The following is a 128,146-nucleotide window of genomic DNA, read 5'->3' as shown; positions in this document are numbered from 1 at the left end:
AAGAGACAAGTAACCAAGACAACAAGCTAAAATAGTATTGTTTGATGTAATGATGTGTACATGGTAAGTTGTTTTGCCTTATTTTGATTTTGATGTAATATACCATTTTTGGTTCCTAATGGAATTAACTGTGTCATTGATGTAATATAATTTTTAGTCTAATTCAATGCATAAATGGGTGTATTGTTGTTTCTGGTATGATACAATTTGGAAATATTCAGTTTAAAAAATTGGGAATTATGTAAAACTGAAAAAAATTATTTTAAAAAAACAAATAATATCACAACGATTTTTAATTCAACCATTGTTATAAGAAGAGTGTTATCCCGAATAATAAAATCAAGAAAAAACATTGTTAGGATTAGAATCCATGACATATGAATTATTTCACAACAGTTGTTTCCTACACCCTAGGGGTGGCAAAACGAGTTGTGGCCCACCGGGCCGGCCTGTGGATCCGCCATAAAATAGCGGGTTGGGTTGGGATTTTGGGTCCGTCCCGCCAAAAGTCGTCGCCTGCCAAAGTACGCCTTGCCTATTCGTTCAACTTATCCCGCCTTAAGCCCGCCTTTTTTTTAGTTAATTCTTGATGGTTTAATTTATACGTACATTTATTTGTGAATATATGAAAAAAAATTTAAGTAAAATTTGTCATAAAGATGCTTTATAAAAAATTGTTCAAAAAAATAAATGAAAATTATAATCGAAAGATAAAAAAGTCTATTAATCTATTAAAAAAATTAATAAAAAAAATTGGAGGGCATAAGGCGGGCGGTCCGTTTTGGCACCCCTACTTCACCCTTAGTTATAAGTAGCACGCTATCTAATTTATAACCATTGTTACATGTCAATTGTGGTAACTTGTACACATATAATCACACACTACCTAACAACGAACGTGTAACCGTCATTATATGTGTTTTCTGTAGTAGTATCTCTATCATTAATCTCCCAGTCTAACTAACTTTTCAATTTTCTTTCAAGATGCTCAAAATTTTGGATGTTCCAAAAACGCATTTTCATCAAAAGCTTGGTTCTCCGATAAATAACATTCTCATTTCTTTTAATATACATGATGGAACAAATGAAAAATATACTAAAAATAAAATGAGAAGGGTGTGAAGAATATGGTAGAATGAATTCCTCTATTTATACAAAAAATTCTAATAAAAAAATAATATTAAACAACACACTATTATAATATAAATATATATATATATATATATATATATATATATATATATATATATATATATATATATATATATATATATATATTAAAAATTAAATAAATAATTCGTGAAGATGAAGCTTTGGCCCAATTGGCGTCCCTTATAAATTTAAAGGGGGGGCTTTTCTCCAATTGGAGCCCTCTTACAACTTTATGAGGGGACTTTCTTTCAATTGGGGCCCCTTTAGACTATTGTATGTATGTGCCAATATGTTTGCAGCCTCTTATACGAGTTTAATTTTTTTTGTTTGAAAAGCTGGTAGTGTGGCGGTGAAAAATTGAGACTAGAGACCATTGGATGGTCCATCTCGTATTTTAGTGAAAGTAGTCACCATGCTTTATTATTTTCAAAGAAAATTGGAAAAGAGTGAAATAAAATCCAAAGAAGTTTTTAAAACAAAACTAATAAAATAAACATAGATCTTAGGTTCTGGGGTTGGTTATGTAAGGGGAAGGTATTAGCACCCTACATATTTGTAGTACTCTACATGAACCTCTTTAAAAATATATCTTATTTTTCTATTGTTATTATTTTTGTTTTGTGAAATATAGTGGGATGGTGAGGAAAGAGTTTTATTATGCTCAGCAAGACATCGCATCTTGTGCCTACATATCCCTTCTGTGCAATAGGAAAATCAGAGCATTTGTAGTTCCCCTTAAAATGAAAAAGGGCCAAAGTGGCAAAATATTTTTGGGTGCTAAGTTTAAAAATACAAAGCAAAGGTCAAGATAAGAAAAATGTGAGTACCTTGACAATTTTAGTCAATACTATCTCATTCCTTTGGACTGGTGACACAAGCAATAATGAGGAATCAAGTAAGCATGAACAAGCATCATGACATTACAACAATCATCTCAATATGGAGAAAGAAGCATCAAGTCCTCATTCATAAAGGCATTAGGCTTTTGGTGAAAATTAAGTTTTTGACAAAAATGGTTCAAACATGAATTAAACATTATAAATTCAAATAAAAACAAATATCAAATCATTCACGGCATGAAGAAAGGCTCAAGATACTATATTATTAGCATCAAAGAACACACACAAGATAGCGTAAAAATAAGTACTCAAAAATATGTAAACTAGGTTAAGTAAAAATAAGTACTCAAAACTATGAAAGCTACCAATTGGAGAAAGTCCAGAGCTTCTTCTAGCACTTCCAGAAGAAATGTAATGATCCTACACCTTCCTAGGACCTTAGTGAAGCTAATGGAATGATTAATTGGCTCTGAGAGTGCTTAAAACTTTCACTTCAAGTTGCAAGTGATGAAAGTTGAAAAGGGATGATGATGGTAATGGTGTTATAGTTGCAAATTTAAGGTTTATACAACTTCTATATGATGCATATGAAGTGTTTGAATGGTTAGTTTGCAAAGAACTTGAAGGGATATCAAAATTTGCAAGTTTATACAAATTGGAAAAATGAAGTTTCAAGTGAGGTAGTGAATTTGGATATTTTTGTGTGTTTGAAACAAGATGCAAGGGACTCTATTTATAGGGAGGATTTGTGGTTTTTTGAGGAAAAAATCTAATCAAAATGAGCATCCCAACTCAAGTTGACTTTGTTTGTTTCTTAGTGAAAAAAGCTTGAAAGTTATGGTTCCAATGGCTTTAGCATGCTTTAATCAAGAACAATATGGTGGGTCTTCTAATGTTAGATGGTTGCTTGTTGGTTTTGTGATGTTTCAAAGTTAGAAACAACAATGCATGGAATCAATGCATAAATTTTTGTGATTAAAGTGACTTTTCTAAAATGGCAATGGTGCCTTTAGTGCAAAAATGGAATGATTTAATGGACAAACTCTTAACCACTTGGATAATGCTTCAATTAATGGTGTAAAGATCATATTATGGAGAGATTTAGAAGCAATACAGGCTGCAATATTGATGAGGGAAATCACTTGAGCATATGAGAAAGCTTGAGCCACCTTGTGAGCCACAAAACCCTAATTTGCCTGAGCTCCTTGATCAATCACCTATCTTGTGAAACAAGTAACAAACAAACATTTTTTTTTGTATATTTTGGTTAGCAAATAATGCATGAATGATTATGGATGAGATGAATAATGATGATAAATGAAGTGGGATTTTTGGGTCAAAAATTAGGGTATGACAGGTAGATCAGAAATGTTGGTGCAACAAGGTATTTTGGAGTTAAAGTAGTTGAAAACTGGTTATTGGAACCGAAAAATTCTGGAGGACTCAATATTACAGATCTATTGAACTGGAATATATCTACACTTGCAAAAATGTTGTGGAATATCCAAGATAAAGCTGATAAGCTTTGGGTTAGATGGCTAAATGCATACTATCTTAAGAACCAAGATGTGATGCAGTGGCAATCCCCCCCCCCCCCCCAAAATGCTCTTGGATCTAAAGAGGATCTTGAAAATCAGAGATCAAGTGATCCAAACAAATTATTGGGAGGATACAGTGCAGAAGAGTAGGTATGTCACTTCTAGCATGTATAAGGACTTGAGAGGCGAGTCAGATCACATGAAGTGGAAAAAGAATGCAAGGCCACGAGCAGTTTTCACTTTGCGGCTTACATTCATGGGGAGGCTCTCAACAAAAGATCGACTGATACGATTTGGCATAAATGTGGATGCTAAATGTGTTTTTTGTACTGCAAACGAGTCCCTTGATCACTTACTCTTTGAATGCAACAAAACTAGGGATGTATGGCAGAACATCCTCACTTGGACTGGTTTCTGCAGGGCTCCCTCCAACCGGAACAATGAGAAGTACTGATTTATTAATGAAACAAGAAAGGCTGGAAAAAGAGCATCCTGAAAGTTGCAATTGCATAAACAATTTATTCTGTTTGGAGAATGCGCAATGACCTGGTCTTCAATCAGCATATGTCGGATGATTCAATAACGGATACAATTAAAGAAAATATAGTTTTGAGATGTATAGGATATAAGAAAGTTTCCAACCACATCAATAGATGGTCACTTCGTATTGAGTAGAGGTGATTAGATTATTCGATAGGATACTTGATCCTAGATCCTTGTGGATCAGATTGTATTTCATTGATTTTGGATATATAAAAATCATCTTTTGCTATAAAAAAAGTGGTTATTAGGGTAAAAAAAATCCTCATTGTAGTTAGGATAAAAATAAACTCATTAGATATGAAATAATAGTGTAGTGTGGTCAGACAGATAAAATAATCATACTCATTGTAGTCATAATAAGAATGAGGTAATTGGATATGAAATACTGAGAATGAATTGATTAGATATGAAAGACTAATATAGTTTAATCAGAATGACAAAGACTTGGATATAGTGTAGTCATAATGAGAAGGAATTGATATGATATTGGAAGGATAAACAGCTAGTGTAATGTATAAATGAAAGAGATTACGAATGGGCCACTCATCGAACGAATGAAGTAATTAAATTGGAAAGTTCTCTTGTCGTCAGAAGTTAAGTATTTTTGGAAATGGGAAGTAGTATTCGAATAATTTAGTCAGACTCAGATTTAGGATAGTCAAAATGAGAACGAGTTGATTGAATGAGAAGAGTAATAAAATGAGAAGGATTTTGTGTTTTTGATTTTTGCCTTTGTGACTTTACAATTATATGTAAGTACTTCACTATTCATTTTTTATTTAAATATTATTTTAATCATACATTTATCTTCTAAATTACACTAAAGGTGTTAAAGGTATCAAATATGAAATGTAGCAAATCTTAATCTTAATAAAATAGGATAGTTAGAGACTCAATATAGTTAGAATGAGAGGGAACTAGATTGAATATGAAATACTAGTATATATTATAGTCAGAACGACTAAAAATACCTCATATATATTTATTTTTAAGGGTTGAATATATAATTATATATACGATCAAAATTCTTAATAAAGTAGTCCTCTCTCGTATGGAAGTAGTCAAAGGATATATACATCGATAAAATCACTAAACCATTATTTCCTTGAATTTATGTGTCTAACTACCTTATCAACACCACAACAAAAACTACTACAAAAAGTATCTTTCGTAACACCATTTCACCTCGGTTGAGCACCCAAATACTCAACCATCCACTCAATGGCAACATCATGAGTGATGCAGGAGTGGTTTAGGCGACGTCATACATAGTGATCGTCATCTCTCCAGCCGGAAAGTGGAAAGACGATGTCTCCTTGTGTCATCTCTCTACGAATGCCCTCTGCATTCTGTGGCTAATGGTGTTGTAACCGGAACAACAGAGTCCAGAAAGTCCGGAGGCAATAATGGCATCCCTGAATCAATTCACAGCAGGATGGTGTAAAGTGAATATTTTGCGAGCGTGGTTCACGGACTTAAGTACCGGCCACTCCTGTAAAATAAAAAGTAATATAAAGATGGATGTAAAATACAAAAGTGTAATAAAAAAAATTGTAATTACAAAGTGAAATAAAAAATATACCTCTCCCCTAGAAACATGTTGGGCGGCATGATCGGAATAATATATCAAGAGGGAGGAACATGTACCTCCTCTGGTGCCTCCTTGGATGCAGGAACACGTTCCTCCTCTGGTGCCTCCTCATTAGCCCTAGATGAGGGCGCATGGGATAGACGACTCCTAGGAGCAGAAGCCAATGGTCCCTCCACTTTCTCCCGAGGTACCCGATGGCGTTTGCGGGCCCTCACAACCTGCCCAGGTCTCTCACGACGAGCGGAAGCAGTTTTGGTTGGCCTGCCCAGTTTAACCCTCTCCTGGTTTAGGTTGTCACGCATTTTTCTTGGAAAAAAAACAAGGAGCTGAACAGGTGAGGTTTGGAAAAAAGTTTTAAAAAATAAAAAAAACAACTCAGTCATTATTCCGGAGATGCGTCTCCGAAACACCTCAGAGGTGTTTTTGGAGATGTATCTCCAAAAATACATCCAAAAATACATTCCGATATTCATTTACCGAATTTTTCAAAATTTCCGGTGCGATTTAAAAAATTAAGTTCCAATATTACCGGAAATTTCAAATTTCCGATATTTTTCATATACCGGAAATTTCAAATTTCAATAATATTGGTGATGTGCACTTTCATATATCTGAAATTTCAAATTTCTAGTAATATTGGTGATGTGCATAGGATGTAGTGAATTGGTAATTGGTGACCAAGTTTCCGATAATTATTACACTACAGAACTGATATAATAGGCTATCTCCACATTACAAAGATTCTGGTATCAATTTCAAATTTTCATGTAATTTCTCGTATCAATTTTGACTTCTCCATATACCGTAAATTTGAAAAATTCGGTACCAGAAATTTTAATTTTTCGATATGTAGCATCAGGCACGGTAAAATTGATAAAATCAACAAAATTTCTGATATTTATATGAAATTTTCGGTACGGTACCAGAAATTTAAAAAATTCCGATATTAATTTGGTAAAAATGCCCTATTTAAAGGGGTGACATGTATAAAATGGGGGTAGCAAGTTAAAAATGGCTTATCATATTGAAATTGAATGGTCCAATTATGATTGTGGTATAGATTATGAAATACCGTTCATTTTTATGTTTGCTACAATAAGTCATTCATTCATGTACGATCTAAATAGATATTGGTTTCTGCTATGTAACTTGCAAGAATGTGCTAGAGTAAAATGATCCCATGCCAACGTAACGATTACTAACTTACTTTAACTTTTGAATATTTATTTCTTTTGGATTTGGTGATATAGTGGATTTTTTTTCTTCCATATTTTGTAATATGCAAAATATGTTTTAAGAGATTATTTTTTATTTTTGGAATTTTTTTGTTGAAAAAACTTCTTTTAATTAATTTTTAAGAGTTGTTTTTTATTTTTAGAATTTTTTTAACTGATTTTTTTTGTTGAAAATACTTTTTAATTTATTTTAAAAAGGTGTTTTTTATTTTTTTTTAGAAAAAGATTTTTTTTAAAAGTTATTTTTTATTTTTTAAAATTTTTATTATTTTATTTTTCAAATTAAGCTTTTTATATTATTTTATTTTGGGCCTTATGGCCGGCCATCTTTTAAATTTTGAAAAGGCTTATTATTCTTGGATTTGTTTAAGCCCCTTTATTATGGAGTTGGGATCAAATTAATTAGCCTTCTAAATTGACATCTCTGGCCGAGAGTGATGATGAATGTTGTCTAATAATCAATAGGATTAGGGTTCAAATTCTATTGTGTAGATTTTTCCATTTTTAAATCAACTTTTCTCAATTACATAACTTTTTGCAATTTTTAAATAAAATTTTTCAAATACATAGTTTTCTGAAATCAGTTAAATTTTATAGTTTTTTTATAAAATTTGTTATATATAATTTATTTAAGAAGTTGATTTAATTTTTAAGTAAATATTATTTTTAAAATATTTTGTCTTATCCCTCAAAATTCGTTGGCCCGACCCTGTGAAAGAACTATTTTCAATTACAAACCTGGGGAATTTTGACCCATATGCCACGTTTGGAAAAAACAATTATTGTCACCCTCTCAAAATATATTCTTCATATGTCATCTTTTAAGTATTTTTTTTAATAAACTAATAACCCCTTCAAGAGGCCGCCATATTGAATGGAGGGCTTCTATTTTTTTATTTTCTTCGTTTTTTTATTTTCTGTTATTTTTAATTGTTTTAAAAATAAATTTTAAACATAACTAATCATAATTAATTAATATATAATTAAATAATGCATTTAAAAATATTAAAATAATAAAATAATAAAAAATTTAAAAATTTTAATTTTAGTTGGCTAAGAAAAAATGAAAATGAAAATATATTAATTTAATAATTTTTGTATTACCCGAATAAAATTATTAAATTAATATATTTTTATTTTCATTTTTTTCTTAACTAATAAAAATTAAATTTTTAAATTTGTTTTATTATTTTTAAATTTGTTTTATTATTTTTAATATTTTTAAATGCATTATTTAATTATTTATTTTTAAAATGATTAAAAATAACAGAAAATAAAAAGTGAAGAAAAATAAATAGAAACCCTCCATTCAATATGACGGCCTCTTGGAGGGAGTATTTTCTTATTGAGTCTGACATCACTATTAAAATTCTGACTACGCTGAATCTACTTTATTTCTCATTCTGACTACACTGAGTCAGACTGACTTTTGTTATTCACTTAGTCTGACTACACTGTTATTACTTCTCATTCTCAAAAAGATTTTTCTTCTTCGGTCTGATTAAAAGAAATTCTTTAATCAGTCTGACCTTCTCATTCTGACTACATTGAATCAGAAGTATTATGTTACTTGTCATTCCCAAAAAAAATGTCTTCTCATATTCAATTCATTCCTTCTCATTCTGATATACTAAATCTCTGACTTTTATCCTTCACATAGTCTGACTACTGTATAGTACTGTTATTTTTTTCTCATTTTTCAAAAAGATTTATTTTCTCTAAGGACATTAATTCTTTTAAAAAATTGTTCTTCTTCACTAAGTTAAGTTTGATTACACTATTATGTTACTTCTCATTTTTTTAAAAAAAAACTAGTATATTTTTCTTCGTTAAAGTGAATTAATTATAGTTTATTCCTCATTAAAATCAATAAAAACATGGATTAGGACATCATAAAATTCTGTTTCATCATACCAATTTTAAAATATTGTTATTTCAAATCAATAATGAAAATTCAATTATAACTAAGAGGTTAAAGAATGAAAATTTCAAGAAATAGTTAAGAATCAAATGAAACAAATATCTAATATCAACAAATATAAAAAACAACAAACATATTTTATTTAATATCAACAAATATAAAAAACAACAAACATATTTTATTCAATATCAACAAATATAAAAAACAACAAACATATTTTATTTAAAATGTTAAAAAATACATGATACAGATTTTTTATGACATTAGTTTTTTTATTTTTCTTAATAACACCAAACAGCTTCAACCAACAATTAAATTTAGTTTATTTTTTTTTTTTAAGTTTATTAATGGTAATTTGTTTTTCATAAACTCAATAAAAAAGATGAATTAGTATATAAATCCTATTTTTTGAGCAGTATATCTTAAAAATCTTAAAAGATAGTTATTTAAAATAATAGTTTATTCTCTGAATATTAATAGAAAATTCAATTTTAACTAGGATACTGAAAATAATTAAGAAATAAACAACATTATATATATAATGGGATAATATTTAAAATCTACCAATATAAAATAAAAATTTAAACAAATATATTTATTAAAAAGAAACGACAGCCCAAATCAATTTATTAATGAATTACTCAACCAAGACTCCACCCCTCCACATTTTTCTGGTATCTATATTATTTCTAGTGGATTGGGTATACTAATTCTCGATCTCATTTTTCCTAAAAAGAAATGTTTCATGGACACTTACTTTTGGTACACATGTATGACACTTATATGTAAAAATATAGTTAATTTAGTTTTAAAAAAATATTTACTATAAATTAAAGTTAAAATTATTTTAATTTAATTATACAAATTAATTATATTCTAAAAGGTAAATTGAGTTACTTATCTACTCGAATAATTAAATTATATTTTATGTATGGTTAATTATGTTAGTGTGTGAGGCACTTTTAGTGAGGAGAGAAAGAGAGCATAATAAAGAAAATAAGGATTATATTATTTTCACTTGAATTGTATAAATAAATATACAATCTAAACTATCTATACAACCCTAATTAGATTTGGGCTTACACAACTTTTATATTTGATATTATTATATTAGATTATATTTGTTATTATATTAATAATATCAATCTCACTAATATCTTAACAAATCTAATAATTTCTCAACACACCCCTTATAATCCAAGTTGTCGAACAACTTCAGTCATAGACTCATAGTCGAACTAAACTATTCATAATTTCTTTCTCAAATTCAGGAATCTGACGATCTTCAATCCTTCGGTGAAAATGTCGGCCAACTGTGTTTAACTTGAGCAATGTCTAACTTCAAGTTCACCTCGATTCACCTTCTCCCTTAAGAAGTCAAATCTAGCTTCGATATGCTTACTCCTTCCATGCAGAATTGGATTCTTCGCCAAATTTATGGCGGACTTGTTATCGATTTGCAACACAAACGATTTCTTCATTTCGACTTCCATTTCTTCAAGTAAAGTTCTGATCAAAATTGCTTGACACAGGGCCGGTCTTTTGAATTTGGGTGCTTTGGGCGAATTAAAAGAGTGGTGCCCCTATAATTTTTTTTAACAATAAATACATAAGGATAAAATAAATAATTGGATAAAAAATACATTTTCATTTGACATTGTGCACAAAGAATACAAATATGGATCTTTAAATCAATATTTATACTACATCAAAACATAAATCACTATAAAGAGACTTATTATTATTCTTCTACTTCTTCTTCTTATTTAAATAGCATCCTCTTAGCATTTTTTGTTACAAAATCATTAATAATTTGTTTATAATCAAGGTTCTTCAAAAATTATTTTCAATTGAAATCAACGCAAAGATTATTTAATCTATCTTATGACATAGTAGATCTCAAATAAGATTTTAATAATTTTAAAAAAAATTCTCTCAGCAGATGATGCAACACTAATAGGAATATTAAATATTATTCTATAAGCTATGTATGCATTAGAAAAATAATTAAAAGTCTTTAAAGAACTCAATATCATATAGCTTGATTTTAATTCAACTGTTAAAACTTCTCTAATAACTTTCAATTCTTCAAACAAATTTCACCATCAAGATCAAGAGAATCGTCATGTTTTAAACAAGTTTCAAGATGTTTACAACATGTTTTCAAGTCCCTATCAAATAATGATCTAAGTCTTTCAATACTAAATAAGAATCCAAAAATATTTTCATACGTGCTATACTGCTATAATCTTCTATCAAGTGAGCTAATTGTTTGATCTACAATATATAAGAAATAGTGATTTCAAAAAGGAGACTCAAGATTCAGTTGTGTGGGTTGAGATGGATTTTCATCATAGTGTTGCTTTCTAATAATTTAATGTTTTTGAATAAACACACATTCAATCTCCATTTCATTCCCAATGTTTTTCAGCACTAGCCTTAACATTTACAAATCCAGATTCTCTATATTCTTTTATTAATTTTGACTTTGTAGTGCCCCTATATATTTGTTAGTCAAGATTTTTCAAAAAAATATATTTTAGCAAATATTTTTATAATATAAAATTCTCTTTTATTATATATAGGGATAAAAAAATTTGGTGCCCCTAAAACTATGAGGCCTTGGGCTCCCGCCCCACGAGCCCATGCTCAGGACCACCCCTGGCTTGACATGCAACATAGGATCCTGCTATATATTCAGCTTCACATGAAGACACTGCCATCACAGGTTGCCTCTTCGAATACCCTGAGATTGGGGCACCAAATACTTGAAAGAAATATCCAGTTGTGGTTCTTCGATCTTTCTTATCTCCACACCAATCAGCATCTGAAAAACAATTTACTATTACTTCTTTTCCTTCAGAGTTTTGTCGAAATAGTATTCCACAGTTTATTGATCCTTTCAAATATCTCAGGATTCTTCTTGCAGCCTTCATATGTGACACCCTTGGTTCACTCATATATCTGCTTACTAGTCCGACAGCGAAACCTATATCAGGTCGACTCTTGCACACATACCTCAGAGATCCAATAATTTGTTTGAACTAAGTAGCATCAACTTTGTCTTCCTCTCCATGCTTCTCCAACTACACATTTGGTTCGACGGGTGAAGAGGCAGGATTCGAATCTTCCATTTTGAATCTCTTGAGAATCTCTTTGATATACTTCCTTTGATGTAGCACAATACCTTGCTTCGACACTTAAAATTCCATACCTAAGAAAAAAAGACAATTTTCCCAGATTCGACATTTCAAATTCTTTGATCATTAGCTCTTTGAACTTCGACAAGTTCTTCAAGCTATTTCCAGTTACTAATAAGTCATCAACATACAAGCAGATGATTATTATATCTTGTGCTACCACCTGAACATAGACACCATACTTAAATTTGCATTTTATAAATCCCAGTTCGACTAAGTATGAGTCGATTTTCTTGTTCCATGCCCTAGGTGTCTGCTTGAGGCCATAAAGCGCTTTATGCAACTTATATACTTTACTCGCTTCCTTCTGAATCACAAACCCTAGAGGTTGTGTGACATAGACCTCTTCGTCTAAGGGACCATTCAAAAATGCTGATTTCACATCTAAATTAAATATCGACCAGCCTTGATTGCATGTCAATGCTACCACTAGTCAAATAGTCTAGAGTCTTGCTACTAGAGAAAATACTTCAGAATAGTCGAGTCCTTCTCTTTTAAGAAACCCTCAAGCTACTAGCCTTGCTTTATATATTGCTATCGACCCATCAGCATTGTGTTTCAATTTGAACACCCACTTCACATCGATAGCCTTTGTATGTGCTGGCAATTCGACTTACTCCCATGTGTTGTTTCTTTCGATTCCCTATAACTCTTCAATCATAGCTAACTTCCACTGATTAATCTTCAAAGCTTCGCTATAGTTGATTGGTTTAGCACCTGCAAGTAAAGCAAAATGAACTAATTCTCCATCTGGTATGACTTCATCATCACCCATCACTTCATAATTATAAAGTCTTGTTTGACGAACTCTAGTTCTTTGAGGTCTCTCTCTCTCTCTCACGCACACACATTCATTTCCGTCTTCTTCTTCCTCTTGTGCATTAATAGAGGTGTAAACTCCAACGTATATTTATTTAAAATCATGTTATAATTTATTCTTTATTGGAGATTTATATATTTAATATTTTGAAATAAGTATTTTTATTTATCTAAAGAATTTACATAAATATAATAATTTACTTTTTATTGGACAAACATACTCCCTCCGTCTCATAATAAGTGTCTCATTTGCATTTTTTCTTTGTCTCAAATTAATTGTCCATTTACAATTCCAATGCACCAATCATTATTATTTTTCCACTAATATACCCCTATTTATTAACTTTCACGTTATTCAACTACTATTAATAGGGATATTCTAGTAAATGACATAACTTTTTTTACTAAAACCAACACCTCCAATCATTTTCTTAAAAACCGCACATTGCTCAAATAAGACATTTATTATGAGACGGAGGGAGTATAAAAGAAGTATAATTTATGAAACTTAAAATAATTCTATATAAATTAAATAAATTTTATTGATTATATGTATTTTTAGTAATTAATACATAAATAAATATAAATATTTTGTTATTAAAGATAGTTCACATTTAAATATCATGTAGTGTCAATAAGGATGTTGTTGAGTTTCTCCAAAAAGGGACGGAACCGGCTAGTACCCGGGTTCGATCCCGGCTGGAGTTAAAAATGCCCTGGGGCCACGGTGCCGTTGGCTCCGAGCCCGGGTCCGGATTAGTCACGTGGGCCCCTTTCCCCGCGGATACCGGTCGGTTAACACCAAAAAAAAATGTTGTTAAGTTGTAATTCAGATTCAGGCATAATTGAGATTTTTAGTTATGAATAAGAAATAAATATAATGTCAATAAGGCATAATTTTGAAATTATTTTAAGTAAAGGTGACAAAATTTTTAGTTGAATATAAATAGAGGGTTAAAGTTCCATATAAAAAAAGGAAACTGAAATATCGTTTATAATTTAATTTAGTTTAAAGATATTGAGAAAAACTTTTGCACATAAAATGCATAAAATATTAAAATTATGGAATAACAGTATCAGCAAGAAAAACTATTTTTTTATGAGACTAAAATTATATCCAAACATTAAAAAGGAGCAAGTGACGATGAAACCATATTTATGATTACAGTGTTTACCAATTGAGAAGTAATTTTCATTTTTTTCGAGTTCTGTTTGTTTGTGTGACTGTTTGCAGAAAAATTCATGTGGTTTTCATTTACTAGTTTGGCGAACATTTAATCATTTGATATTGTTTTCAAATGTACAGTGTTTGCATGGACACTATTCATGATTCTCGAAACTATGCTTCTGTTTTTCTTTTCTTACGTTTGTCTTGTGTGAATAAATAAAAATACTAAATTTAAACTATAGTTACGCAAATGGTTTGGGATGTGGAGCCAATAATTCAAGATCCACAAGACTAAAATTTGGCACACAAATATTTACATTTTATTGTACCTTTAAGATATGTTCGGATTGATAGATGGGACTGGAATGAAATAAAATGATATAAATTTATGTTGTTTGGATTGATTAAAAACCGATGAAATGGAGCAGAATCAGATAGAATGATCATCTCATTCAATTAATTTTCATCATTTTTTATTCCTTTTAATTTGGATGAAATGACAAAATCTCTCTATTCCGTCATAAAATACTCAAACAATGAAATGACATCATAATTCAATTTCGCTCCGCTCCGTTTTGCTTCATTCCGCCCTACTCCATTTTGCTCTGTTCGTTTTACAATATCTAAACATAGTCTTAAATTTAGTTGGATATCGGTATCCTGAACTAATTGAATATGACAAATTGACAATTCAATGCTACATCTCGTTTTTATTTTATTTTATTATAAAATAAATTCAAAATTTAAAATAATTTACACTAAAGGTGTTGGTACTCAACTTAAATTCATAGGTATCAAAAAATTTATCATTAGTTAATTATTAATTGAAAAATTGACAAGATGTAGAAGTTAGATTAGGTTGAATTCTTCTTAGCTAAGTTGAAATTAGTCTAATAAAAAATACTCGTGAATACGATATAGACCCGACAGAGAAAATTGAAAACATTGAGTAGTCAAACAAACGTGAAACTAGTGGTGGAAAAATAGATATGCCCCTGTCTATTTTGCTTGCACTTTAGTGTAGTGCAGGCCAAGGACAAAGACTCGCTCTCTCTAATGTGTTTATCCCGCCCGCTCTATTTTATTGTAGGTTTGCAGCCACGAAAATTAACATTTTTTTATATTTTTAAACTTAAAATATGCAGTGTCCGCAGGTCCCCCCGCCTTGGCCTTACTTTTAGTGTGGATCAGAACAAGGTTTTAGGCCTACACCCTTAACTATGTCTGCTCTGCTCCGCCCCATTTTTTTGCGGGCTTTTACGAGACGGACTTGCTCTTTTTCCAATCCTACGTGGAACACCACATAAGAGTCTCAAATGAGACAATATTTAGTTTGAACATGTACTTATAACTGAGGACAATCCTCGTCCTACAAGCCGGTTTTGTAGGATTGAGCTAGGCATAAACCACGACTCTTAACATTGAATCAAAAGTCTTGTTTAAAATTTGGTGGGTCACCTGCTATTAGGTTTCTACTATTAGGCCACCCACCATTTTATTTTCATGCTAAAGATGTTCATTATTGGGCGTGACAAGTTTGTTAAGAGTCTCACATCAAATAATATATGGTCTGAACATATACTAATAAGTGGGGTCAATCATCATCCTACAAGTCGTTTTTGTATGGTTGAGTTAGGCCTAAACCATATTTCTTAACATATACTTTGAACAACAATTAGAATCACGCATTATCCACAAAAATTATCGAGCAAAGCGAACTTCTACGGACCCCAATATTTAATAAGTGTAACCTATAAATATTACTTTTGTGCATTTTAATTAGCATATTCATTCAATTAAATTTATTTTCACAATTTATCCTTTTATTTTGTTTATACAATTTTTAGTTTAATAGTTAAAAATAACTCAACTTCGTATTTAACACTCTTTTAGAAAAATTAAAGAACTGCATAGAAACAAAGTTCATTTCTCAGCATGAATATTTAAAGCACGGAAAAATCATAGTTGAAAGTTATTAACCGACTACTCAATCAACATTTCCATTGGACAATAACAAAGTTTGTGAGATTTCAAAATCTGATAATTGTGTTTAATTTTTACTCATAAAAGAACCAAGTATTTCAAACGTTTCTTTTTTTAGTAATAGTTTTGTTCTTTAGTTGTATATCATATTAGAATAAAAGTAGATGAAAGGTTGATTATAGCCTTAGGTGATCCAAGATGGGGTAACTTTAAGGTTAACATTTCAACGATTATGTTAGTATTTGAGAGAGATAGAACTCACTAGTACAGAAAATACTTGTTAATTCGGTTAAAAATGAGTTGTAAGGCCGGTTTCGTACCTGACCTAAGAGTAGGCGTTGTAACAAGTCATGGTGTGTTAAATTAGACATTTTACCTATTTTAACAAAATATTGATAACAATACCTAGATGTGACTTAGAGTCACCCTTATATAGAGGATATGGTTAAAAACATCTTGGGTTGATCCAGAGGGAAGTACAGATGATTGTTGGATGTGATCAAGGTGGAGATAATGGAGGAGGTTGTGCTCATGTAGATGTTCCTATGGGAATGGAAGAATCGGTCATGGCTTTGAGATATGGAAGTTGACATTGGGAACATGTTCACTTCCTGTTCCTTGTGCAGACAAAATGTTTCTTCAGCGGAGGCCTCTACGTGTTCCCATGTGCGTAGGGTAGGAAGGAGACACATATAGGGGTGCTCGAGTGCACTAAATTGAAATTATAGATTTGAGATTTCATTTGATCATTGGATATGATATTTAATCTTATGCTGAATCAAGATGGTTGAGCTCGACCCATTTTATGTATAAATTGGGAATTTGAACACCAACTTCACTTTTTCAATTTCTCATTTATTCTTGAACATTATCATATTGAGATTTTTGCTTGCAAGTTCTTTGATTGTTGATGAAATTTTATGGGTTTTTAATCGTCTCGCTTAGTTTAAGTTGGATTTGTCTTGACTCTTCAAAACCCTACATTTAAAACTTAAGGTACATGTTTTCTTCTCTTTTGTTCATCTCTGATTTTGTTAGTCTTCAAAAATGGAAAAAAATTAGGAAACTCAAATTTTGATATCCCCATTATTGACCTTATTAGTGACATAGAGCTTATAGATCATGATTCCTTAACTAAGGATATAAATGCCCCCCAGTGGGATAGCATGTCACATGTTACAGTTACACCCTATGGGATAGAAATGTCACATATTGGAATTACATCCTTGGGTGGATGATGAAAATTTGGAAAATCTATTCTATTACGCCAGTGAGAGTAGAATAAAATATTCTTACTAGGATGTGGGTTCTTCTTAGATTGGAAAATGACCTTTCTAGGGAATAGTAAACGCCTTTATAGCCATTATGAAATGTGTAGATTTCCTCTCCACAAATGTATATTTTTTTAGGATGGGATTTACCCTTCTTTTTAATGAGTTTAAGGTTGAAATTATGAATTACTTATGAATTTTCCCTTTATAGTTTTACCCTGTGAGTTGGGTCTATGTGAAGGTGTTCCAACATTGGTGTGAGTATAAGAATGGCGTTCTTATTATGACGTTATTCTTCCATTTATTTCATGTTTTGGGAAAATATGTTGATTATGATCATCCTCAAGGGCTTATCACCTTTAAACAGGGTGATAAATTCTTTAAAGTATATATGGATAGCTTCAAATGATTCAAGGATATGTACTACCTTATTTCCCCCAAACCATGCAACTCATGAAAGCCTCTATGAAATTTTAGCAAGGCCTTTCAAGGCTGGAGAAAGGCGAGGAATCATCGTTGAGCACACTATTTCCAATAATTCTTTTAGGACCATGTTGAGTCGGGAGAATGAAGTAGAATATTCTTTAGGTTATTCTCGTTGTCTTCCCAACTCTTTGTTCCCCTCCATACTGTGTAGATAATTTATGGAAGTTCTGGAAGTGAAATCATTTTCTTCAAAGTCTAGGGTCATATATTTATAAAGAACGTGACTTTCCTGATGAGAAGGAAAGGTTAAATACGCCCCTTATAAAGTTCAATAAACATATTGGGTGCATTGAACAAGTTGACCCTAAAGGTGTTAAATATCCCAATAAGAGAAACCATTATATTGCAACTTGTTTGCTGCTTGAGCAGTTATTAAGGAGGGCAAAGAAACTTTTTGCTGGGGAGTGACCCTACACTAATCTCTTATATTTTATATTCTTCCAAGTTATTTTCTACTTGTGGATTGACGTGTACTCCCTTAATTCTCTTTTATAAACAAATTTTTACTTTTTAGATTCATTGAACAAATTTTTACTTGTAGATATTATGCATTGTCTTGATATCATTGTTATGGTCAAGAAAGGAGGGAAAACCACTCCTTCCTAGTTTGTCATTCCAAAGCCATTTCTTGGAGCTAGTGTTTGGAAGACCATTTAGACAAAGGATCATCTGGAAGTGGAATAAGATGTTACCATTATGGAGTAATATGTTCAGAAGAAGGACTAACCCATAAAGTTATGTGAACCATAGAAGAAGTGTGAACTTGGGAAGAAGAGGTCATGACGCCCAGAGGCTTATGTCGGGAAGAAGAAAAGCTTCCAAAGAAACTCGTTATTTTATAGAAACATGTAACTAAACCTGTTGAGAGGTCATTTTCCAAGGCTTATAGTGACGATCAAAATAGGAAGATGCAAGGGAAAGCCTAATCAAAACTGATTAGTTCTTTAGGGAAGCAATCATTCTCTCACTTGTTTCAATCTTATCTTTCTGCTTTTGAGTGGGGCCTAGGATGAGCATGTATCTTTATAATGTTATCCTAGAGATCAGCCACGCCTATATATCCTACTTTACTAAGGTTACCCATCGTGACCTAAATGTAGAGACCATTCTCATATGCATAGGGCCTCTACCCTAATTTCTTTGGGAGCTATTGGGAAGGTTTAAGTATTGGCTCCAGGAAGAGATGGATGCCTTACCTAAGTTCTTAGAATTTACAAAATCATAGAAGGATAAAACCTTCAAGGGGCTTGATGATGCAGAGAAGTCGTTTAATGACTTTTGTAATAAGAAAGCTACTTATGATAAGGAAATCAAGAAGTCACTCCTTTGATGCTTTTAGGAGAAGGTCATTGAGCTTGAAGATATTGCTAGAAAATATCTTAAGTTAATCAGTGAGAAGAAGTCGGCCTTGAGAAAACTACGTGAACCTTTGATTAAGAGCGAGAATTCCCTTGTTAAAGTTATCGAGGCTCTTAACTAGGCTTAAAAATATCTAAAAGAAAAAGAACTTGTTTTCATTAAGTCTTAAAGGGATTTGAAACAGAAGGAATATGCTCTTGGTAAATCTCAAGAATCTTTAGAGATTTTTTGTGGAAGATGCATGAGAATTATTGAAACTGGACGAAACTGATAGAGCATTTTTAGAAAACCAAATCTTACCCTTTTAAAAACTAATTAGCTTGTATACACCAACCCTTTGAGAAAGATTTGGTGCATGTTGATATTTTCCGTCACAAAATATAAATATCCAAGGAGTGCATCCATGTTTAACAAAGGTTTATCTATGGGAAGCTAGTTCCAATTGGTACCAACCATGCATCTTAATTTAATTTTCTTTTGACTTGTTTTTTGTAATATCCATGTTGGCTTGACTTTTAAAAATTATAATGCTTTGTATTGGACATACCTGGCCCTTTCCCTTGAATAAAGATTTGGGTTTTCTTCCTCTATACATTTTTTTTTTGGTATAGAGTCTCGCTTATTTTCTACAAAATATGTTAAATATTTTAACTTGGTAATTTGAGAAAATTGTTGTAATATGTGCTCCTTACATGCACTTATTTTGATTGTTGGACATCTTTGAGGAACATGTCTAGCCAAGGGTGTGCTTCTCATCTCTCCCCTTCCCTCAAAATGAAAAATTGGTTTGAGGTCGACATTTATGAGGTGCCGCTGCCTATAGTGGCTAGCTGCTTACACGTTATATATTTATGGTGTCTCTTTTCATGCACCACCTTCATGTTTGAGGTTTGATGTCTTTGATGAGCACCACCTCCACGTTTCATGTTTATGGTGTCTTTATTTGGCACCACCTCTGTGTTCGAGTTTTGATGTCTTTGACTGCGCACCACCTTTCAGTTTGAGGTTTATGGTTTTATTTTAGGGGGTTCACAGGCCAGTTTGGTTCAGTTTGAGAGAATCATATGCTCAAACTAATAAAAAATATATGGATTGGTTTGGATAAGATTTTTATATTTTTGCGATAAAGCCCAAACCAAATCAAATTGAAAAAAATAACGAGTTAGTTTGGATTAGATTGATTGAATACATTAGAAACAAATGAGCAATTTTGTATTAAAAAAAAGTATCTAGTTTGTATCAACTAATTTTCCATAATAATATAAAAATTTTAATTTTTTGTTTTTCTATATAGGTTATGAATGTCACAAATGACGTTTCAGTTTTTTCTATTGAAGTTGAATATCGTATACTAATTTTTATGATAATGATAATATAAATCATATGAATTAATATGAGTAGACGGGTTCGCAGCTAGAAATTTATAAATTCGTTGCCAAAACCAATTAACATCGGGTTTCATTAGTTTGGTTTGATTTTTTCCCCGAACTATAAAAATGTCCAACATAAACACCATGGTTTGGTTTAGATTCTGGTTTGATTTGTATTTGTCTGAACCAATGAACACCCCTAGTTTATTTGATTTTTCATATTTCAGTAACACTTCTTATGCGTTCGAGGTTAAGTGTCAGCGTTGATTTTGTAAGATTTACCCATTCATTCACACAATACTCAAAAAAGAGTCGTGCTAAAAATCTCGTTTATTAAAATTCTTCTACATTTTACATTGTTCAGATTTGCACAAAGTTAAAATCAAAGCAGGAAATGGACTTAGTTATAGTAACGCTTCAAATTACCAGTGTTCCATTGAGATGAGTTCAATATGGAAGGTCACTATTGTATAAGCTCGTTTGCCAATATAGGTTCATACTCATAATATACCTTCTTAGTTCACTTTCAGCTTTCCCTTTTGGGAGTTCTTCCCCCTTACGTCAAATTTTCGAATGACAAGGTCGTCAAGGTAGAATTCCACAAGCTTAACTCTTTTGTTGTATATAGTTTTTGTGGCTCGTTTGATGGTAGTATCATTGAGAGCGATGGAGCATCTCTTTTCATCAAGGAAATTTAACTCTTTCCAGATTGCTTGTGATTTTTATTTATTATACAAACGATATGTCATTCTCCATCTAAGCTCTTTCACTTTGATAGTAATGACGACCTCAGTTTCATATGTAAGCCTGAAAGGTGTCTCCCTCTTGGTTTATTGTGTTATTAGGTATGTTGAAAGGAGAAGTGAGAGCTCTTTTCTCTAGTTTCCCTTGGATCACTCTACCCTACTCCTCAATTCTCTCAATAGGACTCTATTGGATACCTTTACTTGGACAATTGTTTGAGGTTTCCTATTGATGTAAAGTGGTGATTGATTTCAATTACTCAAAAGAGCTTCTTCGAGTTTTTATTAGTAAATAAGGTGTTTGTTTGTGATGACACATTATGGATTTCCATAACTATCTAGGATAATTCTCTTAAATAATTTGTGAATGTTAATGGGTGTGATATTTTCTAATGCCTCGGTTTCGATCCATTTGATGAAGTAATCCTCTGCCACTATCAAAAACTGTAACTACCTTGGAGTTAGTGGGAAAGGATTGAGGATATCCATGTTCCATTAGGATAACAATCATGGCATACTTTGAGTATTGTTTTTAGATGGATGGGCAATATGAACTTTTCCATACTTTTGGAACCTTTCAAACTTCATCATATGTTCTTCACCATCCGAGGCCACTGAAGGTCATTAATATCCCGCTCTGAGGACTTTCTTATCCAAGGCCCTTTCTCTGAGGTGTTTTCCGAATATACCCTCATGAATTCCTCATAAGTATATTTATCTTCATCATGCTTTAAAAGTTTCAAAAGAAGGAAGGAAAGACCTCTCATGTACATATTCCCTCATATTATCTAGTATGATCATACTCTTCTTTCATAAAAATGACTTTAAAAGAATTTGTTGGTAGATTTTCGTTATTTATGTATGTCATGATCAATGTGATCCATGACGTCTCATCCTTTCCTATTGTTACGGTGGTCACAACGACCATTATGGAGAGACTGGGTTTTTATAGTGTTTCTTGAATAAAAGAATGGTATACGTCTTCCATTCTTATGCTTTACAACTTCAACAAGACATATTCACTTGTATCTTGCTCCCTTGAAACATGTGCATTCTCATATGCCATGAACGAACATTACTTGTCTTTGACTACAACTGCATATTTCTACAATATAGGATATTTGGCTTAAACGCCATTTTTGTCCTATGATACTACAAGTTAGGAGTTTATGTGTTGCATGACTTCTTGTACACCCATTTTTTATGCTAGTGTGAACCCATAGATGAAGGCTCCATACTAAGCCTACTTGTTGGTGATGTAGAAATAAAAGTATAGGGGTACCTCTACTACAAACACTGTCTCTAATGGCGTCTTTTATTAGATCGTTGTAAGAGTTTAACGTTGTAATAATAGTCATTATGGTCCATTATACTATAAAATAGAGGCATTCTACATAATCTTGTGTTTTCAGAAGAAATTTTCGTGCACTATTTATATAAGTGTGTCAGACACAACTTGTACCTTATATACTATTGCTAAATATCTCTAAAATTTAAATTCATTTTATCAAGAGGAGAATTATCAAAGTTATTCTTTAAAGAATAATCTTCTAATAATTCACCAATTGGTCACAAGAAAATAATGTGATTTTGTGACTCTCTCCTAGTCGTTCAGTTAATAGAAAAAGAAGTCATTCATACAAGTCAAACATTAAAAAAGTAAACGTTTACGATTAATTAAAGATGCAAAATCTTTTTATACAATGGGTGAATATCAATTAAATTAAAAAACATTTTTTTAATAAAACATATAACTTACCCTTTCACAAAATAAAATAACACAAATTTTATATATTATTTCCAAATACCAACTTCGAAAAATAAAAAATAAAAAGAGAATCAATATCAGTATCTAGCAAACTGATTCCTGAAAAACCTCTCAAATTTTTCTTCAGAATTCAGCACCAGTTTCAGTATTCGTCTGCCTCATAATCTGCAACATTAACAAAACGCGCTTCTTGAAAAAAGCTCGTTTGGTACTCTGAGAAGGAATATGAGTGACCCTTCATCACAAGGTTGCAGCTTTATCCCTTCTAGATCGTGGGCTGTGACTAATTCTGCAGTTTGGTGCGGTTGGTGTTGGAATTCTAACAAGGGTGCATTTAGGGTTTGCTTTGGATCATATCTTCCTTGAAGGGGCAATTTGTTTTTGTTGTGAAATTTGCTGAATTTTCTTGACTTGATAGGACTTTTGTTGAGATTTTGTTGGTGTAGGTGTTGTTAAAGAAATGCTGAAAGGAAAGGTTGATTCTTTGTTCCTTTTGTTTTTATTAATTTCAGTTCCAAACCCTATTTAATTTACTCTAATTGCTTGATAAAACTCGCTCCTTTTTATGAATTTATGAAGTTAGTTAGGTACCCTTTTGTGAGAAAGTTGATTTTAACTAAATGGGTGATAGGAAAAATGTTTTTTTTTTGTTTTTTTGTTGGTGGTTGCTTGCTTATGAAATTTTCAATTCTATTTGTTTTTGTCACATGGTGTGATTTTGTGTTCCACGTTTTTGTCACTTTTCAAAGATGATGACAGCATAATTGACATGATCTTGTTTTTTTCAGCATACTTTTAGGGGTCTTGGATATTCATTTGATGAATTTTGCACGCTTCTTCTTTTGACTTGTTAGGTGGCATTTATTTTGTTAGGGTTGTTTATCTTCATCTCAATCTACCCTTGCACTTTATTTTTCTTTCTACGTCTTATGTGATGTACTTTGCAAGCATTAGTTTGGTGGATCCTACATGGTTGACTATTTAAAAAATGTTTTGTGAGTTGATGAATTTGAAGGAACTGTGAATTTCAGAAGGTAGAAACAAGGTTTTGGTCTTGAAATGAAGATTGGTTTTTCTTAAGAAATTTGTTTGATGACCTTTTGAAATGGTAAAACTTCCTTTCATTTAGATGGTAACAATGTCTCTTATGATTATCTAATACTGTTCTAGTGTTAGCTCCATAGTGTAAATTCCATCAAACATGTATGCTTCGGGTTTTGTCATTTTCCTGACTGACTGGGAGCGGGACCCACTCAAGTGGCTAAACATCTAAGGGTGCGTCGGGTGGCCAGCTGCCCTCCTCTTGTTTTGTGTAGGCGGTTCTGTCTACCTCCTTCCAGCTCGCTCTCTCCGAAGATCTGTTTGCATCTGAGTAGTCATGATAGATTGGACCGATGGATTGGCTGGCTTGTGTTTCTTTTTCTTGGTGTTTGATTGTTTTTGCTTTTCGGCCCGAGAGTTAGCTAGGCTTTTTGCTCTTGCACACTTCCGGGGCTTTATGTTTCCTTTTGTTTTTGTTGTATCTCTTGATTTTTTCTCTTATTAATATATGGTTCCCACTATAATAAATGTATGTTTGTATCATGTCTGTCAAGTTTATTGCCTTATTGGCGAGTTCTGAGATATCTGCAATATAAATTAATGTTCCTTTCTACTATAGAAAAAAAGTTGTTTATTGTTTTAAGTTCTGTATGTTGTGAGAAATTGCTATCCATTTAATATTTTAGCTTGATTTTATTACGATACGACAATCAAATTTAGGCTTGCTTGATTTTACTTTGTGAAAATGATTTTTATTTCTTTACTATAGAAATCAATGGAGATGGATTTCTTTTCGGAATATGGTGATGCCAATCGGTATAAAATTCAAGAAGTAATTGGCAAAGGTAGTTATGGTGTTGTTTGTTCAGCCGTTGACACTCATACGGGTGAAAAGGTTGCAATAAAAAAGGTTCATGGTATCTTTGAGCATATATCTGATGCTGCACGTATTCTCCGTGAGATAAAGCTTCTCAGACTTCTTCGACATCCCGATATTGTTGAAATTAAGCACATCATGTTGCCTCCTTCAAGTAGGGACTTCAAAGATATTTATGTTGTTTTTGAGCTCTTGGAGTCTGATCTGCATCAAGTCATTAGAGCCAATGCCGACTTAACAAAAGAGCACTATCAATTTTTTCTTTACCAATTACTTCGAGCTTTGAAGTATATTCACACCGGTATTTATTAGATATCTAATTGCCACTCATTCACAATTATTTTATTTTGTTTACCATCTCGAGTTTTCTTGCATTGATGTCAACGTCGTTCGTCTAATACTTATTACAGCAAATGTGTATCATCGAGACTTGAAGCCGAAGAATATACTGGCCAACGCAAACTGTAAACTTAAAATCTGTGATTTTGGGTTAGCTAGAGTCGCTTTCAGTGACACTCCAACAACTGTATTTTGGACGGTATTCTATTCATATAATATCATACTATCTTTTTCTCGAGTTGTGTGTGTGAGTCATAGCAAAAGCCTTCGTAATCTAGGGGCTAATGTTTTCTTGCTTATCGAATATGCTTTTATAGGATTATGTTGCTACAAGGTGGTATCGAGCACCGGAGCTCTGTGGATCATTTTACTCAAAGGTACGACTTTTTCAATATTCTTTCAAAATGCGTAGAAATTGCATATCGATCCACAATACATGTTCTGTCATCTTCTTTCCCATCGATATGCGTGACATGAGTTGATGATTGAAACACTCCTAATATTTATTTCTGTTGAATTTCTTTGCTGATGAGCTAACAATAAGTTTTTTATTGTAGTATACTCCGGCAATTGATATTTGGAGTATCGGATGCATCTTTGCCGAAGTATTAATAGGAAAACCACTTTTTCCTGGAAAAAGTGTTGTCCATCAGTTGGATCTAATCACGGATTTGCTTGGGACCCCCTCACTCGATGCTATATCTCGGGTAATTTCTTTTTCCTTTATAGTGGGAATGTTAACGGTATTGCTTATGCTTTTTCTTGTGTTAATCTTTGAATTGTAATATTATATTCAGGTACGCAATGATAAAGCAAGGAGATACCTAACTAGTATGAGGAAAAAACAGCCTGTACCATTTGCACAAAAATTTCCCAATGCAGACCCTTTATCACTACGGCTACTCGAAAGGCTGCTCGCCTTTGATCCAAAAGACCGGCCTACTGCTGAAGAGGTTTGTTATTTGCGCTCTTTCGTGAAGTATAGTATTAAACCGTTATTTTAGTCATATAACTAAATGCTCAATGTTGTCAAATAGCGGCTATAGCGTAGCGCAATTTTAACAAACCACTATTGTTTCACACTACGCAATTTAGTACAATGTGTTGTCAAATATTGTCTGTCGCAGCGCTGTAGCACCACAACATAGCAAAATTTGAACAAACAGTAATTTATGCGATTTGCGAGTGGCAACACTGTATATTGATATACATTATATGGTAGCGCCTTGTTCGAGAATTTTATGTGATTTGGTGATGTCAGGCATTAGCACATCCTTACTTTGAGGGACTGGCAAAAATTGAAAGAGAACCATCCTGCCAGCCCATTACACAAATGGAGTTTGAATTTGAAAAGAGAAGAGTAACAAAGGGAGAAATTCGAGATTTAATTTTCCATGAAATTCTGGAGTACCATCCTCATCTAAATGGAACAGAGAAGTCTAATTTTCTTTATCCAAGGTTTTTGTTTGTTTTTTCTGACAATCTTTTATTCGTATGCTCTACCGTCTTACTCTCTCCTTACTTTCATTGATCATATTCTTTACAGTGCTTTTAATCAATTCAAAAATCAGTTCACTCATCTCGAGGAAACTGGTGGTAAAAGTGATCCAGTTGTGCCTCTTGAAAGAAAGCATGCATCACTTCCCAGGTGAACTATTAATGCAGTGAATTTCATTGGATTTCACTTGTCATTTGCTACTCTCTCAATGTCCCGACATGGCCTGCCTGATATGAAATTAACCTAACAAAATATGGTTGCATTTGTTTCCATGCATGTTACATCTCTTCAATTCACAAGAGTCATAATTAGATTATATTTTAAGAATCTTTTGAGTTATTGACAGGTCAACGACTGTACATTCAAATGATCAGTCAAATATTGCTTCCAGCAAAAACCGGCAAATAACCGAGGAATATAATACTAGTTATATGGAATCCGGCAACATTCGGGGACTGAAAATAATTCCACTTGGTATGTGTTCATAATCTTCATTATATTTTGTTTGATTTTTGTGCATTATCAATAATTAGTAGTACTTATAACACCTCTCTTTTTAGAAACACCCGGTAAAGTTGTTAGACCACTTGTTCGGTACGGGCATGAGAGCATTGTCAATGATTCATATGATTCCAGGATGTCAATGAGAGGTTCTTTTCTTCCCTCTCAATCTATTCCCCTTATTTAGTGTCTGACACCATACACGACACCAATGCATGCATGTGATTACATTCAATTAATGGACACTTATGATTGAATGTGTGTTTAGTGTCTGACACCATACACGACGACACCAATGCATGCATGTATTACATTTAATTAATTGTTAGATGTGTCTTTACAGGCAAAGCATATCCAGCAATGTTGAATCAAAACCGAAATAGCATCCGATTTAACCATAAATATTGATACCAATACAAAACAAAGAAAGATGGAACAAGATGATTAAACAGCCACTGACATGGACACAAACTTGATGCTCAGATTTAAAGGATGGACCTGTTCATGACAAGGATGTTCTAGAAGGTTTTCATGTGAATAGTTTGGCCAAATAAAGAAGTTCCCATGCAGGAAAGAAAACAAAGGCTCTTTGTAATGGAGAAGGTGTAGTCTCTGTCTCTCTCGTGGTAGTTTGTGTAAAAACTGACATGGATTAGTGCTTCCCCTTAGTGAGCCAGCTTTTTCTTTTCACATACTGTAGAACTTTGTAACTTTGGTTACAGCTATCAATAAATTGTAATTCCAAGTTCAATCAACAACCAAGGTGTGACAGTCGGTCACATCTGGATTGTCCGATCAAGATTGGCCGGTTCATATTTCAATGTTGTGATTTGATTTAATTGTTTTTCAAATATAAAATATAATCTGAAATTTGATCCGATGATTCAGACGTGGTTGGCTGCATGGAGTCACAACATTCACATCTCGATTGTTTGATCAAGATTGACTAGTTCATATTTCAATCTCATGATTTGGTTTTTTTTCTTCTTTCAATTATAAAATACAATTTGAAATTTGATTCGATGATCTTAGATGTGTTTGACCGCATGTAATCACAAGATTCACAACCCAGACTCGGTCTCTCTCGCTTTTGTCATTGAGGTGATTAATCACTTTTGGCCTCATAAGAACTGCACATTACTTCTTTTAATACACACTTCACATTTTAATGGAACTAAATTCATCACTATGGAAATCATAATGCAAAGAGAAACTAGTCCTACCATGTTATAAGATAGGATATTATGCTTTGTATACCCAACCTGACCTAGTAGTGGAGCTCACATAATAATACAAAAGGTACATTTCTTAAAATCCCACATGATGCTAGCCTAGCTCTCTAAACATGTATTGTTTTCTAGAAAATATTAATGTTAAAACATATTCGAATTTAATTTTCGGGTTTTTAGTATTTTAGATATGATATTCAAGTCTTCAAATAGTAATTTATATAGAACTAGAATACAAACAGACGATAAGTTGCATCGTTACTCTTTTTTAGATGGCAAAAGAATTCAAATTTAACTGAAATTTATTTAACGATTTTGGTAAACCTTAGTTAATGTTGAAATTTGAGGGACATTTGAGATTGGGATATAATGCATTAGAATAAGGTTGTTTGTTGATATTTTTGGCATTTACTGCAAATGCAAGCACCATAGCTGCAAACTACAGACAGGAGGGGCTCACAGCTTAAAGACTTTGGTCAGTTCATGTGCTGATCATTAAGTTTAAAACAGTTGGAGAAAAAAAAATACTCTTTCTTTCATATCTATCTACACAGACAAATATGAATATTCTTCACCTGCTACTTCCATACTCTTTTGTTTTCAAACTTTTTTTATTTCATTACATACAATTACAAATACCCCCTTTTCTTATAGTGTGACATGACAACTTAATCAATCATAATCACTTCTAATTCAATGTTGGGTTGTCATCAATTACTTTGTGATTAAGCAAGTTATATGTATTATTAATCATGCCTTTAAAAAGTGTTTAAAAAGTGTTACTAGTTTTGTTTTTTTTATGTATTCTCTTATTAGCCCTACCATGTGAGATTTTCATATTTTTTGTATGATATCTTCATAGGTGGAAACAAAAGAAAGGAAATGTAGGGATATACTATATACTTTATATTAGAATATATTTGTTGAATTTTTTTACAATTCGATATCCGATCTTACTACTGACTAATTTGCAAGATCAATTTTACTCTCACATGAGAGTGTCTGACCGAAGTCATATTAATATTGACTGACCTAACATAATTTAAATTTAAAATTTTGAAAGGAACACGTTCTGAGATGTCGATGTCAAAGTCGATAGATCAAGTTTCGAGGGATGATGAAATTTAGTACAAGATGAAAATGGTGGTACGGAATACAAGAAAATGAATGGTGATTAATAAAATGAAAATGTGAGAGTGCATGTAGTGTGTGAATGTGACAAAAAGAAAGGGATAGGAGTGGGACTGAGCACATGGAGTCCCATATGCCCAACACAAGAAAATCTCTGTATACAATCCCAATGACCCAATAAGCCGATTGGTTTCCTTCTTGGAAACAACACCACCTCCCATCTCTGGTTATCCACCACATCTTACAAGGGCCACCATCACTAAATGCTGTGACCTCCAACATCTAGTGGAGTACTTACAAGCACAACCTCGTCGCGGTTGTGGTCGAGAAAATTCAAACTACATTTTTTCCATCCTTGTTATCATTTTTACATGTATTAAGATGTGTAATCATTATTATATGAAAAAAAATTATAAGAAATTTTTCAAAAATTTATTTCTCATCTAACAATATGAAAAAAATAAATTTAAAAAATCAATAAAAAAAGGAAATAACTAATAGTTAAAAATATATTAACATTAATAATTAATTATAAAGAAATTTATAATAAATGCATATAATAATGATTACAAATTTGTTTAATCATAGGTTGTTTAATAGATTGTTTAAAATGCATTAGTTTGTAGTTATATTCAAAATACGTAAACAAATGTATACAAATTTGTTGGTGTTTAAGACTGTCTGCAAATTATTATTGGCACACATTTTTACCGAGATAAATCTCCGAATTTTTTTGGATTATGTTTTTCTATTTTATGGAGATGCATCTTTGAAATTTACTTGTTGCTGAGTTTCATATTATTTTCTGTTTCATATTATAGGAACAATGGATGTTAATCAGGACAGGTTGAGGCATTGTCGTGTATCCCAACATGCGTTCGTTTGTAGGAGAGGGCAACGAGCTCAAGGCCACGAGTTAGAGCTAGTTCATTTGACGTGGAAGCGTCAACTTCACGTGGTCGCGTGTCTCAGGCTTCACAAGGTCGGGTGTCTCAGGCCTCGACCTCCCGAGGGTACGTGTCTCTTACTGACCCTCCAACTTATGAAGCCCTTGTTGCTACTGATCCCGTTCCTGGTAGTTTTTTAGGAGGCTAATATGACACCTCATTTCTTCCTTTCTGTGATGAACATGCTATTAGGCATGTGTGGGAATGAGAGGTATATTTATTTACTTTTACGTTATATTTGTTTCATACAAATGAGTTGCGACTGATGTTGGTATATTTATTTTTATAAGAGCGTGAAATGGTAAAATCTGTAAACCATGCTAAGAAGATTTTGAACCTAGAATAGAATTCAGACACATGATTTCAAGATTATGTTCGTTACTCTGGGCTTGTAGGTCTATGCTCCATTGGATACATTACCATGACTTTTCTGGAGAGATGACACAAGAAGACATCATTTTTCCATATTCTTCATGGTGAGATGTCCATCACCCTTGATGTTGTCTCATGTCTTTTACATCTTCCGATTAGGGGAAGGTTACTAAACTATTCTCGGATCGGCAAACCCGGGGCACTTGAATTGATGGTAAACTTATTGGGAGCAGACGCGGGTGAGGCCCAACAGGAGCTTGATGCCACGAGAGGTGTTCATGTCAGATTTTCATACCTGGATTGCTTGTATAAATCTAACTTGGTTGCGCCAGTGGAGTATATATGGACGACAGATTGACAGTTAAAATCGTCACTAATTGATTCGACGTGAGATACAAAAGATTGTTCAATGTACATAATAATTTAGATAAAGATAAATTCTGTTTCAATACGGTATTTCAATATGGACATGTATATTCAAATGAATGAAGGCGATTAAACCTCTAAATTGCGTCAATTTTATTGAAGCTTTGTTGGTCCAAAAGAAGTTAATAAGTAAATTAAAGATTTGGATCTTCTCCGGCTTATTTTCTCCTGCTGCCTATTTTGCTGTGATCTAATGGTGGAAAAAATGAGATAAAAATTCTGCATTTTAAAATAGACAAAATTAAATGTTTAGATTAAATCCAATAGTTAAAAATGGAGCAGAAGTAATTTCCGTAAATTAATGATACTCTTACTTGATATGAGAGCAACATTTGCTAATTTTCACATGTTTTATAATTATTCCAATATTCTCATCCATGAGAAGCTCATAACAAGCTAGAAAAAAAAAATCTTTTTATAATATTTCTAGAATTTGTTCGCCTGAGTGTAAGTATTGTTTTATAATATATTTATTTTTAATTTTGTGCTCTTTTTCACACAAAAATAAACGCATCTAACCAAATAAATTATAGATGAAATTCAAAGTAAAATCTTCAAATTGTTAAACTAGTAGTAAGAAAATGTTACTATAACTATTGTATATCTAATAAACTTTTTTTACTTTTGTAAAATCTTATTAACATATTTTATTTCAACAATTTGTACTCCAATGAGACGATTGTCATTCAACCAATGGATGCCTATTTTAACTATCCACCTTACGAAAAATACTTGCATGGATACGAACCTAAATCCATATTTTTAGGCACAACCAATGAAAAGAGAGAGAATATAAATTTCTTTAAATTTTAATTTCGTTTTTAATTGGCATCATGGGGATGGTTGAGATAAGAGAGGAGAGAAACAATTTTATTTTTTAATTAATAAAAAAATGTGATTGGTTGTGTGTAAGTACATGTGTTATGGCTGTGTCAATCTAAGTATTTTCCCATCTTTTAACTCCTCTAATAAAATAAATTGCATATATAGCATTAGTCCACATAGACTAATGATGCTTGTTTTTTCACTTTTAATTATGTGAGTAATATATAATTATAAACACCAATTTAAAACGAAACCGCAACTTCCCTATTTATAAAACCAACTTGTCCTAATTTAGTTATGCAAAGTGTAATTGATTTCCTTAATTTCCCAACTTGTTAATTTGTTATGGGTAGAAATTGACATGATCGTAGCATTTTTACATGAATACTTTAGCCTAAAAAGGTTAGGGAGGGTTTTGTGGGGCTCAAGGTGGGGTCATTAGAAAGTAAACACGTGGCAATCATGCCAAGGATAGTGATGCATATCATTTCAATAGACATGGCAATGAAACGGGTAGAAATAAATTTGGTATCTCAACTTTGATTTTTAATTAGATAGAAAATTAAAACTTAAATCCATTTAATATTCGATATTTTCACTTTGCTACGTCAATTTTTTCATAAAAACATTTAAAAAGAATTTAAATTATAATATAAATAATAAAATAAAATAATCTAAAACACTTTTGTTGATATATTTTAAATATTTTAAATTACAAAAACTTTATTAGGAAGATTCTAAAGTTCCATATTAGTTGGAGATAGAATATTGAAACAGTTTACATAGAGTGACAGTCCTCACATTACCCACCTGTTTTGTAAGGATGAATTATGTCAAATTCTAATATAATATCAGAGCCTATCAATCGGATCATGTGCCGTGTTTCACATTGGTTGGAAATACCAATCGATTTTGTAAGGATGAATTATGTCAAACTCTAAAAAATTTAATAAATTATATAATAAAATAAATAAGACATATTCATATTTTGTAATCAAAGAAAATCCAAACTCGAACCCAAACTCAATTAAAATAAATTTTCTTCCTGAAATTCGAGACATGTTCAAATAGATACCTGCGAGTACGGATTATGTTTTTTTTTCATATAAATCAATGTCAAATATCATTTGAGTGCAACTACAAAAATTAATATTTTAAAATGAAAATAATAATAACAACAAAATTATTCCCGAAAAAAGTCATAATATATATCTTATTAAGAGAAATTAAATTTTCTCTACGTACAATTATAAATTATTTTTTTAATCAGAAAGATATACAATAGACGATAAAATTTTTCTTAAATGAATTTTATTTAGTTATGTATATAGGACTAAGTTCGAACTTAGAATTTTTTGACATATTCCTTCGTATTTATAAAAGATAAATGACTTTTTAAATTGTTTCATATAAATAGCACCGAATATACTCCTATAGAAAAACTTTTACCACATTTAAGTGTTGATATATATATATATATATATATATATATATATATATATATATATATATATATATATATATATATATATATATATATATATATATATATATATATATATATAAGTAAATTAGCATGTATTTATATAAAGTTTAATTGGAAATATAAGAAAGAGAAGAAGAGAGTGGAGGAGCACATGGGTGGGTGTTAGGTTCAAGGAATTCATGTGAGCACATGTGCTTTCTCCCTTTTGTTTTGTGGTTTGTGGGACCATTTTTATGCCTTCCTATCTCAACTCCACAGCTCACAAATTAATCACTAGTAGTACTAACGGGGTTATATTTTTCAGTCACACTTTATTTTATAATATGCTTTTACTTTTTTATTTTTACCTATTCATATCCACCATTCTACATGCGTTTTTTTGCCCTAATCTATGACCTTTCTTTATTTCATTCAATCTTGTTATTCTTACTTGCTAAGGATCCTTACCAACCTAATGACAATGCATATTTATGGAGTTTTAATATGATGCATGCGTTTAGTATGTGTTTGAATCATCATAAATATCTCATTTGAATCCGAATTTAACACAATCAAACAATTTGACAAATTTATGTATGAGTGAAAATAATTAAAAATGTAGAGTGGAAGCCACCATAGCAAAATTGTATTGAAAAACTACACCAATTCAAAAGTTTTACACAATTGTTTTATTATTTTCACATTTTATTGTTATTATCATTCAACTGTTTGACGTGAAACCAAAAGTCATTAAAGATAAAAACATATTTGATGTGAATCTTTAATAACTCACATTTAAATTCTAGTATTTAATATATGAATGGATGACTTTTAATACACACTTATTAAATATTTTAAACATAGTTTAAGTGATTCAATAATGAGCTCGTCTATTTTGTTTTGTTTTTTTTTAAAATAATTTTTATAATGTAATACAATTTTGTATTAAAAAATTTAAAACATTTTTTTATAAAAACTTCAAATAAAAATTTGATTTGAATAACTATTTTTAAAATATTATTTAAAATATTTTATCATTTTATTAAAACTTTTTTCAGATATAAAAAATTTAAAAAATATTATTTCAAATTATTTTTTATAAAAATTATTTTTGAGTTACAACTATGTTTTGATCTTCAATAATAATGTAGGTTTATATTATTAGAGATTAAAACTAATCTTTTAATTTATGACAAATAAATATAAAAAACTTGTAATATTTTTAAAAAAAAATCTATAATAATACTCTAATATTATCTAATTCAATCCCTCAAAAATCTATACGAGAACTTGTTTTTATCTAATTCAATCCCTCCAAAATCAATTTGTAATATACTATATTAAAAAAAAACAATCCACCATTTATAATTGCAATGTGAAACACTTAATATAAAGTAACAACTTTTTGACAGCATCTAAAATAGCTGTTTTCAACAAACCAAAGACCTAGCTACCTCTACTACTAATTTTCTAACCATGTGCTTGAATTGCATTATAAATTTATAATTATTATCACAAATAAAAAAACTAGAAACCAAAGGTGAAAATGAAAAGTGAATAAATTAAATACCCTCTCCTCTTTGTTGTGGAGCATGTGAAAGTACACAATAGCCCATAAATTTTATGATACTATCACACATTACACATAACTCCAATTAATCCAAAAAAAACTTGGGTGTTTCTTCTTTGTTTTCTTATGTGTCCAAAATCAGTGGGTCCTGCTTCGTTGGCATTGACATTTCTAGACCTCAACAATAATTTAACATCTTCCTCTTCTCCCTCCCCTTTAACTTCTCTCATTCATTCATTCATAATTATTATTATTACTACTACAACACCCTCTCTCTTTTTCTCACATATAAAAACTCATATTACATTTATTTATTTATACATACTCCATGGAAGAGGAAACCATGGAAACTACAATACCGGCATTTCTCACTCAAAACATGAACTCCTCTTCTAGTTCTTGTACTAGTGCTACAACTACAACTACAACTACTACCACTTCTCAGGAAGTTCAAAAGTCTCTGCATGTTTTACGGCGAAGCCGAAGACGGTGCATGGAGGGTGGTAAGGAAGTTTCTGTTGAGGAGAAAGATGAAGATGAAGATGAAGGAAGTGATGATAGGGAAGAGATAGAGAGAAAGATTAATGCATTGCAGAGGATTGTACCTAACGGTGAGTCTTACGGTGTGGACAAGCTTTTTGATGAAACTGCTGGATATATTGTTGCTTTACAGTATCAAGTCAAAGCTTTGAAGGCTCTTACTGGTTTCTTTCAAAAGATGGAGAAAGACAAGACTAAACTTGGTGGTTAATTCATTCTTAGGATTCCTCAACAATGAATCTATCACATGAAAATGGAGTTTCTTAGGTTAGAGAAGGTTCTTAATTTTGGTTTTTTTCTTCTTTCTTTTCTTTAATAGAGCCATTAGTTTATTTAGATTTTTTATTGGGTTTTTTTCTTTTATTAATGCTGTACTTTTGGTTCATTGGGATCAAGACTCAAAATATTTCTCATTCTCTTAGATTTTTTTAAATTTATTTTTTGATTTATTTATTTTTCATGTTTTAATATCAATATGTTTTTAGAAAATTTATCTTCTTATTGGTAAAAAATTTGACTATATAATATAGTGAGTGGGTAAATAACATGATGTTGCAAGATTTGGGAAATTTTTTAGGAATCAAATTTGAGATCTTTGGAGTGAAGTTAGAATGGATGAAAGTTTATGATGTGTTGTTGGTGATGTATGTGGGCTTTGGTGGAGTTTTTTTTTTCATTTTGGTATATGGTGGGCCATGCAATTGGATCCAAAAATCTGAATTGAGATCAGACACATTTTCAAAAGTAACATGGCACATACATTGCTCACACATGTTTTCATTGGTCACTTTCTCTTTATTTTTGTTGATGTTGTTGTTGTGAAAACTTTATTGTGGGGGGTGATTTTGGAATATGATTGTTTGACTTTTTGGCTGTTAGCTAATACTACTACCACTCTAACTTAAACTTGTGATGCTACTACAGACTAAGAAAAATGAGTGTGGCTATTCTTACACTGAAAATCCTATACCGTATTCTACACCATCTCAAATACACATATGTGCATGTGTTTATGTATCTTGAAAAAGTGAAAAAAATTATTAAATACATTAAAAAAATCAAAACCGTATCAATGTACGGTGTATGTGTCATTTTGGATGTATCAATATCATTTCTCAAATATATATACATATATAGGGTTAAATGATATTGTATTTAGTTACAATCAAATATAGATTCATATGCGATTACAGAGCAATTATAGTTATGTATTTTTTATTTGTATGAATTAAGGTTTTAGTGTTACAAATCATATTTGTAATACTTCTATTTAAATTACAAACATATTCTTAAATTCTCCAATCCATTTTTCAGAGCAAATACTTAGACCTAACGTACATTTGGGTCAAACACAAAGAGGAAACTTTGTGTTGGTCTAACGTACATTTGGGTCAAACACAAAGAGGAAACTTTGTGTTCACCGACTTTTTATTTAAAAGTTATTTCAGTTCTTCTAGTTTTTCACCCACTTCTTTGTCTACGAGTCATACTCAATATATAGCAAATATAAAGAACTATAATAGTTAATAAAAATTGTATTTAAGATAACTCAATCTTACAAAATTGGTTCGGTTTATAAACATCGGTTTATAAACATATTACTCTCATTTATAAACATACTCTTACCAATGTATTACTCTTATATACGGTCTCATATAAGTGTTGTTGAATGTAATGTGTGCAATTCAAAATTTGGTAATACTTAAAGTTACAAATAATGAAGAATCCAAAACTTGAGAAAAGAGCATTTAAACAGTATTCAATTCTCTGCTGACACAAAAACATACTAAGGATGATGAATATAGCACATAGACAAGCTATTCTGCTACAAACAAGCTACACTTAATTCATAATCCGAGGAGAACCAAGTCAAAACTGTAAAAAAGCAAAAGAGATAGTACTAAAAGACTTAAATAAAATCAAATCTAATGAAAGAGATAAGAGTAAAGTTAGAGCACAAAATTGATGACAGAACACTGCTAGTAGGTCTGAGACAGTAATGTATTAGTACAACAGTTACTATTATGGAGAATTGAAGAAAAGTTTTATAGGCAATACAACACCCTGGCAATCTAATTTCAGCTTACTTTGCGGAAAAACAAATCCATAACAGCTTGCAAAAGTTTTTCTACTAGCTGGAATAGTGGCAGTAGGAAGTGTTACACAGTTTCCATTAATTTTGGACAATCATAGTTTCTTTGTATAAAGAAATCTCACTAGTCAGAATTCATAGATACAATTAATAGACATTAGTGTTAAGCATTGCTATAAGACAGAAAGCAGCTTTAGTGTTAGGACAATTAGGTTTGTGTGAAGAAAAATAATAGACAGTGAGTAGAGAAGTTGGGAGTAATTAAATAACATTGAGAAAAAATTACATGAGATTTTTATGTGTGGCACTAAATTGTTTTTTAATAAACATGTATTTCCCCTTTTTAGTTAGTATTTGGTTAGTTTCTACTGGGTAGTTACTTAGCTTGGGTAACTTAGATTTGTTCTGGATTATTGTGATTATCAATTTTTAATTCTTTGTTTGAAGGTAATTTTTAATATTAAAATATGTTTGGTTATTTAATTTTAGAATAAGTTTTTGTCAATTTTATTCTAAGAGGAAAATTGTGTCATTCTCATGTAGGAGTGTTCAAAATCAAACCGAACTAATAGAAAACTGCAAATTCGAACTAAATCAAATCGAAACTGTAAAAAATCGCATTTGGTTCGGATGTGTTTGGGTCATTTTTTAACAAACCGCACAGTTCGGTTCGGTTTGCGGTTTGTATTTACAAACCGAACCAAACAACATTATGCTACAACCCTTAACTTCACTTAACTTATATCCAATCCAAACTAAAACCTATTAAGCCTTAGCCTTTCAATTACAAATGATTTTCTCTTCCTCACAATTAAGATTTTAGTTTAAGTCTTCTCAAATCTCTCATAGCGGTATTGCGTCTTCTTCTCATGTTGTTTTCCAAGTACATATCACCTCTTCTTTTCTAGTCTTTCATCTTTTAAGTTCTTTCTTTTTCATCTTATTATTTTTATTCTATCGTTCTTTTTTCCAATTACTTTTTTAATGTTCCTCTTCTTATCTAATTTCTCCTCTCTTGTGCTCTTTCTTTTTCATCTTCTCTAATCTTTCATCTCCTCTTTTTTCTTTCTATTTCATTATAATGTTTTTGATATTGTTTTATGCTACTATTTTATGTTTTTTATTTTCCTTTTATCTAATCTTATTTCTGTATATTAAACGGAAAGTTGTTATCCAAATATGATGGATTTGGTTGTTATTTGATAACGCATAAATGACTAAATACAAGGTTATGTTGTCATCTATATGTGTATGTATGAATAAATATTTTTTTGTAAAAAACCGAACCAACCAAAGAAATCCAAACCGCATTGGTTTGGTTTGGTTTGGTTTTATTTCTAAAAGCCAATCGAATCAAACCAAACCGCACACTTTTTTCTCTTGCGGTTCGGATGGTTTTTTACGTAAAAACCGCCCAAACAGCACCGCGAACACCCCTATTCTCATGTATCCAAATTCATTCTCTTTCACACATTACTCCTTATTCTCTCAATGACTTGTGCCATTGAGAGTTAACCTTGCTGATTATCATCCTCTCCATCACACCGGAAGCACAAGTTCGTTGTAACTACCAAATCCCCGCCAACAAACGACTCAGGGGTGCTGTCATAAACGCTACTGACGTATGACTAAAGCAATAAAAGGCGCACAGTGCCAATGCCCATATTAAGACAACAAATTATAAATTGGTAATTAAAGGTTCACCCCCTCTAAGTAGCTATTAGTGGTGAGTCCATATGACATAAAGATTGAAAGGAACACGAAAATGGTAGCAGGTGGTAGTATTATACTATGAGTAGAGGAGTATATTACTGACATATGGATGTGCATGATAGACGCATAATGATGAAATTCACCCGCAACAAGCATTCTTACTATTAACATCGAAATAGCCAACTTTATTTCCTGTCATTTATTTTTCCAGATCACAACAAAACACAAAAACCCATTTTCTTACTTAGAATAATACATCACTTCTACTTTATATTTAAAATCCCTGGTCTATATGGATACGATAATTAAAAAACTTATTTTTGTTGCTAACGCAATAAAATGACACTGTTGTCGGGAACTAGTCATTTCTATCAAAAGTATTGGAAAATTATTGAGGCATATGTGACCAAGGAAGTTCAAAATTTCTTCATACAAGGTAAAATAAAAAGAAACTTAATATGAATTCCATATTTTTTATTTGTACAATATAAGGGGCAAATTTCTTCATACAAGGTAAAATAAAAAGATACTTAATATGAATGTCATATTTTTGATTTGTACAATATAAGGGGTAGATAGAATGACATACTATAAATCCACCGCTCTAGCAGACTTTTTATTCAAAATCATCACCAAGATTTTGGCGGATATGATGGCAATAATAGCTTCCAAATAATCTCTTTCAAATCACAAGGTAGACACATCAAGGGTTGTTTAATTATAACATCAGACGTAGTAAATGCAATTGATAAAAAATGTTCGCGGGGGGGGGGGGGGGGGGGGGGGGAGGGGGAGTGTGATTATGAATATGGGTATCAAAAAATAAAAAATGTTGGGGGGGGGGGGGGAGGGTGTGATTATGAATATGGATATCAAAAAAGCATTTCATGCCTTGGTTCCTTTTAAAAGTCCTATTAGCTTTTGACTTCAATGAATTTTTTGTTTGTGGTTGGATAAGGGAGATATTATATTTGATTAGGTTGTATATACTAATGAATTCTTTGTTTGAAGATAGGTCTTTTTGATCTCTTGGTTGAGGTATTTCCCTCTCATTTGCTGACACCCATCAGCTCCGAAATCTTTCTCTTTATTGTACCTTTGAAAAAATTGCTTGCTTTAGAGGCGCTTCCAATTATGGAGGCGATGTATTATCGTTTCCCCCTTGTGCCCTCCCACTTCTCCGTTGCTTGATTTCATCCATTTACTCCCAAACATGGCCTTAAGAACCTTCTTGGGGGATTGCTTCCTCTCCGGGAACTCTTCTTGGGTACTCTTCCCGTCTTTGGTCTATTTATACATCTGTCCTTTCTTAATCAGCCATTGATTGCATCTTCGAGCGGAATGCAATTGTTGGTGTTGTGACCGTGAATTTTATGGAAATGAAATTACTTGGATTTGTCTATAAGTACAGATTTTTTGACCAATTACTAGTTCTTTATCCATGCCTTTTTGAACTCCATGTTTGTGCACTCCTTCGGGATCCTCTCATGCGACGTGTGTAAGGAAGTATACAAATCGAACCTTGGATGAGGCATGCACTAGATTTTTTCCATTCACGCGAATATAACCCTTGTTTCATGCCCGACTGGATAAAGAATTTCCGCGTGCCCAGATGCCATTATCTACCAACAACTTCTCTTCATAATTAATATAGGATTGAGCCTTACTCAGTAAGTCTTTTAGATCGTGGGCCTCGTTTTGCCCTTATTTTTCCTAGAGAGCACAATTCGGCCTAAGGCCTTTCTTGAAGACCCATCCTTTAAGACTCTCATCCGAGCCTCCCAAAGTTATAACTACTTTAATAAAATGGTCAATATACGCGAGCGAGGCCTCATTCTTTCCCTATGTCACTCTGTTGAGGATGACCATGGTAGTCGATTGTCTTTTCTAAACGGTGAAATGGGTAGTGAAAGCTTCACATTGGTCAAGTAAGGAGTACATACTTTAGCCTGAGAAGGTCTCAAACTAGACTTGAGCGGACTCAAATAGGGTTAGTGCAAAGAGTTTGCATTTCACATCTCTGTTGGTATGGTAATAATCTAGTCGATTGTCCATGTGCTTAACATATTCGTCCGGATCTCAATTTCCATTGTAACTCTAGAGCTTATGAGTCTTCTCTAGAGATTTTGGGATCCTATCGTCTAATATGCAAACACATAAAGGGTTCTTCTTCGTCTGTGTCTCTCCTTAGCCGGCGGACCTCAGAGGAGTGTGACTACCCCTTATTCTTTCAAGATATAGGGAAGGAGTGTGATGTCTGTGTCGCTGACGACTTGAAAATCTTTAGACTTCTTCCGAATCCTTTCTCGACTCGACGTCTTTGTGCAAGGCTTCCTCCAACACAATGATGGTTTTTTGGAATGTCATTGTGCATGCTCTCTTTACTTCGAGTTAAACTTTCTTCGAAGGTTTGAGAATTTCATTATTAAACCATTTGGTACATACTATTGAACAACTCATTAGTTCCTAAGTGACAAAGATTAGCTCATGTCATACCACTAGCTTAAAAACTTTCATGCAATTTGACAATATGCATGTTGATCATTGGTTCCACTATATTATTGTTACCATGTTTAGAAATAATGTTTTCTTGGTCAGTCACAAGATCTAATAGATAAAGCCCAACATCGAGATAAAAGGTGATCATAGATAGGGGTGGCAAAAACAGATCCGACCTGTCGAGCATGCCCGTTTTGCCCTCAGTTTTTTGCGGAGCAGTCAAGATTTTAGACCCTAACCCTCTAATATGTCCGCCCCCATTTTTTTCGGGCTTCTGCAAGAACGGACATTAACATAAAAACTTATAATTTTTTAGCTTAAAAAGTGCAATGCCCGACCCCCCCCCCCCCCCCCCCCCCCCCCACATTCATTTTTTTGCAGGACGGAACAATATTTTAAGCCCGCATCCTCAACAAAGCCAACTCTGCCCATCTCATATTTTCACGAGCTTTTACGAAACGAACCTAAACGAGACGGATATGCCCGTTTACCACCTCTAATTTTAAAAAAAAAAATCCCACTTTTCCGTCATACAATGGAATTCTCTATTTTCTCTTTTTCTTTCATAATAATTAATTAACGACTTTTTAAATTATTTTTCATATTGGTGAAACATTTAATTTTTCTTTAAAAATATCCAATTGAAAAGTTTTCAAAACCGTAAATAAAAAGGGAATAATAATATCCATGCCCACCAACTCATACTGATTTCAAAACGGGTCCCGACATGTAAGACATGTCCGTTTTGTCCGTATTTTATCGTGGGACGGGCCAAATTTTTAGACTTTCACCCTTTAATGTGACTGTTTTGCCCCGTTTTTTATTGGATTTTGCGAGCATCGGAAATTAACATATTTGCTTTTTTAAGTTTAATAGGTGTAGTGCATGCGGGCTTAATCCGCTCCGCCTTTATATTTTTGCAGGGCTGACCAAAATTTTAGGCCCGCATACTTAATTATATCTGTTCCGCTCCGTTCCTTTTTTTTTTGAGACTTTTGTGAGACGGACCTAAATGAGAACATGCCCGTTTGTCATCTCTACTCATACCTCATAGGAAAACGACACCACTATTCGGGAACAAAAGCATTTCGAATCTGAACCGTTGCCCATTTCATTTCCGCTATTTAAAATTTCACTTTTTTTTCTTCTGAAAAAGCAAATATTAAAATGGTAGTAATTTCCACCAAACGAAAAAAAAATAAAAAATAAAAACCATAAAGTTAAAAACTTTTTCACTCTCACTCAAAACCCTAATCCTTCTCAATCTCATTTCTACGCCTTTCATAAACTAAGGTTCTCGTTACTCTATCACTTTCCCAGAAAAAAATCCACCGATTTTCCTGCGAATTTTCTTCTCCAATTTTCTCTGAACTTCGCTTTACGGTTTCTCTCGATCCATTCTACTTTCAATTTCTCTGTTTATTTACTGATTTTTGCATAGAAATTTGTTTATTCATACTTCAATAGTTTGTGTAATCGTTCATGAATCATTGATAAGTAGTTTAGAATTTGTTTATTTAGTTCGCAGTTAAAACTATGCACTAGATTTCCGATTTTGATTCGGATTTGTGGATTTTCGGTTGATTTACTGATTTTGATTTGTTGATAAATAGTTTAGAATTTGTTTATTTAGTTTCTAGTTTTTAATTTAGTTGATTTTGATTCAGATTTGTGGATTTTCTGTTGTTTTACGGATTTTGATTTTTGTGATTTTGATTTTTTTGCAGAATTAACTATGGCGGATGATGGTGTTTCGAACGGTGTTGAAGATCAGCACGAGGAGCAATCTGTGACGAAGATCTCTGTGTTGGAGCGTGAGCGAGATGAATTGGTGAGTGAGAACAATCAGAAGAAGGAGAAGATCAAGAAGTTGACGGTGGAGATTGAGGAATTGAGGAGCAAGGGTGAGGAGATGAGGGAGAAGATTGATGAGTTGCAGGCTGAAGCGGAGAAGTCGCAGGATGCTGCGAAGGCTACGGAGGCTATTGCGGCTAGGGCGGCGGAGCTTGAGACTCAAGTGGCGAGGCTGCAGCATGACATGGTTTCGGATTTAAGTGCTGGGGAGGAGTTGAAGAAGGAGTGCGATGAATTGAAGGGGGTTTTGAAAGAGAAGGAGTCTAGGGTTGAAGATTTGGTGAAGGAAGTGGAGGGGTTGAAGAAGGTGAAGGTGGAGAGTGAGGCGAGGTTGAGGGATTTGGAGAAGAGGATTGGTGTTCTTGAGATGAAGGAAATTGAGGAGAGGAATAAGAGGATTAGGGTTGAAGAGGAGTTGAGGGATACGATTGGTGAGAAGGATAGGGAAATTGAGGGTTTTAGAAGCAAGGTTGAGGAATTGGAGAAGGTTGCTGGTGAAAAGAAACACGAGTCAGTGGACTGGTCTGCAGAGAAACTGAGTTTGGAGAAGGCACTTAAAGCTTCTGAGGAGAAAGCAAAGGATTTAGAATCGAAAAATATTCGATTGCGCGAGGAAGCAGTGGAAACTGAGAAGATGATCAAAGTACTGAACGAAAAAGCTGTTGAGATAGTTGATCGAGATTTAAACGGGATTCAGCGTGAAAGGAATGAAGTTAAGTTGCAGTGGCCTATTGTAGCAGCGGGAGCGGGATCCACCGTGGCAGTTTTTGGGGCAGCAGCTTTGATCTATGTGTACTGCTCTAAACGGAGGTGATTTTTCTCTGATATAGGTAATCAGAGGAAGGGGAATTTGAATGGGATGTTGTAGAGGTTAGATTTACAAGTCTTTTACTCACAAATATGCTTCAATTTTGTTCGTCATAAAATAATGATGCTTCTATGGCTATTGTTTTTGAAGCCTGGTAATTTTGTTTGTGTCAAAGTTGGCATACTGGTTTGGTTGTAGTTGCTTGTTTTATGAGGATTAAAACCATTGTGTGTTGGAGCAATGCTCTGTTTAACTGCAATTACTAGGTTTTTGGTGTACTACTGATTGCAAGTCTATTATTATAGCTGTTGGAAGTTTGGATTTAATAAAGAGTACTTAGATAGAATGTAAAATTGAAATTGAAATGTTTTTGTTTGTTTTGTTGTTCAATTTCCTTATGCTATATTGGATGATGTGAAATTTGTCATATTATGTTGTCAAGTTGTTCAAATTCTCTGCAATTATTCAAGTTGTATGTGATTTATGTAATGTTTGTTTTGGCAATGATCTCTGCCATTTAGGTGCTGGTTAATGTCTGTGGGAGAATGTATCAAACACAGGTGATTTTGCTAGTTTAATTCTATGCTCTTTCCATTTTGCATACTTGAAGTTGATAGAAATTTCAAAATATGAACTTTTATAATTGTTTTGAAGGCGTGTTTATATGAATGGGCTCGAGCATAAGGTGTTTTTGCATATACCCATATATTTCTTTGTTATTTTTGAAGAATCTGCATTTAGTTCTGGTTGGTAGTGCTGCGGAGCAATTGTTTCACGCATGCTAGTTTTTATAGTCCGAACTAGTTAAAAACTTAGATAACACCCTCTTAATATTTCGATTTATTCCACACAACAGAGAGTATAAACTTTTCACCTGTAAGAATTGTTTTTAATTACTGAATTGGCTAGGAGGTGCCCACAAGTCTAGTTAGTTTAGCTTGGGTTTTAGGAAAAAAGTATGGGCGGGATTGGGATTGGGATTGGGATTGGTTGTGGACTGTGTCGGGTGTTGTCAATAAATTGGGAAAAAATCAGTTTATTCAAAAGTTTGCTCAAATCAAATTGCTGTTATAGGGTTGCCTATTTTACCACATTGGTTGGATCTATTTTCATTCACCAATACTTATTCTGCAATAAAAAATGGCATTTTTGGTTATATATAGTTACGTTTCATGGTATGTTTGTTGCTTCCCTGTTTGAAATTTTGGCAATTTTATATAATATTTTATCTTTTTTAACTAATCAAAATAACAACGATTGGATTTCAATGGACCTTGTGTCATCGAGATGTCTATTTTCAGATGAATATCATGTAATTGTATGGGGTAGTGAATTGGTTATGTGTCCAATTTTTGTAGATAGGTTCTTGCGGAGTTACAAAAGTTGATTAATAATAGGGGTGCTCAAAGTAGTCCGTTTAAAAATTTCAAAGTTAAAAAATGACTTTTTTTAAAAATAATATTTTTATGAAAAAAAATATTTTCTTAAAAAAATCTTGATTAAAAATATTGAATCTAAATTAATTATGAATATAGCCGGTTAATAACTAGTTTATAATTCAGTTATTATAACTGTATAACATTTGAATTATAGAAGTATAGATAGACTGATTATGAGATTTAACCGTTCATGAGAATCCTTTATAAGAGTCGTGAAAGTGTAATCAACTATCTTGTCACTCTAATTTTAAGAGTCGCGAAAGTGGAATACATCTTTTTCCACGTATTGTACATGGTAATTAGCACAAGAACATACAAAATTGAGCACAAATAATTTCTTTCCAATAACACAATACACATTTTGTAATGGTCCTAAAGTATGTGGTGCAGAGAGGGGTGCAGCCATAGTGAAAAGGAGAGCAAGGTGTAGATGATAAGTGGGCTCAGCCTATGGTTTTAAGACAAATGAGAGTGACAAATGCATTTGGAGAGAGATATTAGGGGACTAAGGCACTAGTTGTTGACTAGTTGGGAGCTAAAACTCCGTTTAAACCATTTTTTGTTAGAGGTTATCTTACACTTCTATAGCAGTAAAGATACTTGCTGTTACTATGCCACCAGTTGACATTGCAGAGCCAAAATTTCACAATCAAACTAACGTGAATCAGACAGTTGCTGCCGAATTTAAATTTCGGTTGTTTTGTAAAGTTCAGATATGAGCCATGCAATCTTTATTGGACGGCTGAGATCGAATCATCACAAAACTGCTATTCCAATTTGAATATATTTCGGTCTCTACAAGCTTTAAAAGTATAAAGAGAAAAGAACCATGTATGATTCGCTCACTCCTCCCTTTTATTTTTAGATCTCCATATTCAGTATAAAGTAAAGAGTAAACTGATTTTCCTCTCCATTTTGTAGCTTTTGAGCTATAAAAACACATATATAATGTGTGTCTGTTAAATAACTTTGGACTATTAACTCAAGTTTATGAAAGTTTACAATATGAAAACTTGAATGAAAACTTTAAATCTGATATGGGACAATCTCACCGCTCTGGAAGCAAATCAAACAATAAAGCCAACAAGAAAACATAAAATAACATGCCTCAGAATCAACGTATACATATAAAAACAAATACTCTGCTATAAAAGGGTGCCATCACACCATGTGACTTGCAGTGCCTCAATCAACCTTAGCGCAAGAACCAACATCCTCCTCTTTGAAGCTCTCAATCTCAACTATAATATTGAAAAGAAAAAAAAAACAAATTAACCATAACAATTCACAAGCATCTATTCAAAGTATATGTTAGTGAGTGTAACACGCTTAACAAATAAACAATATCGGTGTAGTCAGAACCGTCTTTGAGGATGTGCAAGATGTACTATAATACATAGTCTCAAATTTTTCACGGTTAAAATGTGGCTAAATAAAACCTTATAGTAGATTTGTCATAATTTAATCATGGGTAAATAAGATCTTTAGTTGTTTACTGCAACATATTAAAATTCTTAACTAAGGTTTACTCACATGGAATCATCTATCCCCATGCCTCAAAACTTCCAAGAGTCCACAGCAATTCTTCCAAGAGGAGGGTTGCCTTTGAGTCACTGAAAAAATGCTCTGTCACAAAAGAAAGAAGAAGGATCATTATATATACCTCAAAACTTTATAACAAACACTTAAAACACCAGCACATCACTAACATAAACATGTTGACATGGATAAAAATTATTAAAAATGAACTAATTAAACGTAATCACATGTATCAATGTCGTGTCGAATATCAGACGCGTTTTCAATCGGAAGTGTCGGTGCTACATAACATACTAATAATCTAAAGTGTCTATAAAAATTGTGATAAAAGTATGAATTACCCCTTGATTTTCAATGCCTCTAGATTCTTCAACCCTGTCTTGCTCATTGACACTATTGTTTTCAGAATCATGAACATTTGAAGATGGTTGAAGAGACTCCTTCGCGCTTTCATAAGCCGACGACTCTTCTTGTTCATTGACACTAGGAACATTTGAAGATGGTTGAAAAGACTCCTTAGCACTTTCATAAGCTGATGATGACTCTTGAACATCTAATTGCTCCTCATCTTCCTCATATGTAGATTTCACCAAAGGTTCCTCAACTCCCTTTGGAGAAATAACCTTTTCAACAACATCATCAGATTCCCTCGAAACCGAAACCACATCCAATGAAGGCAAAGTAGACAAAACATTCTCATCTTCACCAACCGTCACATCTCTAACCGTTTCAACCACTTCACTTTCCCTCAGTCCTTCATTTTCCTCCACCACATCATCATCTTCAACTTTCTCTTTCTTAAATTCCAACTTAACAGTTTCCGAGTCCTCAATATCCTCAACTCGATCAGCTTCTATTGCGTCACTCGATTCAAGAGACTCACCAACCCTTTCAGAAACATCTTCTTCCTCTTCCACCACCTTGCATGACTCAACATGTTCATCACTAACACACTTAGATTTTCCATCATAAACATCATCATCAAATACTTCAACCGCCACCTCTTTATCTTCACTCGACGATTCATCTTCAACTTTTCGCGTGTCATGCAAAACTCCATTAAAATTTCCCTCCATTTCGCTACGATTCTCAGACACAAAAGGACCTGCAGATGAAAATAGAGATATATACCATATATGTCAAAGATATATTATTTCCTTACCAAATTGTCATTGAAAGAAAAAAGAAAAAGAATGAGGGTATGAAAGGAAAATGAAAACTATTGAAAACATAGGATACCAAACAAAGGATATGCAACCAAACACAAAAAACAACAAAAAAGAGGGTGAGACAGGTAGATAGTTAACACCTTTTGTTTGAAGTTGAACAGTAGTTGAAGAATGTTGGTTGGGCAGATTCAAAGGTTTGGTTTTTTTCTTGGCTTGTTTTGTTTTTCTTCTTGAAATTGTAGGCATGGTTGATGAATGGTTGGTGCTTTTTTTTTTCTAAAGAGAATGGTGGATAAAAAATTAAGGAGAATGGTTATGTTGTGTTTTTGTGGTTGGTTTGGGTTCTCTAACCTTTTCAATGTTTTTGTTTATAGGGTACATAAACTATAAACAATACATAAAGTGCTTTAAATTTGAAAACCTTGTGGAGGGAAGTTCAGTGATGCGTTACAGATAGATAGATATATATATACATAAAGTAAAGTCTAAAGTATATAATTTGAATATGTAAATAGTACATACAATACTATATGTGTGCAATTTTTTATATATTTAATATTTTGTTCTTATTTTTTTCATATGTTATTTTATTTAGGCTAATAAAGAAATAGTAAGAGTATTATTTGAGTTTTGGCCCAAGCCTAGTTCTAACCCATTCTTCTTAATTGATGCAACAAAAAAAAAAAAAACCATCCTTTTTGTTATTATTTCTTTAAAATTTTATTTTGTCTCTAAATCTATGATGATTTGAAGGTTCTATGTTTTATAAATTTATGCTTTTTTCTTTGTTGACCATCTGCTTGTGATAATTTGTTTTAATAGTTTTGGTGAATTCTTGTATGATGCATGCAAATAAAAAGGAGTGAAGAGGAAAAGGAAAGATAACAAAAAAAATAAAATAAAAATCATTTTTTTTATATAAGGATGGGCCTAAGCCCAAAAGAACAAACTACAGAAAAGAAATTTTGATCTGATTGAAGAAAAATATCGGTCTAATGTGAATGTCTTTGAACCGACAATTTTGTCCAATTCAGTACAAAGATTGAAAGCGACACCATAAGTTAAAATTAAAAGTGTTAAAATGGATTAATCTATATAAATCAATTTGCAAAGTTCGATAAAACATAGGATTTCAACTTTAAAATTAAAGTCCAAATTTCATTAATTAAGTAAAGATAAATACTAACATGTTTCGAGGGAATTGCCAATTTGAAGGAAAAAAATATGCTCTGGAAATTGAAATTACGATTTATCTACTATTGACTAAGTGGAACTATTTATCATTTTTTTCCTCTCATGGCAATGCTTTTCCATAAAACCATTTCGAAGCCCCCTTCGTTAATCGATCCCAAAAAAAACTCGAAAATCCTAAAAAAGTGATCCTTAGTTGACGCAGTTAACAATGTCTATAGCATTCCTCTAAATCAACTCCATATGTCTTGTGTGAAGGGGGATAAACTTGCGATTTCGATTATGGAGAAGAAATACCCTTTTTGGTCTAGAAGCCTGCTAAGTGCTAACATAACCTTTATGGTATGGTTATATGGTCTAAGGGATCTTCTCCTCCCACTTTTGCTAACTTGCAACTCAAGTTAGGATGAGAAACCACCAGTATAGGCACACATATGCATAAACTTTGTTTCAAATAAGCTTTCTTTCAAAAGGTGTTTTGTCAATATGTAAGGGTTCTTGTTGATTTGGAGCTTACCAAAGAGCTTAGATACAAAATCCTAGTGGAAAAGGTTGATTTTGCTTTTTCGTGGAACTTATGTATGAAAAAACTTCCCGATTTCTACAACTATTGCAGCTACATTGGGTATTCAATTGATACTTGTATGAGAATGAATGGTGTTAGGAATGACAATGATAATCCTAGCCAACATGTCGGTATTAAAAATTTCTATTAACATATTAAGGATAAATTGAAGGAGGCTTGTAATGTGGCAGTAAATATTAATGCAAATATTGCTAGCAATTTGAACACTCACTTTGGACTCACTTTGGGGAAACAAGTGGTGTGGTGAAGGGTGTGCTTTCTCCTTATAAGCCTGCTTATCCCGTTGATCTGATTTTTGAATATTTAGATAGCTCAAACAAGTTTGGATCATGCTCTGAATTTTGAATAAGTTTTTTGGAGAGACAAAGCTAGAGTTCAATGGAGCTGGATGAGAACAGATATCCTAGGTTCTTTCATAAATATGCCAAATTAAAAAACAAAACAAAGATTATCTCATACTTGAAGATAGACAATGATGTCATCACATACCATAATGCTATTGAAGCTCACATTATTGATCACTTTAAAAGTTTATTTAACAAATCTTGTGTTTTGCAAGATAATGGCTTCATTGATGAAACTATATCAAAGTTTATTTTTGGAGTTTCTAAAATATGCCCTCAAAACACTAACTAACAAGACTCTTAACTTAATATTGGATAGTTTAGTTGGTTTAAGTTATGAATTTAAGGACTTTAACAATTGAGATTTAAACTATGGTGAAGAAAAAAAACTAATTTAACAACTAATTATTAATATTTTTTGTTTTAAAATTATTAAATTAGAAGTCAACATGAGTGTTGAATTTATATAAATTGTAGAAGTATGTTTCAAAATCTAAAATGATTTAGTAATTTTCTTTCATAATTCCACACACGTCAAAAGTTTTTGACGTGGTTGATATTATTATATTTCACAATAAATGGTGTTTACCGTGGGACAAAGAGGTTAAGTTTATAAGTAATAATTATAAGTTCAAAATGGGACATCAATAAGTTTTCTAGGAACAACACTTTTAGATTGTGGAAAGTGAAGATGCAAATAATATTAACTCCACAAAAGTGTGCAGAAGCATTGAAGGTGAGGCATTGAAGCCTACAAGTATAACACAAGCAAAGAAGACTGAGATGGTGGATAAAGTCAGAAATGCTATTATCTTGTGCCTTGGAGACAAAGAATACAACTTTGATGTGGGTCAAACTTGAATCGTTGTATATGAACAGGCCCTTTGCTCATAGGTTGTGTTTGAAACAACTCTACTCACTCCTAAGAGAACAGATCCATTTAGGGGAAACTGACAGAATTTTATAAGATCATTGAAGAATAGGAGAATATTAAGGTGAATATTGATGATGAAGACAAAACTCTACTCTTCTAAAGCTAACTACCCAGATTCTTTGAACATTTCATAGATGCCATTCTTTGTGGTAAAAAATGTAATATCACCTTGGATGAAGTCTATACGAGTTTGAGGTCTAAGGAACTTTCAATGATGAAATATTTGAAGGTTAATGATAGTGGTAAAGATATAAGTGTCTCAAGAAGAGAGATTCAAAGTAGAGGAAAGTCCAAATTCAGGGGTTTTGATAAGTTAAGTTTAGAGTATTTTTTTGTCCAAGAATTGCTTACTTCAATAAGGATTATTCTGTGATGGGGAAAGAGACATTATGTTCAAATTTGTTTGAAATTATTGGTGCATTAGTGGTGATGAGTTTGGAGACTGAAAAAATAGTTGGTTCATGGAATCAAGTAGCTATTATCATATGTACCCAAAGAAATAATACTTTATGACTATAGAGCTGAAAAAATTGGTCGAGTCGTTTGACTTAGTGAAAAAAGGATTGCAAAGGAATGATAATGGTATGGTTAGACTTAAAATGTTAAATAATTATGAATTCCTTCTACGCAATGTGAGGTATGTTCCTGAGTTCAGGAACAATTTATTGTCCTTAAGCATGTGTGATGATCTAGGCTATTGCAATATATTTGAATTTGGGTTATTGAACAATCGTGCATGGTGCATGATTTGTGGCTAAATGATCTAAAATGTGTGCGTTGTATATTTTAGATGGTGCCACTATTATTGGTCATGCATCATTAACTATTATATACTTTCATGACTAGAACACGCTATGAAATTTGAGATGTGGACATGTTAGTGAAATAAGAACTGGAAAAGGCTTGTAGATTGTCTTAGAACAAATTAATGAGTTTTACGAGAAATAATGTATAAAGAGGCATAAAATATTTGTTGACATGTTGCTATGAGATGGATTGCCAAAGAGTTTTTGGGGGGTACAACTAGTGATAAAATAGTTTACCTAATCGGAAGATGTCCATTCATAGGAATAGACTTTAAGATACCTTCAAAGGTTTGGAGTAGGAAACCTGTAGACTACTATAATTTAAAGGTATCCAGAGTAATGATTGTGAAGTTTGTCTTCATTGATTATCTAAAAATATGAAAGATTACAAATTATTGAAGGTAGAATCTGAAGGATTAAAATTCATCATAAACATTTATGCAACTTTTTGTGAGACCCCATAAGGGGATGAAGAGTAAAGACCCAAAGATTAAAGAATCATAAACTATAATGGAGAATACTCAATGTGAGTTAGAGATTCTTGCTAGGGAGATTAGAGATGAGAAATAAGTTAAGGCTCTTGATTCTAGTTCTAGTGAGTGAAAATCTACAATCGCTGAAAATTTTCATTTTACTCATGATAAGGCCAGAATGAAAATTGTACCACCTCATGGATACAATTGCGTCGACCTTATTCATTATACTTTGAATGCAATATAAGAGTTCTAATACGCATAATCAAAGGCCTTCAGGGAGGAATTTAAAATCAAGGGGATTTAAAATGGGTTAAGGCGTTAAATGGGGAAAGGAACCAGTTAATGAAGAATCATACTTGTGGGCATGAGAGACCATGTAAGAAGAAACATGTGGTTGGATGCAAATCTATGAAAGTGACAAGATCAAGGTTCAAGCATTGATTGGAACTTATCAACATATGAGACCATTTGATTCGTACTTTAAGGATTTTGGAATTATTTTGAAGTACATCATGTTGGGAATTACTTTATGAAATGGTGTATTTGAAAGAAGAAATTGGACACTGAAAGACATGGTAAAAATCATGATTGGTGAGCGTTATTCCATAATACTTATGGGGTGAAGACTTAAAAATAACCAATTACACTCTAAACAAAGTCCCTAGTAAATATGTTCCTAAGACTCCTTTTGATCTTTGGATAAGTAGAAAGCCCAAACTTAGCCATCTTCGAGTGCAGGCTTTTCTAACAGAGGTGAATATTTGTAATACCTTTCAAAATAAGTTGAACCCTAAGACTATTCTTTGATTTTCTGTTGGATATCTATATTGTGTTAAAGGTTACCAATTTTAATGTTTTGGAGGAGGTTCAATAGTTCTGGAGTATGTAAATGAAATATTCTCAAAGCTTGATATAGTTGATCCCACAATTACATCAAATGAAACTAGCACACTTTTACCAAAAATTATTAGTTTTCCCTACCAATTGATTTGACAATTATACATATTCAGTCTAAAAATGTTAATACTCCTCAAAAGGATTGTGAGATTGATTCTCCAATTACAAATGAAGTACCATAACCTAACCGAAGTTATTCTTTTGAGAAGATTTACTAGACATAGGAAGCCTATTATTAGGGATGATTTATATCCTTTCTCAATGATGATACATTTAGTATAAGATACCATTTTTTATCGATGACTTACTCTCAATCTGAATAGTGGAGGCATGATATTAATTAAGAAATACAATTCATGTAAGCGAGTTATGTTTGGGAGCTTGTTGAGATACCTAACAATTGAAGGGAAATTGGTTGGCAATGGGTCTTCAAGACAAAGAAAGAAGCTAATGGCAACATTTAAATATTTAAGACTGGAGCAGTAGCAAGTTATTTCACGCAGAAAAATGGTATTGACTTTATTGAAACTTTTTCACTAATATCCAATGTTTTAAAAACCGGATTGACCCGACTGGTTGAAACGGTTCAACCTTGAACCGTTGTCTAATCCGGTTCGGTTTGGATAAATAAACAGTTAGGTCTATAAAATTGGGATAAAGTTGCTTCAAGCGCAAAAAACCAAAATAATCGTAAAATCGAAAAATTACTTCATTTTATTTCTTTGTTTAAATCTAAAAAATTAATTATAGCAAACATTTAAAACTATAGAGATGGAAAATAAAGAATAAAATTAAAAGACAAAAGACAATGTAAATGTAATAGAAAGAGAAGAAATAATGTAATGTTTGTGGACACGGGATAACTGATGTTGGTCTTTAGGGTCTGTTTGGTAAGACCTGAAAGAAAGCTTTTAACTTTTAACTTTTAGCTTTTTTACTAGCTTTTAGCTTTTTTTTCAAAAGCTATTTGAAGTAGCTTTTGAGCTTGTAGCTTTTAACTTGTGACTATTTTTTCCATTTATAACCTTATTATTTTAACAAAATATTATTATCCTTATTAATTAAAATGATCATTTATGTCATTTTATATCTATCTGCTAATGAAACAACTAATTTACCATACACTTATGTTAGCTTATCAGCTATCAGTCACCAGCTATAAGCTACCAGCTAGTTTTACCAAACAGAGCCTTAAGGAGATGTGAAAAAATATACTGATGAAGAACTTATGGCTTTGAGTTAAGAAATTAGGATAAATATATACATATTGGTCTTTAACTAATTTTATCATTTGTTATTGGATCTTACATTGCACTTCTTATTTTGTAAGCTTGTTTATTAGTATCGTATTTATTTGAGAATTTTATTTTACAAATTATGATATTAGTTAATTTTATTAGGATATTTATTTATTTATTTATTTAGTTTAAATTCAATATACGGTTCAACCACAGTTGAACCGATTGAACCATGACCCGCATGTTTTAACGGTTCTTTCTTCGGTTCGGTTTTTAAAACATTGCTAATTTCTAAGAACTGTTTTAGGATCTTCATGGCTTATATGGCTCATTATAATTTGGAATTACATCAAATGAATGTAAAAATATCGATTTATGGCGTGAAACAAGCTTTTACACAATGATGCTTGTAATTTGATGACTCGGTTTCATCTTAGAGTTCCACAAGGAAAAGGGACATCATTGAGGGTTGTTACACCTCAAGGAGGAAATTAAAAGACTAATACAGGAGGGGCACCTTGAGAAATATGTAAAGGGAATCTCCTCCGATTTGTCAGATAAATCTAGCTTGCGGGGGCAAGACGACGCTGGTAGAAGGGCCAGAAAGACAAGCTTGGTAATAAAGCCACCAGAAGAATTCCACAAACGTGAGGAAACATCTCCCCCAATCTCTAAGGTGACTAAAGGTTAAATATTCGAGATATATTTCCCATGAAGACGTCATTATAGCTACCATTTGTTTTTCTTTAATATTGTTTATTTATTTTTATTTTTATGGGCGAGTATTGTATTACTTCCAATTGTAAAGAACAAGTTACTTTATGGGTGCATTTTTTTCCCCTTTTTGTGCTTTCTACAAAAGGATATGGTTTTTTATGAGTCACCTCAATTTTATTTATGTTAAAGTCCGCATGTTTGGCTATCTATTTCTTTTCCAAAAACTTAAGAATGCAAGAGAAAATTATCCCATGAACATATTAGTTGCTGGATCCTTAAGTGGGGTCCTTTCTGCCGAATGAGGCGATCAATTGCTTGAGCCTTAAGTGGGATCCTTGGTGCCCAATGAGGAAATCAATTGATGGATATTTAAGTGGGATCCTTCCCCCCCAATAATGTGATCAACTATTGGATCCTTAAGTGGAATCATTGTCGCCCAATGAGGAGATCAATGGTTGGATCCTTAAGTGGGATCCTTGCCACCCAATGAGGCGATCAATTGTTGGATCCTTAAGTGAGATCCTTTCCTCCCAACGAGGAAATCAATAATTGGATCCTTAAGTGGGACCATTATTTCCTAATGAGGCGATCAATTATTGGATCCTTAAGTGGGATTCTTTCCTGTCAAAGAAGCAATCAATGGCTGGATCCTTAAATAGTATCCTTGCCGCCCAATAAGGCTATCAATTACTGGATCCTTATATAGGATACTTAATGTTGAATGAGGCGATCAATTGTTGGATCCTTAAGTGGGATGTTTGCTTCCTATTAAGGCGATCAATTGATGGATCCTTAAGTGAGATCATTGCCGCCTAATGAGGCGATCAATTGTTGGATCCTTAAGTGAGATCATTGTCGCCCAATGAGGAAATCAATAATTGGATCCTTAAGTGGGACCATTATTTCCCAATGAGGCGTTTAATTGTTGGATCCTTAAGTGGGATCCTTGTTTCCCAATTAGGTGATCAATTAATGGATCCTTAAGTGAGATCATTGTCTCCCCATGAGGTTATAATTTTAGAGTTCTAAATAGGGGTATTGATGGAAAATGGAAATATTATAAAGTGACGTGCTTGAAAAGGGAGTTGAGGGATTGATGTGGGTGGGTCCCATAAATAATTAGGGAGGGAATGAGGTGTAGTGGTAGTTGGGCTTCTATGTTTTCCAATGTAGCACTAAAATTAGGGTAAGTAGCATTATTGAAGAGTGTAGCTATGTGGATATGGAAGAGATTGGCATGAATAAATATAGTGGTAGTGGGTGAAACAATAGGTGTAATAATATGTACATAGCCAGGTAAATAGAGATATGGAAGATATACCTAAAGGTGAAGCTTTTGTGTGAGCAATGGTGGATTATTTCACTCCACTTTGAGCCATCCGTTTGGTTAGTAGAATAATAACAGATTCATGTCTAGAATATAGAATATACTATTGATTATCTATCTAGTGTGGATATTCCCAAATTGTTGTTTCAAATTCTGACTAACGGCTTGAAATCTGTTATCCATTTGATGATGAGTATGGTTGATTATATTTTCAATATGTTCATGAGCCGCTTTAATGGCATCATGCATGTCCTTAGAATATGGATTTGTAGGTTTGGGAGGCATTGAGTCAAGGAATAAGAGTACTAATGATAAATTAATGCTAAGGCTAAAATTTATATATAGGTTGCAAAAATATAAAATAAAACAAACTTTCAAAATTTTATTTGAATAACACAACTTGAACGTTACAATATAAGTAGGTAGGATTTACTAATCAAACTGAACCATAGACTACTTTAGAAAATAACATTAAATACTAAATTAGAACAAATTACTATTTGCATCCCCTTTAGTAGGAATACAAGTATTTTAATTAGTAATATTTTTCTCTTTCTCTAATGGGCTAAGTCTATTAATAGTACTAGTTGAATTAAATGTGTATAAACTATTGATTTATTGTTCGATATCTAGTAACATCTTTTTTTTTAATATTTATGTATTAATATAAAAAGTTATTGATATTTATTATTCAACACCCAATCATAAAACTTTTGTGATATTTAATCATATTTTAATAAATATATAAAATTTAAATTATTTATTAAAAAATTATATTGATTTTACTAGTACCCATTTTTTGTATGGATACCAATAATTCTCCAATAAACAAATCATACAATTTGACTATCTAAAACAAAACAAAAATTACTTAACAGTATATATATGTAGTTACAAGATGCACCATATAACTGCATGCAATTATCTTTATTCAAAATCTTCATCTTGGAGACCTTTGCGATTATTTGTCTTACGACATTCATAAGGAAGACCACGAGCATAGCGTCTAAAATCACGACAATAATCATAAACATTCCATTTAGCATGAATCTCTTTACGCTTCATCTTTGTTTCACTATTTAGACCGTTATTTTTTCCACCATTAAAACCATAACAATCATTAGATGAACTTGGAATACATGCATTTGCATTGAAGTTTCTAAAACTTGCTATGAATGGAGCCTTTGACCAATCAATCTTAACTTGTCCCCATCTTGTTGCCCATGAGTCTCCATTCCATAATGTTGTGTACAATCTCATTGGTTGTCTTGTTGGGAATGCAACACCAATATTTTGTCTATTATGCATTACTCTTATTGGTATGTTATCCACCAATATTCTGCAAACACATGACGAAAACATGATATAAATATATTGAATGTAATCACATGTGCCAGTATCAGATACTAATACGTGTCAGACACAAACAAATCTTTGGTCATAGAAATGTTGGTGCTACAAAATGATGAAAACTTACATTATGCGTTGAGGATTCCAATCAATAGAATAAGTGTGAAAGTCTTGCGTGGGATCAAACCAAAGATAGTATTGCATCTCATGACCTCCATTACTATTGGCATATAAATTGGTTGAGAGAATATATGGATCACCAGATAAGTTTCCCAAAAATTCTATATCAATCTCATCATGGTGTGGTCCTTGAGAACTTAGCTGCATATATATATAAATATGAAATTAAATAATCATACAATAAGTAAAATATGCTCTAATTTTGAAATGTGACAGTGTGTGTGCAAGAATAATAGTTTTAGATTGTAGTCTCCAATCATAACTGTGATCACAATATAAAGATTTAGGTCATTTGCAGTCACAAATCACACACATTCATCCAATCAAGATATTAGAGATTGGTTGATCAAGATGAAATATTCTAAATTTCAAGTTCAATATTTTTATATTTGATAAATTATAATTCATTGTTTTCTGTGTGGTCTAATCTTGATATAATAATTAATGTGTCAAATGTGTGAATGCATGAAATTTATGGCCACATCTAGTCAAAATTTGTGTTATATTATTTTAGAGGTTTTTATAACCATAATTTAACACTATTATAAACATGAATAAAATGCATACATAATATGCAGTGACAGTGCCTGCAGAGTTCCCTGGCACAAGTTTAATTTGCATGTCAAATCTTCCAAACAAATATTCATTCTTTGATCCAATACCAGAGCCTGAATATTTGTCCATTTCAAGTGTCATACTATTGCCACCATTTTGTATATTAGCCCTTTTATCTCCAAAAATAATATTAAAATCATTGTTAAAATTTCCACCAAATGCAATTGTGCTAAGGTTTAAACATAAACAAAACAAGAGAAAAATAAAGTTATTAACACATGTAAAAGCCATTATTAATGAATGTTTTAGCGTGGGGAGATTAATAGTTTTGAAAAGGGTTATTTATATTGAAGTTTGCATTAAAAAATATTGTTATAATTAGTGTTTAGTTGTGTAATGTGGTTGTGACATGTCACAATTAAAGTTGAAAATTACAACTCAACCTTGTTCAAGAACCAAAACTGTTTTTTAATAGCAAAAAGTTAGCAAGTTGGAGACAAGTCACAAGCCCAATATAGGTCAATTGACTATACTTTTGAAATAGAAATATCATTGAAAGAGTTCTTGTTTATGTGCATATGACAATATCTAATGAGAAATTTTTTCTTATGTGAGAGTTAAAGGGTCTCTTTTTAGCCTTTGGATTATAATGATTGGTTAAGATTATAATATATTAATAAATGAGTCATGTGCTTATGTTTCAAGTTTATTAAAGAAGTTGTTGATTTTTTTTATTGAATCTTTCTTCTCTCTCCATTCATCTTCTCTCACTAAGTTATTATTTTTTTTCTTCTGAATCTCTCTTCTCTCACTCTTTCTCAAAACTTTCTATCGCCACTAATGATATCAAGTTGCCATTGATAAGAGTCCTATAAAACTCACCAAAATTGTATATTAAAACATGATTGTAAGTTCTTTAAAATACTAAATTGTACGATATATCAATGATTTTATGATATTTGCAGTCGCGCTTGCCGATTTTTCGATTATGGTTAATGCCATTGATGTCCGATCCATAAGTTGAGCTTAGAGGATTCTAAAAATTTGAGTTATGATAAAAAAATACTTGAAATTAAAGATCACGGTTAATATCGTTGATGTCCGATGCCGGTGTTATGATTTTCTAAAGTAGTTCTAATTAGTTCTATGGGAAATATCGCAATTTAAATTACATTGCAATTGCGGTCTGGTCGATGATTGTTCATAGCATAAATTATTAACTCATTTTGTGAAGAGATAAATGATTGTTCATCGTAGAAATTAAAGATTGTCTGTAAAGGAGATTCTTTTGTTGCAGGTAGTAATGCAAATCTATATTCTTTTAAAAAAAAGCATGGTTAAGGAAATAATCTTTAAAAAAAAATTGGCAAATGACATCCAAAATTCTACTAAGCTAAGGTTCTTGTTCAAGTAATTTTCAAAGAATAAATTTTCCATCTCTGATCTAGAGGTTGTTCTCAAAATTCCCACCATAAATATATTTTTAAAATACGATGGTATCCACATAGTTCTAATATCAAACATTTGAGAAAGTCAACCATTCTCCTCTAATTTAAAATCATTAATAATACTCTTCCATCTTGACTCAAATTCTTTAGGAGTCTCTGAATTCCAAACACATGACATAAGACGATTACTAAAATCAATGTTGACATTTAAGGAAATGCCTATCTTTTCTGAATCTTTTTTAAAATTATGCCTCATGCAAAATCTATGTGAAGAACCATTAAATACCTTCACTATTGCAATCTTCATAGTTGGGTGTTGATCTATTATGATCACAGTAGGTTTGTGCCCTCCCATTGCTTTAAAAAATGACTCAAACAACCACACAAATGAATATACTTTTTCATCGGCTAAGAGTGTAACTCCAAAGGTTACACTTTGACGACGATGATTTACACTTGTAAATGGTGCAAAAATCATACAATACTTATGTCGTGTCAAATGAAATCACATTTCCAAATAAAGAGTAATTTTTTCCGACTATTACCATTAACCCAAAATACATATTTCAGCCTACCTTCATCATCAACTGCATAGCCATAGAAGAATGAATAATTTATCTCGTGTTTTCTCCTAAAATTATCAATAAATATTTGTGCATCTGAGTGTTTGATCGATTATTTCAAATCTCTTGAATAGTTTTGAAAATCTCTTTGTGTGCATCATATATTTTCATAACCCCCAACTTGCTCTTTCAATAACTGATAAACTTTGAAAGTTCTCACATTAGTTGTGTTACAAGAAAACAATAGTTTCTTGTGAGCATTGTTAACACTCTTTGTTGATCTTAGGAGTTGTTTCTTTCTAGGTGTGACTAATCCATGTGTATGACCTTCATAAAATTATGCAACTTCGTATCTACCATATATTGTCCTCCTAAAAGCAAATTTTTGCATTGCATTCTTCACTTGTCAATTTTCTTTTTCTCACTTTAGGCAAACTATTTTCACTAATAATCAATTTATGTAAGGTTACTGATTTTTCTACTTTAAAACCTTTTTTTGAGCATAAAATATATTTCTATTTCACACCATTTTTATCCTTCGTTTGAGATGAATTACGTATGCTAAATCCAATAGAGTGTGCATAAATTTTATGAAATTTATCTCCTTCTTAAGAATTAAAATATCTTACCGGTTATAGGTTTGAATTCATATTCGCCCATAGGAATCCATTCTTCTCACATGTTTTTTTTTCATCTTCTAAACTTTTGAATACCGATGCTAAATCAACTCTATCGTTACTCATTTTCATACAAAGATTCCTATAATATATAAAAAAATACATATAAATAAAATCAACAAACAAACAAATAAATAAAGATAACAACAAAAAATTCAAATTAATTTGAATATATTTAACTCTACATATTTATATTTCAAAATAATAGATACTAAATATTTTTTGAATATATACATTTAACATATAGGAAACTATTTATATATTAAAAGTAGTATATATTGCAAGTTTAAAAGTAGTATATATTTTAAAAGTAGTATATCAGAAGAATTTTTTTTTCTAATAACCAAGTTTAATAAAAAATCAAATAATTAATATTTCAAAAAATCACCCCACTAATTATGTTTAGGTGTGGTTTCAATGTAGGCGCCGTCCCACATGACGTCTTCTATTTTTTAAAATTTTTTTCCACTTACTTGCAGATTTATCTGCGGATTTGGTGTTACATGCGGATTTACCTTCGAATCTACATGCAGATTTACCTGCAAACTAATAATTAAATATTTTCGTAGGTAAATTGAAAAAAAAATTAAAAAAAGGAGACACCATGTTGTATGACGCCTACGTGAAAAACACCCCAAACATGGTTAATGGGTGATTTTTTTGAAATATTAATTTGTTTGATATTTAAAAAAAAAACTTGGTTATTAACAAAAATCTTCAAAATATCACTCACGTGGAAATAGTTATGCAAACAGTAGAATATAACTAACATGAAAATATTAAAGCAAATAGTAGATGGAGAGAAAGAGAAAACAGACTTTTCGAAATTGTTAAAGATTGTAACAAAATGAAAAATAGTGTAGTAGGTACTAGGCAAAGAGATTTAGCAGGTAGTAGGCAAAGAGGTGCAATGCTTTAGTAAGGAAGAGTAAAAGTTGAGGTTATCAATAAAATATTTCAAGACTTTTAGTAGGGGAAGAATGGTGCCTCCTTTTCTATTAAATTTTTTTCAATCACCTACGAATTTACCTGTAGAAATGTAAATTGTTTGGTTTGTAGGTAAATCCGTAGGTAGATTCGCAGGTAAATATGCAGGTAACACCAAATCTGCATGTTACTAAAAAAATAAGAGGTGTCGTGTGGGATGTCGCCTACGTGAAAAATGCCACCAAACATGGTTAGTGGGTTAATTTTTTTGAAATATTAGTTTGTTTGGTATTTTTTTAAAAACTTGATTATTAAAAAAAAAACTTCTTAGTAGGGAAGAGAAAAGGTTTTATTAAAAGAAAACACACTTAAAAATTAAAATCACGTGATAACTTAAAACATTATTTAATTATAATCATAAATTTTGATCGAATGATATATATATATATATATATATATATATATATATATTGTTCTTGTAAAACACATTTGGATACCTCCTAAAAACATATTCGATGAGGTCGCAACTGTATAGGTTAAACTGAAAGCTGAAAGATGACTGAGTTTTTTTAGGGATTTGAGCAGCACGATAATTGTATGCGTGAACTCAAAATGGAAACATGTCTTGCTTATCCCTCAATTGGGAGCCCTATTTATACCTCTTGAATAATGAACCACAATATTAATGAAATGACCCTTGGAGTCCCTTAGTAATGGCAACTATTGTAACCTCTACCGCCCTCCATTTATGAAGTGTAATGTCTTGTAACAACCCAAGCGCCCCCATATCCGTAACCGTCATATCCGACTATAATAAGCGGTTTCCGAGGTGGGAAATAGAAGTCCCATCCGACTTGAAAGGCTTCCCGAATAGTAGAAGTGCCCCGAGTAGAGAAGATATCCCCGGCCTACTCAGGGGTATGTCCCAAACCGATTTCTATGCCATAGCCGCTTATACTCGCACCGATCTCCCATGTCGGCCCAAACATTTTTGGTGTGTGTGTGTGTGTGTGTATATATATATATATATATATATATATATATATATCATATATCATTTTTACTTATTGATTTGTTTTTATTTTAAAACATGACCCTATTTTTTTACTTCTTAAAATCTCCACGCTTCAATTTTATTTTATTTTAAAATTATTTTTAAAATACTTTTTTCGATTGATCTATTTTAAGTTTTAATGTGTTATGGTCTTACTTCTCATTCAAGTGTCAGTTTTACTGATGTGATAAAAGAGTGTATATCATTACTATATTTTTAATTTTTCGAATAATATAACATCATAAAAGATATTTTGAAAATTCATGTAAGCTATCCTTTAATATAAATTTTTAGTTCCCCCATATTAGGGGGTTTTGGTGTTATGAATAAAAGTAAACCCTCTAAAACCCTCTCAATCAAAATCATTCAATTCTTTCCACCCAATCCTTCTACTTTTTCAAAGCCCTCTCCTCCCTTCCCCTAAAAATTCTCAAACATAGCCTTAGTAGTTGTGCATGCATTTGATATGTTTAGTGAATATTTATTGGGATTTAAAGTAATAGTTTACACTGATCATGCTAAATTAAGATATTTTTTCTAAATATAAATCAAAGCAAATATTTTTAAGATGGATCCTTCTACTTCAATAGTTTGATTTGAAATTAAAGACAATAAGGGATGTGAGAACACATAGGTTGTCCATTTGTCCATATTAAGCCCCATGAAAGAAACCGGAGAGGAAAATCCCCTAAAGGATGATTTCAATGATGAACATATTCTAGAAATAAAAAGTGAGCCATAGTTTTGTGACTATAAAACTTATCTATTAGGTGGCACCATCCTTCCATATTTCAACCCTCACCAATGAAAGAAATTTTTAAATGATTATAGATTCAATGTATGCAATGATACATTCCTATATAAGATGGACGGATAATTTAAACAAAGGATATATACTTGATAAGGAATATAGGATGATATTGAAACATTTTTATGGTTCTGAATATGTGGGTCATTTTAGTGGAGATCGCACAACATCTAAAGTACTACAATCAGAGTTATACTGGTCATCCCTATTCCAAGATGCATTTTATCATGTAAAGGAATGTGAATGTTGTCAACATACAAGAAATATTTCTAAGAAGAATGAGATGCCTCAAACCCTTATTTTAGACTTAATACTTTTTATATGTGGAAATGGACTTCATGGGACACTTTCCTCATTCATTTAAAAAGAACTACATCTTAGTAGTAGTAGACTACGTATCAATAAGGGTAGAAGCATTAACATTTCCAACTAATGATGCAAATGTAGTTCTAAATTTACTCAAAAATAATATCGTCTATCGATAGGGGTACCTAGAGCCCTAGTGGGTGATGAAGAAATTCATTATCTTAATTAGAAGATGGAAAGTCTGCTAAGAAAGTACAATGTTAATCATAGAGTATCAACATCCTATCATCCTAAAACAAGTAGGTTATTGGAAGTCTCTAATAGACTGATAAGACAATTCTTGGAGAAGATAGTGAATGCCTTAGGGAAGGGTTGATTGATCAAGATAGATGATGCATCATAGGCATACTACACATCCTTTAAATCTCATATATGTATTTTTACTTACCAAATTATCTATGGTAAAAAACTTTTCATTTACCCCTTGAATTAGAGAACAAAGTTGTGCAGGCTTCCAAGTTCCTCAATTCTGATATATCTAAAGCAGGAAAATCAAGACTTATTCAAATCCATAAGTTAGAATAATTTTGAAACCTTGCGATTTGAATCACATGACTTTTATAGTGCCCCTCTCTAATATGAACGTAACGTAATACTCTTTTACAAATATATCTCTTAAATGTTGGATAACACTTCTTTTTATTCCTTGGTGCAACTAGTTTATTTCTAACCATTGAGCGGCACATTGGAAGTTGAGATATCAGCATTGTAGTGATTATAGCGCAGCACAATCAGGCGTATTTCTATAAATATAAGTTATTTTCTCCATTTATCTTTGTTCATTATCTTTTCCACTCTCATATTCTTAACCCAAGTAACATAAACCTTAAGCCATTCTTTTTCATCTATTTTTTAACCTCACTATACCTCTACCTCTACTTCGCAAGTAAAGGAAAATCGTCAGGTTCTCAAGTGAGAAAGAGAATTTCCATGATCTTTTTGTTAGTGAATATTCTTTAGCATATTGGAAAAAAATTATATCATGCAATGTTAATGTATAAAGAGCATCTTAATATAATAATCTGGATAAGTATCTAGAAATCAAAGCTAATTTGGAGTCTAGGGATTAATAGTATTTAAATGGCATCTTGGCATACCCTTTCTACCAGTCCATAGGGCTTAAGTTCATTATGAATGCACAAGGAACTATTTCACGTCACATCTCTTATGCTCGAGAAAATCTGGTTGACTACAGTGTTATAACAATAAATAATCTTCTTTACCTTATAGCACATCTAGTATGAGGGATTCACAAGAGGCAAAATTTGGATTCAACTCCCAATCAAGAGGAGTGTGAGATCATGGTTGTCAAACTTGCAGGTAGACTCGTAAACTCGTACGGGTTTACGAGTCTAGGAAGAAAAAATGAGTATACTCGCGATCAGAATCTTTTTTGATAGACTCAAGTAGACTCGGATAGACCCACTCAAACTCGTATAAACTCGCAAGTCTATGGTGAGTTTACGAGTCTATAAATTTCTCTTAATTTTATTTTTCTAATCCCAACAAAAGGCCTAAATTCCCCCAAAAATTATTTTATTTAATAAAAACCTTTTTTTTACTTGTACGAGAATTAGAAAGTCTCTCTCCTAGTCTTTTGTTTCATCAAAGTTTCTTTCTCACTTCATTGACATTGTGGTCGTGTTTGTTATTTCTTTCTATTTTTTCTCATTCGTTTTCGTAATTCAATCCTTCATTGTGTAAGTATTTTCTAGTATGTTTCACTTGGATGCTTCCTTGTATGTTCTTTTGTGTAAAAGTGATGCGTAATTTTTCAATCAGGTCTACTAATCTCGATCCCCATGTATCAATTTTCACATGACAAAATGGTTTAGAAGATTTATGATTTATGGTTGAAAATATTTTAGTCTGTTTTGAAATATTGCATTACTCACATGAAAACTTTATACAAGTTTTACTAATTAAATAATTATTAATGATAATTATAAGGAACCTACGTACAAGTGTTGTAAGGAAAATTCAGGTTAGTGGACGAACTTGATGATAGAGACATAAAAACACCTCAATTCAGAATCTGTTTTGACATAAGGCTAGAATAGTTTGAGTATGTGGCATAATTTTAAATTGTGGTCGCGAGAGTGGTTACGATTGTAGATATTGCGATTGCTTTGGAGCTTTAAAGCAACTCAATATACTGATGAAGGTGATGATGATGATATTTGTGGTGATGATTTAACTGTTTGAAGCCATTAGCATATTTTTTTTATGATTTTTTTTTGCTTTATGTAGTAGCCACCAGCCAATTAAGAAGAAGTTAGTACTTCGTTTGGCCCAGCTTTTTATCTACTTTTCTTCTCCTTATAAGGAGATGGAGGGCCAAACACATTTTTCATAAAGCTCTTATGAAAAAAGTAGCTTTTTTTTAAAGACAAAAAAATGAATTAAAGGAGCTTGTAAAAAAGGCGTTGAAACCAACTTTTTCGGAGCTTAAAACACGTGGTCGCGGTTCGAATCCCAACGAAAGCACTTTTCTTTAAAAAAATGCACTAATGTAGTAGACGAAAAATTTTCAGTTTTTTCTATGGTTCATAACATCTAGAGTTATGTTTTATTTATTCTTTTCTCTTCTTGTGTTTACATCATCATTTTTGTAGATACTAGTATTGTCCAACTTTTTATTCGTTTTATATATCATATCTTGTTTTATTGTATAATGATTTTCAATAATATTATGATTTTCTTCTACTATACGCTAACTTATAGATGTTAATATAACAATTAAATAATACGCGTTACATATATATATATATATATATATATATATATATATATATATATATATACACACACACACGCGCGCGGAACAACTTTTAAATTAAAAATAACTTTTTTTCATAACCAAACAACTTTAACTTTATTTTAAAAGCTCTTATTTTTAACTTTAACTTTAAAGTAACTTTTAAGACTTAAAAAAGTTGGGCCAAACGAGCTCAGTCTTTAACTATATATTTTGTTATTTTGTTTGTTTCATTATCAATTTCTTTGGTTAAGAAATTTGTTATGGAGTATGATATTTAAAATTTGATGTATTGGTGTTCTATTATATATATTTGTGTCATATATGAAGCATTTACATGTTTAAAAATATATGTGTGTGCCATATATATGTCACTTACAGGTTTTTGAAAGTCATTTTTAATTTTTCTATAGACTCGTACGAGTTTGTGAATCGAGTCTACGGACCCTTTACGAGTCTGAGTAGACTCGCGAGTTTAACAATCTCGTGTGATATGATTTTGCAAGAAATTTCCCAAGAGAAAACATGATGTCAGATAAAAGTGAAACCTACATCATAGTTAATGGCTAAAATGCTTAAAGCTTACTTCAAAATATGACAATCCTTTCTATTTTCGAATTTGGAGAGTACTTCTAACTATTCAAATTGTGACACCTCAAGGTTAGACACTTTGCTAGCTTTTTCATATGGAGACCATATTAATGTGGGAATTGTGATTTCCAATTCTATAGCCAACCTCATCAACACCTCTGCTACAATGGTGTGGAACATATAAAGAGCATTTGATCATAGTGAAAAATTCTCTAAGGAGATAGAGGGACTGGATGTACCCTTAAATTTGCAATGAGATTCAAGATAAATATTTGTGTCATTTTAGTTTCTACACTTTATTTTCCAACACATAACTTAGTATAATTTCTGAACAAGTTAAACAATCATAAATTTGCTTCTGAAAAAATAATAGTTTATAAATTACTGCTTTAACTTAGAAAAATTTGACAACTGAATTCACCCCCTCTTAGGTTGCATATAGTATTTACACAACTTCCTTTTGTACTGATTATGGCGTATTGACCAAAATGAGTGATATTATGGTGAAACCCTAAACACTAATGAACATAATATATTTTGAGAAGTTAATGAAGCAACCTCACCCTACCTATGCATTAAGTTTCATGTCTTAGGCGGAAGACATGTCCTCCATATTTCTAACTGATATGCCAATCTCGAAACCTTCCCTTAGAGCAGATCTACATGATTACCTCAAAAGTAACCTTCATCGCAAAAACTTTGAGCATTTTGAATCAAGGGAAAACATACAATCCTACTTTGTAAGGCAACAAAAGTTGCTCACTTGTAGTGAAATGAAGTTGGCTTCCGAGTATGATGAACCAAGATACTTTTCCTTCAAATAACAATCCTAACTAGATTTGATTAAGACGTCTTTGTTAGAGATATTATTTTAAGCTAAGTGCTTTTGTTAGATATAGTTAACACTGTTAACTTAGGGTGACTGAAGTATAGAGTAAAGTGGTTAACCGTTAGATATGTTAACGGAAACCGTACTGTATATAAGCTAACACCTTATCTCTTTGTAATGGGAATCAAATATACCTTTTCTTCTTTCTTCTGTTTCTCACTTCATCTTCTTCATCACCTCTCTTCAACTTCACAGAGTGAAGTATGAAGAAGATTCAACTCTAACATGGTATCAGAGCCTGAACTGATCTTCCGCGCTTCTCTTTCGTTCATCTTTTGTGTTCTTGGATCTTGTTCTTGCTTCGTCATCAATGGATTCCGAAGGCACGCCCGATTCGATTCTCAAATCGCAAGAATTCTCCACTGGTGGCTCTGCAACAAAGTCCTCCAACACATTTGGTCCAAAACTCTCAATCAAACTTCAAGATAACAACTATCTCCTATGGAATCAACAGGTTGAGGGTGTTATTCTCTCACAGAAAATGCACAAGCTTGTGGTCAATCCGATGATTCCGCAGAAATTCAAGACTGCTCAAGATCGTGTCACAGGTACGATCTCTGAAGAATATGAAAACTGGATTGTACAAGATCAAGCTCTTTTCATCTGGTTGCTATCTACGATATCTGAATCCGTGTTACCTAGGGTTCTTGCGTGCAAACACGCATTTGAAGTTTGGGACAAAATTCATCAGCATTTTAATGCTCAAATGAAAGCGAGAGTTCGTCAATTGCGTATTGAACTGAAATCAACCAAGAAGGGCACCAAATCGATCACTGAGTATGTGCTGCGAATCAAGGCCATTGCGAATTCGCTCCTTGCAGCTGGTGACTCTATAACTGAACAAGATCAGGTTGATTCTATACTACAAGGGCTTCCAGAGGAATATAACCCCTTTGTAATGCAAATGTATGGCTGTCCCACACCTCCCTCTCTCTGCGACGTTGAAGCATTGCTCTATGTGCAAGAAGCACAATTGGATAAATTCCGTGAGGAGCAAAATGCAACAACCATAGCTGCAAACATTGCTCATATGCATCATGAATCTCAGGGCTCCAGAGGAGCTTATTCAAGCACTAGAGGCAGAGGTCGTTTTCAACGCAGTCGTGGTCGTGGTCGAGGCAGAGGTATCACAGGCAATCGACCAACGTGCCAGCTATGCGGCAAATATGGTCATGAAGTTTCTACATGTTGGCATAGATTTGATGAGAATTATATGCCTTCAAATGCCACCACCAATGTGTCTGCCAGTTCCACTCAAGCAGGTACCAAGCAGGATGAGTCTGCTTCAACTCCTCAAACCACCCAAACAGTTGCAATGATGGCAACAACAGGACGACCAGCTGGCTACAGTGCAGAGTACAACTTACCTTCCGAGCTAGAATCTCAATCTTGGTTTGCGGATTCAGGTGCTTCTCATCACCTAACTCCCTTTGCTCATTTATTACAAAACAAATGACCTTATGTAGGTATGAATAAGGTGTATGTTGGAAATGGTCAATCCCTAGCAATCGACTCTGTAGGATCCACACACTTACACTCTACAGTTCATCCTTCACATAAATTACTCCTCACCAACATTCTTCATGTTCCATCTATCACTAGAAACTTACTATCAGTTTCTAAATTTGCTAAGGATAATAATGTCACCTTTCAATTCCTCTCTGACAAATGCTATATAATTTCCCAGGCTTCTAACCAAGTGCTTGCAGAAGGAACACTTGATGCCAGTGGCCTATACTTCTTCTCTCAGCTGCAGTGGAAGCCTCAGAAGTATGCCAACCATGGAACAGGACTGAGACCTATATCTGGTATACATAGTTATGTAGCTTCTGATTCAACTGTCAATAGTGTAGATGTTTGTAATACTAGAGCACTCTGGCACCACAGACTTGGTCATGCCAATTACAATTCTGTTGATGCTATTCTAAAACTGTGTAATATAGCTTCATCCAATAAAAGCACTAGTTTCTGTTCTGCTTGTAATGTTGGGAAAGCTCATAAATTGCATGCACCACTCACACACACAATTTATCATAAACCGTTTGACATGTTGTACACTGACTTATGGGGTCCTTCTCCCTGTCCATCTAGCTCAGGCTATAGATATTACCTAGCCTTTGTTGATGGCCACACCAAATACACCTGGATCTATTTGCTTAAGCAAAAGTCTGATGCTCTGCAAGCCTTTAAGCTTTTTCATGCCTTTGTCAAAACACAATTTCTGACATCTATCAAAGCAGTACAGTCAGACTTTGGGGGTGAGTTTAGACCCTTCACTAAATTTCTGACAGAGTTAGGAATCTCCCACAGACTCACCTGCCCTCATACCTCCCACCAAAATGGTTCAGTTGAGAGAAAACACAGACAGATAGTGGAGATGGGACTCACACTGCTGGCTCATGCTTCTCTTCCCATTTCCTATTGGGATTATAGCTTCACAACCTCTGTGCATATAATAAATAGACTTCCCTCTTCATCCTTAACCCAAGCCAACTCACCTTTTCATGCATTGTATGCCAAAAACCCTGATTACTCCACCATGAAAGTCTTTGGGTGTTCATGCTTTCCTCTCCTCAGGCCCTACAATAAACATAAACTGGAATTTAGAAGTCAAGAGTGTGTCTTTCTTGGAGTTTCCCCACAACACAAGGGTTTTAAATGCTTAAGTTCAGATGGCAGGATTTACATCTCTAAGGATGTCAAGTTTAATGAGCAGTCCTTCCCCTTCCCCAAACTGTTTCCTAAGGATATACCTACAGACTCAGGGTCAAAACATTCACCTCACAAGGGTAGCAGTCTGTCCAGTCCAGGTTTTTTGTCTATTGTGCCATCAATATCCGGTTACTCAGGGAATTCCATAAGAGCCAATGAACAGGTGCCAGTAGCTAATTCTACTCTCAATAATGACACACAAAATCCAGAGGACAATGCACTAGTCACTTTGAATAATGACCAACTGGTTAGTACACCTCAGTCTCATGTGCCAGCTCAGCAATCTAATGTCCCACATATTTCTTCTAGGCACAGTTCCCAAAGCATTGGGAACAACTCTGGTGATCCTGACATCTCTACTGACCCTGTACCTCACACTCCCTCTTCCAATGAGGTAGTTCAAATATCCAATACCACTCCCCCACAACAACTTACAGAAAACTCGCCTGTGTCTATTGGTCAAAAAGGCTCTTCTCCCCCTCTTCATCAGTCTACATCACATCCTTCTGAGAGCCCTCAACATCTGACTGTCCTTGATGTTACATTACCTGGAGACACTCAGTCATCTATGTCTCCTTCCATAGGAGCTAACATTTCTCCTTCCCCTCTGCTTATTAACTCTCATCCTATGCTCACAAGGGCCAAAACCGGCAACTCCAAACCTAAAGTGTTTGTAGCCCATACTGAGTTAGAACCCACCAGTATCAAACAAGCCCTTTCCAAACCTGAGTGGGTTAAGGCCATGAAGGATGAATACAATGCTCTTCAGGCCAACAACACTTGGTCTTTAACTACTCTTCCACCTGATAGGCAAGCAGTGGGATGCAAATGGGTTTTCAAAATAAAAGAAAATCTAGATGGCAGCATTAACAAGTATAAAGCCAGGCTTGTAGCCAAAGGCTTTCACCAAGAACAAGGTTTTGATTACACAGAAACGTTTTCTCCTGTTGTCAAACCCACCACCATAAGAGTTATCCTCACACTGGCTATCACATACAAGTGGGATATTCAACAAATAGATGTGAATAATGCGTTTCTAAATGGGATACTTCAGGATGATGTCTATATGAGTCAACCACCAGGCTTTGTGCACACTGATAAGTCTCTTGTATGCAAACTGCACAAAGCCATCTATGGCCTCAAACAAGCCCCAAGGGCTTGGTATGAGAAACTGACCCAGGCCCTTCTGCAGTTTGGTTTCAACCCCTCTAAATGTGATACTTCCTTATTTGTTTACTCTAAACAAGGCACCACTCTGTTTGCTTTGGTTTATGTAGATGATATCCTACTTACAGGGTCAGATGCTGCTCTTCTTCAAACTGTCATACTCAATTTACATAGTGTATTTCCTCTGAAAAAGTTAGGCAGACCCAGCTATTTTCTTGGCATAGAAGTTAAATTCTGCAGTGATGGCTCTGTGTTCCTCAATCAATCAAAGTACATTCAGGATCTGCTAGCACGAGCCAAAATGTCCAATGCCAATGGGGTGCCTACCCCCATGTTGAGCACCTGCAAACTTAGTAAACATGGTACTGACCTTTTCTCTGATCCACACTTATACAGGTCCATAGTAGGGGCATTACAATATGTAACTTTAACTCGGCCAGACATTGCTTTCAGTGTTAACAAAGCGTGTCAATATATGGCTAGACCTTTAGACTCTCATTGGGCTGCTGTGCGACGGCTACTTCGATATCTAAGTGGTACAACCAAACTGGGGTTCAAACTGGCTCCATCTCTGTCTGGCTCTAAGTTCTCTGTACGTGCCTACAGTGACTCGGATTGGGCCAGTGACCCTGATGACCGCAGGTCAACCTCTGGATCGTGTATATATTTTGGTCCCAACCTGATCTCATGGAGCTCTAAGAAACAGTCGCTTGTAGCACGCTCTAGTACAGAGGCAGAGTATCGTGCTCTTGCCCACACCACGTCTGAACTTCTCTGGCTGGAATCCTTACTCTCTGAGTTACGCATACCGTTTCACACCCCTGCTCTCATGTGTGACAATCTTAGTGCAGTTCTGCTGTCGCATAACCCGGTCCTTCATGCTCGCACGAAGCATATTGAACTTGACATTCACTTTGTTCGGGAAAGAGTTGTGGCTGGCAAGCTTCTGATCAAACATGTTCCTGCTGCTTTACAAATCGCAGACACGCTGACCAAGCCATTGGGCACTAGCGCTTTTCAGGAACTTCGTGGCAAACTCAAGGTGTTGAGCTACACTCCCCAACCTTCAGTTTGAGGGGGGCTGTTAGAGATATTATTTTAAGCTAAGTGCTTTTGTTAGATATAGTTAACACTGTTAACTTAGGGTGACTGAAGTATAGAGTAAAGTGGTTAACCGTTAGATATGTTAACGGAAACCGTACTGTATATAAGCTAACACCTTATCTCTTTGTAATGGGAATCAAATATACCTTTTCTTCTTTCTTCTGTTTCTCACTTCATCTTCTTCATCACCTCTCTTCAACTTCACAGAGTGAAGTATGAAGAAGATTCAACTCTAACAGTCTTACATTGTATTCTAATTCTCTCTTTTAGTTTTATTTTACTTAGTTTTGCATTTATATTAGTTTATTTTCAACAATTGTTTTTATTTTGTTTTTTCCTTTTGTAGTGGTATTGATTAGTAGTACTCACAACACTAAATTTGTGATGATTTACATAATATATTAATAAAATTATTTGTAGTATGAGATTTTATGATTTCTGGAAGTTCAAAATGATCAAGGAAAAGATTACAACTAAAGATGATATTCTAGCACAAAATATTTCATTTTTTATATAAGTGTATCCATTATGTTATAGTGAAATTACCATTGTCTACTACTTTTTATTTGATTATAAGTGTATCCATGTTATAGTGAAATTTCTTAAAACTTGATTTATTTCTCTATAGTTAATTGTTCTGGTATATATACACTGAATCATATTTTTCTTGAAACTTATAACTTCTTAAGATTACCCTATTGATTATTGATAAATACATTGTTGCTAACTCTTTTGAGTTTAACTTTTTCATTGCTAAAACCAAATAAATGATATTGTTTACAAACCGTTTCTTATAATTATTTAACCCCATTGGAGTTAGGTGGTTATAAAATCTTAACATTTTATGTATATCATGTTTTAACTTTGTGATTAACAACCTTTTATGTTTGCAATGATGGTCCCAAGAGTTACACAATAAAAAGAATAAATAAAAAGAAAGAGATAAAAAAAAGAAAGAGGTAAAAAAACAAAAATGAAAGGGTACCAAAAGAATGAAAAGTCTCAAATAAATTAGAAAAATTCAGAAATTAGTGAAATAAGAAAAAGAGAAAATAGTCAAAATAGATGAAGGAAAGAAGTCGGTGCAAACCTAACTCCAATGATTTAGTAAGAGTGACAAAATGGATGGATTGAATAAATTTGAATTGAATTGCTAAAAAATAATCAAAGTAATCTATTAGTTCATTAATAGTGCACCATTTTTTTTTTTAAATTCAATTCAATTCATTAACATCTTTAAATGATGAATATTCATTCATCTATAAAATTAAATAAAATATATTAATTTTTTTTCAAATATTTTTTTCTTCAAAATTTTGCAAAGACTATTTTTTAAAATCTCTCTCTCTCACATACATAAAGTCAACTTTCGATGTGACTCATATGTAAGATTAACATTTCAACCAACATGCAAGTCAGTTATCGAGTAAAAAGTAGTATGAAAGTGAAAATGATTTAGATATCTTGAATGGTGTAATCTACTATTTATATAATATGTGCAGTTAAAACCTCCCATCATGTGATTCCACATCTTTTGTGAATGGTCGTTCAATTAAATATCAACAGTAAAAAATGCAACGAAAGATGTAATTGTGTGGTGTGAACTTCTGAATTGGCTGAGAATTTCCGTTGTTATTATTATTATTATTATTATTATTATTATTATTATTATTATTATTATTATTATTATTATTATTATTATTATTATTATTATTATTATTATTATTATTATTATTATTATTTATGCATGCACCTCAATTTTGTAGTATTCTTTTCGGTAACAAAATTTTGGAGCAAAAATGTCATAATAAAATGACATTTAATTTTATAAAGCCATATATCATGCATGCACATGCAGACATATATACAAATATGACCACAACCTTAGTTAATGTGCATTGAAACAGTCTAGCTGCCTGTTGCTGGCACCATCATAAATTTTTTCACATACCGACACAAGTTTTTAGATTTAAAATTCTGACAAGTCTTAATACTCTGCCAACTTCTTCAAGTACTAGTGCATTTTATAGTCAAAAAAAAAAAACTGTACCAGAAATTTAGTAGCCTAAGCTGTGAACTGCATGCAGCCAACTCAACTCTTTCTCCTTGGACCCCTTCTGTACAATACCATAGGTAGGGATGAAAATGATGGGACTAATGCATTTACTAAGATCAAATGTAAATGAATGGGTTAAATAAATTATATATATAAGAGACGGGTTCCAATGTTGTATATATTTAATCTCTTAAATATCATTGTTTAGAAATATATTTTGAAATTTTGATTGTTTAGTGCATTGTTGGTTATAGTCGATCTTTTTGTGATTTTGATCTTTAGTGCATTGTTGCTTATGATATTCCTTTAATACTATAAATTTATAACAATGGTTTTGAATTAAATAGTTTAGTGATGAGAATACGTTGCTTTCTAATTTAAAAAAGTTTAACAATCGAAAATGTTTTTGTTATAGAGTTTTGAATTAAGACGTTTTATTGCGTTGTCTAAAATCGTAAAAACAAATTATTGATTACTAAATTGTTAAGATAACATTATATATATATATATATATATATATATATATATATATATATATATATATATATATATATATATATATATATATATATATATATATATATATGAGTAATGTTATTCTTATACCAATATATACAATATTTTTATAAATAAAAAATATATTTGTAAACAGTAAAATATTATTATAATAATAAATAACTTTTTATTTTTTAAAATTAAATGTTAGCGAACTTTGCTTTTTCCTCTCCCTACCTTTCGGCAATGGTTTTTTCAAAAAAACCGTTGCCAAAATCTACCTTTGGCAATGGTGGGGTGTAGACCGAAACACGCTCATATTACAAGGGAGTACTAACCTTTTAAAATTTGTTTAGATTAAGAGACGCTGATATAAAATTGTATAGTTAACCAACTTCATAACTTCATTAACCAATATTTTATATTTTGTTAACCAACTTTATTTTATTACTAAAAATTATTTTTTTTATATTTTGGTGTTTATTAACCAACTTCATTAACCAATATTTTCCACTTCATTAACCAACTTTATTTTATTATTAAAAATTATTTAATATGTGAATGTTTATTAACCAACTTCATCATTTTATTTAGAGCCGTCAAAATGGGCCGAAGCCCATGGGCCGGCCCGCGGGGCCCGAAAAATGTTAGGGCTTGGACCTAATTTTTTGAGCCCATTTTGTTTCGGCCCTTTTTTAGCCCGGCCCGAAAAAGCCCGACCCTAAATTGGCCAGTCCGTATGGGCTCCGGATAGCCCATGGGCCCGATAAATAGTAAAATTTAATATTTAATTAATAAAATTTAATATTTAATACTAATAAAAAAATTCAAATTTTTGTATTTCTTTAAAATATATTTTATAATAGTGAAATATAAAAACAAATTTTAATATTTTTTTAAAAATTAAGCTTAATATAATTTATTTTTTTAAATTAAAGAGAATATTTAATATATTTTTTGGAAATGGGGTTTTTGGGCCCGGCACGAAAAAGCCCGAGGCCCGAACAGGGCTGGGCCTGGGTAGTAAAAACGGAGCCCATATAAAAATGGGCTTTTTAGGCCCGGCCCGAAAAAGCCCGAGACCCGTTAGGGCCGGCCCGTTTAGGGCCGGGTAGCCCGTTTGGACAGCTATAATTTTATTAACCAACTTTTTACTTTTCATTAACCTACTTTGTTTTACTATTAAATTATTTTTAACAGTTTGACATTATTAACCAACTTGATCACTTCATTAATCAATTTTATATATCTTATTAACGAACGTTGTCAACGTTCACTATTCACGTACACTGTTCATAAAATATATATTTTTTTTAAAAAAATACTGTTCACTGTATAAATATACAATGTCAGTGTTTGTTGAATATAAATATTAGAAATTAGGTGTATGATTAGCATTAGTCCTATTGTATTGTATACAATGTTTCACAATTACATCCTATTATACCGTATATAATGTTTCACAATTACCTCTTTTCAACATAGAATATAATATATTTTTTTCAAATCACCATCCAACACTTTATATCACATTAAATTCATTTACTTTAATTATAAGAGTTGAAGATTCTAACCCGTACTTGAACGTGTCAACCCATAGTCACTACTCACTACAACTCACCACAATGACATTTTCTTGAAAATGATAATACCGACACTTTTTCTGTTTCTTTTTCTCAACACTGTTATTTTTTGTAACAACCTTTTCTTCCCAACAAAATTTACTTTTTTTACACAAAAAACATTTACCTCAAATTAGAATGCTCCTCATGTGCTTCATTTCAATTTATTTATATATTTTTTAAAACTTGATCCATGTCCAAGTAACTAACATAGCATGCTCTTGCATAGAATATAAAACAGAATAATTAAGATTAATCTTTGTCTTCATGACAATGTGCTCAAGGAGTACAATTATTAATTTATTATACATGCTTAGGAGAAATTTTAATTGGCATTCCAAGAGAAGGAAATGGTAGAGGATCCATTGAAACTGTTTCATTGGGATGGATTAAGGACCAATCATATTGTGTCACAACATAATGCACAAGAATGAGGATATTTAGTTTTGCTAATTGGTACCCTGCACAAACTCTTGGCCCTCCTCCAAAGGGAACATATGCATATTGTGGTATTCCTTCATCAAACCTACTTGGATTGAAACTCATGGGATCCTTAAAATATTCTTCATTGTAATGTGTTCCATATGTTGTCCATAGCATCTAAAAATTGTCACAAAATCTCATATTAGTTATAAGATTTATGTCACAAATTGACAAATATAAGTTTTTTTTCTTTTAGAATTCAATATTTGGTCCTGAGACAGTCGATTAATTTAAGGGACCAATTATACCATTTGTTAACAGAAGTTCAATTGAAGACAGAACAAAATTTTGTATAGACTGATTTATAACAAATGAATTGTTAGTACCAACAAAGTTTATATCTGAGACTTCGAAAGAAACACACTCTTAGATCAGAAACTTTCGACAATATTTTTTTAGTGTATTTTTAATTTAACTTATGTTAGAAGAAAGGAAAAAACTAGTATTTACCTTCCATCCTTTAGGTATAGTGAATCCCTCATATTCAATGTCAGTAATTGCTTTCCTAAAAGAACCAAATATTGGAGGGAAAAGTCTCATACTTTCTCTAGCAACTTGCCATGTATACTTCATCTTCTTTATGTCATCTACATTCAAACTCTCACCACATTTTTTATCTCTCATTATATCAACATGTTCTGCATAAAATTATTAGCAAATATTTTTAGCGATTCAACGATTATGATTGACTGACAGTAGAATTTTTTTACACTATCGCTGCATGTAAATTAAATCGATTACGATACTACCTTGAAGAACTTTACCATAGCAATCATGATGTTGAGCAAGCATCTTGAAAGTCATAGCAACAGCAAAAGAAGTAGTATCATGAGCTGCAAAAACTAGCAAAACCACATTATCTACAATCTCTTTTTCAGTGATCTCACCTTGAATCATTCCATACACTAATTTAGACATTAGCATTCTATCTTCCTCTCTTTTCATCTTTCCTTCTTCAATTTCCTTTCTCTTGTCTCTCACAACTTTCATTATCATTTTCTCTATCTCCTTTCTAGCTTTCATTGCTCTCCAAAATTTCGAACCCGGAAACTTAATTGCCATAGAGAAAACTCCTTCCAACACTCTCTCAAATGTATCTACCATACCCGGTTCGACATTGATCCCTAACAAACACTCGAAAACAATGTTGAATGTAAGAACTTTCGTGGAACGGTAGAGACTAATCTCTTCACGACCGCGCCAATTTTCAGATAAATATAATTGAACAAAGTTGCATAACATTGGTACTAATCTTTCAAGTCCTGAATAACCAAGACTAGTCGCTATAACGCCTCGAAGGAATCGATGTCTTTCGCCGTCTTTCTCCATGATAGAGTCTTTTCCCATGAGATGAACTGAGGAAGAAGGCCAAGAGCTTTTCACCAGCTTAAACTCATTGGATAGAAGAAACTTATTAGCCTCAGCTCCATTCACAATCACAGTTGGTGACCCTATGATCCTTGTTTTGAAGATCTTTCCGTGTTTCGCGACCCGAGGATGAACAAACTCTTCATACAATTTGTTTCTTTTTTGAGCATTGAAGAATTTCATGGTCTCACCTATGAATGGAAACCCCATTTCACCTGGTGGAAGCTTTCTTTTGTGATTGTTACTTTGTTGCTTGTGCCACAAGAAACTGAAAAGGAACAGAGGAAACAGAACACATGAAAGAAAATAGAAAATATCTATAGACATTGTTGAACTTTTTAGGATAAAGGGCTTTGAAAAAGTTTGAATTTTTTTGTATTATGTATATAAAATATTATTGTTTTAAGTTTCTAAACTTTTTGTTAAGATATTTATAGGAAGAAAATGAATGATGTCAACTCACTTAAATATGATTATAATAATGTTAATCATTCTTGAAGTTAATTAGTAGGTAATTAATTACTTATTTGAAGGTTTAGTCAAATTGACAACAAGAAAAAAACAAATTAAGAATGACATGTAATCATCAAAAATGGATTAATCTTTTAATAGTCAACGTTGGAAGCTTATGTGGTCATGAAAAAATCCCTAAGAATCTGGTGAAGTATAATTATTGTGTGACATTGGATCTTGTAACACTATAGAAACATGATGATTTTGGTCATAATTGCAGCAATATTGGAAGGGAATCACCGTCTTTGAATATCTTTGTAAAGTATAATTAGAAGGGTAGGCTGAAAACTAATGTGAACATGTTTTAGATAATGTTTTTGGGAACCGACTAGAATCAAATTGAACAGGTTGTTTACATAGAAAGGTAGAATTGTCATGTTGGCAAGGTGTAATTTTGTGGATTTATTTCTAATTGGAGATTGTTTAGCATGGAAGGTTCATTATGTTAGGGTTTTGCAAACTTGTATTCTAGTGAACGTGTTTAAGTATTTAAAAATGAAAATTTTATATTTAAAATAATAATTAAAAAAAGTATTGTTATATCTTGAATGGGCGGAGCTATAGCCTAACGAGTTCGGGTATGCGTCCAGGGTCAACCCCTCATTTTGTTGTATACACCTCACACTAATAATCGATTTTTAGACAACATCAGAAGCAAAATTAGTAATTTTTAGATAAAATTAAGGGCAAAATTAATAAAAACAGAGTGTAAAATTTTTGAACAAAATCAAGGGCAAATTTTTTAGACAAAATCAAAGGCAAAACTCCCTAAAATTTCTGGCACTGCTTGAATGGACTTTTATGGTAGTGTGTTATTATTGAATGGAGATTCAAATATTATTAAATTTTAAAATAAAATACACTAGTATCCACATTTGGGTTATCCGAACTCATTATCCACTTGTGCGTATAATTCTATTATTTTGGACTAGTTTTTTTTATTAAATAAAATAAAATTTAGCTTTTAAAGTTTAGTTTTTGAATCATCTCAAGTTTAAAGTGGTTAATTATTTGAAGTTTTGTAACTATGATTTATTTTAAATATTTTTATTAAATAATTGAGTCTTATTTTAAATTTTCTAATAAAAAGTGCTATAATCAATAAATTATGTACTTTAATTTTAAAATTCATTTATTGAAATATATGTTTTAAAATGCTTTAATTAATTTTTAAGTAATTTTTTTTAACAAAAATGCTAAAAATAATTTATGTATATATTTCAGATCAATATATTCCTTAAGGATTTATATAGAGATTAGAACAGTAAAAAAAACTATATTGCTGAAATTGTTTATTTCTTTACAAAATTTGTGTGCACATATACTTTTCATGTAATTTCACTCAAATTATTAGTAGTATTGAAAACGTACAAAAGCCTGATAATTAGAATAAAATTCATGTAAACTTTATGATCATAAAAATGAATTTTACATAAGGAGATGAAATCTACACAAATTTCATCCATTAAGAAAATAAAATGTTAAAATAATATTCTCTCTAGTCTTTATTATATACTTTTTTTTCTTTCTATAATTTGATAAATTAAAAAAATAAAAATATTGTTATACTAATTAATAAGTAAAGTAAAGAAAGTTAAACTATCAACTCCTCGATTCTATCAGAGCCCATTCCTCATTAGATTATAGTAAGCACCCCAAGACATTCCATGTGGGCGTGAGAGTGGGTAAGACATGGCAAACTTAATAAAAACATTACTAGCATGTATTCCATTCATGTCATGTTTGGAATGCTTCTCTTTTAAAGAACTTGTCTTTTTTAATCAAGTATTCATGCCATGCAAATGTATAGTTTATTGTTTCTTGTAAAATAAGTGGAACTACAAAATAAGAAAAACAAAATTTCTCCAAGAACTTAAATGTTATTACATTTTTAAAATTATAATCGAAGTTAAAATTCAAATGAAGTTTGGAAGTAGGGTTGGTTCGCCCGGTTTGACCAATATTGTATAAAATTGTATATTTGACGATTTGAACTGTTTCGTCCGTAATTATTAGCGAGTTGTGAGATGCTAGTCTAAACCTGATCCGTTTTAGTTGACGAATAACCCATACGCCTTAACAAAATAAATAAAATATTTTTGTTAAAAAAATTTAAAAACAATGGTATAAAATCTAGTTTTTGTTAAAAGTAAAATCAGTTTCAATTTTTAACAACATTTATGAACAAAATCATAACAAAAAAATTACTTTAACAATACAACCACATATCTCAACAATAACTTAAACAGTTTACATACCTCATCTTAATATCAATAAAAGAATGGAGTTTTGAAATGAAACACTTTACATACTTATCTTTACTTAAAAATATTTGTGAAAAATGAAAAAAAAAAAAAAAAAACTATACGAGCTTGCTTGTTTCATGAACCCTTCCCTTGATTCATACTAATTTATGAAGTTATGTTGGAGTTTTGTAAAGTTATGATGGAGTTTTGAGAGATTGGGACAAGGCGAGAGTAGCTAGATTCCGCACATACAGTGCAGTATGTTCTAAAGTGAATTAAGTTAGCTTATATAGAAAATATATTTCACAATGATTGTTAAAATTAACCGTGGTGATTTGTCCTGATATTTCACCACGATTGTAAATATGGACCGTGGTGACAAATTTTAAATTTTTATTTAAAATAAGAAATAAAGGGAACACGGCATTTTATTAACGAAAAAATACAAAAATTGCAGTTGGTGGGTTTCGAAGCGTGTCACCATTAGCACATCACAATGGTTGATAATCTTGACTGTAGTTATATGTAATTTAAAAATTAAAAAAAAAATGAAAGGTGCCTAATCAACATATATTACCTCAGATGGCTATGTGACTATGGTAAGAAATTGTTGCATAATGTGTCTTTTGTAGTAGTGAGACCTCGTCATTATTGGGTATTCCTATCATTGATCTCGTGGGAGACCCACAACAATTATATCATCCAAGTCTATTAAGTATCAATGATTTAAACCATTTAACCACTTACCTCATAAATGGGACACAAAGGACTAAAAAGAGGATGGGTGAGATTGAACACATGTCAGATGTGGGAGAGAGCTCGCCACCATTCTCTGCATAATAGGGGATTACTCGCACAAATATGTCATGTCAACTAGTAAGACTATATTTGTCATAACTGAATAGCCCAAGTCTAGCTGATGGATGAACCATGTCTCCTACACTAAAAGGATTAGTCATTCACCATATTTCTTAATGTGTTGAATGTCAGGCTGCATGTGGTCAGGTTTATAAGAAAAAAATATCAACATCCCTCATTGAAAGGATGAAGCTATAAATACCTAACTCAAAAGTAAGATCAAAGCATCACTTATTCACATATTAGAAACCTAAAGATCTTCAGCTTGGTTTATCGCAGGAAAGGTCACCTGTATTGTACTCACCGCAAGTAAACTTTTCATCCACCGTGGGGTCTGATAAAATTAACTTGGACCACACTCTTTTATAGAGCTAAGGGATACATTTAGTAATGGCGACCAAAATGCCCTAGAGGAGATGCAAACCATTATGGAGAAACTACACTACCGAAACCAAACCTTTTAAATAAGTATTTAGAACATCCAACAACAATAATGATATGATGATGAGTAGTAATACATAGTGGTGTTGGATCCATAACATTTTATTCTAATACCTGGGATGCCTCGGGTTTAGATAACTTCAAGTCGCCCTTATTAATAATGTTTGACGGAAAAATTGCAAATCAATCTATATCATTTGCAACCATTTAAGAGTTCCTTGGTGTGTTTCTCGGGTGGATAGATCTAGGTATAAGGTAATATCTCCATCAGAACAACTTTTGGTTTTGGCGAGAATGCTAGGTTCATAAAAGTCAAATACCTACTGGCAAATGCTCCCTCATCAAACAATATTATAGTTGGTTTCATGCTTTCAATATCATGGAGGAGGTCTTATCCATGATCTATAACCTTTTACATAATGGAATATAGGTGTCAGAGACCGTAAAGTAGCTATGAAGTGTCATCAAGACCACCTCAAAAGAAAGAGGGCGATGATGGTTATCGGCCCACCAACGGGGGGACCAACACTCATAATGTAAATTTTGTATACCTCGACCCAATAGAAAAATATTTGGAAGACAAGTCGGTCCAGACGTATATGACAAAGATAAATGTTGGCATCATTTGACATTTCATCACCCTCAATATCACTCCCAAACCACTAATACAGAAAAAGAGAAAGATGGGCGAAGAAAGGATGATGGATGTTGATGAAGAAGGGAAAAAAACTAAAAAAAAGAGATATTCATAAATGAGATCAAGTACCCTACTTGATTAGTTAATGCGGTATTGGATAAAAAATCCTTGTGTAAGTGGAGATGTGCGTGAATTTTACTGGCCTTAATTTGACGTACCCTGATGATCCTTACCCATTACCCAACATGACAAAATGATCGATGGATCGTCATGATACATAATGTTAATCTTCACAGACACTTGATCGAGCTATAATTAGATCAAGATGAGTCCCTTTGGACGCGCCAAAATCATCTTTCATGACCAACAATTATAACTATTAGTACGAGGTAATGTCTTTTGGTGTCAAGAATTCCAGCGCCACATACCAAAGACTAATGGATGCAGTATTTACATATATAGATATCATGGTAGTTAAAACTCCATACAATAACAATTACTATGAAAACCTAGAGAATATAATATGCTTTAACATAAAATACAACATGCTGCTTAACTCAACCAATTGTTCGCTTGGGGTTCAAGCAATTTTTTTTTAGGATTTATGCTAACCATAAATGGAATAGAGTTCTACTCCCTCCAACTTTGATAAATTCCAAGATATAATCAACTTGAGAAATCCAACCAAAATCATGAAGGTTCAACCATTAGCAACGAAAATTAATGCAATCTCTCATTATCTTTCATGTACAAGTGATGAATCTTTCCACTTTTTCACTACATAAAAAAGAGGGAAATTTTTTAATGGGATGAATAACGAGAAGAAGCATTTATGAAGTTGAAAACCTTCTTCTAAATGCCCTTGATACTAACTCGCCCAAAATAGGGGGTTCCTTCGCTTATAAACTTATCAAAAACTAACAATGCCATTAGTTTTGTGTTGATTCATGAATTGGATGGTGACAAAAAGCCAGTATAACTCGTAAGCAAGGTCTTCAAAGGAGAATAACCAAAGTATCTTGATCACAATATACATAAAGATGTATTTATGAATGTATCTCAATGAAAATGAATTACACATATTTTATGTCATTTTATAGGGCAAAAGTTTTTTGCCGCTAAAATTAAATTCTTCCTTTAGAGATAGTATGTATCTAAAGGAAACAGTGGGAGTGAAGTAGAACTTGAAGAAATTGAAGGCCATAAAATACATCTCTTCATGAGAATGGAACATGAACCAATTCAACAAAGGAGTTATTGTTCGAAAATTGGCTCATGTAGCACGGGAGCTGAAGGTTGTAGCTGGAAAGCTTAGAATGAGCGATAACAGTTACTTCAGGAAAAGTGTTCTCAGAGAAGAGGGAAATGTTCGAAGGAAATAAGGGAAATTCAATCTAATAGGTTGCAAAAAAATCCTGCAAATTCCTTTTACCTTTATATAGGCAAAGACAATAAAATGGGTCAAATAAAAAGTAAGAAACAAGTGCAGACCAACAGTCATATTTCACCTTGAGAATGCTACCAAACTCAAGTTCACTCAAGTACACACTAAGCTACGTCACGCCACTCTCCACCTTTTTGGGTCACACGTCAAGAGAAAAACGACAAAACATTTCCATGATGGAACCGCATTTAATGTTGATGTTCACCAGAACTATGGCAAAACCAAAGCGATACATGCACGCTAAAACACGGACATCAATTCCTAAAGACTGACCAAGACTGCTAAAAGACTCCCCTGACATTAAGAGTGCCCAGCGAATCTTGGGGGCAAGTGTTCCATGCTGGCCAAAGGCCTAATAAGACGAGGCTCAATTATCTTGCCCACTCCATTGAGCCTAAGGTATAGATACATTCATAAGAAGTTTTTAGGTACACAATCTCTAATCTCCACTTTCATTATGCTTATCATGAATCCTAATTGATTTGGACGTTGAACGGCTAACTGTGCTGGTACCCCCTAGATCCACCGCACCGGAGATTAGCAATGCCGATTCAAGATCAATATCTCTGATTCAAGAAGCATCAAGATCACAACCTTTGGTCCAAGGTGTTGTATCGCTGAATCGCTCAAGAAGTTTCGTTCCACTGTAGTTTCTCCAATCTACTTCATTTTTGGCTCCACTACGAAACATAAATCTTTAAAATGTGCAATTTATAATCGTTACAACTACTTATTGTCAATTTAATGTATTTTTTAATATTTTAAAAATAAAAATGCCATCAACTATAAAAATTAATTATAACTCATGTTAAAAGTTATACACAATATCTATCATTAAATAAGTTGTTAAAATTTTTTAAAAAAAAAAAAAACCTAATATTATAACATGAAAATAGGAATAATAATATTAGTTAAATTTTTATATTGTTTTTCAGTAATAAAATTTTCACTAAGAAAACATATTTAAACTATATTAGTTAAATTTTATATTGTTTTTCAGTAATAAAATTTTCACTAAGAAAATGGAACACTATCTAACCATTGTGTATGAGTTACATTTTCTTTTATACTTTATTGACTTGAAGTTCAAACAGTGAACAACAGTTGGAAAATGAGTATGCATGCATCATTATAAATAACAGTACTATTTACATGCCTACTACCAATGCTACATTTAATAACCAATATTGGGACCATTGTAAATAAGCTAAAAAAAATCAATAAAAGGAAAAAAATTAAGCTGTAATTATACTATGATCAACACAAGAAACAAGGTTAGTGTTTAGAGGAAATATATACTGACACATTCACAATTCATTTTCATGCATAGTGTATTTTTTTACACTATTTTAGAAATCTGATACATTATTGCAGAAAGTTAATGTAAATATAGAAGGAGTAAATGCACCCTGCAAAATATCAACTAACCCTCACACTCTTCCACCTGCTAATATTTACTTCACTCACTTCAACCATTTTATAAGCACTTCTCAAACCAACGGATTCTTCATACTTTCTCTCTTTTCTGTCTAAGAGAGTTCTAAGAAGTTAGTGAAAATGGAGAGAAAAAGAAGCAATGTTGCTTCTGTTACCATGTTTGTAATGATGGTTGCATTGGTTTCTCAGAACCTTGTTATGGTTTCTGTTGTAGCAGATAATGTTAAGGATGAGAAAAATGAGTTCAATCCAGTGGCTCGTGCAGAAAGTTCTCCGTCGGGTTTGTCGAGTTCGTTATGTAAGTCTCTAACTTTGCTATCTTTGTCACACTTTTTGTTTAAATGTGTTTATTAATGATGTGATTTTGAAGTTTTATTGAAAGCTACGTAGACTAGTATGTTATTTATTATGTTGTTATAGTTGGTTTGTCTTGTTCTTGCATGTTGTGTAATATGTTGTTTTTGAATTTTTGAAGGTGAACATAGTCCACCACCTCATCACTCTGGAGGTGGTTGTGGAAGCAGTAGTCCGCCACCGTCGCATGGTCATGGACATGGTCATAGTCCTCATCATCATGGTCATAAAAAATCACCACCGTCGTCAGGTAGTGGAAGTTACAGTCCAACCCCGTCAACTCCCACCCCGTCGCCACCCTCATCAGGTAGTGGAAGTTACACTCCAACCCCGTCAACTCCGACCCCATCACCACCCTCAGGTAGTGGAAGTTACACTCCAACACCGTCAACACCATCTGATCCAACACCGTCATCTCCTCCAAATTGTGATCCAACCCCATCACCACCTGAGGATGGAAGTTACACTCCAACCCCGTCAACTCCTGACACATCACCACCATCAGGTGGTGGTGGAAGTTACACCCCAACACCAACAACTCCCGACCCTTCACCACCATCTGGTGGTGGAAGTTATACTCCAACCCCGTCAACTCCCGACACATCACCCCCATCAGATGGTAGTGGAAGTTATACCCCAACACCAACAACTCCCGACCCTTCACCGCCGTCTGGTAGTGGAAGTTACACTCCAACCCCATCAACTCCTGACACTTCACCACCATCGGGAGGTGGAAGTTACACTCCAACACCATCAACTCCCGACACATCACCACCATCAGATGGTAGTGGAAGTTACACCCCAACACCAACAACCCCCGACCCTTCACCACCATCCGGTGGTGGAAGTTACACTCCAACCCCATCAACTCCCGACACATCACCATCACCACCATCAGACGGTAGCGGAAGTTACACCCCAACACCAACAACTCCATCAACACCCCCAACTAGCGACTGTGGATCACCACCTCCAGTTGACTCTACAAGCCCAACAACACCATCAAACCCCCCCTCAGGAGGTTACTACAGCTCACCACCACCAGACCCTATAACCCCAACAACACCATCAAACCCTCCCTCTGGAGGTTACTACACCTCACCACCATCAGACCCTATAACCCCAACAACACCATCAAACCCTATAACCCCAACAACACCATCAAACCCACCCTCAGGAGGTTACTACACTTCACCACCAACCAGTTCCAGCCCACCAACTTATGGCGGAAGTACCCCAACTGATCCTGGCACCCCCACTTATTCCAGCCCACCAACTTATGGCGGAAGCACCCCAACCGATCCTGGCACCCCCACTTTCTCCACACCACCTTACCTTCCTGCACCATCTCCCTCCACTGGTACATGCAGGTAAGTTCCTTCCACTATACTTCACTGTAATATAAAACCATATGCATGTTTTGGATCCATGCAACTATACATTTTTGGACTTTTAACTGTTAAATAAGATTTTCAAACTTCTTTTCCTAAAAACTGCAGCTACTGGAATAATCACCCACAACTCATCTGGGGATTACTAGGCTGGTGGGGAACCTTAGGCAGCGCATTCGGCACTACTAGCGTACCAGGATTAGGATCAAGCCTCAGCCTGCCACAAGCACTTTCCAACACAAGAACTGATGGGCTTGGAGCACTATACAGAGAAGGTGCGGCTTCCTATCTTAACTCCTTGGTGAACAACAAGTTCCCTTACACAACCGAGCAAGTCAGAGAGAGATTCATAGCATCACTCGGCTCAAACAAGGTTGCAGCAACACAAGCTAATCTCTTCCGGATGGCCAATGAGGGGAGAATGAAGCCTAGAGCATGATCTAATTAGTTTGGTTTATGTATCAGTTTATCGAGTTCGGTTAAGTTAAGTATATTATTATATCTAAGACTTCTACTAAGAGTGTTTTGTATTAGGTAATTAATTACTTATCACGTGTTAGTTTACCTTATCATGGACTCAGTGTTAATTAGCTTTTATATATATATGGTTTCTCAGTTTTGAATAAAGTTAATATTTCGTTGCTTAGCTAGTTCAAGATATCGATTCAGAAGACTCAAGTACAAATCGTTACTATACATGAAACAAAGTTAAATTCATGACAATCTTTCAAAGTAAACTGATTATTATCTATAAAGAGCAACCCAGAAAAGTAGCTCTAGTAGTCTAGAAGAGTTGATTGTTGCAAATATGAACATGATTGGGGAAACATGCAAACATGTGCAATGTCAATATAATTTTGTTTCCTAGTGAAATACAATGCAATTGTTTGTGGTTGTTGTGGTTGGTGGTGAATGTGTGTGTATGCGCAAAAAGATAACACATGGACGATCGAAAATGCTGCCAAAGTTGCCCTTGCATGAAAGAGTTGAAGGTCCATGTGATCAATTAATGTCATTTTGAGTGCCTTAACAAGAGGTGTACAAGGCTGTCCTTTGGTTCAGAACAATTATAATGGTAGGTAAGCCCTATAAAAAGAGGGTACTAGTCTTCACGAGTAATGCAATATAACAATTTAACAGAAGTTATTACAGTTAAGAAACAACTCTGTGAATCAATTTGTCGAATATTCTAATGTTTTTCTCTCGTAAATTTAAGGTGATCAATTCTAAAACCAAATAGATCATAAAGCATTTCAGAAAAACATATTGAGACTGACCACAAACATTAATTTTACTCGACATTGAAATGTGCACATAACTGCAAAGATGACAAACGTGAAATATAAAGTCTTCCTAATGTGGGGACCTGTAAAACATTTGCAAAAATTACTCATAAAATAAACTTTCCACACACCCATTATCACTTTGGATGTAGACAAGACAATTTGGAAACAGATAAATTTTTCTTAGAAATTTATGGAGTCGTAAAAGTTGTTCTCACTTTTAATACATACACAGACAGACACATACACTCCAAGTTCATGTAAAATGGTTATATTTCTAGAATGGTATATAATGAAATGGATGAATTGGAATAACATTTCTCATATCATTGCTTGGATGTTTAATGATAGAAGCCAAGAAGCTGAAAAAAGTTTACATTCATAGTTCTAGTGGAATTAAATGGAACAAAAATGATAACTTTATTGTTTCGATAAGAATACTAATCAAGTAGTCAATCATGCCTAACATAGTCACTGGCAGACTATGAAGCACGGACATCTCTAGGATTAAGTGCCATAGTGTCCGATACTTGTATGACACCCATACAACACATTTCTGACAATTTTGACAAATACTTTAAAAAAAAAATTGTTTCAAAACACTCTTTAAATTAGTGTCCGATACTCATACAACACGTGTCAAATAATAATTCATGAGTGTCCTAAAATTTGTTTCTTTCTTTGCTTCGACAAACCTTTTGGACAAATCTCAAATAAATCTAAGGGGGTTAAAAGTATGTAGAAACAATGTTGATCAATGAAGAGTTAAAAACATTAAATTTATGTATAACATTTTTAACTTTTTTAATAGTAGATGGATAAATGAAGGTCAAATATTATCTTTTATATGGCAGTGTTGATGTCCTATGTTTTTTAGATTAGCATTGTCGACGTGTCTGTGTCTATCGTGTAAGGTTATCAAAATTTTGATTAAAATCTTAGGATTTTGCGATCTCACTCACCCCCAACGATCTATATCTTAAGTAGAACTGTGTGTTGTAGTCAAATTGTAAGAAATGATAAAAACATTGATTATGTGCGATCTGGGCCAATTCCGGCCATGATCGGTCATTTTCCGGCCACCGCCATTACAAGCCGAGAATGATGACAAGATACAGAGGTGCAACAATTATGGTTTGGCGGCATCCCTTTTCCCACGAATATACTTGCCTACTAGTATCTTATTTTATTACGATGTTATGTTTTACGATCTTGCTACCACTCTCGATCTTACAAAAATAACTGAGTAGGATCTTCCGATCGTAGTTACGAACTTATGTTTTACGATCTTACTGTCCCCTCCCGATCTTATGCAAGATCCCGATTTTGACAAGGTGCCTATGTGAGAGTCTATGCTTCATACATGGCGGGTTAGGTTTGTAATTTCACAAACATATTATGTAGAGTATTCTGAAATACAAATCCACCAATGTATCCAAAAACTACTGCTTAAAATCTCAAAACAAAAAAATAGCAGAAAAATATCACAATTTTAACAAATCTAGGATAACATACAAAAGGCCACTTGCTAAAGCACAAATAATTTTGGCACAAAAGGTCAGAGGCATACCTTTTCAATTGATAAAAACTTCTGGCAGTATTACATAGTTGAGTTCTAGCCCTTGAGATTGAACAAAAAGATAGGTCCTCACTCTTTTAAAAAACCGATTTCAACTTTCAATGGAATACATGGCAATATGCTATAAATTTTTTACATTCAGACAGAAATCTAAACACCAAAGAGCATTGCAAAATCTAATCAGCTCAAATGAGATTCAAACCATTTAAAAATCTGGTCAGAATGCACACTTGTCATCTCATGGTAAGCAAATGCAAGGTTTAGCTCTTCCTGGACATGAGGAACCAAACGCTCATCAATCGCGAGATTTATCCTCTCTTGAATAACCTTTCGCCAGTTTATTTTCCGTCCATCTTGCTTCATATATCCATTTCCATCAATCAAGCCCCTTTCCTTAAAGACTTCAAACAAAGTTCTAGAAAGATGTTGATCCATACCAGGAATCCTATCGATTAAAGTATCGGGCAACAACGGAAACTCCATACATTCAACAACACCAACATCAATTCCTTTACCTTTCAAAACCTCAACATATTCATCAATTTTCCGCTGTCTATAAGAATCTTTTGGCATGTGAACGAAAAGGGTCGGAGGATAATCCTTCTCAATATCAATTTCTTCATACATTCCTTCAGCAATCATAAGCACAATACTATTAAACTTCTTAACAGTCGCAAGCAACGATACAAAATATCCTCCAGACGAAGCACCTAAAGCCACAAGCGGAAGTTTCTCAAGCTTCCTCTCACCAATCCACCATTCTAGAATATCTTTAACAATCAACACTTCATTATTACCATAACTCCAACATCTACGCGCGCTTGAAACAGTAATAACAGCAAAACCTTCAGCAAGACCATGAAGTACAAGCAACCGTTCTTCCGGCAAACCAACACATTCAGGACATTCAGACGATTTGTCCCAAAAGTTAATGGCTTTTCCATTACAACCATGAGCAAGAAAAAGAACACCTTTAGGTGATTCTGGTACTTGCCATATCAAATCTGTTCCATTCCTGAACTCTCTTGTTGGATGCAATTTCACTAAAGAATCAAAGCTATTCCACTTTTGCTTATGAGAATCATAAGCTAAAGTTGGTTTTACTTTTACTTCTACACCATCATTATCATTATCATGAACATTGTCAAATACTAAAAAGAGAATCACTAGCATTAGCATCAATGTAAAAGACATAACAAGTACTTGATTCCTGCACATGTAGGCACTAGCACTACTACTACGTTGCTTTAATTTGTATCCATTATTCAACATGATGGAAAAAAGGGTTTATAAAAGGGGTTTCTATCAGGGAGGGAAAAAGATCAAATTTTGATCAAAATATTTTGATGGAAGATGAGTAAACTATAAAGGGTCAATGGCATATAATCAATTGGATCATTGAAATGAAAGGAGATTAGCTAGAATTGATTTTCAAAAATATGAATACTCACATGGAATCATGAGGTGAAAATCGGAATTTGATGGTTAATTACTTGTTTTTGTTAGAATCTGAATTGGATTGGATTGGATTAATCGCCCAAACTGTGTGCTGCAATAGAAGTGTAAGGTTTGCGGTTACTGTGGATTTGATGGCATGTCATTGTCACGTGGTTCGAAAAATTTAAGGTTATGTTTGTTTTTGGTGGGCTTTATGCATCTTGGTAAAGGCCTAAATGCTAATTGGGTCACATTTACTGAATGAAGAGAATTGGGAATTTTTCAAGAGAAACTCTAATCACACCCCTTGGGTTTTTAGGCACCAAGTGTGTTTTTAAAATTACCCATTTGCTTTTGGAGATTTATTCCCGGACGCACTTTTTTTATTTAGCGTGAAAACGTTCTGTAGGTGCATTTACAGAATTTGTCTGTATGTATATTTACGGAATAATCTCATACACCGGAAATCAGAAAATCAACATTGCAACGATAAAAACAACATTCATATATTAAAATTAGCATTACATTGATTATTTCAACAGAAAATTAAATATTATATTTCAATAGTCCGGTGGACGCTTGCACATCTCTAAGATTTGCTCGACCATTCTTTGTACCGTCGCTACGAACTCAAACGGGATTTTCTCTTTGAAATCGAAACTTTCCCTATTACTTTTTTCAGCAGAACAGAATAATAAATAAGATTAGCATATTGAAATGACTAAAATTGACTATAATACACTTTCAAAATTCAAAACAAACCAAAAAAACTGTCGTCGGCTAAATCTATTGGTGGTTCCATCTTTGACTTTTCTGCATTCGATTCCTTTTAGATGTTGTTCAATCTTTCGAATTCGTGCATCCTATCAACAAAAAGATATGGTCACGTCTCGACATTTGCGGTAGAATGAGTCGCCCATTCTAGTGACGTAGGCGGTATGGGGCATCTCGTTTTCAAGTAAATTTGTACAAAATGACTCGATTTTGCAAGCCACCCAATATACATGATGCGGTCATTTGGATTTATAGGTGGTGCGGTGAGGAGCGGGAAAAAAATTTCCAAAAACTCGTATCGCGTCAAGTCAATGCACACCTTATCATATGCACGTGCAATAAGCTGCCCCATTTCTGGCAATCTCATCCATTTTGACACCAGTGCGTGACCGTTCAACCAAGGAACAAGAGAGTTGTAAACCACTTCAAATTAATCTATCTCTCTATATAACCGCGTGTATGAGTCTTTATGCATCTTCAACTCTTGGATAAATTGATAACGGACAAGCGTATGACTATCCTCTCACTTACCAAGTAAAGCCGAGGCAGTCTGGTAACTGCAATTACCGTCCCCCTTAACATAGACAATTCGCTCGATGTATTTGTGCATAAAAACTAGCATCTCGTCGATGAATGGAATTTTCGGTGGAATAGGTGTCGGAGGAGGATTGCTTATGCGAGCTCCTTTGATGGAATTATTTTGAGATTTTTGAGATTTAGGAGTCGGTGAGTCGGGAAAAAGTTTATCAGCATGCTTATAATAGGAAGGAGACCGTGTAGTCGAGTTGTCATTCGGTGTAGGCTTCAATTTCTTCGGAGCACCCTTTGTCTTTACCGGTTGAGAATGCGGTTTCATGTCGGTTGTTTCGGGATGTTCAATCTTCCGCAATTGTTCTTTGATGTGGAGTTTCATGTTGTCATCGGCATTTGAAAACCTCTCTTGTATCGCTTCCAATTCGGTAGAAATAGAGATATTTGATTTTTCTCCTTCCATGCAACCATCATCAACAAAACTAAGTTTTTTCCAATGAGGGATAACTTCGTCCATTCTTATTGGCTCGCCTAGTTTCATCTTTTCAGCAATAACACAAACACACATGAGACCATGTGTTTTAGAAATAGTGCAACCACATTTTGCGTTATCGAAATGTAATACCCCGATTCTCCAGCATCAGTAATTGTCATTTAAATTGGTTAAATGGTGATTATAGGGCATACTGATCTTGTTCTAATTAAATGAGTAGTATATACGTATACTTATATTAAGAATTACTAAGAATTAGTAGACTTAGTTGAAATCAAAAGATATTGGTTAGAAATGATCCAAATGGAAAACCGGTAAATATTGTTTGTTGGAGGACTAAATGGACTTTTTCATGCAAAATTTAGTAAAGTGGAATTTCCCTACTATCCATTCATTCCTTCAATTCAAAATTTTAGTGAATATGGGAGAGAAAGAAAAGGAAACGTGAATGGAAGAGGAAGAGGGAGGAAGTGGCTCCATCAATCAACTTGCATGTGTGAATCTTTGGTGTTCTTAGATGGAGAACAAGGATCACGTGCTTGAATCATCATCATCTCCATCACTCAATCAAGAAGTCAGAATCATCTCTTCATCCTAATATTCATAAGCTCAGCAATCATGAGGTGAGTTCCATAGTTAGAACTTGGATAAGATTTGGGAAATTGTATGATCAAGGATTTAGTTGTGAGCAATATTATGCATGCTTGTCTAATTGGTGATATATATTCTCTTGATGCTTGATTGTGTTGCATGTTGTTAAATCATGCATGAGTAGATTATGTTTCTGATCAAGAATTGGTTTGTACATGTTTAGAATGATATTGCATCTTGAGAATGTTTGAATTAGAAAAGGAATGGATTTAGATCACAAAGAACTTCAAGGGTTGTAATGTGGATAGGTTAACAAAGAAGGGGCAATTTCTAAAGGTAAATAAAACAAAAAGTTTGCCTAAACGAATGAGAATTATCACTTCTCAAATTCTCAAGCATTCACAGCTTCATTCAACTTTTTCTCTTTTCCCAATTGTAACACCATTTCACACAATTTATTCGCACAATTATTTTCCATATTTTTTTCTTTTTCAAAGATTTTTTTTCTTTCTTTTTCACAATTTTTTTCCAATCTTTTCCTTTTTCTCAACCTCTTAGCAACCAAGTTTTTCTCCCCAACTTGAATACAACCAAACATCTAATGTGAATGTTCCTAACTTTCTAAGACAATGGAAAAATTCAAACCACAAGTTATGATTGAGAGTTCAAGAAAAAAATTTAGAATCCACTTTAAAATTAACAATGAACTAATTAGTGTACAATTTCCAAGAGTTAACATCAAAATGGATCCTGACAAAAGGCTCAAAGGGGGTAAGCAAATTCTCACTAACTCGCCACGTAATTTACTTTTTGGTTAAGTGGTTGTGCTCAAAATCAAACAAAATTCCTTGATCATTTTTATGCTTTCATATAAAACAACATAAATGCAAGATTTAACATAATTCAAACGAGTTAAAACAAAATTGTTGGTCTCTTGTGCATATAGTAAAGAATAGAAAGCTTTCTCACAAATAGACTTGGATCTAAGGTGATTCAGTCATGAACAAGTAGTGCAAAAGAATTAATGACATGCAATTTGTACAAATTAAAAGTTTCATAATCATGCTATATTCTAGACAGCGATAAACGTGTACCTTGCATGGTACCAATTTCAAACACTATCATGACCATATATTTACATGTTGAAACAATCAAACTTGAACAATTTCTCCATGCTTCTTCAAGAAAATCAAAAACAAGCTTCTGGACAAACAAAATACAAATTTATAACAACCTAACAAAATTCAAATTAAACTAAACAACTAAACACATAACTATAAAAAGAAAGCATGTGGATAAAATAGATTATTTCATTTATAAATATCTAAACAATATGGACAAATATAAACAAAGCTTAGAAATGTAGAAACTATTGCAATGCTTTCAATATCAAAACACCAATTTTCGACAACTTCGCCATTTTGTTGAAGCGGTAAAGCGGTAAGAAAAAATAAGTAATTTTATTTTTATCGTCTCCACACAGATTGGTGCGATGGATCAAATGGCGTTGAACAGTCTCTACGTTTCTGAGCTTTTGGTGCACAAATTTTGTTCACATGAATAATTTAATCAAATAAAAACCGAAAAGTAAAGTATAGGAGAGAAGAGAGCTATTCAGGATTGAGTTTCATTCGACCAAAGAATACGTAATCTATCAATCAGTTAATCACAATCTAAGCATTCATCAATACCATCACATATCTCTCACAACCGATATTATCTCTAACGCAAGTTTGAGAGAACAACCGTATTGTCTCATTGGCAATGTCTCGCACAACTTAACAACATGGAGCATTAAGAACAGATAATCTTGTGAATGTCAAACCTAAAGTTATCTCTAGAGATTAGAATATAACAGAGGTAAAGATGTCATTAATACTAAATCAGGCACAGATTACAAATAACCCCATGATCGATAAAAACCTATAACAGTATGCATTCTCATAATCTAAGCATGTGAACAAAGTCAAATATCTCTATAATCACGTATTACTTGTCAACACCGTCTATGTCTAGGGCGGCGTTGCGATTATACTGATTGATTAATAGCGGATGTCTCCACATATCAAACAACAAGCCAACATGCAAGACTGATACCGAGTGAATATCAACACCCAAATCTATGTCTTGAGTTTGGTTATCGATAGATGACAAATCTTAAATCAATAACTTGAAACATATTTCTCAACATAAATCAAACATATTATGAAAAATGATTAACATCTATATTAAATCAAAACAAAGTTCACAATACAAAGATCAAAAGAAATACACACAACAATGGTGAAATCATCCTAATCCCAACAAGAAAAGTATCATACAAATAGAGAGAGAAGATAAGAAAAACCCCAACCCTGATTTCTTAAAATTGAAGCTAACACAACTTCCAATCTTCAATTTTCAACCTACCTTATTGATTTCCAAGCTTCTTCACTCCAAAATTTGCTTTTGATGGAGTTGGGAATAAAAGACCCCAAAATCATAATCTAAAAATGTGCTCTAAAACTCTATATACAAGTTTCTGTCAAGACAAATTATCCTGACGCTCACAAAATTTTCCTGGAGAATTGTCACTCTATTCTAGTCAAATGGAGATAGAGACATCATGAGGATTAGCAAGTATGCAATGACAGCGATAACGACAAGGAGGACTGCAGACAACATTTATAAGTTGTTAACGGCACAATTATGGGTGATGTAGCATTTGTTGAAACTGATAATGATGCAAACAAACGATGGTACATGCGCTTGGGTCATCTTAGTAAACGTGGGATAATGAAACTACAAAAAAGGAATTTGCTGATGGGTGTTCGTAGTTGCACAATTGGATTGTGCAAGTATTGTATTCTTATGAAACAGTGTAGAGTTTGTTTCAAGATCGGGCAACATAATATGGCCATTCTGATCTCTAGGGGCCTACATAAGAGCCCTCTATTAGAGGTTCCAGGTACTTTGTGACATTCACTGATGATTTTTCTTGTACAGTATGGGTTTATTTTATGAAATATAAATCTGAGGTCTTTTCCAAGTTCAAATTATGAAAGACAGAGGTTGAGAACCAGACAGGGAGAAAAACAAAATATTTGTGGTCTGATATTGGAATTGAATACATTGACAAGAAGTTCATGCATTTATGTGAGGAGAATGGAATTCAGAGGCACTATTTTATGAGGAAGACAACACAACTGAATGATGTTGCAGAGAGAATGAACATGACTCTAACTGAGAAGGAAAGGTGTCTTCGGTTGAGTGTTGGTCTTTCAAAAGGTTTATGGGCAGCAACGCTCAATATGGCATGATATCTAGACAACAGATAACCACGAGCTTCATTGGATAGAAAAGTTGTAGAGGAGGTGTGGACATGTAACCCCATTGATATGAGTAATTTGAGGATTTTTTTATGTCCAGCATATGTGCATATTTCCAATGAGAATCGGTCTAAACTTATCCCAAAGTCAAATAGTACATCTTTATTGGCTACAATAAAGGTGTGAAGGGGTACAAGTTATGGGATCCGGTTAAGAGGAAGGTGGTTGTCAGCAGAGATGTTATATTTGATGAGCATCGCATGTTGAAACAATCAGATGTGACATCTATGTCAAATACTGAGGTAGAAAATTCTAGTCAAGACAAGATTCAGGTGTACATTGAGGAGCCACCATTGAGTCCAAGGCATATTGTAGCCCAACGGCAGGATGAATCAGGCTCTGATACCAATTGCTAGAACAATAACACGAATACAGATCACAGTAGAGACAAACACACAAAAGCTTTGTTCACACAGTTCGGCCAAATTACATACGTCTGCGACTATATAGTAGCTATAGTGCCCTTTATTTATGTCTTGTGAGTTGCATATAGATTACAGTGTTACAAGTCATATATATATATATATATATATATATATATATATATATATATATATATATATATATATATATATATATATATATATATATATATATATATATATATATATATATATATAATACGAGGTCTTAGATTATCTAAAACCCTATCCCTAGTTTCCTTCAACAAACAATTATCTCTACCCATAATTATCTCAACAATATTAGTTATTCTCTCAACAACCTAAAGTTATCTCAACAATAATTATTATCTCAACAATATGACTTATACTCTCAATAACTCATAGTTATCTCAAGAATCCATAATTATCTCAACAATATGAATCATATTCAACGGCATCACTAGCCAACAAAAATGCCTTAGGTTCTTAGAAATTAGTACTCGCCAAATCCAACTCCAAGAAGTATTGGGCGCAACATGTTGAGTTGAATATTTACCCACCACCTATGACCATGACTTGCTAAACATATACCATTATTAAGAGAGTCGTTCCAAATGAGTTTGTTATCAGTATCATGATCAATTGTAATGCTACGAATACAATCTTAGCAAAAAGTAAGGAGTTGAACATATAGTTTGTTGAAGTTCCAATCCCCATTCTCTCTCAAGTCACAAAATCGAAGATTAGAATCACTCGTGTCAACATAAAAGATAACATTACAAAGAGATATATCATCGATTCATTTATTATACCTAAGAGATATATGACCTCTCCCTATTGTATTTATTAACAAGTAATGTTTTCAATTATACGTTTATTATTTACTTTTTCTTACCCTTACTATACTTGGCAATAGTTACATAATGAGAGGGAAAAAAAGTGATTTGCATTCAAGCTTTAAAAAGGAACTACAAATGGGCCAGCATTAGGTGACAGATGAAATAATAATAGCATACATCACCCACATCCAAATGGGAAAAAGGAAATGATGGAAAGAAATGGAAGTGAGGTCAAGTAGCTTTAATAATAATTATAATAATATAGCTTACGTTGTTCTTGTTGAAAAAACAAGGCCAACCTGTTGGGACCATGCAAAGTTTTTGTGCATGTGGAGAGTCAGAACATATTCTTACTTTGGTTAGGCAAACATTTTGCTTGAGTGATGTGAGGGCAAAATAAGCTATATGTCATTTAATTCAACACCTGGCATGAAATTGAATTATATACAGGTTCCACTAATTTAGAAATGGATTTTATAAGAAGAAATGATGGAATCTTTGAAAGAAATTAATTCAGAGTTGGAATATGTAACAAACACTTCACTGCAAAATGCATGCATGAACATGTTTTGTTACCTGCCCTTGTCGTGTGGATTTTTTCATATTTTTCCAAAAGTTACGCCAATATAATGCCACAAAAACTTAGCCAATAGAAAAAGGCAAAGCATATTATGAAAATTCCTAACTTTTGGCATCCTTATTATCCCTCCTAAGAGAAAAGAAAACTTTTTAGTCTTCCCAAAAATTCAACATTCCTTGCTTGGTTCATTTACCTTAATATAAAGTATCTATATATCTACCATATATATACATAATACAATTCATCTCATACTCCAAATCTCTCCCAAACTTCATTAATCTCTCCACCTTGGAAAATCATCATGGGTGTCTTAGGAACAATATTAAGACATTTGGATACAACAATAGGGTAAAATTACTAATTCTCTCTCTTAAAAGTTATTATCTCGTGTCTGGTTGTCTGTTATTTCTATATAATCTTTATTATATATCGTGTAAATTATAAATTATAATAACGTCCTAATTTTTTTTGTGTACTAGGCCTGGAGTAATGCTTCTTTATCCTTTGTAAGTAATGGTCATATATATCACGTAGTATATCATTTTATTATAATTAATAATAACATATATGTAATGACTAATTATTAAATGTTTGATTTATGTGAAAATACAAATATCATAGATATGCATCAATGAGAGCAATTGAAAGTCCTTCAACCTTAGATGATCAACAATGGCTAACATATTGGGTTTTATACTCTTTCATAACCCTCTTTGAGCTTTCAACTTACAAGATCCTATCTTGGTTTCCTATTTGGCCATACATGAAGCTTGTGTTCTGTTTATGGTTGGTGTTGCCAATGTTCAATGGAGCAGCTTACATATATGAGAATTATGTGAGGACATACGTCAAGAAACTTGGTAACTATGGAGGTTATAATTATCCTGAGGAGTACAAGAAGGTTCTGCACATGATGACGTTGGATGCAAGAAAAGCGGTTGAACGTTATATTGATAGATTTGGTCCAGATGCATTTGAGAGAGTGATTAGAGCAGTATGATATTAATATAAACAACTATTTCTTTACATTATAATAGATACTCTTCTGCTATTATTTTTAATGATAATTTGTCACTTTATATTGCAGGCTGAGAAAGAAGCAAAGAAACATTGAGTGAGGGTAGATTTAACCAAGATGGCATGAGAAGAATGTAAACATGTTATAATAAATCAATACTTCTTTCTTTCTGTATATCTAGCATGTAGAAAACTGATGAGTTTCAGAATTGTTATAATTAAACTGATGAGGTTCTAAGTATCATGAGTACAAGAATGTTCTTCAATATTCCTATATCATATGTTTACTTTTTATACAAAGAATCTTTTGGTTATTAACTCTAATATCTCTTCCAGCTTTATAATATGAAAAGGTGTGAACCTTCTTAATATTAGATGATAAGAGTGTATACACATGTGATAATAAAACATACACATGTGATAATAAAACGTAAAACTAAACCAACAAAAACAGTCTACAAATTAACGATAACAGTAAACATAGTGTATTTTGTTCTCATAATAAATAAATAAAAATTAGAGCTTGGTAACAATGCAACTATTTTCTAAAAAAGAGCATGCTATAAAAAAAAGAAAATCATCAATACTTTTTGGTAATTCAGGTTAATAATGGGGCATCAGAATGTGAATAAAAACAGTGGCATTTTATGTGGTTGCTTTTGGTGGGGTATCCAGCAGTTTATTAATTACTTTATAAAGCTAGAAATTCAAGATTTATTTGATAGGTTTAACAATATTATTATGAAAGATTTATTATTTCCTTATTTTAAATATTCGCAAAAATTATTGAACAGATGCTGTGTTTTGAATACCTGACTCAAAAATAAGCATCATCTTTGGTGATAAAATTCTGTAAAGAACAAAAAAACTTCAAAACTGAGCTGGATGATCAAAAGATTGGATGGAATTACATCAATTTTCCACCAGTTTCAGCAACCTGGAAATATTGATAAATGGACAATCTTATTATGTTCTCAAATGGATATTGATATATATAATAGTATACAATAAAGGGGGGAAAGAGATAAGATTAAATGATATGACTTTCACCTAACTCAGTATACTTTAGTCTATTAACTCTGGATTTCTAGATCCCTATCACAGTCAGTAGTCACAAATAAGAGTATGGCAAAATGGATCACTCTTTTTCTATCCTGAATTTCAAGAAGATTTTAGGATGTGCTTAGCTCTTTTAGGACCAAGCCGGACAGGGCTAGATCTTGTTGTGCCGCTCGGTTTAAAAGAATCGGCGGCGACTGGATAACTTGTAGGATTTAGATTTTGAGCCACATTCGGGCAACACCTACTTCTAGCAATCTCCACCACTTGTGGATCAAGTACCACGGTTCTTTTGTTATCTTTCACTTCAATATTGGAATACTTGATAGGTTTTTGGGAATCATCAAGATTAGCTGCAGATCTCTTCCTGATATTTGTGCACGGGTGATGATGGTCTTTGACAGCCATATTATCCAACTTTACTCTGTCAACGACCTTGTTTATGTTTCTACAGCCACCATTCATGGTAGAGGATGTAACTGAGACTTGTGGAGGTTGAACAATAGATGCTGGATAAAGAGGAGTCGTCTTCGTGGGAACCCCAGAAGTTAAAGGATTAGAAGGGTAGAGAAATTCTGCTGAATGATTAAAAGATGGTGTAGCAAAATTGTTTCCCCATCGATTTTGTGGAAAACTTTGATTACCAACGCCAGAAAACTGTGGAGAATAGGTACTGGTTAGGATGTCATCTGTTGAGTTTGACAACCAAGGTGGTAAACTTCTATAAGACCCCTGACTCCAATGTGTTTTGGCCTGTTCATTGACAGCAGGCTGCAGGAAAGGAAATCCGAAGGCTGATTTGGTAACATGAGGATTTTTGTTCCTGCCATTAACCTCGCCATTTCTTGAACATGCTGGCTGATTAAAATTGCAAGGAGTGGGTGATACCTGTGGCCGAGAGCTCAGTCCTGATGGTTTAGAACCGGCAATAAACTGTTCTGAAGAGTCACTGGGTGTCCCATTAAATACTGCATATGAGGTAGATTCCTGAGCAATAGGATTGATATAAGAACTGGCATTTCTGCTGACCCCGAAGCTTCCATTTTGAGATACATGATTAATTTGAACATCAATAAACTGTTGAGGAAATCCTGGTGTGCTTTGTAATCCATGAGCACTTTGGGTCTTCTCAGACTGCAATACACTATTGGTTGATATTTGTAAAGAGGAACCAGATGCCCAATCCTGCTTGGAGCATCTTCCTAGAAAAGAATTTTCTAAAGCAGTATAGTCAGCATAATGCCTTCTTCTGGATTCCTCATCAGTCCAAACATCTCCCGTAATTTTTTGCGTCTCTTGGCTGCTTCTAGCAATTGGAACATCTTTACCCATCAACCTAACTGTTGGTTGGCTGGAACTTAGTGAGATATGATCTGAACCTTCTTTCAGAGAAACCTTCCCATTTCTGTCGTGGTTCTGCACTCTTTCACGTTGGTTCTGTTCAACACGCGAGTTATGTTGTTTAAGGAACTCTGAATTTAGTGGCTGCACATGGTGACTGGAAAACATTTCAGAATTAGGTGGATGGATATCTTCTCTATGACTGTGTATCTCGGTCACAGCTGATATAGGAGGATAATGAGGTAATGAACTTAGACCATCGTTTTGTGATGTCTTCTGAACAACATGCCTCTCATTAATGCTTAAATTTTCCTGGCTACTTTGACAGAGAACATTATTACTAGACAGGTCACTTAAAGAACCTCCTAATGGACTAGATGTCTCCAGCTGGTTCGTCACTACATTTCCACTCGAACTGAAGTTGATCAGCTCACCTTGAGAATTGAGTGGTAAACCGAAAAAGTTGGGATCCATACAGCTATTTCTTATGCATCCTTGTCCCCAGCTTGTAAAAGGGTATGACTTCTCAGTCATATCTGCAGGAAACACATTATCTCCATAGTAAGACGATGAAGGCGATGGAGATTCTGGCCTTTCATTAACTTTGTTATATGGAGCTGAATAAGACGATGAAGGCTCCAGGAATGTGTCTGTACTTGCATTTTTGTTCACAACATCAACCTGAAATGTATGATCCTCCGAATAGTCAATGAACTTTCCACCAAAACTGAAACCTCCAGATTCACACACTTGTGTATTTTTATCACACATTTGCCCTTGTTGATCTGCTGGAAGAGGTTTAGAAATACCAGCATTTGGAGAAAAATTAACTGTAGTTGGGTTGCCTCCACCAAAAAGCTGTGAATTATTATTGTCATAAACTGCCATCTTGGTTAGTAATTCAGACTTCTGTTCTAACTGATTGGACTTTTCTTGATTGATACACGGCTTCAAGAAATTTGGTCTCGTGACTTGTTCCAGAGTACTAGAAAACTGTTTGCTTTCAGTTATTGGGCAAACCACTTCTCTTTTGTCTTTGTGGCCATAATTTCTGTTTGCCTCAAAACTTGAACTTTCTTCATCAGTTCCAGAACACAGTTCCTTTACAAATGAAGTAGCCAGTGCATCTGAAGATGTGTTAAACACGCTTTCATCAAATGAAATTCTCTTTTTCGGACCAACTATTGCATCTTTATAAGAGAATTTGACACGTATGTCAGAGGTTTGCACTTGATCATTCACATGGCTTTCTTCAGCACCATCTCGAATTTTACATCCATCTGATATCTTGCTGGAAAGATGTTTCAAGTGGTTCTTAAAAGTGCCCTCAACTGGAGAATTTGGTTTTTGCCGCTTTCCAACCAAGTCACGGTTTATAAATTGTGGCTTATTTTCAACTGATAAGCGATTTAAACCCAACTTCTTTCTATGGACAGAAGGTTCAATGTCTTGCAGAGCAACCATTTCATTACCAATTGTACCTCTTAGTTTTCTGCAACTATTTACTGCAGTTTGCACCTCGCGCGTGTAAGCACTTTCCTGAAATAAACAAAATTAACTAAATTAAGGATGTTCTATTATAACATAATCTCAATAAGTTGAATAAAGCTTCAAGCTATACAAAATACTCGTGTTTAATTTAAATGGAAAGGTATTCCACTGTATTATTTCAAAATTGAAATGACTAATCTGTGTTTCAATGAATTTTCATTGGGTTTTCTCATGTCCCTTACATTTTCACCGTGGGTTTCTTGAAGCTACCAATTGGAGAGTTTATAAAACGTGCAGCAATACCGTGGTTCTTGAACTCACCAAGCACATGCTGAGTAAAGAACTAAATTACGTCCTTCTAGGCAACAAAACTCTCGAACTTGGCCATTTTAGTATTTATATTTAGAAGAGGGGAACATAAAAATCTATATTAAATGCATGGATCATATACTTACATCAACAGAAAAAACACACTTAAGCTAATAAATTATTTCATCAATACGTACCAAAAAGTGCTTTTAGTTCATAAGATTATCTGAACTTAAATATTATTTTATAAAATAATTGTTAAAAATTCTATGCGTGAATGGAAAAAAAGCTTATACAATTGCATCCCTAATTAATACTCAAACTTGTAAATGAACGCTTATGTCACATCATCCCTAATTATAAATATCAAACTACATGGGCATAATTATATATGGTAATGGAATAGCATATAACAACAAACAGATTGCATGAGAGCTTCAATTTAAAATCTTATTTATGGCTCATAATAAAATCAATTACACCTTTTACTTATTAATTGAAACTATTTATCCTTAAAATTGATTTTACTACATAGAGTAAAATAATCCTAAACAATTAGGTACACTTATTATTTTTAAAAGTTCGTTCTTAATTCAAAGCATGATCTTAAAACAAATATGACCAAACCACTGTAGTAAATATACTAAAAAAATTTGTAAGTGATACACTTATACATTATAACATCAAGGAATTTTCTACTTCGGTTCCTGTTAATATAAACAAAACAAAAATGCAAAGATGTAGATATTTTTAAAAGTGTCATGATTAGATGATTAGTTTAGGTTATCACAATTGTACTTTTCAATAACTCTTTGGAAAAAATGAAGATTAAATCTTATAAAATTTTATAGAATTTAAAAAATTATTTGATATTCTATGATATCAATTTATTTCAACATATAATAAATTATTTAAAATATATGTAAATATCAACAACAAAAATATATACAACAACAACCCAGTCTTATTCCACTAAATAAAGTCCTACAAAAATATATAGCAACGAATATTTAAATTGTTTGAAATTTTATATACAAGATAATATTAGATAATAGAATGGCTGGATTGATTTAATTTAATTTCTATAAAGAAATAGTAAAGATGTAAATATACTGAGTTTGACATCTAGGCTATGTTTGGGAGTTTGGAGGGGAAGGGAGGGGAGGGCTTTGAAAAATAGGAAGAATTAGATGAAAAGGATAAAAAGATTTTGGGTAGGAGGGTTTTGGAGGGTTTGAGTTTATTCATAAAACAAAAAAAACCCATAAAATGGGGGAACTCAAAAATTATATTGAAGGAGGGTTTTGGAGGGTTTTGAAGGGCTTACATAAATTTTCCAAATATCTTTTAGGTTGTTATAGTATTCTGAAAATTAAAAATTTACTAATGATAATGACTCTTTTATCATTCTAAACAAAATCATTTTTTCAAAAAATGTCAAATATTTTTCTATATTTTTTTAAAATTTCATTTTTGGAAGCCTTCCCCTCCCCTCCCCTCCAAACTCCCAAACATAGCCTTAGTGTCAAACGGATTTTACTCTATAATATATATTCACAATAATTGCTTTAATAAATCTGCTTTAAATAAATCTGATTGAAAAATTCATAAGTGAATCTTTCAAAAATTACACTTCAGTAAAAATGGAAAATAGTAATTTTTACAAAAATATATATAATTTCACTAAGTTGTATAAATCATTGTGTATTATATCTTATTTATTTTTGTGAATCATTTGAAGAGCTCATTTGTTACATTTTTTTGTGAAAAATCTTTTTTTTTAAATACAAATAATAACCTTAGAAGTTTTCATTCATTTGTTATAAATTCTTTAAAAAACGAGACATCTAAAAATTGCTTTAAATGATAAGTTATTAATTGTACTTTCTCTCAATATAAAATAAAAGTGGTTACTCTAAATAATTAATTTTTATAACTAGTTTTTTTAATAAAAAAAATATTTTCATTTTGATAATCAAACACAAAAAATCAAAATCATTTTTTCATAATCTATGGCGGCCAAAATGAGCAGAAGTGATAATTGTTTTTGAATTAAAAAAATGAAAGAAATACTTCATATTATAAAAGGGATGTTAAACTACCTATAAGAATCTAATTTTTTTATCTATAACATAATTTTGATGTAGCTTTTTTTTCTCCCAAATATACTATTTTTCAGCTTTTATTTTAAACTTTAACTTCTATTTTTTACTAACGATGATATGGCACGTTAGGTATCTTTCATTCTATTATCTTTTACTATTTTATAAATAATATAAAATAAAATTAAAATTCAAAATAAATAATATCGTTTATATTTTCACGCATGTGGACATAGAAATGTGGACAAACGAGTCTGAGTGTCCGTCTGGACGCTAGTATAAACTAAACGTCTATTTTAAATCAAATGAAAAAAAGTATAGGCACATTAAGTAATACTCATGAATATATAAATTTTATTAATGAAAGAGAAAAGAAGAAGAATGCCAAACACATGAATAAGGATAATGCTTGAAACGATTTTTCTTGATTTGTTTTGACACTTCTGTGCATGCAAATTGTAATGCGCACTTCTGAAATTGACAAATACTAATAACCACTTCTTTTGAGAAAGGAAACCTTTATAAAAATTGTATTTCATGTTTCACATAACCCAATTCATAATGCTGTGATTCAGTGAAAATCCAGTTTTAGAGAAGATGATAGTCAAGGGGGAAACTTTTTTTTTTTATTATTGGCATAAATAAACTTTTCTTATTATTGGCATAAATAAATATTATGATTATAGAATCAGAATCCGAGGGCCTTGTCGGAAAATGAAGTATTTACTCGTAGATTAGTATACATATACTAAAATACGTCAAGTATTGAAACAATACACTGCAGACGCAGCAGTTGCTTCAAACATTATAAGGCAAGTCGAGATTTAAATTTACATATATGGGGAATAATTAGCAGCAAGATTACATATATGTAACATCTTTGTGATATTTCATGGCTAGCCGCTTTGAAGGCAGTGTGTATATAATATATATTTAACAACTTCCACTTCCAAATCTCAGTCAGCATCACCATGAACTGAAACTATTTTAAGCCTTCTCTTTCAGTGACTGCTCTCTTAAAAAATTTCAGCTTTTGTATATTAACACTTAATCTTTAATTCTTGACTAATTCATCCCGTAATTCTCCCAACAGACCAAAACTTTCAGTTTATGATCAGATTATATCACACACAGAGGGTCCAATACCATCATCATATACTACTAACTTACCAGTTACCAACTTACCACCCCCTACTACAACTTCACTCATGTGCCACGATGGTTGCAGCATAAACCACGTCATAAGATACTCCCATGCGATAATGATCTATATCAACCCAAGTCAGAGTATTTCTTTTTTATATGCATATACAAACATTCAACAATCCAAATCTCTATATACACTTCTGACAGACACAGAAACAGGCCAATAAATGATCTATCAAATTCTGGACCTATCTACCCAAAATATATGCAGCTAGCTCATGCTCATAGACTACGTTTAGAAAACTAGGCAAATGAGACGAGAAAATGTCAATCTACCATGGCCCATATGATAACTCCCCCAAATAATTATAGTAACGGGGTGATAAAAAAACCCCTAATGATTAGACTCATCTCTTCTTCTTCGCAATCAAAAGTAGTGGCCCCTTGTAGCTAGGTTACTCATACTAATACTAATTATACACACGCACACACACCCTACAGCTAGAACAACATCAATTCCCTCCTTCACTGCCTTGTGAATTTTCTTCCATACAGACGAAGATTCTTGGATTGTAGTTTAACTTTTAACTTCCTTTACCCAAAACTTTTACTTACAGCTTATTTCTCTCATTTTGGTAGTACTACTAAACAAAAACCACTCACTTTCTTCCGCAATATAGATAAGAAGTTGTCTCTCTAATCAGCTTTTGCAGAAGTGATTTTATGCAGAAAAAGCAAACAAAGAATAAGGAAAGCGATTACTTAAGATACAGCATAAGGAACTACATCAACACAAACACTACATGTACAGTGTCCAGTGATATTTTATGTAAAAAAATCATATATTTTATCCTCAGTAACCATGAATTAGCTTCAGATAATGGAAACATAAAAGCATATAACGAAAAGATTAACTTAAATTTAACCACGTACCTTCTTCCCAGTGAGCTCACTACTGTTGAAGATGTTCTTCTTTTTCTTCTTCTTTTTCATGTTCACAACCGTCTTCTTCTCATTGTTCAGCAACACACTATTATCACCTTGCTTTCCCAGCTTCTTCTTTATCGTCATCATCTTCTTGTTAGGCTTCTTCATCTTTTTCTTTTTGCTGTTTTTATTCATACTCTTCTTGGTCTTGTTGAGAGACACGACAGTATCAGCAGCATCAGAAGCACTAAAATCATCACCGGAATAATCGGAGGATTTATCGTCATCTTCATCTTCATCTTCATCTTCCTCAACTCTAATAGAAGGATTCGCCTTACTTTTACTAATTTCAACCGGTGGCGCCGCGTTTAGAATCTCCGCAATTGAACGCTTCTTCGGCGCTTTAGGTTTCGGCTTGAAACCATTGAAACTATTGAAACCAGTTGTTATCGTCTGACGCCGTTCACCCCTAACTGCCTGCGCGAGACAATTATCGATGTGAGCGTTCACAGCCGTCACAGTAGCAGCGTTGAAATTTCGACAAACCGGACAAATCATCTCCAATTTCTCCTCCTCAGCAGAGGATTTCACCGATTCATCACCTCCAGGTTTAGATCTCAACGCCTCAAGCCGTTGAGAGAGCCACCTGAACTTCCTAACAGTAATAGAAACCTCATCGTCTCCAATATCTTCAATATCCTCACGGCACGGTAACAATTTCGTCACACTCTCGTTTTGCAGCGGTTGCTCTTCCTCCTTATGCTGATCCTGATCCTGATTCTTATCCTTATCCTTAGCCTCCACTTTGAAAATCTCAGCTATTGAACGCTTCTTCGGCGACTTCGACTTCGACTTCAACTTCGAGATCGATTTACACGCTTTCGAATTCATCCTCCTCATATGACGACGCTCCACTCTAACAGACTCGGCAAGACAACCGTCGATGTGAGCGTTCACCGCCGTGAGAGTAGCCGCGTTGAATTCGCGGCAAACCGGACAAATCATCTCGAATTTCTCATCATCAGCAGGAGCAGCAACAACAGCGGGAAGCGGAGAAGAAGGAGGAGAAGCAAACTCGTCTGATTTGGACGATTCTTCGCTAGTGTAACCGTTTTTATCGGTTCTAGAAGGTTCTTGAAGTGAAGGTTGATTGTAGTGATTTAGAGATGTGTTGGTTTGATTGGATCTAGGGCAGGGAGAGAGTGGAGGAAGCCATGAGTGAAGTTCGTGGCGCGTGAGTTGACGGTTAGAAGTTGAAGTGAATGGCCAACATTTGAAAACGTCGATGGACCTCATCTTAGAAGTGTACTCTCTGGAAGTAAAATCGAATCAGAATTAGTTTCATAAAGTTAAAGATCGAAGATGAAATGAAATAAATTCATAAATTCATAAATAGGAAAAAATTAAAATGATATAATAATAATATACCTTATTGAGAATCCATCAAACCTAGCTCCCATGATCAGTGGTAGTGATAAGAAAGAGAAGTAGTAGTAGTAATTAAGAAGAAGGATGGGGAAGAGGAGAGAGAAACATGAGATAGAAGGTAACGTTATTGAGCTGGGTGGGTGGTGAGAAGAGAAGAGAAGAAAACTAGAAGAGAGATAGAGAGAGAGAGAGAGAGAGAGAGAGAGAGAGAGAGAGAGAGAGAGAGAGAGAGAGTGTGTTTGTGGGTGTAGCTGTCTGCTTGCTTTTCCCTAATTTATGACTGAAAGCGACATATGAGAGAGAGAAAGAGGGCTGTAGAGTCACGACAGAACACAATAAGAACGGAAAGAACTGGCGAAAGTGAAACAATACTATATATTGTCTTTTGATTATTAAAAGTTTAATAGATTGGTTGTTTTTTCATATGTAGTTTTTTCATATGTAAAATATAATTTGAATTGTTTTTCATATATATAATTAATGATATTTTCATAAAGAGTGTTTCGCCAGAGTTTAAGATAGAGAATCGTTTGAATCAAGTTAAGAATGATGATTAGTAGGATGGAAGTATTAAAAGAGTCAAAGAAACGATATAATCCCTTATGTATGATGATGATCCATTATTCAACCATGGTGAGGTGGAAGACAGAAGGGTGGTGATATCGTATAAAGTTGTTGACATCGGTGAAAAGAATATGGAACATGTTAACTCAAGTGCGTGGATCCAAGTTATTATTGATGAATGTATCATTGATAAGGACATGTTACGAGGTATGGATACAAGTCATTGATGAATGTATCACTGACAAGGACATGTTATAGGAGGTTTAAGAATGGAGGAAAGGAAATTTGGTGAATATGAATGCCCTGAATCCATACTTTGTGAAAAATAGGAGAAAATGATGGCAATTCCATGAAATAAATGGGTCATCGTGAAAAATGTTTGGTTGGAGGATTAGTTACAAGGTTTTGGAAAAGAGACTCCAACAAATGTGGGTTAGGATAGGTGTGTTGGATATAGTGGATCTAGGGTAGGAATATTACTTAGTAACTTTCACTTGTGAGGAAGATCAATACACGACATTGATGGAAAATCCATGGCTCATATATGATTTATATCTCTCTGTCAAAGAATGGAGTCCATATTTTTGTTCGGCAAGTGATGAGATTGAAGAAGTAGCAGAATGGGTTCGAGTGTCAGGTATACCTCTTGAAAATCACGATGATATAGTCCTAACCTGCATTGGAAATTGCATATGTACTACGGTTAAGGTTGTTAGAAATACTCTTACAAGGGAAAGAGAGAAGTATGCAAGGTCATCTCTCCAAATTGATTTAACAAAATCTCTTTTAGCAATGTTCTCGATAAAAGGGAGGCACTATAAAGTGGAGTAAGAAAGTTTGCACCTCCTCTACATGAACAATGGAAGATTTAGGTATTACAAGGATGGATGAGGGATGCATTGAAAAATGAGATGTGAAGGAAGTATTGATGTGAGAGGAAGATAGCATGGGGAAAATGCATGAAAGTGAAAACTATGTTATTGAAGAAGTTGGTCCATGGATGGTGGTACAAAAAACCAGACGATTTCATAAAGGAAAAAAGACGGGGGGATGAACGGAGAAATTTACAACAACGGTGACCTATGATAGAACTCCGGAGGGAATAAATGGCATTAAATACAATGAGAAAAATAAGGGATTCTGTTTTATTGGTCTTAACGAGGAAATTCCAGAAATAGCATTAGAAAATAATGTCACTCCCAATATGAAAGTCAGCCAATCATTACGCCCATAATAGGCAATAAAAATTTGTCTTAAAATTAAAACATCAAATGGAGAGACAGCATGTGAAGGTCAGGAAAATAATGATAAAAATTAATATAAAAGTCTAGTGGGAAGGACATCACACTTGGAACATGTGGAATAAACAAGGAAAAAAAGAAGAGTGGTGTGGAATCGTGTGATTGCAGGTAATTTAATAGGATAAAGCTCATGGATAGCTAGACTTAAAAAGCAACTGCTCAGCCTTGATGATAACATGGTTTTGATGATGACAACACATGAATTATAAACAACATGGGAAGCCAAGTAATTATTAAAGCTAGCTCAAGCGGTCAAAGATGCACAAGGTGGTTGATCAATATATTCTTCCTAATAAAGTTATAGAGCCTAGGATTTATGTTTTCATCTTTTTGATCATGATGGTCATCCAATAGAAGACTCAAGTGAAGTGGTTATATGGCTGGTATATCTAGCAAAAAGACTTTAATCTTCAAAGTATGAAAGAGAGGAAATGTGAAAGCTCGTTTGGTCATGTCCATCTGAGTAATCAGTGTATTGTAAATACTTAAGCACTAAAAAGTATTTTTGAAGCCTCTCTCTTTCAATTAAAATCACCAAAAATATTTTTGGAGCCTAGCCAATGGATTAGAAAATTGTTCAATTGATTAAAAGACTTTTTGTAACTGTCTAATTGATTAGATACTTTCCCTAATCGATTAGACAAGGGATGTTTGAGGTGAGAGTGTCTTAATGAATGGTAATGTCTCTTTATCTAAATCTTATAATTTTGGCAGCAATAATCGATTATTGCAAGTACCTAATTGATTAAGTCAATCAATTGGCACGTGGATTGTTTCCTAACTTACACCATTTCTTGGCCTATAAATAAAGAGATCCTCTATCAGTTCAAATCATCCAAAAAACGTGAAAACCCTCACTTTTCCTTTTTGTCACTCTCTAACACATTTCCACTTTTTTTTACATATTTAAGCCATAGTTATTTTAGAGTGTTTGTGAGTTTAGTGAGGTATTTATTATGGGCGAGTGTTTTATTGTAAATTTTTAGTTAATCTCGTGAGTAAATCGTTATTCCTTAGGAAGTGTTTATTTTGGTTTGGATTTAAACTCGTTTAAAAGTAATTTTAAGAATTAGTATAACTCTTTAATTGGTTCGTGAGTTCTGTCACTGAAGAAAAACTCTCCTTTTGGGTTCGTGAAGTATCTAAGATTAAAACCTAGAGCTCCTGCAATACTCTGATGTTGCACCTTTATGTGTGACATCTTGACTTCATCTTTCTTGATCATTAAGTAAGAGAATAAACAGCTAAATATTTGTGATAAACTTAAATAGAAATTGTTCTTAAATCCTCTCAAGAGCTCCATATATCCCATCCAACATAAGACATCATTTTCTTTATGACAGTACCTTTAGACTTCACATAGATAACTTTTGTTTTAACAAAAGTCATTAGTCCTTTGGTAGAAAGACAAACTATCACGAGCTTTATAGAATTCACCATGAATTATTCAATTCTTCAATGCCCTTCAACTTCTCTTTTGAAAACACCAACACACGAACAGTTGATAGAATGAAACTAAACATATCACCAAAAACACTTTTACTACAGTTGAGTGTCTGGAAATGTTAGTGCCGAAATACCAAACATCTTAGTTGAAGTTTTAAGAGAGGTATGAGAGATAAGGCAAAAACCACCTTCTCTGAGTCATTAACCACTACTTGGTAAACCAATGCTGAACTTAACCTTCGAGGAAACCACACAGAAAAACATGTTAAAATCGTACTAACATAGAAGACACATCTTCAGTTCAAGCATCTCTTTTAGCATGAGTATATAAATGTCTAGCAAAATATTGAGACATTAAGATTGACATTCTTGACCCAACTTTCTTCTTCATGAAAACAACCTTTTGTCACTTTGAGTTTTCCCTTTGCTAATAAACGATGAAAACTTATCCTCCTTAAACTTCAAATCATCTTCCCTTTTGAAGAAACTCCTCCAAAAGATCTGGATAGTCCTAACAGACTTGATCAAGACATCAAGCTTCAGAATTAAGAGTCACCTTGCAAAACATATACTGTAGACACTTCTTCATTCTCTTAAGACATAAGATCCAAAGCTAATCACCTCCTACTTCTTCATACTTGACAACTCCTCTTATTCTATATACACAAACCATAGAATAAAACTTCCATCTTATAGTGAGATAAATATTTATAACATAAATCTACATATGAAGTCCATCTTTCAGTCAAACCAGTATTACTTTGGGAACCATGCTCAACAAACCTTTCCTAATTAAGCCAAGACAAAGAAAACCTACACAGTTGTTCCTGAGATAAGTAGGACATTATGCTACACACCTATCCAAGGTCTCCACACTCATATGAATGTTTTGATATTGATAGATCTTTACACCAGTCCCAGCTTTCTCTTTCACCATCACAGACTTGCTGAAGAGAGTACAGATGTTTTTGACATTTTGTATATACAATTTGTCTAATATCCTCAACACCTGATTGGATCACCTTCCAAGGAACACAATAGCAATAAGAAATCCATCATTAGAGACCAGGACACAAGTTTCTTCTGAGTTGTAAACAACATTCATGCTCTTATTTCCAATAGTTGTAACTTTCATGTCAAATCTCTTGAAAAGAGACTTGAGAATCTTCTTCTAGATAAGTCTTTCTTCTGATCACTTCATACCCAACACACTAAGATGTGCCTTTATGAGTGGACTTGAGAATTTCCTAAGTATCTTTGGCCACAAAACAAGTGATAATGAGTCTGAAAAAGAAACATACCAACCCCATAGACCATGGTATTGATAACTTCGAGGTTACATAGAACCAACCCATACTCTTCCCTTGAATATCTTTAGAAACAGGATTCTCCTATCCTGATTATTCTTTAATATTGTTGTCCAAGAATTTTGTTATTCAAGTCTTCATAAGGAACAATAGTGCTAGAAAAATACTCCCTGAAGCTCACCCAAGGACTAGGGCGTTTGCTCTGATACCAATTAAAACTTCTCTAGTACAGGTAATGCATGTTCATATTGATATCTTAATAACAGAACTAATGAAGAGACAGGTGTTTCGACATCTTTAAGACATTCTGAACAGACTTTTAAAATTGTGTGATTTTGCAGAAAATAAATATGCAAAAACATAAATGACACACATAATTGTTTACCAAATTCGGTGCAACATCACCTACTCTAGGGGCTACCAAGCCAAAAAGGAAGTCTACTATAATATTAGTTTAAAGCCTAAACAAGTCTCATGCTTACAAATTTCCATCCTAATCACAACCATGTGCAACTTCTACCTAAGAACCTCTTATTTATGAGAAATCTCATCCCACTTCCAATCATCGCAATAATGTCTAGCAGTTCCAGTCCCAGTTACTGTATCAACGACCTTTCACCTAACTGAAGATCACACTTCAAATAACAAAGTCACAAACTAGTCTTGCTTCATAGCTTTAACTAAGAACAGAACTTGATCTTGCTTAAAAGCTTTTATCAGGAACAAAACTCAACTTAAGCTTAAAAGCTTAAATATTGACAAAAAAAAGTACTCAACTCATTACCTAACAGTTTCTGAGTGAGATCAACAATGTCTACCACAAGTATCAAAAGATACAAGGGAGACGTACACCTCAAGTTACACGAGAGACTCTCAAAACCCTTTAACCCTAAATCCTAATTTACAAACTATGAAAAATGAAAGATCAAAAGATACAAAATACTAGGTCTAGGGGTGTCTATATATAATCTTCAGAATATTTTGGGCTTCAAATTCTTTATCTACAAATACTCGACCCACACGCTTGTAGTTGCACCAATCTTGTAATAAACTTTCCTTAAATATCTTGCAACAAATCTTCAAATCTTCAATATTTAAAACTGCTATTCACTGATGTTCAGGTTCATGATGTTACGACATCTGTTTGAACATATGTTGTTTCAAAGTAGCCCAAACTTTGTTGTATGAAAACCGTTATGCTTGAAGTCCAATTATGTTATATCAGTTAGGATGTTAAGACATTTTGTCTGACATCTTCACCAGAGGAATGTTTTAGAAAAACTAATGCCAACCAACCTCAAAATTTATGGAGCTAACAGTCTGTTTATCCTTACTCGCCATGTTAATTGTGAAGTAGTAGATAAACTAGATTTTCTTTGGATCGTAGAAGAAAAGACAAAGTTTAAAATTGATTTTAAAACTAAAAATTTCATAGTTTTGTCTTTAGATGAAGATCAAATTTTCAATGTCCATACGTGTAATACTGCCCAAAAAATGTGTGATACTCTTGAAATAATATATGGAGTCTCTCCAAGTGTCAAACAAGAGGGAATGAACACTCGAGGCGAAGAAGATGAATGCTTCCTCCATAAATTCTCTTTTACCCTTAAAAGTTTTGGAAATAATGTTAGAACCTTCGTCAATAACATATATAGGAATTAAGAATTGGAATCAGAAATCTCATCCAATACTTAAATCGAGAGATGATAATATTTATAGTTTTTGTAACTACAAGCTTCTCAATCAAAATATTAAAATACTTGGTTTTGATGAAGACAACTTGGATACCAACTTTCATAAAGGATGTGCAAAAAGAATGTCAAGTCTTAGGCAAATTTACACCATTTCAAGTCTTGAAGAATTGTGAAGATTTAAAGAATCAAGCTAAAGTGTCAAACGTATAAATAATTCTCACTTTGATATATAAATGTTCACAATATACTTTACATGCATGCCATAACATACTATAAGTTTCATACCATAGTAAACCTTTGTTGAAACCTTTTTCAAAATCAAAATTCTATGGAAAGCATTCAGGAACCGGTTCCTCCCAGCTGGGAACCAGGTTCCAGCATTCAGTAAAAACATGTCTCTAGTTTTTAGTACTAGGAACCGGGTTCTACCCCACTGGGAACCGGTTCCCCTGTGTTAAAATTCAAATTTTCCTTTGTAACGTTAAGCAGGAACCGGGTTCTCCCAGGCAGGAACCGGTTCCTACTGAACCAGTGTGTTTCATTTTTGCATATTTGAACCCAAACGAAATTATATTCTTTACACATAACCATTGCATTGTTTCATGAAAATATAACCTTTCCAAAGGGTGTTTTACAGACTATATATTCTGCAACTTTCATAATCAAAAACACCTTCTTCATTAACAATTCCATACTCATAAATTTCATCATTTTCAAGTGTTTACAAACCAGAATTTTATGTGAAACTTTCTACATTCATTTTCATTGAAAATTTATTCTAAGTTTCATACATACATTGTGAACACTTATATATTCATTGAGAATTGTTTTGCTTGAAGAAGAAGATCAATCTAAGATTGATATTGCTCTCCATCTTTCATCATAAACTCTTGTATCATTCAAAAAGATTATTCTTCCTTACTATCCAGGATTGTTGGAAGTAAGTGTTGTGTTTGAAGAGGATCGTTCTTCATTCACATTAGTGTTGTTTGATCTTAAAGGTGTTAAGAACCTTTGATCACCCTATAGGTTAGATATTAAGCATAGGCTTGTACAATAATTCTAACTATAGTGAAATCTCTTTCGTGTTGGAAAGGGGACTGGAGTACTCTCGGATTGTGAGGGGAACCAGTATATATCCTTGCGTTCTTTACTTTTCCACACTTTATTGCATTCATCAATATTACCAAGAAAAGAAAAGAACCATTCAAAAACCTTCATACATTCAACCAAAAATTGTTAGAAATATTCTCATAAAACCGATTGAATTTTTTTAAAACCTAATTCACCCCCCCCCCTCTTAGGCGTATCTGATACTTACAGTTTTCAAGAAAAATCTAAGAAGGAACAAATCTTCATGAAGTTAAATGAATTGATTCAACTGTTAAAGGATGAAGGAAAGAAATCAAACCTAAAAGCATCTCTAGCAACTTCATCAACAAAATCATGTGAAGATAAATCTCATCCAGTAATATCCTTCGGAAGAATAGTCTCGGTGGTTGAATGATCGTCAGAGGATTCAAAATTAATTAAAGGAACTTCATCAAGGAGAAAATATGAAGAATAAGTCTCATCTAATGGAACATTTGAGAGAAAGGGGAAGGAAGTGTCAACGAATAATACATTCAGAGATCTAACCCCAAGGAGAAATCTAGAAGAGTTAACATGTGGTAGAAGCATCGAAGAATCCTCTTCAAATGAAGAATATGAAGTTTGTTTGAAAGCATCATACGGTGAATATGGCCATGAGTTAATAGAAAAGAGTAATGAAATGCTTAAATGTGAAATAACTAATATTATAAACCAAGTTGAACATGTGATAAGTGCATCTCATGAAAAAAAGATGTGAAATATTTGTATGAAACCCTAAGTAAATTTACTAAGAGAAAAGAGAAATTTGACTTAATTCTTTCAAGTTAAAGGTATTCCTTAAATAAAACTGGGTTAGGGTTAAAATCCAGTAGAACACATAGTAAAGAGTTTAATAAGAAGAAAGTGAATTTGGCTTGTCTATAAATGTTCCTACTATAATAAATTTAGCCACCAAGAGACATTTTGTTTTGATAAATTGATAAGGTCTAAAAGTAGTAACCCTAGATCTCTCTGAACTACTAACGCACCAGGACCCAAGGAAATTTGAGTACCAAAGGTGAAAATCTAGTAATTTTGCAGGGATGCTTTGGTGCTTTGATAAGCTGTAGCGTTTATCAAATAAAGTTATGCAAGGAAATAAGCATACACTTAATTACACGTTACACTCATGATACTAATTATTTGTGATCCAAGAGTGCTCGATGATGAGGTATATCAATAAGTGTGATTAGAGCAAATGTTCACTGAGGATGGTCTCAACATTTTTTATGTATGATGATCAATTAACCTTTTAGTAGTTTGAAATGGTAAATTTTTAATGGATTCATCCATCTCATTGTTTATTATCAACTCTCGTATCCAATGATTTGCAAATAATAACTTACGATAATATATTGTCATTCCCTCGAAAGGGAAGAATTTATCAAGATAAATTAATGTTTAAGGTAGTACATTATTTTAGAGGTTGAATAATCAGAAACCCCTGATCAACCATCTAAGTAAATGCTTTTATATATGCTTATTATGTATAAGAAGACCTATATTACATGGGAAGATAATGAAGTAAGTTCCTCATCAGACTCGGATAGTGACGAAAGTGCAAATCTAGCACTAATGACATCACACCACTCAGATGATGAAGAAGGCGAGGTTAGTTATGATGATTCTCTTTTTGATAATGGTGCACAAGGTGCAATAGATGAATTATTAAAAGAGTGCAAAATTCTCTATAAAACTATCTCATCTCAAAAGAAAATAATATCATCTTTAGAAGAAAAGTTTAAAAAATTGAAGAAGAACATAAAGATGAAAAAGAAAAAATGATTAGTGTTCAAAAAGATAATGTTGCATGCAAGAATTGTGAGTCACTTTCTTTCCAAATTTTTCAATTAAAACGTGTTTTAGAAAGATATGAAAAGGGATAAATTGGATTGGAAAATGTTCTTAGCACACAAAGATACTCCAATGATAAAAGTGGACTTGGCTTTTCAAAATTTGATCAACCAAGTTCCAACAAAACTATCTTTGTCAAGGCTAGTAACCAACCAATTCAAGAGAAAGTGAACAAGTCTAAAGTAATTCAACATTATCCTAAAAGGAAAAACTTTGTTAAGAAGAAATCTTATCCTCCTAGATATAGAAGTAACTTTGAACCTACTTGCTTTTACTGTGGTATTATTGGTCACACACCCAATACTTGCTATGTAAGAAACTTTAGTGTAGCAAGTGGGCATTATGTGTGGGTTAAGAAAGGAACTAACTATTGATGGACCCGAAGCCATTTGGTACCTAACAAAACTTAATTTGTTTTGTAGGTTTGCTTGAAGACCACTTCAAACTTATGGTATCTAGATAGTGGTTGTTCAAAGCATATGACGGGAGACCTAAACCAATTTTCAGATATAAAGCTTAAGGCCAAGGGTTATGTCACTTATGTAGATAACAAGAAAGGAAGGATCCTTGGCAAAGGCAAAGTTGGTGCACCACCTTTCACATCCATTGAAGATGTTCTTTATGTTGAAGGACTAAAGCATAATCTTCTTAGCATTAGCCAACTTTGTGACAAAGGCTTCAAGATCAAATTTACTAAAGAGGAATGCTTGATCATTGATGAAGTCACCAATGAGGTAAAACTCAAAGGTACAAGAATTAATAACATTTTTATGATTTCTTTAAATGATTTATCTTTGAAAGTAAAATGTCTTTTGGTAAACAATAATAATGAATCATGGTTATGGCATAAAAGAGCAACCCATATTCATATGGATCATTTAAATAAGTTAACCAAACATGATCTTGTTGTTGGCTTACCTAAGATAAAGTTTGTCAAAGATAAATTATGTGATGCTTGTCAAAAGGGAAAACAAACCAAATCATCTTTCAAACCAAAGAATGTGGTGTCTACTACAAGACCACTACAATTGTTGCATATAGATTTATTTGGACCATCAAGAACAAGAAGCTTCGGAGGTAATGTATACGCTTTAGTTATTGTTGATGATTTTTCTAGATATTCTTGGACTTTGTTTCTTGTTTACAAAAGTGATGCTTTTAAAGCCTTTAAGAAGTATGCAAAACAAATCCAAAATGAAAAGTCACTAAAGATTGTATCCATAAGAAGTGATCATGGTGGAGAATTTCAAAATGCATCATTTGAAGAATTTTGTGAAGAACATGGTATCTCTCATAATTTTTCAGCACCAAGAACTCCATAACAAAATGGAGTAGTTGAAAGAAAGAATAGGTTTCTAGTGGAACTTGCAAGAACAATGTTTAGTGATGCAAATCTTCCTAAATACTTTTGGGCGGATGCGGTTAGCACGACATGTTATGTTGGAAATCGAGTAATCATTAGACCTATCTTAAAGAAGACTCCATATGAAATCTTCAAAGGAAGAAAGCCAAACATTGCTCACTTTCACATTTTTGGATGCAAGTGTTTTGTTCTCAACAATGACAAAGACAATCTTGGTAAGTTTGATGAGAAATCCGACGAAGGTATATTTCTTGGTTATTCTCTTTCTAGTAAAGCATATAGAATTTATAATAAAAGAACTTTAACTATTGAAGAATCCATGCATGTATCCTTTGATGAGACTAACACCTCTAAGGAGGAAATAGTTGTTTGTGATGATGATGATCCTTTAGATTTACCCCCGGAAGAACTTTCAAATGATACAATTGTGAAGGCACCGGAAATTCAACAAGAAAGTGTACAACAAGAATCAAACACCAATGATCTACCAAAAGAATGGAGAACTCATAGAGATCATCCTATTGATAAAGTTATTGGTGATATTAGCCAAGGAGTTTCAACAAGATTAAATATCAAAGATGCTTGCTTACACATGGCTTTTGTTTCTCAAATTGAACCTTCTAAAGTTGATGAAGCCTTAGGAGACGATCAAGGGATAAATGCAATGCAAGAAAAATTAAATCAATTCGAGAGAAATCAAGTTTGGGAACTTGTTCCTAGACCAAGTGATAAACACATCATAGGTACCCGATGGCTGTTTAAGAACAAACTTGATGAGAATGGTATAATTGTTCGAAACAAAACAAGATTGGTGGCCCAAGGTTACAATCAAGAAGAAGGAATCGAATTTGAAGAAACATTTGCTCCGGTTGCAAGGTTGTAAAACTGATCGTAAAAGCACAAGTGGAACTTGTCACATTCTTGGAAATGCATTAGTATCATGGGCTTGTAAAAAGCAAGCATGTGTTGCTCTTAGCACGGCCGAAGCAGAATACATAGCAGTGGGTAGTTGTTATGCACAAATTCTTTGGCTTAAGCAACAACTTCGTGACTACGGACTTGATCTCGGATGCATTCCTCTTCGATGCGACAACACAAGTGCAATTAACATCACAAAAAATCCGGTCATGCACTCAAGAACCAAACACATAGACATTCGACATCATTTTCTCCGAGACCATGTCCTTCAAGGAGATGTCGAAGTAACATTTGTGGATACTCATAACCAACTTACGGATATCTTCACCAAGCCTCTTCCAAAAGAATCTTTTTACAAAATTCGACGAGAGATTGGAATTTTAGATGAAGGTGATATTTAATTTTTTTCTTCATTACCATAAATCAAAGGTACACTTCTCTAAAAATTTTATGTGTGTCAAAAAGTGCATTATTTATGTTTTTGTATTATGTCTTGGTATAAGTATGTGTTATATATGCTTTTTCTTTCATAAAAATAAGTTTTTGGGCTTTTTCTTACTGGGAACCCGGTTCCCATATAGGGAGGAACCGGTTCCCATAGTAAATTCTAGAAGCGTGGTTTTTCATTGATCCAGGAACCGGGTTCCATGTAGAGAGGAACCGGTTTCCACGTACTTGTTCAGCATAATTTACATTCGTTCTTGACTGTCATGTGTTATTTTCCTTTTATTTTCTTCACTTTAGTTTACTTTTATTACTCTTAAATATATATTATGTCTCTTAACCACACATTCACTCTCATTCAACACATTCACTCATCTTCATCTTCTCCAAAAACCCTTCCACCTCCATTGTCAAACCTCCATTAAAGATACACTACCTCTCTTTTACCAACAAATTTTTATTATCCACTACCCCAAACCTCCATATAAACCTCTATTCTTTCACTTCTTCCACTCAAAACTTCCTCATCTCTCCAAAATCTGAAAATCCCAAACCAAAACCCTAACTTTCAAAAATCCTCCATCAACCATGGCACCAAGAGCAACAAGGTCTGCAAAAGGGAAGAACAAGATTGGTGAAACAAGTGAAGACCCTCAAGAGCTTCCTCCAACTATCAAGAGTCAGAGACTCACTTTCAACATCCGTAATCGGAATCTCCTTCCGGCAAAATATGGTAAACTTCATGACTTTCCTACTCATAGCTTCAATCTTCCTGCTAGGCTAGCTAATGCTGGAGTCGCTAATTTTGTAAGTGACCATGGTGATTATTATCTGGATCTTGTTAGAGAATTCTACCACAACCTTAAGATAGTCACTGATGAATTTGGTGATTTTATTCTAACATCTGAAATGTCAAGAAAGGATATCTGTTTAGATGTTGAGGAGTTTGGAAAACTGTTAGGAATTCCCTATGAAGGTTTAGTTCTCACCCAAGGTAATATTCCGGAAGATTGGCAACCTTATAGTAAGGTTGAAGTTTTTGTGAATATGTGTCGACCAACACAACGTGATGCTGTTCGACAACAACTTGCCACAAAATATAACATGTTTGGATCAAGCTTGTCGGTTAGTGATAGGATGTTACATCTTATCATTGGATATGTTTTATTTCCGAAAAACTCTAACCATTCTCGTGTCAATGAGTTTGAATTAATGGTATTGGTTGCTTTGACACGTGGTATTGATGTTAATTGGGCTCTCTCCATCATGCGTCACATGCAACTCATGGCTTCTCTAAATGGTGGTTTACCGTATGCTAGAGCTATTTCTCACATTGTTAGGCATGCCGGTGTTCTTCTTCAAAGGGAACCCAAGAAAACCATGGACGAACAAGAATGTGCAATATCTACAACAACCGCGCTCAAAAATACTGGTATTGTGACGGATAGGGAAGGAAGATTTTATTACAAGGTAGATTTTGAGCCAACCGTTCCTCTTGTTCCTCAACCTCCTGAAGGTGGATATACCATGGAAATGATGTTCAACAAACTTTGCTCAATCCAAACTTCCATCGACAACAACCAACGGGAGAACAATTTTGAACATGGTCTTATGAGAAGGCAAATCCGTGAGATTCAAAGAACTCAAAAACGTATCTTGGCACACTATGAAGAAGAGGAAGCAAGTGAAGAAGAGGAAGACCAAGATAATGGGAATGGAAGAGGGAATGGAAGTGAAGATGATGAAGAAAACATGAATGAAAGTGACTAATGTTGTTTCTATTTCTATGTTATGTTTTTATTGTTCTTTATGTTTTTATGTTTATCTAGACAATATTTCTTTATGCCTCGTGATGTTTAGGCTAAGTATTTGTTTCTTTGTTGTAATCTTTCAAACTTCGTATCATTTCGTACTTATTGTCGTGTTTAATCTATATTTGTTGTGATAATTTGTATGTGTTATGTTTTAGTTTCATATTTATTTCTCTTTTTTCCCATCCTTTTTGATAATAACAAAGGGGGAGAAGAATATGCATGTTTGTTGTTGTTTTGTTTTCAAAGAAAATACAGGCCATAACTAAAAGCATCAAATGAACTCAGTCCATTTACCAAAGAGAAATCATGGATTTAGGGGGAGTCACTAACATAGGGGGAGCCTTGCATTGTTCAACAAATTTCAAGCACAAAACAACTTTTCAAAGACATTTCAAGACTTGGTTGTCATCATAAAAAAGGGGGAGAATGTAACTACAAGTTTCTCAATCAAAATATTAAAATACTTGGTTTTGATGAAGAAAACTTGGATAACAACTTTCATAAAGGATGTGCAAAAAGAATGTCAAGTCTTAGGCAAATTCACACCATTTCCAGTCTTGAAGAATTGTGAAGATTTAAAGAATCAAGCTAAAGTGTCAGAGGTATAAACAATTCTCACTTTGATATATAAATGTTCACAATATACTTTACATGCATGCCATAACATACTATAAGTTTCATACCATAGTAAACCTTTGTTGAAACCTTTTTCAAAATCAAAATTCTATGGAAAGCATTCAGGAATCAGTTCCTCCCAGCTGGGAACCGGGTTCCAGCATTCAGTAAAACATGTCTCTGGTTTTTAGTACTAGGAACCGGGTTCTACCCCACTGGGAACCGGTTCCCCTGTGTTAAAATTCAAATTTTCCTTTGTAACGTTAAGCAGGAACCAGGTTCTCCTAGGCAGGAACCGGTTCCTACTGAACTAGTGTGTTTCATTTTTGCATATTTAAACCCAAACGAAATTATATTCTTTACACATAACCATTGCATTGTTTCATGAAAATATAACATTTCCAAAGGGTGTTTTACACACTATATATTCTGCAACTTTCATAATCAAAAACACCTTCTTCATTAACAATTCCATACTCATAAATTTCATCATTTTCAAGTGTTTACAAACCAGAATTTTATGTGAAACTTTCTACATTCATTTTCATTGAAAATTTATTCTAAGTTTCATACATACATTGTGAACACTTATATATTCATTGAGAATTGTTTTGCTTGAAGAAGAAGATCAATCTAAGATTGATATTGCTCTCCATCTTTCATCATAAACTCTTGTATCATTCAAAAAGATTATTCTTCCTTACTATCCAGGATTGTTGGAAGTAAGTGTTGTGTTTGAAGAGGATCGTTCTTCATTCACATTAGTGTTGTTTGATCTTAAAGGTGTTAAGAACCTTTGATCACCCTATAGGTTAGATATTAAGCATAGGCTTGTACAATAATTCTAACTATAGTGAAATCTCTTTCGTGTTGGAAAGGGGACTGGAGTACTCTCGGATTGTGAGGGGAACCAGTATATATCCTTGCGTTCTTTACTTTTCTGCAATTTAGTGCATTCATCACTATTACCAAGAAAAGAAAAGAACCATTCAAAAACCTTCATACATTCAACCAAAAATTGTTAGAAATATTCTCATAAAACCGATTGAATTTTTTTAAAACCTAATTCACCCCCCTCTTAGGCGTATCTGATACTTACAGTTTTCAAGAAAAATCTAAGAAGGAACAAATCTTCATGAAGTTAAAT

The 128,146-nt window shown here is 33.1% G+C and overlaps 10 protein-coding genes across 13 annotated transcripts; 5 read left to right on the top strand and 5 right to left on the bottom strand.

Moving 5' to 3' along the window:
- The first annotated feature begins 23,038 nt into the window (after positions 1-23,038).
- On the top strand, positions 23,039-28,081 carry LOC131615845 (mitogen-activated protein kinase 10-like). Of its 2 annotated transcripts, none has more exons than XM_058887011.1 (11): positions 23,039-23,461; positions 24,797-25,205; positions 25,315-25,442; positions 25,561-25,620; positions 25,801-25,950; positions 26,041-26,196; positions 26,505-26,701; positions 26,790-26,891; positions 27,088-27,215; positions 27,302-27,391; positions 27,586-28,081. In XM_058887011.1, exons 1-11 carry the CDS (start codon positions 23,447-23,449, stop codon positions 27,648-27,650), a joined length of 1,500 nt encoding a protein of 499 aa, XP_058742994.1. In that variant the 5' UTR covers positions 23,039-23,446; the 3' UTR covers positions 27,651-28,081. The 2 variants fall into 2 exon arrangements, with proteins under 2 accessions (XP_058742994.1, XP_058742995.1); XM_058887012.1 differs by lacking the exon at positions 23,039-23,461 and adding an exon at positions 23,938-24,094.
- Positions 28,082-35,415: 7,334 nt separating this feature from the next.
- LOC131617837 (transcription factor PAR1) lies at positions 35,416-36,168 on the top strand. Its single transcript, XM_058889090.1, has one exon. The coding sequence runs from the start codon at positions 35,536-35,538 to the stop codon at positions 35,956-35,958; it is 423 nt and encodes a 140-aa protein (XP_058745073.1). The 5' UTR covers positions 35,416-35,535; the 3' UTR covers positions 35,959-36,168.
- A 7,108-nt stretch (positions 36,169-43,276) lies between these two features.
- Positions 43,277-45,088, top strand: LOC131615844 (peroxisomal and mitochondrial division factor 2-like). The gene is made up of 2 exons (XM_058887010.1): positions 43,277-43,434; positions 43,779-45,088. Exon 2 carries the CDS (start codon positions 43,787-43,789, stop codon positions 44,717-44,719), a length of 933 nt encoding a protein of 310 aa, XP_058742993.1. The 5' UTR covers positions 43,277-43,434; positions 43,779-43,786; the 3' UTR covers positions 44,720-45,088.
- Positions 45,089-47,103: 2,015 nt separating this feature from the next.
- LOC131615843 (uncharacterized) lies at positions 47,104-49,205 on the bottom strand. The gene is made up of 4 exons (XM_058887009.1): positions 49,001-49,205; positions 48,033-48,796; positions 47,686-47,778; positions 47,104-47,393 (listed from the first exon to the last, which is right to left on the bottom strand). Exons 1-3 carry the CDS (start codon positions 49,104-49,106, stop codon positions 47,692-47,694), a joined length of 957 nt encoding a protein of 318 aa, XP_058742992.1. The 5' UTR covers positions 49,107-49,205; the 3' UTR covers positions 47,104-47,393; positions 47,686-47,691.
- A 9,098-nt stretch (positions 49,206-58,303) lies between these two features.
- On the bottom strand, positions 58,304-59,602 carry LOC131619696 (xyloglucan endotransglucosylase protein 1-like). The gene is made up of 3 exons (XM_058890766.1): positions 59,474-59,602; positions 58,854-59,047; positions 58,304-58,715 (listed from the first exon to the last, which is right to left on the bottom strand). The coding sequence occupies exons 1-3, from the start codon at positions 59,600-59,602 to the stop codon at positions 58,304-58,306; spliced, it is 735 nt and encodes a 244-aa protein (XP_058746749.1).
- A 19,399-nt stretch (positions 59,603-79,001) lies between these two features.
- On the bottom strand, positions 79,002-80,876 carry LOC131617836 (taxadiene 5-alpha hydroxylase). Its single transcript, XM_058889089.1, has 3 exons — positions 79,931-80,876; positions 79,632-79,819; positions 79,002-79,298 (listed from the first exon to the last, which is right to left on the bottom strand). The coding sequence occupies exons 1-3, from the start codon at positions 80,874-80,876 to the stop codon at positions 79,002-79,004; spliced, it is 1,431 nt and encodes a 476-aa protein (XP_058745072.1).
- Positions 80,877-88,180: 7,304 nt separating this feature from the next.
- LOC131615841 (extensin-like) lies at positions 88,181-90,520 on the top strand. 2 transcript variants are annotated; one of them, XM_058887007.1, is made up of 4 exons: positions 88,181-88,423; positions 88,601-88,729; positions 88,787-89,849; positions 89,979-90,520. In XM_058887007.1, the coding sequence occupies exons 1-4, from the start codon at positions 88,246-88,248 to the stop codon at positions 90,307-90,309; spliced, it is 1,701 nt and encodes a 566-aa protein (XP_058742990.1). In that variant the 5' UTR covers positions 88,181-88,245; the 3' UTR covers positions 90,310-90,520. The 2 variants fall into 2 exon arrangements, with proteins under 2 accessions (XP_058742990.1, XP_058742989.1); XM_058887006.1 differs by having other exon boundaries at positions 88,183-88,423; positions 88,601-89,849.
- A 2,158-nt stretch (positions 90,521-92,678) lies between these two features.
- Positions 92,679-94,337, bottom strand: LOC131615842 (uncharacterized). Its single transcript, XM_058887008.1, has one exon. It carries the CDS (start codon positions 94,002-94,004, stop codon positions 92,913-92,915), a length of 1,092 nt encoding a protein of 363 aa, XP_058742991.1. The 5' UTR covers positions 94,005-94,337; the 3' UTR covers positions 92,679-92,912.
- A 2,059-nt stretch (positions 94,338-96,396) lies between these two features.
- LOC131615840 (HVA22-like protein f) lies at positions 96,397-103,014 on the top strand. Of its 2 annotated transcripts, none has more exons than XM_058887004.1 (4): positions 96,397-96,590; positions 102,208-102,234; positions 102,350-102,722; positions 102,816-103,014. In XM_058887004.1, the coding sequence occupies exons 1-4, from the start codon at positions 96,586-96,588 to the stop codon at positions 102,840-102,842; spliced, it is 432 nt and encodes a 143-aa protein (XP_058742987.1). In that variant the 5' UTR covers positions 96,397-96,585; the 3' UTR covers positions 102,843-103,014. The 2 variants fall into 2 exon arrangements, with proteins under 2 accessions (XP_058742987.1, XP_058742986.1); XM_058887003.1 differs by lacking the exon at positions 96,397-96,590 and adding an exon at positions 101,962-102,076 and having other exon boundaries at positions 102,816-103,013.
- Positions 103,015-103,689: 675 nt separating this feature from the next.
- Positions 103,690-112,762, bottom strand: LOC131615839 (uncharacterized). Its single transcript, XM_058887002.1, has 3 exons — positions 112,549-112,762; positions 111,127-112,432; positions 103,690-106,684 (listed from the first exon to the last, which is right to left on the bottom strand). The coding sequence occupies exons 1-3, from the start codon at positions 112,578-112,580 to the stop codon at positions 103,907-103,909; spliced, it is 4,116 nt and encodes a 1,371-aa protein (XP_058742985.1). The 5' UTR covers positions 112,581-112,762; the 3' UTR covers positions 103,690-103,906.
- Positions 112,763-128,146: the final 15,384 nt, after the last annotated feature.

The sequence above is a fragment of the Vicia villosa genome, linkage group LG7 (assembly GCF_029867415.1).
Source record: "Vicia villosa cultivar HV-30 ecotype Madison, WI linkage group LG7, Vvil1.0, whole genome shotgun sequence".
Taxonomy (NCBI): Eukaryota; Viridiplantae; Streptophyta; class Magnoliopsida; order Fabales; family Fabaceae; genus Vicia; species Vicia villosa.
This window is presented reverse-complemented; position numbering and strand designations above follow the sequence as displayed.

Coding starts and splice junctions, on each gene's coding strand:
- LOC131615845 (XM_058887011.1), top strand. Junction 25,621..25,800: donor GTGGATCATTTTACTCAAAG/GTACGACTTTTT, acceptor TTTTTATTGTAG/TATACTCCGGCAATTGATAT. Junction 27,216..27,301: donor ACTGAAAATAATTCCACTTG/GTATGTGTTCAT, acceptor CTCTCTTTTTAG/AAACACCCGGTAAAGTTGTT.
- LOC131617837 (XM_058889090.1), top strand. CDS start 35,536: ATGGAAGAGGAAACCATGGAAACTACAATACCGGCATTTCTCACTCAA.
- LOC131615844 (XM_058887010.1), top strand. CDS start 43,787: ATGGCGGATGATGGTGTTTCGAACGGTGTTGAAGATCAGCACGAGGAG.
- LOC131615843 (XM_058887009.1), bottom strand. CDS start 49,106: ATGCCTACAATTTCAAGAAGAAAAACAAAACAAGCCAAGAAAAAAACC. Junction 48,797..49,000: donor TGTTCAACTTCAAACAAAAG/GTGTTAACTATC, acceptor TTTCATCTGCAG/GTCCTTTTGTGTCTGAGAAT. Junction 47,779..48,032: donor GAGGCATTGAAAATCAAGGG/GTAATTCATACT, acceptor CTTTTGTGACAG/AGCATTTTTTCAGTGACTCA.
- LOC131619696 (XM_058890766.1), bottom strand. CDS start 59,602: ATGACACTTGAAATGGACAAATATTCAGGCTCTGGTATTGGATCAAAG. Junction 59,048..59,473: donor GCACTGTCACTGCATATTAT/GTATGCATTTTA, acceptor ATATATATGCAG/CTAAGTTCTCAAGGACCACA. Junction 58,716..58,853: donor TGGAATCCTCAACGCATAAT/GTAAGTTTTCAT, acceptor ATGTGTTTGCAG/AATATTGGTGGATAACATAC.
- LOC131617836 (XM_058889089.1), bottom strand. CDS start 80,876: ATGTCTATAGATATTTTCTATTTTCTTTCATGTGTTCTGTTTCCTCTG. Junction 79,820..79,930: donor CTATGGTAAAGTTCTTCAAG/GTAGTATCGTAA, acceptor AATTTTATGCAG/AACATGTTGATATAATGAGA. Junction 79,299..79,631: donor CTATACCTAAAGGATGGAAG/GTAAATACTAGT, acceptor GACAATTTTTAG/ATGCTATGGACAACATATGG.
- LOC131615841 (XM_058887006.1), top strand. CDS start 88,246: ATGGAGAGAAAAAGAAGCAATGTTGCTTCTGTTACCATGTTTGTAATG. Junction 88,424..88,600: donor GGGTTTGTCGAGTTCGTTAT/GTAAGTCTCTAA, acceptor GAATTTTTGAAG/GTGAACATAGTCCACCACCT. Junction 89,850..89,978: donor CCCTCCACTGGTACATGCAG/GTAAGTTCCTTC, acceptor TAAAAACTGCAG/CTACTGGAATAATCACCCAC.
- LOC131615842 (XM_058887008.1), bottom strand. CDS start 94,004: ATGTTGAATAATGGATACAAATTAAAGCAACGTAGTAGTAGTGCTAGT.
- LOC131615840 (XM_058887003.1), top strand. CDS start 102,030: ATGGGTGTCTTAGGAACAATATTAAGACATTTGGATACAACAATAGG. Junction 102,235..102,349: donor GTAATGCTTCTTTATCCTTT/GTAAGTAATGGT, acceptor CAAATATCATAG/ATATGCATCAATGAGAGCAA. Junction 102,723..102,815: donor TTGAGAGAGTGATTAGAGCA/GTATGATATTAA, acceptor TTTATATTGCAG/GCTGAGAAAGAAGCAAAGAA.
- LOC131615839 (XM_058887002.1), bottom strand. CDS start 112,580: ATGGGAGCTAGGTTTGATGGATTCTCAATAAG. Junction 112,433..112,548: donor TTTGATGGATTCTCAATAAG/GTATATTATTAT, acceptor TTTTACTTCCAG/AGAGTACACTTCTAAGATGA. Junction 106,685..111,126: donor GTGAGCTCACTGGGAAGAAG/GTACGTGGTTAA, acceptor TGTTTATTTCAG/GAAAGTGCTTACACGCGCGA.